Genomic DNA, 144179 nt, shown 5'->3' on the forward strand with positions numbered 1-144179 from the left:
GAGGTTAGTTTCAATCGATTGGGAGCACAGGATATAGCCTTTGCGGAGCGTTTTCTCCTCAGATCTTTGCGATTTCTTCCTGCGATTTCTTTACGATCTCCAGCGACAGTCTCCAACATTCACTGGCAATCTTGAAGGTACTTGGAAGTGTTTCTCCAAGATTCAAGAGGCAACAACAAGCAACAAGTAAGCAAGAAGAAGTAGTGTTTTCATTTGCATCTTGTACTCTCCTCTTGTATTTTTGTGTGTGTTGTTGTGTGAGTTTGTACGAAGCTTCTCCGCCTCCGGCTACAACCGAGAAGGAGTGTTTTATTAGTGGAGATAGCGTCGTGTGTGGATCCTTAGATTAGTCACCTCATCTTGAGGTGGATACCAAGTAAATATGTGTGTTAGCGTTGTAATGTGTTTGTATTTTATTTTCTGCTGCATATCAAAGACGAAGCAAGCACAAGCGTGCGACGAGACGCTATTCACCCCCCCCTCTAGCGGACACGACGGTCCCAACATAAGGTCTTATATAGTTTAGTTAAAAAAACCCTAAACTCTAAATATAAAAGGGAAAAAGATCAAATTATCCTAAAAGCTATAAACAAATAAATATATATAATCTAACATCCCCCTCAAACTCACGATGCTACAGCTAGAAGCATTGAGAATTTGTTAGATAAGAAATGAAAGCGTGAAGTGGAATGTGACTTCGTAAACATATCAACAATCTGTAGCTATTGTTGGAGCAATCTAGTGACCCTAGGTTTTGATGTTTGGGCAAAGGTTTAAGTTAGGATTATTGTTGTATTTGATATGCATTGTGAGTGTGCAGGATATAGGTACAACAAGGAAAGTCCAAGTGTGATATTGGCAAAGGAGGAAAGTCCAAGGATGAGTCTTGGCGGTGTAAGTCCAAGCATGTAGTCTTGGCAAAGTAAGTCCAAGTGTGACTTGGCAATGGATGAAGTCCAGGAGGCGCGACCTCTTGGCAAAGGAAAACCCGACAACAATGACAAGGCCGATGGAAGCTCCAGAAGGCAAGATGTGAAGGATGGGGAGGCATCCGAGGGACGCAAGGCTGATGAAGGAGGCTAGAAGGCTAGGTCTAGGTTGGTCGGGCGAGAACGAGTGCTGAGTGAATGTACTCGGGGTAAAATCCTAGAATTAGGGTTACTGTAGCAGTACTGTAGAGTTACTATAGCAGTCGACTGGTGGTTTCATCAGTTGACTGGTGCAATCGACTGGGGCAGTCGACTGGGAGCGAACAGAGAGTTGGTATCGAGCCGTTGGGCTGCAACCGTCAAATTTCCACAAAGGGCAGTCGACTGCATGTTTTGGCACTCGACTGGTAGGCGGAGTTTTCTAACTTGTGGCCTATATAACCAAGCATTGGAAGCTTGGTTAAGGTTGACTAAATTAGTGGTGGTTAACCCTAATTAGAGTCTCCTAGTGCCCAAGTGATCTAGCGTGCTTGTACAAGGTTGTGGCGAGGTTTCTCCACCCACAAGGAGCTACACGAGCTAGCCGGAGGTTTTCCGGGGAGTCATCCACCGACGGATCGGGATCGTCCACCTTACGGACAGCCGTGGAGTAGGAGCTTCATCTCCGAACCACGTTAAACAACGTGTCATTGGGTTTGCTTCTTGTTTATTGTTTTCTAGGGTTAGCTTTGCTTTTGTTTGTTAGTATTTTTGTTTCCGCTGTGCACTAACAAGCGTAGGAAGCGACGATTTAGGTGAGACGTTATTCACCCCCCCTCTAGCGAACGTCAAGGTCCCAACAGCTATGAAAGAACAAAAGGTAATGTGATGGTGTCAATCTGATGATGGTGACGAGTAATGTGACAATCAATTTCAATATATTTCGTCCGCTCATGAAAAACTGAATTGCGTGTAATTTGAATAGCACTCTGATTATCACAATATAATGGAGTAGGTTGATGAAGAGAGATACTCATATCCGCAAACAACCAACGCAACCAAACTATCTCACAAGTAGTTAAGGTCATGACACGATATTCAGGTTCTATAGAAGATCTAGAAATAACATCTTGCCTCTTACTCTTCCAAGAAATGAGGTAGTCACCAAGAAAAATGCAAAAATCAGTGGTAGATTTACGATCCGTAGGATCACCAACCCAATCCGTATCCGAGTATGCACGCAGTTCAAGATATGAAGTAGAAGAAAATAACATGCTTTGAAATTAAGTGCCCCAAAAATACCTGAGAATACGAAGAACAGCAGTCCAATGAACTGCAGTTGGTGGAGGAACAAATTGACTAACCATATGAACAACATACGCAATATCTCTCCTTCCTCGACGTTGGCCCCGTGCAGAAGCCCTGTCATACTACATCCTAGCCATCGCTGCCCTCTTCGGCCGTGCCATCCCCAGCCCTAGTTGTGGACACCAAGAATTCGCCGGGAGCCGAGCACTTTATGCCACCTTTCCGGCAGAGCTCTATGGTCGATCCACCGTCGTCCGATCGCGCCAGACTCTGATCGACACTACCACCCTCTCGGGCACAGGAAGTGATGTTCCGGATTGTAGATCCCTAGCTGCAGTGATCCCTGTGACTCGGAAGATTGTTGCTAGGGTTTGTAGATACCATCAGCTCTGACAACAATCTTCTCCAGCAGCGAATAAATTGTTGGGGGCATTTGGATTGAGGTAATATAGGTTAATTTCAAGTTTGAAACAATCTGAAATTCTATTGTGGCATTGAGAGGTATATAATTTGGGGTGTTTATTTAGATGACAGCAACTTCCATCTTGCTCTGGCCACGATTCTCAGCAGCAAGCACATCTTCGGCTGTGGATCACTAGCTGACCTTTTGAGTTTGGGTGAGCTTCGAAGATTATTTCATGTCTACATTTGATGTGATATTATTAGTGTTGTTGCTTGGCTGCAATTTCACAGCCATCGTTTATTGGACAAACCGAAGATAGAGAAGGTAGATGTGAAGGACGAAGGGATATTTCAGAAACTAATAGAATTAATATATATATATATTTTTAAAAATGTAGAGTATATAATTTTGAGTATTTAGGAGCATTAGTTATGATAATTAAGCACATAAGAACGTCCTATTAATAATCAAATTGGATAATCTTTATTGTAAATCATATTTTTATTATCAATTTAATAGAATAGGTTTGAAAAATGACAATCTCTCTAATTACTAACTTCTCTAAGAGACTCTTTATTATTTTTCTCCCTTTCAACTTTCCTAAACCAAGTTTAACATATTACAAATAGTATATAATTATACAATTATATTTATAAGATATTTATTATAATTTTTATATAATAATAATAATTTTATAATTAAATTTTAGATAGATAAATTAGTAAATAAATTTATTTATTAATTATTTATGAGCATTAATGAGGTCATAGACAATTATAAATTTATTTATAATTAATTATGATAAGAATGTACTTGTATACATTTATCTTATCTAATTTTTAAGTATATTTATTGAAAAGTTAATTGAGCTTTACTTGTTATTGAGCTCAAAAAGTTACAAAAGGTGGAATCGTCATCTTAGCGGCCCCTGAGTCCGGTCCCACAGATATCCAGAGGGGATAAATCATGGTTAAGCTAGGCAGGAGGGGTGATTGGGGGTCGAGTGGAATTTAAATCACAGCAGACCGAGGTTTTATGCGCGTGTGCAACTGACGACCCTCTACCTCTGAACCTCTATTGCAAGCATTAGGCACCCTTCCAGCTGATCCCGCCCGTGGGAATTTTATTGAGCTCAAACAGTGATATGATACGATCATGCTGTTAAATTAAATCATTGATTTAATAAACAAAACTTATATTGTCATTAATTTTTAACCTATTATAAATAATTTAAAAAACTATAGTATATATATATATATATATTAAATTAACAAAATAATAAATATGTTACATGTTTTAAAAAAACTTTAGATAATAAATGAGTCAGTTAACTAAGTTTCTCTAGTTATGTTTCTGAGTTTAAATTTACTTGTTAGAGCTATTACCTATTAAAAAATTTCAATAAATAAAAATCATTAAGTTTTATTTTTGATATATTTCAAATAGTATGTAATTATATTGATCATGTCCGAAAGCTGAATCAACGGACGCTGGGCACGTGACGCTCTCCAAGCGGCTGACGTAGATCTCCTGACTGTTCACACGGGCCTCCGGTGAACTTGCACAGCAGTCGGGCCGGGAGGAGGTTCCCGTCGACGACTCTCTGACGCTCAAGTAAGACAAGCAGACAACAAAGAAGTTGCTCCGAAAATCGTAGCATGCGTACCTCTGGTGAAGTGCAAAGCTCCTTATATAGAGCTGGGGAGGAGCTCAGGCACACATACCTAGGCAAACACGTGTCTTCAGCCCATACCCCAGTAAGGGCCTGTCAGCAAGCTTACCTGATACCATACTGCTACAGTCCAAGCATGTCTTCGATGGGACAGCGGAACCCCTTGTCGTCAGATTTGGAGTATAGCCGGATTATAAAGCATGCCCGTTGTCAGAATATGTCCTTTGTCCTTTTCTCCTTACTCCCTGTCGGGCGTACGGCTGGCCAGCACTTGCCTTACGTCCAGCCGGCTATATATAGTGATCTACTTGGGAGATACTCGGTAATGTGCTTTGTGGAGACTGTTAGCAGTATGCTACCTTATGTCTTCGGCCGAGAGTGTCATCCGCTCAGCCTTACAATCCTGTTCGACGAGCGTCAGAACCCTAACTCCTCGCTGGGTGCCTTTGACTCCACTGGGACCTCGCTCGGCCGACCGGAGAAGAGCGACCGGTCTCCTCTTCTCCGGTCGGCCGTTCAGCCCTTTGACTTCCACGTGGCGTTGACTTCCCTCAGCGGGGGGTCTCTCTTCTTATCGCCGGATCACTTGCCTCCCCTTCAAGTCTAGTCGAAGGAGGCGATTAGTCCGACTGACTGGACCGTCAGTTGAGCCGAGCGGCGTGCTGCAACAACCATCCGCTCGGAAACCAAGGGTAGCCAAAACGCCAGTCAACGCCACCGTTACTCAGCATCACTTCAAATTTTCTGCCAATCTTCATCATTAAGGTCTAGCACGCGCGCATTAAATGCGTTCCCGTGGTTGAATGCCACGTGGCGATGCTGCCGTCATCGTACGGCGGCGGCATGGTGTCCTGATGGGATCCAGGCGGTTCGAAATGAACGGCGCGATAAGTGCTCCGATTCTCGCGACCTGGATCCAACGGTGGAGGCCGCTCGGGCTCCACCCTATAAAAAGCTTCGTTTTCTCTCTTCGCCGCACTATTGCTCTTGCGTGCCTTCCCACTTCTCACGTTCCGGTTCCCCGACGATCTCCTTCTTCTGGTTTCGGCAATCTCCGGTGCTCTTTTCTTCGATCTTCCTCTTCGTTGCAAGGTTCTCTTTCTTTCCCTCTTTGCTTCCGGTGTTTTCTTTACATTTCCTTCCAAGTTTCCATCTTCGGGATACTGTTCTGTTGCCATTTTGCCTTTATCTTCTGCTTCGTCTTTTTTGGTTTCGTCCGCTCGGATAATGGCTAGTTCTTCTCATCCTGAAGACCAATCCCTCGGCCCTTGGTACACTACCATGCAGTCACGATTCGATCGGCGTGACTTTGATATTCTGACCGATAATTTTGAAATCCCCGGTGATTTTGAACCTCTTTTAGCCGGTCCCTCCGCTCGGCCACACAAGCCGCCGCGCGGAGCTTTCTGTGTCTTCCGCGACCAGTTTACTGCCGGTCTGCGTTTCCCTGTACATCCCTTCATTATAGATGTTTGTAACTTTTTTGGTGTTCCGCTCGGCAGTCTAGTACCCAACACCTTTCGCCTTCTCTGTGGTGTTGTTGTTTTGTTCAAGATCCACAACATCCCCCTCCGACCGGAGGTCTTTTATTATTTCTATTACCCCAAGCAGTCCGAGCCGGGCACCTTCATGTTCCAAGCTCGGCCCGGCTTAGTCTTCTTTAATAAACTGCCTTCTTCCAATAAACATTGGAAGGAGTATTTTTTCTATATTCGTATGCCCGATCAGGCCAATTTCCGGACCAAGTGGCAGGTCGACCTACCCCCCACTCCTGAGCTGAAGAAATTCAAGACCCGACCGGATTACCTACATGCTGCAAATATGCTAGCCGGTCTGTGGCTGGACATCAATAAGCTTCTTCACGAAGGAGTGATGTACATCTTCGGCCTGAGTCCCATATGGACTCCTCTTCCGAACAGCTTCGGTAAGAATTTTACTTGGGCATATGCTTTGATTGCTAACTGATTTCTCTTCTTTTCTTTGTAGCGGATATCGTCATGGAGTCGGTAATGGCCGGCATTTTGAAGAAAAAGGCGGCGGCGCTAGAAGCCACGGCAGCCAAAGAAATGGAGATGCTCGGCATCCAGCCGGTCGGCTCGAATGAAGGGGAAAGCGGGACTCAGGAAGAGTCGGCCGCTCAGGCCTCTCATCAGAACGTGGCAAGCGGAGCCACCCCTAGCGGAGGACCAACTGCCCAAGAGGAAGGTTCCGCTCTGGAGAAAGAGCAACCTCGACAAAAGAGGCGCCGGGTGGAGACTCCCCTGCGATCGGCTACCTCCGTAGTCCAACCATCCGAGCGGGTCACTGCCACTGCTCGCGGCAAGGCTCCAGAAGTTGAAGCCATTTCGTCCGACCGGACGCCCTCTGAATGGGACGAGCCGGCAGCCCTAATTGAGGCTATTCCGGTCAGCACCCTTCCGCCCGCTCGTCAACCAGTCCAACGCTCAACCATTCATTCTCAGTTTCGGCGCCGGCTTCTGATCCTCTTCCGACCGCCGGTCAGACGACCCCCGGTCACGGCCGCCCTGTATGGGTCACTCTGCATCTTCCGACTGAAGAGCTGCTGCCAGAGGCCGACCGACCAACCGCCCCTGAGCATACCATCACCTTGAAGGGGCCCCTAGCTGAGATGTGGGCCGACGCTTGGGCACACGTCGCGCTGATCCCCCTCCGAAATTTGGCCAATAGCCATATGCAGGAGGCCACGGGGGTAAGTTTATTCTCTCCGAAGTTTTGTATGCCTTCCTTCCGATCGGCCACTAACAACTTTTAATTTGTTAGAGATGGGTGGAGGAGATTGCTGTCTCCAACCGCCTGGCCATGGTGGATGAAGAACTAAGGCAACTGAAGGCGGCAAGCGGTCCGTCCGGCTCTCAAGGCCTTTCATATGCCGAGCTGAAGAAAGAGCTTAAAAATGCTCAGGATTTACTGGCGGCCGAGCAAAAGAAAATGGCCGATCAGGCCCACACCTTGGCCGAGTCCGAGCGGCAAGTCAAGTCGCTCGACCAGAAAATAACCCTGGCCACCACTCGAAAAAACACGGCCATCTCCGATCTGGAGAAAAAGAATGTTGAGGCTCGGGGATTGGAGCAGAAAGTAAAGGAGCTCACGGACCAACTAGCCACAGAAAAGGTCGCCCGAACGGACGAGGTGGCGAAGCTCGAGGCGGCTGTACAAGAGCACAAGGCAGCCGCCGATGCTTCCCGAGCGACCTTTAAAGAATACCAGGAGGCCGAACCAAGCCGAGTCGCTGCCCTTCAACAGAAATACATCCGTTCGGCTGAGTTTTCGGAGAAGGTCTGCGAGCGGATGTATACTGCGTTTGACCTTGCTATGACCGCCACGATGACATATCTGAAGTCCAAGGGGCAACTTCCCGAGTCCGCCGTCATCCCGGCCGCAGATCAAGTGGCGCTCCTTGACAATATCCCCAAGGATCTTTATGATTATTTAGAGTAGAAGATTAAATGTAATCTAGCCGCTCGGCTACAAACTATCCCTTTTTTGTACTTCAGCTACTCGGCCTTATTTACTTTAATATAATCTCCTTTTGCTTGCTGTTCCCTCGATATGATATCTTGAATAGAAATTTACCTGTGTGCTGTCCGCTCGTCTTATCAAATACCGTTTTAGGGATTTTTAGCTTGCCCGCTCGGCTAAACATGTTCTGCTGTGAGAATGTTCAATTTGGATACTTATTTGCACAATCTTTTTTATCGCTTTTTACGCTCGGAAGGTTTACAGACGCCGGCTCGTCTTTCAATTTTTAACGTCGGAGCTCGACGGTCTTCCGCTTGGGGGGTTTATAGACGTCGGCTCGTCTCTCGATTTTTAACGTCGGAGCTCGACGGTCTTCCGCTCGGAGGGTTTATAAACGCCGGCTCGTCTCTCGATTTTTAACGTCGGAGCTCGACGGTCTTCCGCTCGGGGGGTTTATAGACGCCGTCTCGTCTCTCAATTTTTAACGTCGGAGCTCGACGGTCCTCCGCTCGGAGGGTTTATAGACGCCGGCTCGTCTTTCAATTTTTAACGTCAGAGCTTGACGACCTTTAAGGCTAATTTGAACATTGTCGTTCGGCGAAGTCATTTGTCATCCTTATCATTTTTGCTGCCTGCATTACAAGTACATAGGCGACCAAAGCATATGCAAAATTACATTAGCGCACCTCTTAACCAGCTCGGTATGGCTGGAGATGATTCGCGCTCCATGGTCGATCTAACTGCCGCCCGTCTTCATCCTCCAAATAATAAGCGCCCGAGCGGAGCTTTTCGATGATTTTGAAGGGGCCCGTCCAAGGAGCTTCCAGCTTGCCGACGTCGTCGACCGGCTTTACTTTCTTCCAGACAAGGTCACCAACCTGGAACGATCGAGGAATTACGCGCCGGTTGTAATTTTGCTTCATCCGTTGTCGGTATGCCATCAGCCGGACGGACGCCTTGGCTCGCTCTTCTTCGACCAGATCCAGCTCCAGGTTCCTCCGCTCGGCGTTATCATCGTTATAATTCTGGACCCGGACGGACTCTACGCCGACTTCGACAGGAATAACTGCTTCGCCGCCATACACCAAGTGAAATGGTGTCACGCCCGTGCCCTCCTTCGGGGTCATTCGGATGGCCCATAGGACGCCTGACACTTCATCCACCCAGCTTCCTCCCAAATGGTCTAGCCGAGCGCGCAAAATGCGAAGAATTTCCCGATTGGCTACTTCGGCTTGACCGTTACTTTGGGGATACGCCACGGACGTGAAGTGTTGCTCGATGCCATAGCTTTTGCACCAATCTTCGAGCAACTTTCCCGCGAATTGCCGCCCATTGTCGGAGACGAGTCGGCGGGGGATGCCGAATCGGCAGATGATGTGTTGCCAAATGAACTTCTTGACCATCTGCTCGGTGATCCTGGACAGTGGCTCAACCTCCACCCATTTGGAAAAATAATCGACCGCCACTAGTAGAAATTTCCTTTGCCCTGTCGCCATAGGAAACAGACCAACAATATCCATTCCCCATTGGTCGAACGGACAGGACACTGTAGCTGCCTTCATTTCCTCCGCCGATCGGTGGGAGAAGTTATGGTACTTCTGGCAAGAAAGCCACGTCGCCACGGTCCGAGCGGCGTCTGCTTGCAGGGTTGGCCAAAAGTATCCGGCCAGCAGGATCTTCTTAGCCAGTGATTGTCCGCTCGGATGCCCCTCGCACAATCCTTGATGCACTTCTTGGAGGATGTACACGGCGTCTTCCGAGCTCACGCATTTCAACAGCGGGCGGGAGAAAGCCTTCTTGTAAAGTTGGTCTCCAATAAGCGTTAACCGACCGGCTCTCCTCCTTAATTGCTGGGCTGCTTTCCGATCGGATGGTGTTGCCCCCGATCGAAGAAACTCCATGATGGCTGTTCTCCAGTCGCTCGGAAACTCGAGGCCCTCCATCCAATCGACGTGGGCCACCATAGATACTTGCTCAATAGGCTGCTGGATGACGACCGGCGTTATTGAACTTGCGAGTTTGGCTAACTCATCTGCAGCCTGATTTTTCGCTCGGGGTATCTTCTGGATAATGACCTCTCTGAAATTGGCCTTGAGCTTTTCGAAGGCTTCCACGTAGAGTTTAAGCCGAGCGTTGTTAATTTCAAAAGTACCTGAGAGCTGTTGCGCGGGCAGCTGTGAATCTGAATGCAGCGTCACCCGACCGGCACCCACATGCCGGGCGGCCTGCAAGCCTGCTATAAGGGCCTCATACTCTGCTTCATTATTTGTAGCTCTATAATCCAGCCGAACGGATAAGTGCATCTTTTCTTCGTGTGGAGAGAGCAACAGCACACCATTCCCGCTACCGAGCCGGGTGGATGATCCGTCCACAAATAATTTCCACATTGCTTCGGGCTCTGGCCTTTGTACTTCAGTGATAAAATCTGCCAAGGCCTGCACTTTATCGCCGAGCGGGGTTGATATTGAATGTCGAATTTGCTCAACTCCGTGGTCCATTTGATGAGCCATCCGGACGTTTCGGGATTCAACAGCACTCTTCCCAATGGGCTATTCGTCCGGACGATGATAGTATGCGCCAAGAAATAGGGCCGGATGCGCCGAGCGGCGAGGACCAGAGCGAAAGCCAGCTTCTCGAGCCCAGTGTAGCGGGATTCAGCATCTTTTTGTTGGTGCAACCTTAGGTCAAGGTTGACCTGGTTGACCAGACTCGAGTTGACTTGACTCGAGTTGTGTTTTGATGTTTGACGAGTTATGTTTGACGTGAACAGAAAAGTTGTATCTTGATGTTTGACAAGGATACAAGCTTGGGAGATTGTGGGTGCAACCCGTGGTCAAGGTTGACCTGGTTGACCTGAGGTGAGTTGACCTGACTCGGAGAAGTCCAAGCAGGGAGCTTGGCACGGGAAAAGTCCAAGCAGGGAGCTTGGCATGGTAAAAAGTCTAAGCAGGGAGCTTGGCACGGGAAAAGTCCAAGTATGGAGACTTGGCACGGAGAAGTCTAAGTATGGAAGCTTGGCACATGGGAAGTCAGAGAGGGCTCGGTAGCTCGTTCTCCGGACTGTGGTCAGAGAGGGCTCGGTAGCTCGTTCTCTGGACCGGACGTGGAAAGTCCTGGTGAGTGAAGCCAGGCAGTGGGAAAGTCCTGGTGAGTGAAGCCAGGCAGTGGGAAAGTCCTGGTGAGTGAAGCCAGGCAGTTGTGAAAACCCTAGTGAGTGAAGCTAGGTGAAAGTCCTGGTGAGTGAAGCCAGGCAGTGGGAAAGTCCTGGTGAGTGAAGCCGGTTGGAAAGTCTGGTGAGTGAAGCCGGATTGGAAATCTAGGGTGAAGCCGGTGAAAATCTTAGTGAGTGAAGCTAGGTGAAAGTCACGGTGAGTGAAGCCAGAGGAAAATCCAGATGGATCAAGGGTGATCGGACATCGGTGTTGAGAAGGTCAAGTAGGTCAAGGGTGACCGGATACTTGACACGAAGAAAAGTCCAAGTGGGTCAAAGGTTGACCGGACACTTGGTGGGGAGTCTTAGCGGTCAAGGGTGACCGGATGCTAAGCATGATGTACCAACAGTCAAGGTTGACGGATGTTGGTTTGGAAGGTTTTGGGACTTGTTTTGGGCAAAACTAAGCTCGGATCGATCGGTGGATCGATTGACTGGGTATCTGGATCGGTCCGGTGACCGATCGGCGTACTAAAATGCTTATTTTTGATGATCGGTCTGCGGACCGATCAGGAAACAACGATCGGAAGGAAGTTCGGGAGAAAAGGAAGGGATATGCTTGCTGATCGGCATCCGATCGAAGCTCGATCGGTCACGGGACCGATGGTCTTCCGACCGATCAGGAGATGTTTTGATCGATCCAGCCCTAGCCGTTGGCTCACAACGGCTAGTCTTCTGTCTTCTGTTCTTCGCAGGTGCAGTGTAGGTTTAGTGCAGGCTATAAAAGGAGTTCAAGGGCTACAGTGGCGCTCTCTCTTCTTCTTCCTCCTCTGAACTGAGCTGCGTCTCTTCTGAAAGCTGTGCTCTTGAGCTTTGCTGAGCTCCGAAGCTTCGGGGGAGCTTCTTTGACTGAGTTGCTTGTTGGCATTCATCCGTGAAGTTGGTGCTTCATCCGGGACTTCAGTCGACGAGAAGGCAAGCGAGTATTTGTACATTCATTGTGTATTTTGTTCTTGCTCTTCTTTGTATTTCCATATTGCTGTTGCAAGCTATTTTGGCGAGGTTTCTCCACCCACAAGGAGTACTTATTATCCGGTTCTCCGGGGACTCATCCACCGACGGATTGATCGGATTCGTCCACCTTACGGACACGCCGAGGAGTAGGAGTTTCATCTCCGAACCTCGTTACATCGACGAGTTTGAGGTTTGCTATTCTCCGCTTTCGTTTCTATTTAGTTATTTCCGCTGTGCTAACCCTAATCGTAGGAAGAAACGAAAGAATTTGGGGCGGCTATTCACACCCCCCCTCTCTAGTCGCGATCATCGATCCTAACAAGTGGTATCAGAGCGAGGTTGCTCTTCGTTGGATTGACACCCGGGGGAGCACGAGCTAGAGAATGGAACGATTTGGAGAGGACATCACGATTCCACCATTCTACGATCGCGACGACTTCGCGTTTTGGAAGGTAAGAATGAAGTACTTTCTTATGACTAACCTAAAAAATTGGAGGTGTGTGCAATTAGGTTTTACTCCTCCATTGGATAAAGAAGGAGAACTTTTGGAGAAGAAGAAGTGGACGAAGGAGCAAATCCACCAATCAACCATCAATGATGAGGTAACGAAAATCATTGAATTTTCTTTACCTAATGATGTTTTGTGTAGGATAGGTGGATATAACGATGCCAAGGAGTTGTGGAACAACTTGGCTAAGCTCCATGAGGAGAGCTCCACTTCAAGTTATGAAGAGGAGTCAAGTGAGCCAAGTAGCTCACATCATGGATGAAAGGAATTAGAAGTTGAGGGCTACTCAACATCTAAGGAAGAGGAGGAGGAGAGTTCTTCTTCAAGATTGGAGCAAGAAGAAGAAGCCTCTACTTCCGGAAGGGATGAAGAAGAAAGCATACAACCATCCTCAACCCTAGGTAACTCAAGCCATTTAGTTTCTAGCAAATTACACATAATGTGCTTTGAGTGTAGGGAATTTGGACATTACAAGAGTAAATGTCCAAAGAGGGTTAGGAAGACTCCACCGGCGCCAAAGATCAAGGAAGCCGGAGTCCCGATACGCAAGAGCAAGGAGCACGTGGTGTGCTTCCAATGCAAGCGAAGGGGACATTATTGGAGCCAATGTCCGAGGGGGAGACAATCTCACAAGGACAAGAGATCGAGCACATCGATAGGGGGAGCTAAGGCAAACCCTAAGGTAATCTCTAAGGCACATTATTGCAATACTAGTAAGATGCATGCTAGTAGTTTGATTGCAATTGACAATAATGATAAGCATGATAATTATAGAAATCGATACACATGCTTAGGTGCCAAACATGTGAGCCTAGATAAGGATAACACTAGGAAAGCCAACCCTAGGATCAACTCATCTAAGGTTAAGGATAACCTAGGTAGAAATCTCAAAACAACTAGACATATGCCTAGGAGTACCTCAAAGAACAATGAAAAATTAAAGCTTGAGGTATTAGAGAAAGAAAATCTAGTCTTGAGGTCAAGACTTGACTCTCTAGAAAATGCTCTTAAGGATTTGACTCTAGGGTCTAGGGGTCAAAAACCCAAGTCCAAGGACAATAAAGGTTTGGGTCACAAACCTAAGTCCCAAGTGGTCAAGCCCAATTATCATAATGTTCCATTCGATTATGGAACAAAACCTAAGGCTAGGAAGAACAACACCAAGGTCACAAGGGGAGTCACCCCTAGAGTGGATCTTGATGAGTCCCAAATGACCAAGGCTTTAAAGCCTAGGAGGGTCATTAGGAGGGTTGCTAGGGAAGTCATCCCTAGTGAATACTTAGTGAACCCAATGAGCTCCAATAGGTATTGGGTTCCTAGGAGCGTGATTCCATCACGCTAGATTAGTTAGGGTGCACCAACCTTACTTGAATAGGTAGTTAACCTAATCATGGCAAAAGGTGGCACCTTAGGAATTTTCAAGGTCCAATCAAGCCTTGAAAATGAAAGTGAAAATTATTCCTAAGGTGATTAGGATGTGTCAACCACATTTGAGGAATTTTCTAGAGTCAATCTAATTGGCACATAGTGATCTAAAAATCTTTGGTATATGATTTTAGGTCTATTACACTTAGGAATATAGAACCTATGGCAAAATGATCAAAATTATCAAAAATGGCAACTAAGGCTAGAATTAGGTATTTTCTATACCTTGACATGTTATTTGCCATATATTGTTTGTCATATGCCATGTCATGACATCATATTTATTTTATGATCACTTAAAATGTCATGATAATGCTTAGGTTAGTTTAAATGTCATGCTTTATTTAAGTTTCACACTTTATGCCATGACATCATGACATTAGCACATGTTTTATCTATGATATCATTTTATGCCATGTCATCATTTCTTGCATTTATAATCAATGAAATTGATTTAAGGTTAAAAACACAATTTGATATGGAGATCAAATTGATGTTTAGAAAATGCATGAAACCTTAGCCTAAGATAACCTAAACCCATATCTCACATCAAAATTGACTTGAATGTGTTTGATACACCTTAGATGTGTGTGAGATATTAGGATGATGAGTTAGGAACAAGGTGCATAGTTCTTGTACCTAGATGAGCCTAATTCAAAATTGGGGGATCATAGGGAAAGCTTATGTACAAGTCATGTACATTTAGCCCAAAGATTGTGGTCCTAAATTAAATGGTTTAAAATCATTTCAAGATTGATTTGAAAAACCTTGATGAAGCTTTTCTAGTGATAACATTCATCATTGAGCAAGTTGATACAAAGTTTTTGAAACTTTGAGCTATTTCGAAACTTTTCAAACTTTGTATCAAGATTTGAAAATGGAAGTTATTTTCATAGAAATCTATTTTTCCATGATAGTATGTGGTATGAGGAATGTATCCTCAAAATTTCACAATTTTTCGAATTTTCTATGATTTTCTAGAGGTTTCTGAATTTCGGGAAGGAAAAATTCAGAAATCAGAAATCAGACATGTGGACCGATCAGAGGGGATTCTGATCGGTCCAGGGGATGTTGGATCGGTCACTGGACCGATCCAGGGAAGTGTGGATTGGTCTGGTGACCGATCCAGTAAAGGCTGGGCGTGCCAAAATGCTGATTTTTGACTGTGTTGTCTGAAATTTCAGCTGAAAGTTAAAACACAGTTTGTGTTTTGGATTTCTAAAGGTTTGAAACTCTCCAAGACATTGTTGGTGCAATGGTCAAGGGAGAGTTGACCTTTAGTGGGAGTTTTACCTATTGGTCAAGCGGGAGTTGACTTTTAGGGGGAGTTTTTTACTCCTAAAGACTTGAGTGATATGGGATTATCACTAAGTTAATTGTTGAATTTAGTTTCAAGGGGGAAATTAAGGGTTTCAATGAAAGGTATGGGACTTTCATTAGGAAGAAACTCTTGACCTTGATTCACTCTTTTTGATGTGTGTCAAAAAGGGGGAGAGTGTAGGTTTGAGGAGAATGGAGAATGTCTAGAGAATGTTCAGGGAAGAACATTGGAAAACCTAAGTTAGGTTATCGGGTTAACCTAACTTGATTATGGGTTTGATTATGAGTTTTGTCAAACATCAAAAAGGGGGAGATTGTTAGTGCAACCTTAGGTCAAGGTTGACCTGGTTGACCAGACTCGAGTTGACTTGACTCGAGTTGTGTTTTGATGTTTGACGAGTTATGTTTGACGTGAACAGAAAAGTTGTATCTTGATGTTTGACAAGGATACAAGCTTGGGAGATTGTGGGTGCAACCCGTGGTCAAGGTTGACCTGGTTGACCCGAGATGAGTTGACCTGACTCGGAGAAGTCCAAGCAGGGAGCTTGGCACGGGAAAAGTCCAAGCAGGGAGCTTGGCATGGGAAAAGTCCAAGCAGGGAGGTTAGCATGGTGAAAAGTTCAAGCAGGGAGCTTGGCACGGGAAAAGTCCAAGTATGGAGACTTGGCACGGAGAAGTCTAAGTATGGAAGCTTGGCACATGGGAAGTCGGAGAGGGCTCGGTAGCTCGTTCTCCGGACTGTGGTCAGAGAGGGCTCGGTAGCTCGTTCTCTGGACCGGACGTGGAAAGTCCTGGTGAGTGAAGCCAGGCAGTGGGAAAGTCCTGGTGAGTGAAGCCAGGCAGTTGTGAAAACCCTAGTGTGTGAAGCTAGGTGAAAGTCCTGGTGAGTGAAGCCAGGCAGTGGGAAAGTCCTGGTGAGTGAAGCCAGGCAGTTGGAAAGTCCTGGCGAGTGAAGCCGGGCAGATTGGAAATCCTGGTGAGTGAAGCCAGGTGAAAATCCTAGTGAGTGAAGCTAGGTGAAAGTCATGGTGAGTGAAGCCGGGCAAGGGAAAATCCAGATGGATCAAGGGTGATTGGACATCTGGTGTTGAGAAGGTCAAGTAGGTCAAGGGAGTGACCGGATACTTGACACGAAGAGAAAAGTCCAAGTGGGTCAAAGGGATTGATCGGACACTTGGTGGGGAGTCTTAGCAGGTCAAGGGAGTGACCGGATGCTAAGCATGATGTACCAACAGGTCAAGGTTGACCGGATGTTGGTTTGGAAGGTTTTGGGACTTGGTTTGGGCAAAAACCAAGCTTTGGATCGATCAGTGGATCGATCTAGTGATACACTGGGTATCTGGATCGGTCTGGTGACCGATCGGTAACCAAACAGTAGCCTATTGAGTGTTATCTGATCGGTCTGCAGACCGATCAGGAAACAACGATCAGAAGGCAAGAAGTTCGGGAGAAAAGGAAGGGATATGCTTGCTGATCGGTCCCTGGACCGATCAGAGGAAGCTCTGATCGGTCACCAGGACCGATCAGGGTCTTCCTGGACCGATCAGGAGATGTTTTGATCGATCCAGCCCTAGCCGTTGGCTCACAACGGCTAGTCTTCTGTCTTCTGTTCTTCGCAGGTGCAGTGTAGGTTTAGTGCAGGCTATAAAAGGAGTTCAAGGGCTACAGTGGCGCTCTCTCTTCTTCTTCCTCCTCTGAACTGAGCTGCGTCTCTTCTGAAAGCTGTGCTCTTGAGCTTTGCTGAGCTCCGAAGCTTCGGGGGAGCTTCTTTGACTGAGTTGCTTGTTGGCATTCGTCCGTGAAGTTGGTGCTTCATCCGGGACTTCAGTCGATGAGAAGGCAAGCGAGTATTTGTATATTCATTGTGTATTTTGTTCTTGCTCTTCTTTGTATTTCCATATTGCTGTTGCAAGCTATTGTGACGAGGTTCTCCACCCACAAGGAGTACTTATTAGCCGGTTCTCCGGGGACTCATCCACCGACGGATTGATCGGATTCGTCCACCTTACGGACACGCCGAGGAGTAGGAGTTTCATCTCCGAACCTCGTTACATCGACGAGTTTGAGGTTTGCTATTCTCCGCTTTCGTTTCTATTTAGTTATTTCCGCTGCGCTAACCCTAATCGTAGGAAGAAACGAAAGAATTTGGGGCGGCTATTCACACCCCCCCTCTCTAGCCGTGATCATCGATCCTAACACTTTTAAAATATGACTTAGAAAATATACAGGCTCTTCTCCGCTCGCCCTTACTAGTGCCGAGCCGACTGCTTGCTCAGTTGAAGATAAATAGATACAAAGTGGCTCACCCACAGTCGGCTTGGCTAGCACAGGTAGAGAGTTCAGGTACGTCTTCAGATCTTCGAACGCCCAATCGCACTCTTCATCCCAGTGAAACTTAGTGGCTTTGCGCAAGATTTTGAAAAAAGGTAAGCTCCGATTGGCAGTCTTGGAGATGAATCTGGACAAAGCAGTTATCCGATCGGTCAAGCGCTGCACTTCCCTCAGATTTCTTGGGGGCGGCATATCTTGTAGGGCTTTCACTTTGCTGGGATTTGCCTCGATTGCCCACTCGGTCACTATGTAGCCCAAGAAACGCCCGCCCTTGGTTCCGAACAGACATTTCTGGGGGTTGAGCTTAACTCCATACCTCCTCAGCGTTCTGAAAGTCTCTTCCATGTCTTCAAAGAAATCGTCCGCTCGGACGGACTTGATGAGAATGTCGTCCACGTATACTTCCAGATTTTGCCTGATCTGCTCTTTGAACACTTTGTTCATCAATCGCTGATAAGTGGCTCCCACGTTCTTTAGTCCGAACGGCATCACATTATAGCAATAGGTGTCGTCGGCTGTAACGAAGCTGACTTTTTCTTGATCTTCTCGGGCGAGCGGCACTTGATGATAGCCTTGATATGCATCGAGCATGCATATCAACTCGCAGCCGGCCGTAGAATCCATCAGTTGATCGATCCGGGGCAGAGGATAACATCTTTTGGGCACGCCTTGTTAAGGTCCCGGAAATCGATGTACACTCTCCATTTATTGCCCGGCTTGGAGACTAGTACCACGTTCGCCAGCCAGCTAGGGAACTGGACCTCGCGTATGTGGCCGGCCTCCAAGAGTTTCTCGACCTCCGATCGGATGATTGCATTCTGTTCGGCGCTGAAGTCCCTCTTTCTCTGCTTCACCGGCCGAGCGTCCAGTCGGACGTGGAGCTCATGCTGCGCTATACTCGGTGAAATTCCATGTAGCTCATGTGTCGACCAGACGAATACATCACGGTTTCTCTGGAGGCATTTGATCACTTCCTCTTTCTGGTTGGCCTCCAGATCGGCCGCAATGAACGTTGTGGCCTCCGATCGGGTCGGGTGAATCTGCACTTCCTCTTTTTCTTCATAAACCAAAGAGGGAGGTTTTTCAGTTATAGCGTTCACCTCGATTCGTGGCGCCTTTCGAGCGACATTGGCTTCAGCTCGGACCATCTCGACGTAGCATCGCCGAGCTGCCAGTTGATCTCCTCGTACTTCTCCCACCTTGTCTTCTATTGGGAACTTGATTTTCTGGTGGAAGGTGGAGACAGCCGCTCGGAACTCACTTAGAGCCGGTCGTCCCAATATGACATTGTACGCCGACGGAGAGTCCACTATGACGAAGTTTGCAGTCCGCGTCCTTCTGAGCGGCTCCTCTCCCAACGATATGGCCAGCCGGATCTATCCGACCGGCTGAACTTCATTGTCCGTAAACCCGTAAAGGGGGGTTGTCATGGGCAGTAGCTCGGCTCGGTCAATTTGTAGTTGATCGAAGGCCTTTTTAAACATGATGTTGACCGAGCTTCCTGTGTCAATAAAAACGCGGTGTACTGTGTAATTGGCTATTACCGCTTTGATGAGAAGAGCGTCGTCGTGGGGAACTTCAACTCCTTCCAAGTCCCTGAGCCCGAAACTGATTTCGGGTCCGCTTGCCCGTTCCTGGCTGCAGCCGACCGCATGGATCTGGAGCTGCCGGACGCTCGCCTTCCTTGCTCGGTTAGAGTCGCCCCCGGTCGGCCCACCAGCAATAATGTTGATCTCGCCTCGGGAAGTATTACTTCTATTTTCTTCTTCCCGAGCGGACGGTCGGGGCCGTTCCCTAGACATCCGGAGATTCTCCCACCTCGGAGAGCGATGTCGCTCGGGAGTCTGTTGTTGTCGCTTGTCGGCTATCGTCCGATCGACTTCACGAGGCCTCTGTCGCCTGTCGGCTGATGGCGATCGACGTCTTCCACTCCTGGGAACGGGGTGGGCGATAAGAGGAAGACTCCGGCAATCCCTGGTGTTATGTGTGTCCGTCCGGTGGAAGGAGCAGAACATTGGGGTCCATTTCTTCGTTGGCTTGGGCCGCGCGACAGCTACCTCTTGCACGTGGGACCTAGAATGGGGGGAGCGGATTGCTTCGGCCCTCGGTCCTCTAGGTGGCTGATGAGCAGCGTGCGGCTTCCGCTCGGTAGGAGGAGCCCACTCGGTTGGAGTTTCTTTTTTTCGGGCCGCTTGGGCTTCCTCCACGTTGATGTATTCGTTGGCCCGGTGTAGCATGTGGTCGTAGTCTCGGGGCGGCTTCTGAATGAGTGATCGGAAGAAATTCCCATCCACGAGGCCTTGTGTGAAGGCATTCATCATGGTCTCCGACGTGGCCGTTGGAATATCCATGGCCACTCTGTTGAACCGCTGGATGTAGGCTCGGAGCGATTCGCGGGCTTCTTGTTTAATGGCAAACAGACTAACACTAGTTTTTTGATAGCGCCGACTGCTTGCGAAGTGGTGGAGGAAGGCCGTTCGGAAATCTTTGAAACTTGTGATGGATTCGTCCGGCAACCTCCCTTTTTTGTTGTCTCGTCTTGGCATTTCATCCGAAGAAGATCTTCGATCACAATTAGTTGCTGCGGCTTCAGGAGGAGTGCGGAATAGGGCCCGATGGAATGCAACTGTGGCCTGCGGTGCTTCCGCTCGGCCGCCTGATGCTGATGTTGCTTGCTGCTCCGCCCGCTCGGCTTGTGACTAAGCATCGAGCTCCTCTGTGGAGAGCATCACCGAGTGCTGTCGTCCAGCTTCGTCCATTGCTTCCGATCGGATGCAGGAGCGTTCCCACAGACGGCGCCAAATTGATCCTGTCCGAAAGCTGAATCAACGGACGCTGGGCACGTGGCGCTCTCCAAGCGGCTGACGTAGATCTCCTGACTGTTCACACGGGCCTCCGATGAACCTGCACAGCAGTCGGGCCGGGAGGGGGTTGCCGGCGACGACCCTCCGACGCTCAAGTCAGGCAAGCAGACAACAAAGAAGTGGCTCCGAAAATCGTAGCATGCGTACCTCTGGTGAAGTGCAAAGCTCCTTATATAGAGCTGGGGAGGAGCTCAGGCACACATACCTAGGCAAACACGTGTCCTCAGCCCATACCCTAGTAAGGGCCTGTCAGCAAGCTTACCTGACACCATACTGCTACAGTCTAAGCATGTCTTCGATGGGACAGCGAAACCCCTTGTCGTCAGATTTGGAGTATAGCCGGATTATTAAGCATGCCCGTTGTCAGAATATGTCCTTTGTCTTTTTCTCCTTACTCCCTGTCGGGAGTCCGACCGGCCAGCACTTGCCTTACGTCCGACCGGCTATATATAGTGATCTACTTGGGAGATACTCGGTAATGTGCTTTGTGGAGACTGTTAGCAGTATGCTACCTTATGTCTTCGGCCGAGCGTGCCATCCGCTCAGCCTTACAATCCTGTTCGACGAGCGTCGGGACCCTAACTCCTCGCTGGGTGCCTTTGACTCCGCTGGGACCTCGCTCGGCCAACCGATCTCCTCTTCTCCGGTCGGCCGTTCGGCCCTTTGACTTCCACGTGGCGTTGACTTCCCTCAGCGGGGGGGTCCCTCTTCTTATCGCCGGATCATATATAATTTATAAGATATTTATTATAACTTTTATATAAAAATATATTTATAACTAAATTTTATATAGATAAATTAATAAATAAATTTTTTTATAAATTATGTATGAGCATTAATGAGGCCATAGACAATTATGCAAGTATTGTAGTTGAACATTTATCTTATCTAATTTTTAAATATATTTATTGAAAAATTAATTGAGCTTCACTTTTTCATACGATTATTCTTCTAAATTAAATTATTAATTTAATAAATAAAACTTATATGGTCACTCGTTTTAATCTGCTATAAATAATTTAAAGAAAGATAGTATTTTTATGTATTTAAATTCAAAATTAAATTAGCAAAATAATAATTATGTTACATGTTTAAAAAAACTTTAGACAATAAGTTTATATAACTAAATAAAGATAAAAATAGCATTCTAATCTTTCGCCTAAGGTGGCTCAAATTGGTTCACATGCATAGTTGACAAAGAAAAAGGGAAAGATGCACTTATCTAACTTTAATCTATTATTTATCAATTAAATAAATAATAAAATAATTTAAGATAATATCAACAATAGTAAATATTTTTTTAATAAATTAGTAAAACATCCAACAAATCAAATCAAACAACTTTCTTCATAGGCATCATTAACTATATGCAGGAGCATAGTTTGTAGAATCGCGATCCTACGCAGGATCGATTTAGGGTCAGGATCGGATCGGTCAGGATCGGATCGTAGAATCGTACGATCCTACCAAAAACCCTTAAAATTTTATCATACATGATTAATAATTAGAAAAAATACCTAAAAAACTCATTTACATATAAATAAATAACTAATTTTGTATATATATGCAATTATTTACACTCAACACATCAAATTACATTACTACATGTACAAATTTAAATTAACTTGTAATTCAACTATCATTCTCGCATAGTAATAATATTTATATTTTCATATCATAAAATGAAAGAATATAAAATATCTATTAACACAATAATAATAACACATACAATGTCAAAAATATTTCCTTGATTTATAAGATAATTCAATTTAAATATCAACAGAGCATCTAATGTATATAACAGAAGCTATTGAATCCTTTGATTCAAATATGAATGTCGGAAATAATCTTCTAAAGACTGGTTGATGCCATACAATACTAGACAATAGACATCCAAAAACTTATTATTTTGAGAAAAATAAATGACAAAATATTCTTGATAAAAAACTAACTCAAAAATAATTAAACATATATTTAAATAATTTAAAACTCTAATAAGATGAAAAAAAGATAATGGTTAAGAATAAACTTTAAAATTTATTAAAGATCTCTGAACGGGCTTTAATTGGATATATTATAGGCCCCGTGGTTTAATCCGAGTCAAAAGTTATTACCTCTCAAAGCTTCCACCGATCCTACTCCGATTCTGCTCCGATCCTGCTCCGATTCTACCGATTCTGCTCCGATCCTACCGATCCTGCTGCGATCCTACTGCAAAAATGATTCTGCACGATCCTGGATCGATTTTGGGTTTCCGGATCGTAGGATCGTACGATCCTACGATCCGGATCGCGATTTTGCAAACTATGGCAGGAGTTTTGTATGCTTGATGTGCATTGATGAATCGATTTGATTAGTAATTGCTTGATAAATATGTGATTCATGTAGTAAAAGACGATTCGCTCGCCCCCAACGCCTCCGCCAATTCGTCCCTAGGTCAACACGGAGGAGGTAAATCACGGGTGACTACTAACCATTAGTGCAAATGGCCAAGACATGGAGAAGGTTATGCTCAGTCACGCCGAGTTTCGACCCCAAGACCTCATGTGACAACACCCCATGTCTTAACCATTTCACCGTCCCGAGGGGGCTGATAAATACGTGATTCAAACACTATAATATGATAGCATTAATGTAGTATATAAAGAAATGACTTACTTTTCTCGTACCAAATTCACTTGGATATAGGTCTTGTCAAATTTCTATAGTTATATAAGGTACTTAGTAGAATTGAATGCCTACACTTGTCAAAACTAGGATGAGCATTTACCAATGTGCTGCGACAACAATAAGAATCACGTTGAAAGGATTGATGAAAGCATTTCATGAGAGCTAGCACCACCAACATGGGAAGTTATTATCAATTGGGATGTTTTGTTCTGCTTCCAGGCTTCCAGCAATCTACTTTCAGTTTTCTTGAAACTCAAGCGTGTGTAAGTTTTGACATTTAGTATTTTAGAGTTAGTGTTTTATTTTGTTGCCAGTAACAAAATGATAGACAGATTACATTGTTAGCACTATTTTTGGATATACTTTGGCAAACAATACTATAATACACATACTAGTTGTCCTTAATACTACTAAAATCATTAAGATCCTATTATTCTTTATTGACACATAAAATAACCAAAAATTTCAAACATTTAGCAAAAGCTCTACTTATTTAAAAGCATATGACCTTGTAGTATATACCAAGTTTAATCGAATATCTTCCTTTGGTTGATTTATCTATTTTCTCCTGTTGTCTTATTGATGTAGAATGAATATATGTACACACATTGTTATTCTATTAGTTTGTTAATCTTTTTATATATATTAGAAAATAGAATTATGAAATCGATGTATATCACATTCTTTTTCTAAAGACTAGAACTTACCTTCTTATGCCACAGCTCAATTAGGATCTTCTATTCTTCTTATGCCACAGCTCGAAGTCAACTGTTTCTTGCAACATGTCCAGCGAATCATTCAATTTGGCGAAGATAACTACTTGCATTGTTGTATTTGTATTTATATTATTCTTCTTCTTCTTCTTCTGTCAGTCGTTGTTTTTCTAGTTCTTCTTCTTTTGTCCGCCATCATTTCTCTTCTTTTGCTTACCACCGTCTTTTTATTTTCCAGGCATCGTGATAACTAAAAGGATAAGAAATTATTAGCCAAGTAATATAATTTGCCTTGATAACATTAATTATATTGAGGATATAAATCTTGATTTGAGTTTTTTGTTTTTTTTTTTGGTCATTTTCAACATTTGCAACTATATTTTGATGGTCAAAGTTCCAAATACAATAAAAGAAATGATTAGCAATTATTTGATATGAATCTTTATTTGAGTTTATTATTATTATTATTATTTCCAACCTTCCAAATACAAATGGTACATTAGATCAAACTTGCAGCTCCACTTTAACGGTCAAACTTAGCTTCCAAATACAATAAAAAAAATTCATAATTTCTCTTTTTTTTTAAAAAAAAAAATGTCCAATGGTGCAAATGGTACATTAGATCATACTTCTATATGACTGTTAATTTTTCTTAATAAACACATTATATTACTAATCATACAAGTCAGTTAATTTTTGTTTAATTATCTAAGTAACAAGTTTATATATGACATCTAATAGGTAGAACAAATAAGGGAGAAGAGAATAAATAACTACTCTGGTTGAGGCAATAATTAATCCAGAAGTTATTGTTGGCACTAATAGAAGCATAGCAAGAGTAATTAAATGAAATATAACGATCACACTTACATTTGCATCTTCGGGCAGCCTTTAATTGTAAGGCTCCTAAGTTCTGTAAATGCTTCTAGGTTGAATGCTAGCAGTGGGCAAGCATATATGTTCAATTCTTCAAGTGAATCCAATGCTACCAAAGTCGTCAAACTGTTGCAACTATTAATTGTCATCTGAGATAGATGCTTCAAGCTTTGCATACCCTGTGGCAGACATCTCAGCTCTTGGCAACCGACTATCTCTATTATTTCAATGCATTGGAGCTTGTCCCAACTGTAAAATTCAACAGACCATATTGTCTCATTGTTCAACCATACTCTTATTGTAACACCAAAAAATAGATAAGGTCGAGAATGCAAATCTATTTCCTTGAGTTTTGGGCACTGAATTAGTGTCAATTGTTCAAGCTCAACAAAAACATTTCTTTCCGGCATAGACCATTTCTCTAGCGCAAGCATTTCTGAAAAAGTGAGCTCTCTCAACACAGAAAATGTGTCGCCGTCACCATAAAATGTATTGTCTATGTGTTTTATTAAATCCATGCCACTTATCTCAATCTTCTCCAGACAATGAAGTTGACCGAGTGATGGTAATGTAGCACACCTCCTGAGATTGATGAGTCTCACTTCAACCAAAGAATCGAAACGAACAAGTTGTTGTTTACTCATCCAAGTAGGAAATTCCACTCCCTTAAAAGAAATGATCTCTAGCATTTTCAAATGCATGTTTGGTCGGAGAGCTTCGAGTACCTGCAGTGGTGTAGCTGATTCAGAACTCTCATCTGCTTCTTCACCACCCCAATGCAATGACAAGTCGCGAAGACTTTGTTGGCCCATCAGCACCTCAGTTTGAGTCTTCTCTGCTCGTTCTAGGTTTCGTAATCTTATTTCCTGAAGATTTGTTAAAGTTTGCAACTGTGCGAGCATAAAACCTCCATCGACACCGACAAATATTCCTGACAACTTACGAAGGTCAATTAATTGTTCAATCCCACGGGGAATTTGAGACAAGGATGCACATCTAGTGAAGTTGAGGATTCTCAGTGATTTAAAACTGACCAAATCATCTGGGAGTTTGCTGAGCCAACAACAACCTTCCACATCAATCACTTCCAAGTTTTTAAGTCTTGTTATAGATTTTGGTAACCGCTGAAGCTTTGTGCAATAAGCTAGTTTCAAAATCTGCAACTTCTTAAGCTGATGGATTCGTTCAGGTATCTTTTGAAGCTTTTGGCAGCGAAGCAAACTTAAAATTCGCAAATTAGGTAGGTCAAAAAGTGATTTCGGAAGTAATTCCATCTTAAGCTTTGAAAGGTGGAGGTATCTCAAGTTAACCAACTTGATAACTTCATTCGGTAGCCTTTGGATCATACCAGTTTCTACAACTAATATACGCAAATGTACTGAGTCTTACCGACATCTTGTTGAGGAATTTTGATATTGCGGTTGTTGCTTTCATGCATCTTTTTTTATATACTTGAAGTGTTATTTCCTCAACATCTTCTTGTGTCGCTTCCTCATGTTCTCGTAGAATCAATGTTATGAGTTTATTGCTCACCTCAACTGGCATGGTCGGTAGTCGAAATGGTATAGCTCTATGATTAATTTTCAAACACAAATAGCGACAACACCTTGGAATAGTAGTTAAATATTCAGGAACCTTCATATGCAAGTGGACCATCCTTGATAACCGTAATGAAGTTCGCTCATTTATAGGTCTTGCATAGAGCCGAATCCAATCTCGTTCGAGGCCTTCAGTTGGTATGAGGTATTCAGCGGTCAACATGTGTAAGATGACATCATAATCATTATAAACATCCAGTAGCCGCTGGTATTGGTGTAATCGTATGATGACAAGTGGAAGATTCCTAACTATATAAACTTCATAGAATAACCTATTTGCAAAATATGCCGGAATATTATGGCTTAACGATCCAAAAACCTTTGCCCCAAAAGCTTGTTCAGGAATGCAATTTCGGAGTAGCCATGCATCCTTCGTTGATTTATCTTGCTTCGATGAGGGGATTGTCGTTGTTGCCTGTCTCTTGAATAATTCCACCCATGCATCCACCGATAAGGGATTCAAGCAGTATGTTATAATATCCTTCATCCCATTTAGAAAACCCGTGTCTTACAACTGATTTTGTTGATGATTTGTAGATGATCAAGACTCCACTCCCCGGCCCGCCCACACGCAACAGGATGTTCTTCAATTCATTCCACTCACCTGATTGCATCAAACTAACCAAATTTTCACAATGAAGCACCAACAAGTATCTACTACCACAGAGTTGTTCATTAATATATTCCCACATGGCTGGTAGCGGCAAGTCTAGGTGTAATTTCTGATCACAATATTCTTCCTTGTTTATGGACCTTACAAATTCGTTTCCAATTATAGTAATCATCTTGAATGTCGAAACGAGGGGTAGATCCACCCAAATGCGATGATGAAATTGTTGGCGTACCCAAGTGTGGTGGTAGATCATATGCGCCAAGGTCGTCTTCCCAACTCCTGGTTTGCCATCTATGACAATTACGAACGGGTTGTTATCATCACCATTATTGTTGGACGATACTAATTGTTGTTCAAAGATTGCAACGAGTTTCTCTAGATCTTCCTCTCTACCCACCACCTCATTTTTTAGGACAATTGAGTAGTCTTCTCGGAGTGGGTTCATAGAATCCATAGGGTCCCTCCGAAGACCCATTGCAGATCCTCTCAGCACAAGAGAATTCAAGTGGCACAGCATCTCTTTCAGCTCTACTAGAATAACATGGCGAAAGTTCACCTGTTGGGTGTTGCCCACAATGGAACGATGCAAACTTGCTTCCCAATCCATGATTCTACTGAGTAACTCTCCCACATCTATAACTGCTGCAGCCACATCTCTCTCCCAATCTTCAAATTCTGCAGGCACATCCAACTCCGGATCAAATATACTATAAAATTTCAAACAATTGTTATACAGCATTCCCATCTCAGGGATAACGATCATTGAATTGATAGTCCAAAGGCTATCACAAACCATGGCCAAGTGGTTTTGGATACACAGCAGGTGGCCTTGTGCTATCATGCCAGGCGAAGGTAGCACCTGCAGCAATAGATGCTTCAACTCCAGTAACACCGACATAATTTCTTCAACCTCTGATTTTCTTTGCTAGTGAATGAGTTAATGCAAATGCGGAGAGAGTGGTGGTGAACCAAATTAGTTTTGATATGTACACCACCCTGAAGCAAACTTTCTTTCTTACCATCATCAGCATTTTTCATTTGCCGTCGCCACAAGCAAAGCAAAGTATTCTTTTCCTCGTGGAGTAGAATATTACCATGGCCCGCAACATAAACTATCCTTAATCTACATCTCACGCAAGCTGCAATCCATATAAAATTTGTAAACTTAATTGTCAATGGAAACCTCAATTTTCTTCAGAATTAAGGCTTGTGACCAACTAAAATCCTTGTCAGATTTAATTTAATTTACGTATTTAATTTCTTTTCTTTTATTTTTCTTTTAAGAAAGTAAAAAAAAAAAAATCTTTAAGGCTTGTAAGATACTTAAATCCTTGACAGCTTTAGTTTATATTCTTTTCTTTTCCTTTACTAAAAAAAAATAATAAAAAAATAAAATAAAATAAAATAAAATAAAAGTAACGGCTGTACCCACACGTCTCTCTCAATCTGCAAATTGGTATCCTCATGTGATAAAAAGGCGAAATTGTTCGCCTCCTGCGTCCCCGTCGTACCCGACCCAAGGTCATCACAAGGGAGGTAAATCATAGCATCCTGAGCGAGTATGTGACAGGTGGGGTGAGTTACAAAGAGACCGCAAATTGGTGTCCTCACGTTCTATTGATAAAGCGTTAAACAGAAATTTAAATTGATAAGTGTATGGCAGGGATCCACGGAGATAATGAAATCATCTGTCGTATTTTAACCCTCGGATCATTATGATTATTATCCCATGTAATTACCAACTGAGTTGGTCCATGGCGCCACAAATTAAAGGATTAGGGACTAAGTTATTGGAAATTGGTTTTTGCTAACTAATTAGTCGAAGAATATGGACATAAACAACTATATAGTTACATTTGGCGAATGAAAATATGATAATTTTTTTATTATTTGAGTGATAAAAGATTCATTCGATAAAGTGTCAGTTCGCTCGTGAGTAATTAAGATTTATGAACACATGTATGTACCCAAATGTTAACTAAAATATGCGTGTCAATTTTCATAGGACTATAATTAATCAATTAAACTTAATAAAAATAATCATTGGAAATTAATTATACTTAACAATTAAACTTAATAATACTTAATCATTGGAAATTGATTAATTAAATAAGGTTATTGAAAATTCAATGATTGGGACACATTCTAAAGCTACGAAACAATCAATTAATAATAATAATAATAATCCTTTGAAAGAAATTAAATCCTTATTCTATAAACGGAAGCGAGCTCAACTTAATCAATACTCAAGTTGGAAGTTTAACTCTTGAATTCTTATGCCTCTCACTAACAAGTTCTACGGATATAAAGGTATATCATGACTTATAATTATAATTTTGAGTGCTTCTTTTTTTTTTTTTAATCAAGTTGTTCAATTCTTACTATCCAACTAATTGAGCTGATCTTACCAAAATTTCCTATCAATATTCAATATAAATTACAGAAGGACTTACAGTAAGTCGTCGATAGTAGAACCCATAATTTTTACTAAGGGTGCAAATGAGGTAAGTCACTCGTAACTCGCTCTCGAATTGCTCGGCCAAAACTTAACTCGTGCTTGAAGTTGACTAGCTTCAAGTTGAGCTCAAGCCGACTTGATTATAAATTAAGCCTAGTTCGAGCCTAATTATTACAAGCTTGGTGCTTATATATCGAGCCAAACGAGCCCTTAATTAAATATTGAGCTCGAGTCGAGCCAATATAATATTGAGTTAAGCTGAACTCGAGCTTAGGCTGACTAAGTTTAAGTACACTGATTTACAGTCCCTATTATTTTACCGTCCAGTAAGATCATCTAATACTACATGAACAGGCCCGGCCCAGAGGCAGGGCCATCCTGGGCGATTGCCCAGGGCCCCAACTTTGGGAGGGCCCACAAATATTAAATATTTATAATATATATATATATATATATATTAATTATTTTAAAAACTAAGTTTTATAACTTTTCACTGTTGCACCTTGTCTTTCGCCGCCGCACAACCTCAACTTGTTGGAGGGGCCCACAACTTTTAACTTTTAAATGATTATATATATATATATATATATATATATATATATATATATATATATATAAATTGTTTTAAGAATTAAGTTTGGTAAACTGTTGTTTGATTTTTGTTTGCTCTCTTTTCTACTAGCGACTCCATGAGATCGCGACGGCATCAGAGCGAGGCTGTGACTTTGCCACTTCTTTACACAGCTACACCACCACCTCCGACACGTTGCTCCTGGAGGTTTTGAGCTTACGGTGTGGAGGTTTGCGAGTTGCGACGGTTGCAGACTGTCATCTACAGATCTACTCATCTTTTTTATCCCGGTATAATTGTTTTAATTGATTTAAATTATAGTTTTATTCAGTTTATTTAAATTATAGTTTTACAATTATTGTAATGAAAACATTTGGTGAAATGATAATATTTGAAAATATATTTAATTTTTTGTTTGATTCGAAAACATTAAAATCATTAGATAATAATGAGTTGAGAAAATATTGTATTAACATCTACTTTTACGCATGAAAATTTATTAGATGTTGAGTTAGATGATTTATTTACGGAATTAAAAATATTACAAGTAACTTTACCAAATGAGATAATGTCAGCAATTGATATTTTTAATTTTATGAAAAATATAGATTGTTATCCAAATGTTGCAATTGCTTAGAAAATATTGTTAACTATGTCTGTTACCGTAAGATCAACTGAAAGGAGTTTCTCGAAATTAAAATTGTTAAGAATATACATGAGATCAATAATATCACAAAGAGATTGCATTGATTAATAATTTTATCTATTGAAAAAGAGATTTTAGAGAATCTTGAAATTAATAATATTATAAATGATTTTGCATCTAGAAAAACTAAAAGAAGTCATTATAAATAATTTTTACTTTATGAAAAAAAATTAAGGGTCTATTTTGATTGTTTCGCCCCGGGCCTCCATTGTTAGGATCGGGGCTGTACATGAATACTTCGTTCGTGGAGTTTAAGAGATAAACTCGTGCTTCTATTTTAAATTTTTAAAAGGCAATGGTTAATATATATATATATATATACTTTTAACCCAAATTTATTTCTCTTCCAAAAGAATAAGTCAACTTGAAATGATATATGTACTTTAAAAATATGGATGAGTATTCAAGTTAAAATTGAACTTTTTTACTAATCAAATTCATCAATATTTATTATTAAAATTGATAAATAGAATTGATAAAAATCTATTAATTTTGTTGGTAATCGAATTAATAATTTTTTAAAAAAATATTAAAACTTTTTAATAAAAAAACTTAATCAGTTTAATAAAAAAATATAATATTCTCAATATTTTTTATTTAATAAAAATTAGTTTAATTAAAATTTAAAATTCATAATCAACCTATTTTATCAAAATAATCAATATTGTTTTTTAAAAAATAAACTTTTGAATAGATTGAATAGAATTTTCGAATTAATTCAGTTAATTATTTTAATTGAATCAAATTTTGTTAACCTTTAGCAAAAGGAAACATCCTGTTTTGTAATCCATGTTCAGTTTTAATGTCCGGTAAATATGTTTAATAGAATTTAATTAAGGGAAATTCTAATCGTAGTTAGGTAAGAGTGAGAAGTCTACCGAGTGATTAGTCCTAATTAACTGTAGTTAGGTAAGAGAAGTCTTAGTTGCGACTGTTAGTGCAATATCCTCTGGGTCAAGGTTAACCAAGCTTGAGTTGACTCAAGTTTGAGTCATGATGTTTGGGTTTCGATATTTGACAATATATGGAGATTGCAGATGTAATTGTCCGTTTAGGGAGATTATTGGAACAATTTTCCTATGGTCAATGTTTAACCAGGTTGACAACAAGAAGAGTCAAGCAGGCCAAGGTAGACTAGATACTTGACTGAGTTAATTAAGTCAAGATTGACCAGATACTTAACAAATCGAATATAGAAAAAAAAAAACCCAGTTAGTCTCGTTAACTAGCCCCTGAAGGTGACCGGCCCACTGAATTTTTCCATCGACCATCAGGGTGAATCGGGAAACATGCGTGGCAGGCAATCCAAGAGCTCAACATCCTTTGGTTGCATTCCCATTTAGAGGAAAAATTCCTACAAATACGCCGTAGCTGGGGATCGAACCGTGAGTACCTGAATGACAATATGGATGTCCTTATGCGGCACCATAGGCACTGGGAAAAAAATGAATAATATGAATTAATAATTTTGTTTTAAAAAAAGTAGAGCATATAATTTTGAATATTTGGGAGCATTAATTAGTAATGATAGACGTCTTATTAATAATCAAATTTGACAATCTGTATTTTAAATCATATTTTCTTTTTCTTTTTATCAATTTAATATATTAGATTTGAAAAATGACAATTTCTCTAATTACTAATTTCTCTAAGACACCGTTTAATTATTTTTCTCCCTTCAAACTTTTCTAAACCAAGTTTAATATATTACAAATGCTATATAATTATATAATTTATAAGATATTATTATAATTTTCATATAAAAATAAATTTATAATTAAATCTTTTGATAGATAAATTAATAAATAAATTTATTTATAAATTTTTTATGAGCATTAATGAGGTCATAGACAATTATGCAAGAATTGTAATGGTACATTTTATCTTATTTAATTTTTTAAGTATATTTATTAAGTTAATTGAGCTTTACTTTTTTATAAATCCTATTAAATTAAATCATGGATTCATAAAACTTATATGGCCACTCATTTTTAATTTATTATAAATAATTTAAACAAATATAGTATTTCTTTATGTATTTAAATTTAAAATAAATTAACAAAATAATAATTATGTTACATGTTTAAAAAAAACTTTAGACAATAAATTCATGTAACTAAATAAAGTTCACAAATATAGAGTTTAAGTCTCAAATAACATTCTAATCTTTCGCTTCAGTTGGCTCAAATAGGTTAACAAGCTAGTTTACAAAGAAAAAGAGAAGAAAGATGCACTTATTGTTATTGTAATAGTTCATCTAATAGGCTCGGTCTTTGTCTATTATTTATCAATTAAATAAATAATAAAACAATTTAAGATAATATCAACTTTAAAACATCCAACAGATCAAGCAACTTTCTAAGTTCATTGATATCGTTAACTATATGCATCCAGAGACATTAGTAAATCCATTTGATTAGTTGCATAAATTCTCAAGAGACGTGAGAAAGTTCACAAGCCATAATTTGTGTCTAATTAATGATGCATGACAAATAAAGGGTTTCAATAAACACACATTAATTTCACAAAATAAAAAATAAACTAAGCATATCAGCATCAATTAGGATCTTCTATTCTTCTAATTGCCGCCGCTCGAAGTCGACTATTGCTTACCACATGTCCAGGGAATCATTCAATTTGGTGCAGAAAACTACTTGCATTGTCATATTTTTCATCATCTTCTTTTTTTTCTTTTGCCCGCCGTCGTTTCTTTAATTATCTTCTTCTTCTTCTTCTTCTTCTTCTTCTGCTTTCCACCATCGTTTCTCATCTTTTTTCTTCCAGACATCATGAAAACTAAAATGCTAAGCAATTATTAGTCATGCAATTATAATGAGCTTGGATAACATTAAATTGATGGAGGATTTGAATCTTGGTTTGAGTTTCCAACCTTTGCACTACACTTTATAGTCAAACATCCAAGTACAATGAATAAAAGTACAAATAAACTTCATAATTTCCTTTTTTTTTATTTTTTATTTCAATATGTCTAATGGCTAAGACAATGGTACATGGATCAATCTTCCATATCACTGTTAAATTTTGTTGACAAACACTTTATATTACTAATCATACAAGTCAGTTAATTTTTATTTAATTATCTAAGTAACAAGTTTAATTATAAATGCAGTGATGGTATGTAATATCTAATAGGTAGAACAAATAAGGAATAAGAGAATAAATAACTACTTTGATTGAAGCAATAATTAATTCAGCAGTTATAGTTGGTGCGAATAGAAGCATAGGAGGAGTAATTAAATGAAATCTACTAGGAGATGAGGATCACACTCACATTTGCATCTTCGGGCAGCCTTTAATTGTAAGCCTTTAGGGTTATAAATAAACCAAGCATTCGTGAACAAACTTGGTGTTCAGCTTGATAAGAGCTTGTTTATATTCGTTTAATATACATAAAATTAATTAAACAAACAAGCTTGAACAGCTCGTTAAACTAAACAAACAAACTTCAACACATATGTGTTCAGCTCGTTAACGTTCGTGAATAAAGTTCATAAACAATATTCACGAATCATATTTATTAATACAACTCTTTTCAATATGCTAAATAAATAATAAAATAAAATAAAATAAATAAATAAATTTAAATTACCAAGCTCAATAACCAATCAAGCAACTAAAAGTTTCAAACAATTAAACTAGTTTGAATTGAGAGCTTGATAATATCTAAACGAACCAAGCTCGAACCAAGCTCAAGCCAAGCTCGAGCAAAGCTCGAACCAAGCTTGAATTGAGAGCTTGATAACATCTAAATGAACTAAGGTCAAGCCAAGCTTCAAACAAGCTCAAACTCATAAAAAATAAACCAAGCCAAGCCTAAATACTCATTTCAAAAGCTTGGTTCATTTTAAACTCGGCTCGGCTCGGCTTGTTTACAGCCCTATAAGCCTCCTAAGTTCTGTAAATACTTCTAGGTTGAATGCTAGCACTGGGCAAGCATATATGTTCAATTCTCTAAGTGAATCCAATGCTACCAAAGTCGTCAAATTGTTGCAACTATTAGTTATCATCTTAGATAGACGCTTCAATCTTCGCATACCTTGTGGCAGACATCTTAGATCTTGGCACCCGACTATCTCTATTCTTTTAATGTATCGAAGGTTGCCCCAATTGCAAAATTCAGCAGACCATATTGTCTCATTGTTCAACCATACTCTCATTGTACGACAATAATAATGCGGATCTATTTCCTTGAGTTTTGGGCACTGAATTAGTGTCAATTGTCTAAGATTTGGAAAAAAATAAGCATAATTTCTTGCTGTCATGAACCATTTCTCTAGTGCAAGCATTTCTGAGAAAGTGAGCTCTCTCAACATCGGAAATGTGCCGCCATCCCCGTAAAATGTATTGTCTATGTGTTTTATTAAATCCATGCCACTTATCTCAAGCTTCTCGAGACAATGAAGTTGACCGAGTGATGGTAATGTAGCACACCTCCTGAGTGTTGGAGTGTATACTGAAAGCCTAAGCTTTGTAAACATTCATTATGAATAAAGAATCACATTTGGTCTAATTATCTACATTTGTTTGTAGTTGTTCATTTAATTTATATTGTAGATAACATAGTATGTGGTGTCACATACAGAAGATGATGTTATCAGTACCTTATAAATTATAAACAGTAGCTCACGACCAGAATGGAAAGGAACAAACCATTAGAAGGTCGTAGTGTAATTAGGTATTAGTTTATCTTGACTATATAATTACACTAGTACACTCAGAGTGTATTGAGTAGGACCATTTGAGGTCGTTCCTTTTATACCGACTTTATAAAGGAACAAAGACCTCAGTTATTATGGAAGTGTGTGCTCTTAATCCTAATATAATAACAAGCACATATGTTTGATATTTATTTCTTTAATTTATCAATGGGTGAGATTTAGTTCGATGAATCAATAAACCCGATAAATTGGGAAATGGTATCACTCATAGTGTGTGTTGTTGATTATAGAAGGAAACTGTGTCCTAGTGATACTAGGTTGATAATGTCCTCAAGAGGAGCTCATAAAGATTGTCATGTTAAACCCTGCAGGTGGACTTAGTCCGACATGATAATAAGGTTGAGTGGTACTACTCTTGGACTTAGATATTAATTAAATGAGTTGTCGGTAACTCACTTAATTAGTGGACATTCGATATATTAAACACAGGAGACTAACACACTCATAATAAGAAGGAGCCCAAAATGTAATTTGGGATTGGTGCGGTAGTTCAATGATAGTTCTCTAGTGGAATGAATTATCATTGATAAAATTAAGTTGTGTGTTCGGGCGAACATGGGATGCTTAATTTTATCGGAGACCAAAACCAATTCCTCCTCTCGGTCCCTATCGTAGCCTCTTATTTATAGAGTACTATACCCACATATACCCACCTTCTATACCCACCTAAAGGGGGCCGGCCAAGCTAGCTTGGGAACCAAGCTAGGGCCGGCCTAAGCTTGGGTTTAAGGTGGCCGGCCCTAGCTTGAACCCAAGCTAGTAGGGCCGGCCATAATTAAATAAAAAAAAGAAATTTAATTTTAGATTTTATTATTATGTGGAAGATATAATTTAAAGAGAATTAAAATTAAAATATCTCTCTTGTAAAAGATTTACAAAAGATTAAAGAAAGAGATTAGATCTCTTTCCTTATTTGTAGATTGGAGAGTTTTTTATTTTCTCTTTAAAATTATTCACATGTTAATAAAATTAAAATTATAGATATTTTCTTTTATTAACCATGAAGAGATTTTTAAAGAGAAATTTTATTTTTTAAAATTTTCGGAAACAAATAAGGAAAGTTTTAATTGTTGATTAAAACTTGTCCAATTTGCTTCCTCTTGATGTGGCCGACCATTAGAGTTTATTTGGGAAATTTTATTTTATTTTTCTCAAATAAATCATGTCAAGGAAATTAAGGAAATTTTATTGTAATTAAATTTCCTAATTTGCCTAGGCCAAGGAATATAAAAGAAGGGGTGAGGGTGCCTTCACAAGACACAACCTCTATTGTTTTCTCTCCCTTTCTCCTTGGTGTTGTGGCCGGCCATTACCCTCTCCCTCTCTTCCTCTTGTGGTGGCCGAATACTTCATCTCTCTTGGAGTTCTTGTGGTGGCCGGATACTACTTGGAGAAGAAGAAGAAGAAGGAGAGAAAGCTAGCATCTCTTGGAGCTTGGTTAGTATTTTGATTTTCTTCTTTGGTAAAGTTCTTCCTTTGTGGCCGAACCTTGCTTGGAGAAGAAGAAGGTGGTTGGTGGTTTCTCATCTTGGTAGATCGTTGCCCACACAACGTCCGAGGTTAGAAGAGGAATACGGTAGAAGATCAAGAGGTTTTTCTACAAGGTATAACTAGTAATTTCTATTTCCGCATCATGCTAGTTATTTATGGAAATAATACCAAATACAAGAGCCTTACGTTCTAGTATTTCGAATATGTTTTTTCGAAGTTGTGTTCTTTTGTTTCTTTCTTTTCCTTGTGATTTGATAACACTCTTTGGTTAACCTAAAGTTATTTTAGGAAATTAAATATTAGCTTTCTATTAAAGGTTTTGTCTAGTCGGTGGTGGTTGCTCCCATATCCAAGAAGGCCATGTGCCTCGCCACGTCAGTACTGGGAACCTTTTATGGAAATTGATATTTAATGGAATTAATAACTTAAGGAGACTTGGGTCGAACGTGTTAAGTTCCGCAGGAGATCCAAGTCAAAACCTAAAAGAACAAATAGATTAAGTTTTGGATCAAACGTGTTAAGTTCCGCAGGAGATCCAAAATTTAATTTAAAAGAACACATGGTAGCTAGGAAAAGGTTCAGATCTTTGTACAAAATTTTTTACAGTGGAACCTATAGGCTTTCCGTAGCAACCAACAATTGGTATCAGAGCTAGGGTTTTGCCTCTGTGTATTTGGTATTTAGTTTAATTATGCACATGTCATACATAATTTAGGCAGGTTAATAGTAGGATGTGCTAACTCTATGGATGCAGGATCCAACTATTATGGCTTTTAGTTAATTATGTGTGTGATTGGACCCTTGGACATGTCAAGGGCAATTTATATGTGTGTGCATGATTGTATTAAAATACAGCAGGAGCTGTATTTAGTTTTATTAGGATTTTATTTTTGATCTAGATACATGTACATTCCTTTTATGGAATATAGGATCAAAAATGTAAAATTCTATTTATGTCGCGGATCGAATCTTGCAAAGCGTGGAACCTTCTAAGGACCAGAGGCGCAGCGGAACTAGGAGCAAGATGGATGCGACAGTTAGACCCGGTGGCGGTGGCCAAATATGGCAGCAGCTTCGGATGACAACACACGGAGGACAATTAAAGATAAAAGCCATAATAGTTGAAAATTAGATTTTCCATTTATTGCTTTTATATTGTGCTGTGTGTGTGCATGTTAGTTTACAAGTTTAGTAGGCTAGCATAGTTAAAATTCCTCATTTATAAATAACTAAGTGGGAGAGGATTTTAAGTAAATCCCATGGTCTCCATTCTTGGTTTGTAAGTGATGCAAACAAGCTTCGCGTTGGCTCGAGTGCCTTCCTCCATAACGGATGAGCTTGTTTTCGGATCACTAGAACAGACTTCCATTTTGGATGACTATAGGAAGTTAATTAAGGGCGTGTGATCTTCCCCAACGGAAGGGCATAATCTTATTAATGGACTTAGTGTCAAGTAATGGTGTACACTTAGACACATCTAATAGTATCCTCCCAATCGAGTCACCGCTATTATTTGTGTGACCAAATAATACCAACTATTAATTTTATTTGTCAAAAGTTAGGTTGACAAGATAATAAAATTAATGGGTTAAAACCCTCCTTTTACAAATGTTGAATTTGTATCGTCCACACTAACGTGGCATACAAAATTCACGGTGTTTTAAGGTGTTGGTTAATTTAAAATAGTATTGTTTGAGGAATCAATATTATTCTAAATTTAGAGTTCGACCAAAAGTTATTTGTGATTCTTATGATGACTTTCAACCCATTGTCCATCATACTTCAACAAAATAGACTTATTGGAACATAGATTGGAAAAGAAACCGGATATTGTTCTTACTGCTGAAAGCTATAAATTTGTCTGATTGAGCATTGCCTGATGCACTCACCGGTGAATCTACCCAAGAGGAGATTGAATATCATAGGAAATGGGTAAAAGCAGATGAGATGGCGCGGTGTTACATTTTGGCTTCAATGTCAAATGTATTGCAACATCGACATAAAGATTTACCAACGATTTATGATATAATCTCAAGGAACTCTTTGGTCATCAGATAGGGCTTCTAGACAAGAAGCTATGAGAAAGATAATGACACCACCATGCAAGAGGGTACTCCTGTAAGGGATCATATCCTAAACATGATGGCTTATCTGAACGAAATACGAGATCCTTGGAGGAGAAATTGATGGGAAACCCAGATCGATATGATCCTCCAAACCCTACCTAGAAGTTTTGAGCGGTTCCGTCTGAACTATAATATGAATAAAAGGATTTATTCATTAGGGAAACTACTGACAGAAGCAGAAGGGTTATTTCGTCACAATGCTCAAATTCACTATGTTGAAAATGGTTCTACTTCTAAACCGAAGGTAAGAAGAAGAAGAAACAAGCTGGTTCAAGAAAGAAAGTGAATAAATCTCAGTACGGATTTAAAGTTGGAATGAAGAAGCCAAGGGCAAGTGCTTCATCTGCAAGCAGGACATTGGAAGGCGGATTTCTCGTAAGAACCAAAACAAAGGTATATCTCATACTCTAGTTGTTGAAACATGTTTAGCGGTGTTATCTACCAACACCTGGTGTGTAGATACGAGAGCCACCGATCATGTCTGTAATTCCTTGCAGGGGTTCCAGGAAATCTGAAGGGAGATTACTGTCTACATGGGCAATGCTACTAAGGTGGCAGCTATTGCAGTGGGAGGCGTCTACTTATCTTTTAGTAGAAATAGAAATTTGGTTTTAAGAAATTGTCTTTATGTACCCAGGTTTTAGAAAGAATTTAATTTCAGTTTCTAAACTGTTTTTAGATGGATATTCGGTTTCTTTCGATAACGATGTAGTTATTAAAAGAAAAAAGTGATTATCTGTTCCGGTGCATTAGTTGGCAATTTGTATATTTTAAATCCAAATTCTTCCACAAAGCAAAACATGGAAATTTATAATTCATCTTCTAATTCTAATAAGAGAAAAGAACCTTGAAATGAACCAAGCATATCTTTGGCATCTAAGGCTTGGTCATATTAACTTAAGTAGGATTCGAAGGCTTAGCTGATGGACTTTAAGTTCATTAGAGTTGGAAAATTTTCCAACTTGTGAATCTTGCTTAGAAGGTAAAATGACCAAGAGGCCGTTCAAGGCCAAGGGTATAGAGCCAAAGAAGTGTTAGAGTTGGTTCACTCGATTTGTGTGGTCCTATGTCCGTCCGTGCAAGAGGAGGTTTTGAATATTTTGTCTCTTTCATAGGCGATTATTCAAGATATGGATACATTTACCTAATGCGCAAGTCCGAGTGCTTTGATAAGTTCAAAGAATACAAGGTGATGTGGAGAAACGACTAGGTAAAAGTATCAAGACACTACTGATCGGATCGTGGTGGCGAATACCTCTTAGGAGAGTTTAGGAATTACTTATCGAAGGCGGATTCAATCCCAATTGTCTGCACTGGAACACCCAACAGAATGGTGTAGCGAGCGAAGGAATAGGACTCTTATGGAGATGGTTAGATCAATGATGAGTTATTCGAATTACCAAATTCGTTTTGGGGATATGCTCGAAACAAGCAGTATCGTTCCGAACTTAGTACCTTCTAAATCAGTTTCTTCTACTCCCATAGAATTGTGGAATGGGCGAAAACCCGTCTAAGACATATTCGGATATGGGGTAGTCCAGCACATGTGCTGAAACCAGATCTTGATAAGTTAGAATCTCGTCAGAAGTTCGCGTGTTTGTAGGATATCCCAAAGGAACGAAAGGTGGTTTATTTTATAGTCCTAAGACCGAAGGTCATTGTTAGCACCAATGCCCGTTTTAGAAGAAGACTATATAATGGATCACAAGCCCGAGTAAAGTTGTTTTAGAAGAACTTAGAGAGGACATGTCTACTTCACCTAACGACAAGATGAAGTACCACAAGAGCGCAACACGTGTCACACATGATACACAACCACAAACAAGTGCCTCGTCGTAGTGGGAGGGTTGTGTCTGACTGAAAGATTCATGTTTTGGGAGAGTCTTGGACTTGATCCGGTAAACATGAACCTGATCCCCGATCATATGATGAAGCACTCCAAGATATAGATGCGACATCTTGGCAAAAGGCAATGAATTCGAAATAGAGTCCATGTACTCTAATAAGGTCCGGGAGCTTGTAGAACCACGATGGTGTAAAAGCCGTTGGATGCAAGTGGATCTACAAAAGGAAAAGAGGGGACGGAAGGTAGAAACCTTCAAAGCTAGGCTTGTTGTGAAAGGGTACACTTAGAAAGAGGAATCGATTATGAGGAAACCTTTTCACCGGTAGCCATGCTTAAGTCTATCCGGATACTCTTATCCATTCTGCTCATATGGATTATGAGATTTGGCAAATGGATGTCAAGACAACTTTCCTTAATGGAAGTCTTGAAGAGAACATCCATATGAAGCAACCAGAAGGATTTATTGAAAAGAGCAAAGAGCATCTGGTATGCAAGCTCAATCGGTCTATTTATGGACTAAAGCAAGCTTCAAGGTCTTGGAACATCCGGTTTAATGAAGTAATCCTGACATATGGATTTATTCAAAGTCCGGATGAGTCTTGTGTATATAAGAAGTGTAACGGAAACGTGGTGGTATTTCTTGTACTATACGTAGATGATATTTTGTTAATTGACAACAATGTCAAGGTATTATCGGAAGTAAGGGTATGGTTGTACAAATAATTCGATATGAAGGACTTAGGAGAATGCACACATATTCTTGGGATCAAAGTAATAAGGGATCGCAAAAAAAGGATGTTGTGCTTGTCCCAAGCTTCATATATTGATACAATCCTTACTCGTTTTAGCATGCAAGACTCTAAGAAAGGTTTTCTACCTTTTAGACATGAAGTAGTTTTATCTAAAGATATGTCGCCGAACATTAAAGGAGATAGAGGATATGAAGGCAGTTCCTTATGTTTTGGCTGTAGGAAGCCTAATGTATGCTATGTTATGCACGAGACCGGATATCTGTTTTACCGTGGGCATGGTTAGCAGATATCAAAGTAACCCTGGACAAGGACATTGGACTGCTGTAAAGCATATATTAAAGTACCTGAGAAGGACTAGAGATTATATGCTAGTTTACCAAGCAGATGATTTGATCCCTGTGGGATACACGGATTCTGACTTTCAATCAGATAGGGACAATAGTAATTCTACATCAGGCTATGTGTTTACTTTAGGAGGTGGAACCATTGCATGGAGGAATGTTAAGCAGAAATATGTTTTTGACTCAACCATGGAAGCTGAGTATGTGGCAGCCTCTGAGACAGCCAAAGAAGCTGTGTGGCTCAGGAACTTCCTAATGGACTTAGATGTGATTCCTGATTTGCCCAAAATCATCACAATTTATTGTGATAATAGCGGTGCAGTTGCAAACTCGAAGGAACCACGAGCTCATAAAGCAAGTAAACATATAGAGCGCAAGTACCACCTGATAAGAGATATCGTGAAGCGAGGAGAAGTTGTCATCGCCAAGATTGCATCAGCGGATAATCTGGCAGATCCTTTTACTAAGGCCCTTCCGGCGAAAGCTTTCGATCGGCATGTGAAGGGAATGGGAATCAGATGTATGGCAGAAGATATGGCAGCTTAGTCATTAGTATAAGTGGGAGATTGTTAGAGTGTATACTGAAAGCCTAAGCTTTTGTAAACATTTATTTTGAATAAAGAATCACATTTGGTCTAATTATCTACATTTGTTTGTAGTTGTTCATTTAATTTATATTGTAGATAACATAGTATGTGATGTCACATACAGAAGATGATGTTATCAGTACCTTATAAATTATAAACAGTAGCTCACGACCAGAATGGAAAGGAACAAACCATTAGAAGGTCGTAGTGTAATTAGGTATTAGTTTATCTTGACTATATAATTACACTAGTACACTCAGAGTGTATTGAGTAGGACCATTTGAGGTCGTTCCTTTTATACCGACTTTATAAAGGAACAAAGACCTCAGTTATTATGGAAGTGTGTGCTCTTAATCCTAATATAATAACAAGCACATATGTTTGTTATTTCTTTAATTTATCAATGGGTGAGATTTAGTTCGATGAATCAATAAACCCGATAAATTGGGAAATGGTATCACTCATAGTGTGTGTTGTTGATTATAGAAGGAAACTGTGTCCTAGTGATACTAGGTTGATAATGTCCTCAAGAGGAGCTCATAAAGATTGTCATGTTAAACCCTGCAGGTGGACTTAGTCCGACATGATAATAAGGTTGAGTGGTACTACTCTTGGACTTAGATATTAATTAAATGAGTTGTCAGTAACTCACTTAATTAGTGGACATTCGATATATTAAACACAGGGAGACTAACACACTCATAATAAGAAGGAGCCCAAAAATGTAATTTGGGATTGGTGCGGTAGTTCAATGATAGTTCTCTAGTGGAATGAATTATCATTGATAAAATTAAGTTGTGTGTTCGGGGCGAACATGGGATGCTTAATTTTATCGGGAGACCAAAACCAATTCCTCCTCTCGGTCCCTATCGTAGCCTCTTATTTATAGAGTACTATACCCACATATACCCACCTTCTATACCCACCTAACGGGGGCCGGCCAAGCTAGCTTGGGAACCAAGCTAGGGCCGGCCTAAGCTTGTTTAAGGTGGCGGCCCTAGCTTGAACCCAAGCTAGTAGGGCCGGCCATAATTAAATAAAAAGAAATTTAATTTTAGATTTTATTATTATGTGGAAGATATAATTTAAAGAGAATTAAAATTAAAATATCTCTCTTATAAAAGATTTACAAAAGATTAAAGAAAGAGATTAGATCTCTTTCCTTATTTGTAGATTGAAGAGTTTTTTATTTTCTCTTTAAAATTATTCACATGTTAATAAAATTAAAATTATAGATATTTTCTTTTATTAACCATGAAGAGATTTTTAAAGAGAAATTTTATTTTTTAAAATTTCCGGAAACAAATAAGGAAAGTTTTAATTGTTGATTAAAACTTGTCCAATTTGCTTCCTCTTGATGTGGCCGGCCATTAGAGTTTATTTGGGAAATTTTATTTTATTTTTCTCAAATAAATCATGTCAAGGAAATTAAGAAAATTTTATTGTAATTAAATTTCCTAATTTGCCTAGGCCAAGGAATATAAAAGAAGGGGTGAGGGTGCCTTCACAAGACACAACCTCTATTGTTTTCTCTCCCTCTTTCCTTGGTGTTGTGGCCGGCCATCATCCTCTCCCTCTCTTCCTCTTGTGGTGGCCGAATACTTCATCTCTCTTGGAGTTCTTGTGGTGGCCGGATACTACTTGGAGAAGAAGAAGAAGAAGGAGAGAAAGCTAGCATCTCTTGGAGCTTGGTTAGTATTTTGATTTTCTTCTTTGGTAAAGTTCTTCCTTTGTGGCCGAACCTTGCTTGGAGAAGAAGAAGGTGGTTGGTGGTTTCTCATCTTGGTAGATCGTTGCCCACACAACGTCCGAGGTTAGAAGAGGAATACGGTAGAAGATCAAGAGGTTTTTCTACAAGGTATAACTAGTAATTTCTATTTCCGCATCATGCTAGTTATTTATGGAAATAATACCAAATACAAGAGGCTTACATTCTAGTATTTCGAATATGTTTTTTCGAAGTTGTGTTCTTTTGTTTCTTTCTTTTCCTTGTGATTTGATTGTTCTCTTTGGTTAACCTAAAGTTATTTTAGGAAATTAAATATTAGCTTTCTATTAAAGGTTTTGTCTAGTCGGTGGTGGTTGCTCCCATATCCAAGAAGGCCATGTGCCTCGCCACGTCAGTACTGGGAACCTTTTATGGAAATTAATATTTAATGGAATTAATAACTTAAGGAGACTTGGGTCGAACGTGTTAAGTTCCGCAGGAGATCCAAGTCAAAACCTAAAAGAACAAATAGATTAAGTTTTGGATCAAACGTGTTAAGTTCCACAGGAGATCCAAAATTTAATTTAAAAGAACACATGGTAGCTAGGAAAAGGTTCAGATCTTTGTACAAAATTTTTGTACAGTGGAACCTATAGGCTTTCCGAGTAGCAACCAACACTGAGATTGATGAGTCTCACTTCAACTAAAGAATCGAAACCAGCAAGTTGTTGTTCACTCATCCAACCAGGAAATTCCACTCCTTTATAAGACATGATCTCTAGACTTTTCAAATGCATGTTGGGTCGGAGAGGTTCGAGTACCAACAGTAATGTAACTGATTCAGAACTCTCATTTGATTCTTCACCACCCCAATGCAATGACAAGTCGCGTAGACTTTGTTGGCCCATCAACACGTTTGTTTGAGTCTCCTCTACTCGTTCTAGGTTTCGTAATCTTATTTCTTGAAGATTTGTTAAAGTTTGCAACTGTGTGAGCACAAAACTGTTGTAATCTGATTACGCTAACACAGTAATCTATTTGTACCAAAAATAATAAGCATGCAATAAACGGGTAATATAAGAGTAAGGTTCAGAAATTGTGTATCTCTGGTTGAAGCGCTAGCATGCCGACTGTCTTTAGAGAATTTATTACCGCCCACAGTGCAGAGGCTCTCCAGCAAAATTCTCCCAAGATCCGATAATCTCTCGCACCATTCGTAGGTGCACTCCAAGACGAACTCCACACTCGGACTCAACCTCAGATCGCGGAACCAAAGCCTCAGAACAAAGGAAAACTCGAAAGGAAGAAGAAGAAGGAGAAAGCAGAGAATGCTTTTTTTTGAGAGAGTGTGTTTAACCAGGAACAGAGGGAGTGTATTTATACACTCTGAAGCAGCGCAAGCACACCAGGAATCAAAGCGCGCGTTGCTTCGCTTCCTCACGCGGACAGAGGTGCGTCGCGTTGCTTCGCTTCCTCACGCTGATAGAACCAAACCCAAGTGCGCTTCCTCACGGGCGGGTCAGAACCAAGAACCAGACTGGCAAAAACAAACCAGGCCGCCTGCAAGTGAGAGACCCACGATTGGGGATTTGCACCCCCCCTGCGCGCGATGATCGCTTGCGTCACACCCGGTTTATGGATTTCCGGCTCGAACCCCCTGAAACCACTTGATTTGGGCTCGGCCCGCGCATGCGTATAGGCCCCCCTTAACTTTGCTAAGCAAGGATGGAAGGGCTCCATATATAAGGCCTTCCAACCTTCTTTGCTTAGCAATGTGGAACTAAATGCATACATATGTATTACCAAAAGAAATAACTTGAATTAAAACTCAACAATCCCCCACTAATTCAAATTATTTTTGGTCGAAAATAAAGATATGTTCTGAGGCTTGATTGCAATGAGCTTTTAGTGAAAAAACTTTCCGGTTTGAATTTTCACCTAAGTACACCAATCTTATTCACATAGGTTTGAAGAGAACTCAGTCTTGATCTTAAACCTTTTATATGTGAAAATCAATTGGTAACAACTCATCACGGGCGATAGTTGAATCCTTCTGGGTTGGTGCATTACGGCCATGCCACCAAATCTTGTTTCATAAGTGCTAAGGAGAGTTGCCTAGACCCCCCACACTGCGGCCTCACAGTTACACTTACATAGGTGAGTTCTCCAAGGATGTACTGCGAGCATCCTGTCATTAAGACCTTGAACTCATTAAGAGCTCTTAAGCTCATCCATACTAGCAGTCAAGCATCTATCTAGGGAAGAGACTATGAGATTACATCTCAATCAATTTGATGCTTACAATTCATCCTTATAACTTGTTTATACCACATTGAACCTACTTCTTGGGATCTCCAATCAGATAGGTTGGGTTGCCGCTATAGATGAATCCAGGATAGGCCTCAGTCTCATTCCCTTACTGGATCTCTTGATTTTCTCAGAATCAAGTCCTTTAGTGAGTGGATCAGCAATATTGTCCTTTGAACTTACAAAGTCTAATGACACCACTCCAAGAGACACTAGCTCACGAATAGACTTTAATCTTATTCGTACATGTCTCTTCTGTTTCTAGTTATACTTGGAGCTTCTAATCTGAGCTATTGTTGTTTGATTATCACAGTGTACTGAAATAGAAGGTATTGGCTTCATCATCAAGGGAATTTCAGAAAGAAGACCCTTAAGCCAATCATCTTCAGTTACTGTGGTATCCAAAGCACACAATTCTGTCTCAGATGTAGAATGAGTTATAATCGTCTATTTAACAGACCTCCAAGCAACTGCACCGCCTCCAAGTGTAAAGACATAACCAGTAATACCTTTACACTCAACAGTGTCAGCTATCCAACTAGCATCACTATATCCCTCCAAGACTGCAGGGAATCTCCCATACTACAAGCCCAAGGATATAGTGCCTTTTAGGTATCTGAGTACTTTGTCTAATGCATCTCAATGCGTTCTGTCCGGACAGATGGTAAACCTGCTCAATTTTGATATAGCAAAAGAAATATCAGGTCTAGAACAATTTGTTAAATACATTAGACTACCTATTATTTGTGAGTATCTTAATTGAGACACTGCCACACCACTCTTATTCTTGTGGAGAGTTTTTGAAGGATCATAGGGTGTGACGACAGAATTAACTTGGCTATAGCCATATTTCTCTAATACTCTCTCAATATAGAGTGACTGAGAAATTGCTATTCCATCAGTTGAACGAGTCAACTTCAACCCTAAAATCATATCAGCACAACTCATATCCTTCATATCAAACTTACCACTTAAGAGGGCCTTAGTCTCATTAATAATAGAAAGGTTAGAACCAAAAAGTAGAATATCATCTACATATAAACATAAGATAATACAATTATCACCTTTCATTTTAGCATACACACATTTATCAGAGTCATTCATTTCAAACCCAAATGATAGCATAGCTCTATCAAATTTTTTGTGCCACTGCTTTGAGACTTGCTTCAAACCATAAAGAGATTTGACTAACCTACAGACTTTATTCTCATTTCCAGAAACTACATGTCCTTCAGGCTGATCCATATATATCTCTTCTTCAAGATCTCCATTAAGGAATGCCATTTTGACATCCATTTGATGGACCTCAAGATGATATATGGATGCCAATGCTATTAACACTCGGATTGTAGTAATTATGGTAACAGGAGAATAAGTGTCAAAATAGTCAATCCCTTCTTTCTGTTTGAATCCCTTAGCAACTAGGTGGACTTTGAATTTATCTACTGACTCATCAGGTTTTAGTTTTCTCTTAAACACCCATTTACATCCTATAGTGTTACACCAAGGAGGTAAATCTACCAACTCCCAAGTGACATTAGAGATAATAGAGTCCATTTCACTTTTAATGGCCTCTTTCCAGTGCTTAGCTTCAGGAGAAGCCATAGCATCTCTATATGTCACAGGGTCACCTTCTATATTATAGGTGATAAAATCCTGGCCTAAATCCGTAGACACACGTTGCCTCTTGCTCCTTCTCAGTTCTGTACACTCACTAGATTCATCTAGTCTAGAGTGACTTGAGGAAGGTGTACCTTCTACGGATAATGGGGCCTCTACAGAAGCAGACTTATCTCTAGTAGGAATACTAGATATAGACTAAGGTGTTCTCGTCTTCATAGGAAATATATCCTCAAAAAATGTAGCATCGTGAAGTTCTACAATAGTATTTGCATCTATTCCAGAAATTTCTGATTTTATAATCAGAAACCTATATGCAATACTATTTTGAGCATAACCCAAGAAGATACCATCTACGGTCTTTGGACCAAGTTTTTTCCTTCTGTGTTGAGGTACTAGTACCTTTGCAAGGCATCCCCACACTTTAAGGTATTTCAAACTTGTCCTCCGGCCTTTCCAAAGCTTATATGGGTTTTTATCCTTTGACTTCATGGGGACTCTATTTAATACATGGTATGCAGTATATAGAGCCTCCCCCCACATGAAGTTGGTTAACCCAGAACTGCCTAACATGGAATTAATCATATCTTCAAGGGTTCGATTTTTCCGTTCTGCTATACCGTTGGATTGCGGACTATATGGAGCAGTTACCTCGTGAATTATACCTGTATCTTGACAAAATTTTTGAAACAGGTTCGAGGTAAACTCTCCACCCCTATTAAACCTTAACCTCTTAATAGATTTATTTGTTTGATTCTCAGCTTCAGATTTAAAAATCATAAATTTATCTAAAGCTTCATCCTTAGTTTTCAGCAAATAAACATAGCAATAACGAGAGTAATCATCAATGAAGGTAATAAAATACCTTTTATGATCTCTCGTTATTACACCGTTAAATTCACAACAATCAGTATGAATCAATTCTAAAATGTCAGAATTTCTATCAATTGATTTGAAGGGTTTACAGGTTTGTTTATATTGCACACAAACTTCACATTTTTTCTTATTATTTATAGCATGCTTAGGAATCATGTCTAGATTCATCATCCTTTTTACGGTATTAAAATTGACATGTCCTAATCTATCATGCCATATATCATAAGACTCAATGTTATATGAACAACCAATATCAGTAGATTTATTTAAGGTAGCATTTTCTACATTGAGTTTAAATAAACCTTCATTAAGGTAACCTTTTTCAATAAAGGTTCCTAAATGTAATATTACAACTTTATTACATTTAAAGTTTAACTCATAACCAGCACAGACTAACTTTGACTCGCTAATCAGATTTCGACGGACAAATGGAACATGATGCACCTCATGCAGTGACAGGACTTTTCCAGAAGTGAACCTCAGGTCAACTTGTCCTATCCCAAACACCCTGGCTGCAGAATGGTTCCCCATGATCACGGAAGTGCCTTCAATTACCTGATAAGTAAGGAAGGCAGAGTGATCAGCACAACAGTGCACATTAGCATCTTTATCAACTAACCATTCATTAGGTTGATAGATCAAGTTTAGTTCGGGTTTGAAGGTAACAAACCTATTGCTGGTGTCGTTACTGGCAGTCATGACATTTTCTTGTGCCTTGGTGTTGGACATATTGCTCTGATTTTTCTTCTTATGGCAGAATTTGGCATAATGTCCAACTTGTCCACATGCCCAGCACGACTTGGTTCCATTTTTCTTTTGAACCTTTGGTTTGGGTTTCATCTTGTTCTTTATTTTCTGATTTTTCAATTTCTTTTTGTCAGATGAGACTACTATGTTTGCCTTTGGAATAAAATCCATAGGCATTCTTTTATCATCATCTTTATGTTGCTTTCGATGTTCTTCTTTGATATTTAAGGCAATCATCAAATCTTCTAGAGAGATTTTACCTCTCCGATGTTTAAGAGTCATGCCAAAATCTTCCCAACTCGGAGGTAATTTTTCGATGATAGACAAGACCTAAAATTTTTCGGGTAATGACATATCTCCTTCAGCAAGACCATGAATTTGAACTTGGAATTCATGTGTCTGCTCAATCACAGATTTGCCTTAAACCATTTTGAAGTTTAGGAATTTTGCCACAGTGTACTTTTCTAAACCAGAATCTTCGGAGTTGTATTTTTTATTCAAAGATTTTCACAGCTCTTTAGCCGAAAAGGTTGAGCAGTACACATCAAATAGTGTGTCTGAGAGGGCAGACAGGATTCTCCCATGGCAGAGATAATCCCTTTGCTTAAACCTCTGTAAGGTAGCAGTATAGGCAGGTTCCTCTTCATCAGGTGAAGGAGGATCTGTTTCTATAACGGAGAATAACCCTAGCGTAGTAAGCCAAAATTTCATCCGTTGTTACCAACGTCTGAAGTTTTGCCCGAAAAATCTCTCGGGTCTGGCGCTAGCCTCATCAGACCCCGTTACCCTATCATTCATCATGTCTATTGATGCTGCAATAAATTCTCTAAAATTGTTGTAATCTGATTACACTAACACAGTAATCTATTTGCACCAAAAATAGCAAGCATGCAATAAACGGGTAATATAAGAGTAAGGTTCAAAAATTGTGTATCTCTGGTTGAAGCGTCGGCGTGCCGACTGTAATGCCCGAAAATTCTCAAACTTGCATTAGAATTATTCTCAAACTTGCTTAAGCGGGAATCGAACCCGGGACCTCTCGGGTCCGCTAAACCTTTAGTTAGCCTTAGTAACCGGTGAACCCAGCAGGGCCGTGCTGAAAGGAAAGGAGAATCAAATATATTTATATTTAAGTTGGGCTTAGTTATCCGCTTAATATAAATAGGAAAAACTTAAGTGTGAGTTTGGTTTAATTTGGTTCGGCAGCCCTCTCCTCACAAAACCACACGCCAATTCTTTTTTTTTTTCCAAACCCTCACCGACGCCAACCCGTCCTTCCTCTCCTTCTCTCGGCGCCAACACCCAAACAACCTAGGGTTCTCTCCCTAGGGCCCCAAGGTCACTTTCCGGCGACGATTTCAGCACGAGGACGTTCCCCTCCGCGAGTAGAGCACGTGGACGCGAGCGGATCGTCGAGAAGTCGTCTCCACCGGAATTCCTAGCGATTAGATTTGTAAGAAATCTAGCACACAAGGTAAGAAACCCCTCACCTGCAGTATAATAGCTACCGTTTGATTTTCTGTGCATTAGTTTAGTTATATGCGTATGTTTTCGACACATAGGGTGTATTTAACCCTCCTCGCAGGTTTAGGGATTTAGTGAGTACCTTTAGATGGGCCGGACACGTCTTTTCTCCTTCAGTTGGAGGTTTAGATGCGGTTGGGTGCCTAAAGGTAGTCTCCCTAATAGAGAGGGGAGTTAAAGCACACTAGGTGGTCGATTAAATAACTAACTTAGAAAAAAATGCAACCTATGCATTTTTATTAGCACAGTTGAATGCATTAGAAGCATCTAAATCAGTAAATCAGTTTATTCTAGCTTATATGGGACTACGGTCCAATGGGTGGGCTCCCACAGTCGCCTCTAGGTTCAGACAACCTAGCTCTAGGTTCAGACAACCTAGCTCTAGGTTCAGATAACCTAGAAACAGCTATTTAGAACAGTTTAGCTATACTCAGTATTTTACTTTTCAGTTGGCACTGTACTGGATTAGATATCCATTGGGCTGGGCTCCCATAGTCGGTCCCTAGGTTTAGATAACCTAGTAGCTCTACTAAATTCGGGATTTGCAACCCCGGGTCTAGTTAGAGATGCGCGCATAACAAGTACAGTTGCCGGGCCCAAACAGCAGCATGATTACTATTTTCACTTATTATGATATTAGCTTTCAAACTCTTAATTCACTCCAGTGATTATAGTTTAAGATCAGTTTTAGCTTAGTTCAGTTTCAGTATCATGCTCCATCTTAGTTTTTCTGTGTGAATATGCATGATAACTTTATGTGCAGTTGTTATACATGTTTATATGTTCAGCTTTAGATATGTCATGATTGTATGCTTATATGCTATGTCATGCTTAGTCTATTCAGTATATTCAGCTTATGTTTTAAACAGCATGATTTAAAATCATATTTGCATCGTTGCATGTTTTTGTGAGGTAGATGGTTTCTTACTAAGCTTTTTAGCTTACAGATACTACTTTTCTTATACTGCAGATAAAGGTAAAGGAAAAGTGGACTAGCAGTGGAGGCTGGAGGTCAATGCAGATCAAGATGTGTGTGGAAGGAACTGGAATAAAAGATCCTCAGGGGTTTTAGCAAGCTTAAATAGTAGAAGTCTTAGTATTTCTTCTTTTATGCAATTTTGAACCATAGAGTGTTTAAATCATGGGAGATTTATTTAGTTTGTTAGTAATTATGTTAGAATGCTGGTTAATAGTTGTTAGAATGTATTTCCATTGATTTTAGAATTGTGGTGTGAGATTTTGGCACGCCAAAGTGCTGAAATCAGAGTTCCCGGGCGAAATCAGAACTCTGATCGGTCTCCAGACCGATCAGAGCCTGGGCAGTGCCACTGGATCGGTCAGCCGCTTCTGTATCCTCCTGGATCGGTCAGCCGACCGATCCAGCACGATACAGTAGCGTTCCAAGAGAGCTTCAGGTGCCTGGATCGGTCAGCCGACCGATCCAGACATACCTGGATCGGTCTGACCGACCGATCCAGCCACACCTGGATCGGTCAGCCGACCGATCCAGTTGGGAACAGAACGACCGCAGCTCCGATCGATCTGTGGATCGATCGGCAGGTCAGTAGGTAGTTGGGAAGTTCAGTTTCTAGTCCCTAGCTCAGTTGGGATGTTCAGTTTCCCTTCCTTAGTATATGTATACCAGCAGAGAAGGTCTTTAGACCTTTCTTATCAGTTGTATCCATCATTAGTAGAGTAAATTTTTTGATTAGCCCAATTTTCCGCACAGTATAGTTTAGCATAATCGTAGCGACCGGCCTTACAGTCAGTACCCAGAAGGTGGGTCGTTACAGAGTTGTATCAGAGCAGTGTTCCATACTTCCTACACACACATCAGCATTGAACCTGCAGCTTCCAAGTAAGAATACCTCTACTTAATTTATGCTCCTTGTTTTGTTATTACAGTTCATGTTTATATGCCTACTGCTTGTTAGTATGTGATAGTTTTTAAACATGATATCAGTAGTTATATAACTGTGATTACATTAGTTATGTTATGTTCTCTATGTCTTTAGAAATGGCACGAGGACGCCCAGCTAGAAGGGCACTAGCTACTGAGCCCCAGCAAGAGGCAGGCAGATCAGTGCCTCCTCCAGACCTTACAACATTAGTGGCTCAGTTACAGCAGCAGCTAGCTGAACAGCAACAGGAAATAGCCACCTGAATCTGACGACTCCAGAAGTCTTAGAGGTTCCACCAGCTCAGCCTACAGCGCCAACGCCAGCACCAGTACCAGCACCAGCAGATCCCGCAGCTGAGCCAATAAAGGAAGCCTATCTGATCCAGTGGCAGCGAGTCAAGCCAGAGAACTTCTCAGGCACTAGCGAACCATGGGATACACAAGCCTGGTTCAAAACACTGGAGAGCACGATGGAGCTTCTGGACTGGCCAGAACACGAGAAGGTGAAGTGTGCCTCCTTCTGCCTGACAGGAGACGCACGCATATGGTGGGAAAGAATCAGAACGAAGCGCCCAGTAAACCAGATGTTATGGGCTGACTTCGAGAAGGAGTTCTTCGAGGAGTTCTTTCACATACGGGTCACAAACCGCCACTACGACGAGTTCACTGAGTTTCATCAGGGCAACCTTTCAGTTGAGGAAGCCGTGAAGAGATTCAACAGGTTGGCTCGTCTATGCCCAGAGCTAGTCAGCACAGAGAAGGAACGAATCCGGTTGATGCTCAAGATGCTGAGGCCAGAGATAGCAGTGAACGTGGCTGGTGGCATACATAGGCCCCAAACCACAGAGGAGTTAGTGAGCAGTGCCTTGACCACAGAGCATTACCAGAACAGCATAAAGCAGCAGAAGCAAGTCTCCTCAGAGTCCAAAGGCCAAGGAAACTCTCACACTCAAAAATAGCAAGGCCACAGCTCTAACTGGAAAGGGAACTCCAACAGCAAGCGCAAATCAGGGAGTGACCCAAAAGGAGGACCATCTAGCAAGCGACCCAGTTATCCAAAGTGTGCTACTTGTGGGAAATTCCACCCAGGGGTTTGTCGCAAGGGCACACGAGGATGCTTTGAATGTGGACAAGAAGGGCACATGGCCAAGCAGTGCCCGAACAAGACCGGTCTTCCTCAGCCATAGCAGATGCAGTATGCAGGCCAGCCAGCTCAGTTATATCAGATGCAGGCCGCTCTAGAAGGTCCACTTATCAGCTAGGGCAGATTAGAAGCCCCTCCAACTACGGCGAATGCGAGGATCTACTCACTCACCAGAGAGGACGTAGCCAATGCCTCGACAGTTGTCACAGGTCAGATTAGCATTTTTCAGTATAGTGCTACTGTTCTATTTGATACTGGGGCAACCCATTCATATATAGCCAGGGTGTTCTCCGAAAAATTAGAAATACCCTCAGAGGTACTCAGTGGTCAGTTTTTGACGGCACTACCTTCAGGAGAGATCATGGCATCCACGCACTGGCTCAGAGCAGTGCCGGTCATTATAGCAGACAGGGAACTCTTTTGTGATCTGATCCTGCTGGAAATGACTGACTACGACGTCATCCTTGGAATGGACTTCCTGATCAGATACGGTGCTTTCATAGAGTGCCGTAAACAGAAACGAAGCAGAAGCACAGTTCGAGTACATCGGAGAACCAAAGAGAAAAGCCAGAAAATTTCTCTCAGCTATGAAGGCACAGAAGTTGATGGATTCGGGTTGTACGGGGTACCTAGCACATGTAGTCAATACCAGGCAGGACAAGGACCGACAGCTAGCAGGGGTCTGAGTTGTATGTGACTACCCAGCAGTCTTCCCTGAGGAGTTACCAGGCCTAGCACCAGTCAGGGAGATTGAATTTGAGATAGAGCTCTTCCCCGGCACCAATCCTATTTCCAAAGCGCCATATCGCATGGCTCCAGCAGAACTGAAGGAACTTCAGGAGCAACTACAGGAGCTGCTTGACAAGGGCTTCATACGCCCTAGTCACTCACCATGGGGAGCGCCTGTACTGTTCGTGAAGAAGAAGGATGGAAGCATGCGGCTATGTATCGACTACATGGCACTGAATCAGGTCACGATCAAGAACAGGCATCCTCTTTCCAGAATAGATGACCTGTTCGACCAGTTAAAGGGAGCAGCAGTGTTCTCTAAGATTGACCTCAGATCAGGATATCACCAAGTCAGAGTCAAGGAGGGTGATATACCTAAGACAGCATTCAGAACCAGATACGGACACTACGAGTTCGTCGTCATGCCCTTTGGCGTGACCAATGCTCCAGCTACATTCATGGATCTCATGAACAGGGTATTCAGGGAGTATTTAGATAAGTTTGTTATTGTGTTTATCGATGACATTCTTATCTACTCAGGAACTCAGGAAGAACATGCAGAGCACCTGAAGACAGTACTACAGACACTTCAGCAGAATCAGCTATATACCAAGTTCACGAAATGTGAATTCTGGCTTGATTAGGTGTCTTTCCTAGGTCACATCATCTCAAGGGATGGTGTCATGGTAGACCCCAGTAAAATAGAAGCAGTAAGTAACTGGAAAAGACCGAGGAACGCTAGTGAAATCAGAAGCTTTCTGGGATTAGCAGGTTATTACAGAAAGTTTGTAGAGGACTTCTCCAGGATAGCCTCTCCACTGATAGCTCTTACCAGAAAGAACAGGAAATTTCAGTGGACAGAGGACTGTGAGAACAGCTTCAGCGAGCTAAAAAGAAGATTGACCAGTGCTCCCATTTTGGCTCTACCAGACAACACCAGCAGCTTTGACATCTATAGTGATGCCTCTAAGTTGGGACTAGGAGTAGTACTGATGCAAAATGGCAAGGTGATCGCCTATGCCTCCAGACAACTCAAGGATTATGAGAAGAATTACCCTACTCATGACCTTGAGCTTGCAGCAGTAGTGTTCGCTCTCAAAATTTGGAGACATTACTTATATGGAGCTCAGTGCAGAGTGTATACAGATCATCAGAGTCTGAAGTACTTCTTCACTCAGAAGGATCTGAACATGCGACAGCGCAGATGGCTTGAGCTGGTTAAAGACTACGACATAGACATCCTCTACCATCCAGGGAAAGCCAATAAGGTTGCCGACGCACTTAGCAGAAAATCCAGTGCTACCTTATCATCTCTTACAGCCATGTCACCGCCCCTTCAGAAGGAGATCGTAGATTTCGGTCTCGAACTCATCGTTGGACGGCTCTCTACTATGACCTTAGAGTCTACCTTGCTTGGTGATATTCAGTCAGCTCAGGAGTAGGACCCTGAAATTCAGAAAATCAAGCAAGGGCTAGTAGAATCAGAAAGTAGAGAATTCAGAGTGTCCGATAGCTGGGTGTTGTACTTTGGTGACAGACTCTGTGTTCCAGATCAGGAGGAGCTACGAAGACAGATTTTAAATGAGGCTCACAAGACCCCCTATGCGATGCATCTAGGTTCCACCAAAATGTACCAAGACCTGAAGAACCGTTTTTGGTGGCCCGGGATGAAGCGGGACATCGCCAGATATGTTAGCATCTGCCTCACCTGCCAGCGTGTCAAGGCAGAACATCAGCGACCAGGAGGAGTTCTGCAGCCTATACAGATTCCAGAATGGAAGTGGGAGGATATCTCTATGGATTTCATAGTGGGACTACCCAGAACCACGAATGGTTTTGACACCATCTGGGTAATAGTCGACAGATTGACTAAGTCAGCCCACTTCTTAGCTATCAGGATATCCTACTCCATGGAGCAGCTAGCTCAGTTGTACCTCAAGGAGATCGTCAGACTACATGGAGTCCCACGAACCATTATTTCAGACAGAGACAGTCGATTCACATCACACTTCTTGGAGTGTGTACAGTCAGCATTGGGCACTAAGTTAAAATTCAGCACAGCTTTCCATCCTCAGACAGATGGTCAGACGGAGCGAGTAAATCAGGTACTCGAAGATATGCTCTGAGCTTGTGCCCTAGACTTCAAGGGAAGTTGGTACAAATATCTGAGTTTAGCAGAATTTGCATACAATAACAGCTATCAGGCCACCATCGGCATGGCACCATACAAGGCTCTCTATGGGCGGAGGTGTAGATCTCCAATCTGCTTGTATGAGAGTGGTGAACAGAAAGAACTAGAACTTCAGACAGATCTAGTAGCAGACACCACAGCAGCTATACAGCAGATCCGCCAGAGGATAGAGACAGCTCAGAGCCGCCAGAAGAGCTATGCTGATACACGGCGCAGACCCTTAGAGTTTTCAGTTGGGGATTCAGTGTTCCTCAGAGTAGCTCCCATGAAGGGAGTAATGCGTTTTGGGAAGAAGGGCAAGCTAAGTCCCAGGTATGTGGGACCATACCTTATCAGCAGAAGAGTGGGCAAGGTAGCATATGAGTTAGAGCTACCCCAGGAAATGTCAGCTGTCCACAACATATTTCATGTCTCTATGCTGAAGAAGCATACCCCAGATGCCACCCAGGTGATTGAGCCCCAGTCGGTACAGATCCGCGAAGACCTCAGCTATGATAGTCGGCCTATTCAGATAATAGACCGAGCAGTTAAGAAATTGCGGAACAAGAAAGTACCATTAGTCAAAGTTATTTGGCACGGTCACACAGCAGAAGAGGCAACTTGGGAGACAGAAGCTAGCATGAGACAGAAGTACCCAGAATTGTTCTAAGTTCGAGGACGAACTTTTTATAAGGTATGGGGATTGTAACGCCCGAAAATTCTCAAACTTGCATTAGAATTATTCTATGATTTTTCTGGAATTTTTAGATATTTTTCCGGAATTTTCTGAGTAGCGGAAATAGCAAAAACAATTAGAAGAATAAAAAAGGCTTAAGCGGGAATCGAACCCGGGACCTCTCGGGTCCGCTAAACCTTTAGTTAGCCTTAGTAACCGGTGAACCCAGCAGGGCCGTGCTGAAAGGAAAGGAGAATCAAATATATTTATATTTAAGTTGGGCTTAGTTATCTGCTTAATATAAATAGGAAAAACTTAAGTGTGAGTTTGGTTTAATTTGGTTCGGCAGCCCTCTCCTCACAAAACCACACGCCAATTCTTTTTTTTTTTTTTTCCAAACCCTCACCGACGCCAACCCCTCCTTCCTCTCCTTCTCTCGGCGCCAACACCCAAACAACCTAGGGTTCTCTCCCTAGGGCCCCAAGGTCACTTTCCGGCGACGATTTCAGCACGAGGACGTTCCCCTCCACGAGTAGAGCACGTGGACGCGAGCGGATCATCGAGAAGTCGTCTCCACCGGAATTCCTAGCGATTAGATTTGTAAGAAATCTAGCACACAAGGTAAGAAACCCCTCACCTGCAGTATAATAGCTACCGTTTGATTTTCTGTGCATTAGTTTAGTTATATGCGTATGTTTTCGACACATAGGGTGTATTTAACCCTCCTCGCAGGTTTAGGGATTTAGTGAGTACCTTTAGATGGGCCGGACACGTCTTTTCTCCTTCAGTTGGAGGTTTAGATGCGGTTGGGTGCCTAAAGGTAGTCTCCCTAATAGAGAGGGGAGTTAAAGCACACTAGGTGGTCGATTAAATAACTAACTTAGAAAAAAATGCAACCTAGGCATTTTTATTAGCACAGTTGAATGCATTAGAAGCATCTAAATCAGTAAATCAGTTTATTCTAGCTTATATGGGACTACGGTCCAATGGGTGGGCTCCCACAGTCGCCTCTAGGTTCAGACAACCTAGCTCTAGGTTCAGATAACCTAGAAACAGCTATTTAGAACAGTTTAGCTATACTCAGTATTTTACTTTTCAGTTGACATTAGATATCCATTGGGCTGGGCTCCCATAGTCGGTCCCTAGGTTTAGATAACCTAGTAGCTCTACTAAATTCGGGATTTGCAACCCCGGGTCTAGTTAGAGATGCGCGCATAACAAGTACAGTTGCCGGGCCCAAACAGCAGCATGATTACTATTTTCACTTATTATGATATTAGCTTTCAAACTCTTAATTCACTCCAGTGATTATAGTTTAAGATCAGTTTTAGCTTAGTTCAGTTTCAGTTTCAGTATCATGCTCCAGCTTAGTTTTTCTGTGTGAATATGCATGATAACTTTATGTGCAGTTGTTATACATGTTTATATGTTCAGCTTTAGATATGTCATGATTGTATGCTTATATGCTATGTCATGCTTAGTCTATTCAGTATATTCAGCTTATGTTTTAAACAGCATGATTTAAAATCATATTTGCATCGTTGCATGTTTTTGTGAGGTAGATGGTTTCTTACTAAGCTTTTTAGCTTACAGATACTACTTTTCTTATACTGCAGATAAAGGTAAAGGAAAAGTGGACTAGCAGTGGAGGCTGGAGGTCAATGCAGATCAAGATGTGTGTGGAAGGAACTGGAATAAAAGATCCTCAGGGGTTTTAGCAAGCTTAAATAGTAGAAGTCTTAGTATTTCTTCTTTTATGCAATTTTGAAACTTAGAGTGTTTAAATCATGGGAGATTTATTTAGTTTGTTAGTAATTATGTTAGAATGCTGGTTAATAGTTGTTAGAATGTATTTCCATTAATTTTAGAATTGTGGTGTGAGATTTTGGCACGCCAAAGTGCTGAAATCAGAGTTCCCGGGCGAAATCAGAACTCTGATCGGTCTCCAGACCGATCAGAGCCTGGGCAGTGCCACTGGATCGGTCAACCGACCGATCCAGACAGATACAGTATGCTACTGTATCCTCCTGGATCGGTCAGCCGACCGATCCAGCACGATACAGTAGCGTTACAGGTGGCCTGGATCGGTCTGACCGACCGATCCAGCCACACCTGGATCGGTCAGCCGACCGATCCAGCCACACCTGGATCGGTCAGCCGACCGATCCAGTTGGGAACAGAACGACCGCAGCTCTGATCGATCTGTGGATCGATCGGCAGGTCAGTAGGTAGTTGAGAAGTTCAGTTTCTAGTCCCTAGCTCAGTTGGGATGTTCAGTTTCCCTTCCTTAGTATATGTATACCAGCAGAGAAGGTCTTTAGACCTTTCTTATCAGTTGTATCCATCATTAGTAGAGTAAAATTTTTGATTAGCCCAGTTTTCCGCACAGTATAGTTTATCATAATCGTAGCGACCAGCCTTACAGCCAGTACCCAGAAGGTGGGTCGTTAATGTCTTTATAGAATTTATTGTCGCTCACGGTGCAGAGGCTCTCCGGCAAAATTCTCCCAAGATCAAACAACCACTCGTGCCGTTCGTATGTGCACTCCAAGATGAACGCCGCACTCGGACTCAACCTCAGATCGCGGAACCAAAGCCTCAGAACAAAGGAAAACTCGGAAGGAAGAAGAAGAAGGAGAAAGCAGAGAATGCTTTTTTTTTTTGAGAGAGTGTGTTTAACCAGGAACAGAGAGAGTGTATTTATACACTCTGAAGCAGCGCAAGCACACCAGGAATCAAAGCGTGCGTTGCTTCGCTTCCTCACGCGGACAGAGGTGCGTCGCGTTGCTTCGCTTCCTCATGCGGACAGAACCAAACCCAAGTGCGCTTCCTCATGGGCGGGTCTGTGCGTTGCTTCGCTTCCTTCACGTGGACAGAACCCAAGTGCGCTTCCTCATGGGCGGGTCAGAACCAAGAACCAGACTGGCAAAAATAAACCAGGTCGCCTGCAAGTGCGAGACCCACGAGCTGGGGATTGCACCCCCCCTGCGTGCAATGATTGCATGCGTTGCGCCTGGTTTATAGATCTCTAGCTCGAACCCCCCCAAACTACTTGATTTGGGCTCGGCCTACGCATGCGTGTAGGCCCCCCTTAACTTTGCTAAGCAAGGATGGAATGACTCCATATATAAGGCCTTCCAACCTTCTTTGCTTAGCAATGTGGGACTAAATGCATATATATGCATTACCGAAAGAAATAACTTGAATTAAAACTCAACAAAAACCTCCATCAACACCGAAAAATTTTCCTAACAACTTATGAAGGTCAATTGATTGTTCGATCCCACGAGGAATTTGAGACAAGGATGCACATCTTGCGATGTTGAGGGTTCTCAGTGATTTAAAACTGACCAAATTCTCTGGTAGCTTCCTCAGAAAACAACAACCTTCCACATCAATCACTTCTAAGTTTTTGAGTCTTGTTATAGATTTTGGTAACCGCTGAAGCTTTGTGCAATAAGTTAGTTTCAAAATCTGCGACTTCTTAAGCTTATGGATTCGTTCCAGTATCGGTCGAAGCTTTTGACAGCGAAGCAAACTTAAAATTCGCAAATTAAGTAGGTCAAAAAGTGATTTCGAAAGTCTTAAGCTTTGAAAGGTGGAGGTATCTCAAGTTAACCAACTTGCTAACCTCATTGGGTAGGCTTTGGATCATACTAGTTTCTACAACTAATATATGCAAATGTACAAGTTTACCGACATCTTGTTAAGGAATTTTGATATTGCAGTGGCCGCTTTCATGCGTCTTTTTTTGTATGATTGAAGTGTAATTTCCTCAACATCTCCTCATGTCGTTTCCCCATCCTCTTGTAGAATCAATGTTATCAGCTTAGTGCTCACCTCAACTGGCATGGTCGGCAGTCGAAATGGTATCGCTCTAGGATTAATTTCCAAACACAAATAGCGATAGCACCTTGAAATAGTAGTTGAATCTTTGGGAATCTTCATATGCAAGTAGACCATCCTTCGAAACACTAATTCTAGTAACTCCCAGTTTATATTGGTAAAAAATCTTTTATAGCATTCAATCCAACCTGTTTCGAGGCCTTCAGTTGGTATAAGGTATTCAACGGTCAACATGTGTGAGATGACATCATAATCATTATGAATATTAGCATCGAGTAGGTGATGATATTGGAGTAATCGTATGATGACAAATGGAAAATTCCTAACCATATAAATATCATGTGCTATAAAGGGTAAGAGATGTTCAAATGTTGCTGGATTATTATGGCTTAACAAACCAAAAAACTTTGCCTCAAAAGTTTGTCCAAGAAAGTTGGGGAAGTGTTTGCTTAGCAAATGGAAAGAGCTCATCTTTCTCTGATTTGTCCGGCTTCAATGGGATTGTCATTTCTAGGTGTCTCTTGAATAATTCCACCCATATATCCACCGATAAGGGATTCAAGAGGTATGTTGTAATTTGATTCACCCCATTTAGAAAACTCATATCACTTACAGCTGATTGTGTTGATGATTTATAAATGATCAAGACTCCACTCCCCAGCCCACCCACACGTAACAAGATGTTCTTCAATTCATTCCATTGTGGTTGTATCAAACTAACCAAATTTTCACAATGAAGAACCAACAAATATCTACTGCCACAGAGTTGTTCATTAACATATTCCCACATGGCTGGGAGGGGCAGGTCTAGGTGTAATTTCCTATCACAATATTCTTCCTTGTTTATGGACCTTACAAATTCGCTTCCAATTATATTAATCATCTTGAATGGGGAAATGAGGGGTAGATCCACCCAAATGCGATGATGAAATTGTTGTTGAACCCAAGTGTGGTGGTAGATCATTTGTGCCAAAGTCGTCTTCCCAACCCCTCGTTTGCCATCTATAACAATTACGAACGGGTTGTTATCATCGCCATTGTTGTTGGATGATACTAGTTGTTGTTCAAAGATTGCAATGAGTTTCTCTAGATCTTCCTCTCTACCCACCACCTCATTTTTAAAGACAATTGAGTAGTCTTCTCTAAGTGGGTTCATAGAAGCCATAAGGTCCCTCCGAAGACCCATAGCAAATCCTCTCAGCATAAGAGAATTCAAGTGGCACAACATCTCTTTCAGCTCCACTAGAATAACATGGCGAAAGTGCACGTGTTGGGTGTTGCTCGCAATGGAATGACGCAAACTTGCTGTTAGATTATATATTTATTTGTTTATAGCTTTTAGGGCAATTGGACTTTTTCCTTTTTTTATAGAGTTTAGGATTTCTAAACTTAACTATATAAGACCTTATACTCTGTATCAATTTCAAGATTCAATAATATGGTTAGTTTTTTTTTCTTCTCTTAATATCTACATGGTATCAGAGCAGTTCTCCTTTTCTGATCTAATTTTTTCTACCGCCCCCTGTTATTGCTTCCTGTAACCGCTGTCGTCTCCTACTGCTTCTATTGATTTCGACGTTGACATCTATTTTCTGTCCTATTGCTGTTGATTTCGGCGCCAACATCTATTTTTTTGTTGATTTTGGCGCATACATCCTGTCTTACAGATTTTGGCGCTGATATTATTTTCTGTTGATTTCGGCACCGGCACTATTTTTTACCGATGTCGGTACCGACGTCCTATGTTGTCAATTTCGGCGCCGACGCTCTTTTCTATCGATTTTGATGCCGAAGCCCTACGTTGCCGATTTCAGCACTGACGTCCTTTTCTAATAATTTTGACACCGACACCCTGTGTTACATTTGACATCCATCTCTGCCTCAGATTCTTTATGTGACCACAAGTCATCCTGAGATTAGTTTTTACGGATCATACAAATATGTATCATTACAGTTTGGTTATTCTGAGAATTATTTATTTTGTCATCATGCTTGGTCGTGCAGATGCGTCATGAAAATCTGATTCATATATGTTTGAGCAGTTTCAACAGTTCCTTGCTTCACAGCCCTCTGCCAAATCAGCTGCCTCTCATATATGTTTATCGTCGTCTGATATTTCAGGTATATCTTCATCCTTGTAGATTTTGGATTCTGGTGCCTCCCATCATATGTCATCTAATTTGTCATCTTTTGTTTCTTTTTCTCCCAGTTCATTTATATCTATTGTGATTGCTGATAGTACTCCTATGTCATTAGTAGGTATTGGTTCAATTGTTACATCTTTTTCATCTCTTACTAATGTTTATTATATTCCTCCTTCTGCCACTACCCAATTATCTGCTAAGGTTGTGGATAATCCTTCTCTCCACCATAGTCAATCCACACGTGTTAGTCTACTAAACTACCAGATTTTGCTTACTCTTGTTATTCTCATTCTTTTGCTTCATTTGCTGCATCTATTCATTGCCTTTCTGAGTCTGAATCCTATAGAGAAGTTGTTTGTAAACCACTTTAGTAGAGTGCTATGGCTGAGGAACTAACTGCTTTGCATCAGAGTCATACATGAGATTTGGTTCCATTGTCACCAGGAAAACATACTATTGGTTCTCGTTGGGTATATAAGATCAAAACTAAATCTGATAGATCTATCGAATGATACAAAGTTTGTCTTGTTGCTAAAGATTATTCTCAGAAGTATGACATGAATTATGAAGAAACATTTGCTCTTGTTGTAAAAATGACAACTGTTCCTACTCTGATTGTCGTTGCTTCTGTTTGTCAATGGAAAATATCTCAGATAGATGTTAAAAATACATTTCTAAATGTTGATCTTCATGAAGAAGTTATATGACACTTACTCCTCGTATTTTACACAAACCTAGTGAAGTTTGTAGGTTTCATAAAGCGCTTTATGGTCTCAAACAAGCACCTTGTGCTTAGTTTAAGAAATTCTCTACAATGATTACTTCATTTGGTTTTCTTCCTAGTAATCATAATTCAACATTGTTTATCAGATGTATGAGTGCAGGTCGTATTCTTTTATCATTATATGTTGATGACATGATTATTACTGGTGATGATTCTGATGGAATTGCTTCCTTGATGTCTGAGTTGGCTCATTGTTTTTCTATGAAAGACTTGGGTATACTACGCTACTTTCTAGGCATTAAGGTTGCTTATTCCTCAAAAGATTATCTTTTATCTCAGTCAAAGTATATATCTGATCTATTTGAGGGTGCTCGTCTTATTGATAATAAAGTTGTTGATACTCCTATTGAGACTAATGCTCGATATTCTCCATCTGATGGCTCACCTTTATCGGATCCTAGTTTATACAGAACTATTGCTGGAAGCTTGGTTTATCCCACCGTGACTCGTCCAGATATTGCGTATGTTATTCATGTGGTTAGTCAATTTGTCGTTGCACCAATTACAGTTCATTAGGTTGTTGTGTTGGTGCAAGTTGCACCAGGATCAAACTTGAGTTTTGATGTTGTCAAAGGTTCAAGTTAAGTCTTGTTGTGATTTAACAAGTTGACTGAGTGTCCAGGATGTTTACTCAACCGGGAAAGACCTAGTTGGAGGCTAGGCAGGAGAAATCTTAGCAGATCGTGGAACCCAGGTGCAAGTCCAAGTGGGTCGAGGGAACCCGATGCTTGGCAGTACGATCGAGAGGTCTGGAGGACCAAAGATCAAGAGAAAAGTCATAGGGAGCCGATCAAGGCTAAGTAAAAAGTCCAAACTAGATCTGGAGGATCAAAGTTTGGCAAGTAGGTTGAGGTAAACAAACTGGAGGAGCGACAGTGAGGTCGGGTTCTCGAAGGGAACAACCTTAGGTCACTGATCCAATTGAAGAAACTGAGATGGTTTCCAAGTTGAGATCAAGACAGTTCTACTGTCTTTCATATTACTCATGCATTTTATATTACTGTGCTAATCTTTGTTTTGTAGGATGCTTTGCTTAAAACTATGTTGCAGGTCTGACTAGATCGGTCGACCGAACCATTGGATCGGTCGACCGAACAAGGCAAATTCAGTTCAGTATTCAGATCAGACCAGAACAAAGTCCAAGCCCGATCAAAGCTTGATCGATCGACCAAACAGTAAAGTTGGTCGACCGAACCTTGATGACTCAGCACAGTCAATTCACCAGCACTAATCAGCAGCAAAGGAAAAGAAGTGGATCAGTCGACCGAACAGAGGGATCGGTCGACCAAACCTCCATTACACCTATAAATTGAGGCTCGAAGCCAGAGACAAAAATACAACTTTTCTAATAAACTCAAGTGCTCTTCTACAAGCTGCTCGCGCTACAAGTCTTCATCAACTTTGCTAGCGACTTCATCCTATAGTGTCGATCGAGCTATGACTTACTACTATTATTGTCGGTATATCTTTTCTTTTGTACTGCACTTAATTTCCTATAAGATAGTAGGAGTGTTACTATCTTACATCTTTGTACCTGTACGATCCACTTCTTTCCGAGGATTTCAGAAAGAAGGGTTATAGTGCTTTGCCCATCGGTGGATCAAGGACCGCGGGCCTTTGAGTAGGAGTTGAGCTAGGCTCCAAACAAAGTAAACGATTGTGTCTCTTTTCTTATTTTACGCTGCACGATTCTGATTTACAAAGTAAAAGAAAAGTTTTAAAAGCGCGATATTCACCCCCCTCTATCGCTCTTAATCGATCTATCAATTGGTATTAGAGCCTCGTTAGCTCTGAAGTTTCTTAACCGATTTTCAAAGCAATTTTAAAACTCTTTCTTTTCTTTAGAATATATTTTTTAATTCTATTCTTCAAACACTACTAATCCCAAGACGAAAGTCTTGAAAATATTTTCTCTTTTAACTTTTTCTTGCAAGGATGTCGAACACGTATTAAGAAGGTTACAGTACGGTCCGACCTCTACTATTCAAAGGAGAGAATTTCAGCTACTGGAAGAATAGAATGGAGTGTTACTTGAAGTCCGACATCGAGCTCTGGTTCACAATATTGAAAGGCTACACTCTCCCAACGAAAGACAGAACAACAATAGAACCAGAAGAATGGACTCCTCAGATGATCAAGAAGGCACAACTAAACTATAAAGCGATCAACACCATTCAGTGTGGGCTCACAATGGAGGAGTTGAATTGAGTCGGCCCCTACGACAATGTCAAAGAACTATGGGACTCGCTAGTCAAACTACATGAAGGGACCGATGAGTCCAAGGTAAACAAACGAGATCTACTTTTAAATAATTTATTTAATATAAAAATGTTTCCCGGAGAGACGACCTCGCAACTGCACGCTCGACTGAAGGACATCCTAAACGACCTCCACCTGATCGGGCATAATCTTGAAAACTGCGACACGATAAGGTACGCTCTGAATGCTTTTCCGAGGAATGCTTTGTGGGCATCAATTGTAGATGCATATAATGTTTCTAAGGACCTTTCAATTCTTAAGTTAGATGAATTATTTTGTGAGTTGGAATTACACGAGCAATCTAACGTGAGCCATGTCGAGAAAGGAGTTTCTTTGTATGCAGGATCGAGCAAGGAGACAAAATCAAGAAACAAGATTGAGTCTGAAAGCAAGTCAGATCTGACTCAACAAACGAAGAAGAATTAGTCAACATGGTTCGGAGACTTATGACGAAAAAAAAGTTCAGATGAAATGTCAAGAAGACACCACTCAACCAGACCTAGAACAAATCAGAAGTGATTTGTTACGGGTGCAACAAAAAAGGATATTTCAAAATCGACTGCCCAAATCGGAAGGAAGAAAGACCCAAATCAACAAGACGAAAGAAGGCTCTTCAAACGACATGGGATGAAACTTTTTCCAACGAATCCGACGCGGAGCAAACGAAGCACTCGGGTCATCTTGCATTCATGGCAAGAAACGAAGATTCCGAATCTGAGTCCGATGAAGAGTACGAATTCGAGAACGACATCGAGTCCGAGGAAGGTCGCGGATCCGAAGATCCAAATATGGTAACGATTTATTCTAAGTCTAATTTGTTTAAAGTAATTAAGTGTTTATTTAAAAAATTAGCAAAATCGGAAAAAGAAAATAACTTTTTACTTAAGGAAATAGACCACCTTAAGCAACAAGTTAACTTGAGTGACTTGACTAACCAAGTTCAAGTCGGAACTTCAACTCAAGTTGAAAAACTTGAGATAGAAAATTCCAATTTGAAAGGTCAAGTCGAGCGACTCAAGAAAACTTTGGAAAGGTTCGAAATGGGATCCAAGTGTCTAAATATGGTACTTGGATCGCAACGAGCCGTGTACAACAAATTAGGACTTGGTTACAAACCCAAACAAACAAACAAATCATATTTGTCTCTAATCAGCCAAAATGTTAAAAGTCAAGTCCAAGCATGGGTGCAAACAAAACATTTAATCAAATCATTTAAACCAAACCTCTACTTGGTCCCTAAGAGTCAAATTCATTACTTAGATAGACCTTATCTAAGCTATGACTTAGGGGGAGCAACTAGAAAAATAATCCAACCAACTTGATCAACTTGATCAAATCAAACCTATACTCTTAGGATTAGGTTTATTTTCTGCTTAGAACGGTTAGATAAAAAGGTTTATCAAACCCTACAACATAGCACCGGAATAGATTGGGATGATAATGCGTCAAAGAAACTTTGTCGAAGGCATGTCTAGGCTGAATATGGAATTCTACCTGGTGCACTAGACTTAGTGGATCTGACCAAAGCTATCCCAGTCAAACATGGGCTAGTTAGACCAAAATTTAGTATTAAGTTTTTTGGGCGGGAACAGTTTGGAAAGTCTTCAGCAAGTGGTCCACTGTTGATACACAAGAAGGTCATATGCCTCGCTACTGAACTGAAAGCTTATCCTTAGGACGCCTGCTTGATTAACCCAAAGCTAAGTTTGAATCTAACATGAGTTCAATAACCTTTTTCAATAAATTAATTTCAAACCTCATTAATGTCAAACCTAATTAAATTCAAACCTAATTAATGCCAAACCTAATTAATGTCAAACCCAATTAAATTCAAACCTAATTAATGTCAAACCTAATTAAATAAAAACCTAATTCAAACTTACTTGATTCAAACCTAAATTAAATACAAACCTATTTAATTTCAAACTTAATTCAAATCTAATTTAATTTCGACCTAATTACTTAATTAAAATTATTTTAAAATTTAATTAAAAATTATTTTAAAACTTTAAAATTATTTTAAAACTTAATTAAAATTATTCTTAACTTAAAATTATTTTAAAACTTAACTAAAAATTATTTTAAAACTTAAAAATTATTTTAAAACTTAACTAAAAATTATTTTAAAACTTTAAAATTATTTTAAAACTTAATAAAATTATTTTAAAACTTAAAAATTATTTTAAAACTTAATTATTTTTTTTTTAAAACTTAATTAAAATTATTTTAAAACTTAACTTAAAATTATTTTAAACTTAATTAAAAATTAAAAAACTTTAAAATTATTATAAAACTTAATTAAAAATTATTCTAAACTTTAAAATTATTTTAAAACTTAACTTAAAATTATTTTAATCTTAATTAAAAATTAAAAAACTTTAAAATTATTTTAAAACTTAACTTAAAATTATTTTAAAACTTAACTAAAAATTATTTTAAAACTTAAAAATTACTTTAAAACTTAATTAAAAATTATTCTAAACTTTAAAATTATTTTAAAACTTAACTTAAAATTATTTTAATCTTAATTAAAAATTAAAAAACTTTAAAATTCTTTTAAAACTTAACTAAAAATTATTTTAAAACTTAAAAATTACTTTAAAAATTAATAAAATTATTTTAAAACTTAAAAATTATTTTAAAACTTAACTAAAAATTATTTTAAAACTTAAAAAATATTTTAAAACTTAATAAAATTATTTTAAAACTTAAAATTATTTTAGATTACTCTAAAAATTATTTTAAAACTTAAAAATTATTTTAAAACTTAATTAAATTATTTTAAAAACTTTAAAATTATTTGAAAACTTAACTTAAAATTATTTTAAAACTTAACTAAAAATTATTTTGAAACCTAAAAATTATTTTAAAACTTAATAAAATTATTTTAAAACTTAAAATTATTTTAAATAATTACTCTAAAAATTATTTTTAAACTTAACTTAAAATTATTTTAAAACTTAATTAAAAAATTATTTTAAACTTACTTAAATTTATTTTAAATTAAAAATTATTTTATACTTAAACTCAATTAAAAACTTATTAAAAATGTAACTAAATAAAAAACTTACTCAATTTCATCCTTTAACCAAACTTTGGTTTAATCCTACGTTGTGTAGGAATCCAGCTCTGGATAAATGGATTTTGGACTGTGGATGCTCCAGACACATGACTGGGGATCAGCACAAATTTACCAACATTGAATTCAAAAACTTAGGATCAGTTGCCTTTGGAAACAATGGAAAGCTAAAGGTAATTGGTACAGGTGAAATTCAATTACAGTCCAACATTTCAATTAAAAAAGTGTTACTTGTTGAACATTTTAATTATAATTTGATTAGTATAAGTCAACTATGTGATTCAGGATTTAAGTTAAATTTTTATCTTCTGAATGCTTGATAAGTTACAATGACTCAACTAATATATTACTAAAAGCTTTAGAGATAAAAATATATACTCTATTCATCTACCTAAAACAATATCCAAATGTTTTCTAGCAAATGATGATGAAACTTGGTTATGGCATAGGAGATTAGCTCACTCTCACTTTAGAAATTTACTAAAATTAAGTAAAAATGGTTTAGTAAAAGGTTTGCTAAAGTTAGGGAACTCACCAATCAAAATAGAACAAATAGAATACTTGACCTAATACATTTAGATTTATTTGATTCTCATAGAATAAAATCTTTGAATGGAAATCTCTATTGCTTAGTAATCATTAATGACTACTCTAAATATACTTGGGTAAAATTCTTATCTAATAAAAATGAAACTTTTGAAACATTTAAGAATTTCTGTAAATAAGTAGAAGATGAAAAAGAAATTAAAATTAAGAAAATAAGAAGCGATAATGGAGGTGAATTAAAAAATCAAAACTTTAATAATTTTTGTTTAGAAAATGGTTATCACCATGAGTTTTCGTGTCCTAAAACTCCACAACAAAATGGCTTAGTAGAATGTAAGAATAGAACCTTACAAGAAGCTGCCCAAACAACGTTAAATGAATATAATATACCAAAATATTTTTGGGCTGAAGCTGTTAATATAGCTTGTTATGTCCAAAATCGAATTATAATTAATAAAGATCAAAATAAAACATCTTATGAAATTTATTTTAAGAAAATTCCTAACATAAAATATTTTAAAGTATTTGGTTGTAATGTTCACATTTTAAATCTTAAAGATCACTTAGGCAAATTTACTTCAAAAACTAACCAAGGAATCTTTCTTGGGTACTTATATACAAGTAGGGCTTATAGAGTTTACAATAAATCTACTTTGAAAATTGAGGAAACCACCAATGTAACCTTTAATGAAAATGATCATATTTCTATTACTCAACATGGTTCAAATCCTAATCATCCAGTTGATCACGAAGAAGAAGAAGACTTAACACAACCTAAAGAATCTGAGAACTCTAATCCAAGAATAATAAAATCTAACCCTAATCATCCAGTTAACCAAATCATAGGAAACCCTGAATTAAGGGTTCAAACAAGATATGCCTTTAGAGATCTAAGTCAAAAAGCATTAATATCTAAAATTGAACCTAAAAACATAAGTGATGCATTAACAGAACCTGACTGGGTAATTGTAATTCAAGAAGAATTAAATCAATTTGAAAGGAGTCAAGTTTGGGATTTAGTACCTCCCAAACTGATAGATAGTGATGAATTTGGAAAACCTGTTGATTTAAAATTGTATCGAAGCATGATAGGCAGTTTACTTTATCTAACGGCAAGTCGACCCGACATTTTATTTGCCATCAGCATGTGCGCCCAATACCAAACATGTGCGTAAGAGTCCCATTTATCATTGGTTAAAAGAATTATTAAATACTTAAAGGGTACTATCAATGTAGGAATATGGTACCCTAGAACTTCACAATTTGACTTAGTCGGATATTCCGATTCTGATTATGCTGGGTGTAAGTTAGATATAAAGAGTACTAGTAGAGGATGTTAATTACTAGGATCATCTTTAGTTAGTTGGTTTAGTCAGAAGCAACAATGTGTTGCATTATCAACCACCGAAGCCGAATACATCGCGATGGGCGAATGCGTAGCCCAATTGCTATGGATGTCACATACCTTAAAAGACTTTAATCTAAACTATAAAAATATAAAAACCTACATTGATAATATTAGCTCTATAAATCTATCTAAAAATCCAATTCATCATTCTAGAACTAAACATATAGAAGTAAAACATCATTTCATTAGGGATCATGTTTCAAAAGGGGACATTGAACTTAACTATATTGAATCTAAATCTAACTTAGCAGATATCTTCACTAAACCATTACCTGAAGCAGAATTTAGTAACTTAAGAAGACAATTAGGCATGTGTTTTATAGAATATGTTCTTTTATTTTTGAAAATTATTACTTAGTTTTCAAAATGATTTTTGTAAAAATTCCTTTTTTAAAATTTTGGTTTTCAAAACTCTTTTAAAATATTTTAATTTTCTGGAGTAGCCTAGGTTCTACCGTAGAACTGCATTGTCCTATAGTTCTAGGAGCTAACATCTCACAAGCATAGTAGGATCCCTTGTTTGATAACTTAGAATGGGTGAGATGCTTAGGACCTAACCCAAGATTTCAGATGCTTATGTCAGTGCATCGCTATAAATCTGGACTTTAACCTACATACATTGATCAGTTTGAGTCAACTAGCTAGTAAAAACCTAGCTAGTATTATAAACTCAAATTGACCAACCTGAGTCAATTGCTACTATCTTATGGTAGTTAGTTTTGTACAAAGGTTGGACATTTCATCATAAGGACATTTTTTCCTTAGTCTTTTTGCCCATGCTTGGACTTTTAGGTTGATATCAATTCTAGGGGGAGCCTTGAACTATATTTTAAAATTCATTTTTTTTTTATTTTTGAAAAACTTTTGCAACTTCGTTAAAATTTTTCACATTTTTTCGAAAATCCTAATTTTTCAAAGAACCTTTTTCAAAATCTTTTACACTTATTAAACTTATTTTGTTGAAAAGTGTTCAAAATTATTTTATAGACTTTAAACTTAATAAATTTCTTTTCATATTTCTTGATTTCTAAAAGCGTTCAAATTATTCTTGAAATCCTTTTCAAAAACTTTTTATATTTATACTTAGTAAAAATCTTTCAGACTTTTAAAAGTGTTCAAAATTTTTTCTTTATTTTGAAAAATTCAGGTAAAACATTTTTTTCTAAAATCTTAGTAAGACTTTTAAAGATCATTCTAACACTTGGTAAACTTTTAAAAAAATTACTATACCTTGAAAATTTTAATTCTTTTTTACAAACAAAAGGTTAACTCTCTTTAAAACCTAGCTAAACTTTTTAAAGTGTTAAACTTTTTCACAGTTTCAAAATTTTAGGTTTTCTTAATTCAATCTTACTTATTCTTGTTTTTTGTGTTTCCCCCTATTTTTGATGTGTGTCAAAGGGGGAGAGATAGTGAATTCAGGGGGAGTTGTTTAACTCAGGGGAGAATTAAAAGTAAAATTGCTTGTTTATTTATTTGTTGTATATTTTTAACTTAACTTTGAACCTTTGTTGCCAAACATCAAAAAGGGGGAGATTGTTGGTGCAAGTTGCACGAGGATCAAACCTGAGTTTTGATATTGTCAAAGGTTCAAGTTAAGTCTTGTTGTGATCTAACAAGTTGACTGAGTGTGCAGGATGTTTACTCAACCGGGAAAGACTTAGTTGGAGGCTAGGCAGGAGAAATATTAGCAGATCGTGGAACCCAGGTGCAAGTCCAAGTGGGTCGACGGAACCCGATGCTTGGCAGTATGATCGAGAGGTCTGGAGGACCAAAGCTCAAGAGAAAAGTCCTGGGGAACCGATCAAGGCTAAGTGAAAAGTCCAAACTAGATCTGGAGGATCAAAGTTTGACAGGTAGGTTGAGGTAAACAAACTGGAGGAGCGATAGTGAGGTCGGGTTCCCGAAGGGAACAACCTTAGGTCACTGATCCAACTGAAGAAATCGGGAAGGTTTCCAAGTTGAGATCAAGACAGTTCTACTGTCTTTCATATTACTCATGCATTTTATATTACTGTACTAAGCTCTGTTTTGCAGGATGCTTTTCTTAAACTGTGTTGCAGGTCTGACTGGATCGGTCGATCGAACCACTGGATCGGTCGACCGAACAAGGCAAATTCAGTTCACTATTCAGATTAGACCATAAATGAGTCCGAGCCCGATCAAAGCTTGATCGGTCGACCGAACAATAAGATCGGTCGACCTAACCTTGATGACTCAGTACAGCCAGTTCATCAGCACCGATCAGCAGCAAAGGAAAAGAAGTGGATCGGTCGATCGAACAAAGGGATCGGTCAACCAAACCTCCATTACACTTATAAATTGAGGCTCGAAGCAAGAGGAAAAAATATAACTTTTCTGATCAACTCAAGTGCTCTTCTACAAGCTACTCACGCTACAAGTCTTCATCAACTTTGCTAGCGACTTCATCCGATAGTGCCTATCGAGCTACGACTTACTACTATTATTGTCGGTATATCTTTTCTTTTGTACTACACTTAATTTCCTGTAAGATAGTAGGAGTGCTACTATCTTACATCTTTGTACTTGTACGATCCACTTCTTTCTAAGGATTTCAGAAAGAAGGGTTATAGTGCTTTGCCCATCGGTGCGGTCAAGGACCACGGACCTTCGAGTAGGAGTCGAACTAGGCTCCGAACAAAGTAAACGATTGTGTCTCTTTTCTTATTTTTCACTGCACGATTCTGATTTACAAAGTAAAATAAAAGTTTTAAAAGCGCGATATTCACCCCCCCCCCTCTATCGCTCTTAATCGATCTATCAATTTGGATTGTTGGGATTGCAAGGTTGCAAATATAGTCCCATATTGAAAACACATGGGAAAGATCATGGGTTTAAAAGAATGCATGATATCTCCATTGGCATGAGGCCTTTTGGGTAGAGCCCAAGAGCAAAAACCATGAGGGCGTAGGCCCAAAGTGGAAAATATCATGCCAATGTAGAGATATCTAAATTCTTTTTGATCCAACAATTGGTATCAGAGCCTAGACTGCCAGAAGGACTAACCGCCGACTGTGCACAAGAGCCATGGTCCAATCGAATCATGTGGGTGGAATATTGACCTCATACGAAAAAGTGGGGGCTCCCATATCTAGATCATGAGAAACATATACTAGGCAGGAAGTCCTAGTTGCGACTAGACAAGGAAGTCCTAGTAGGTCGGGTGGACCGAGGGGCAGGAAGTCCTAGTGGGTTGAGGATCGGACGTTAGGGAGCCTGTGGTCCTTTGTTTGAGGGGGGGGGGGATTGTTGGGGTTACAAGGTTGCAAATATAGTCCCACATTAAAAACACATGGGAAAGATCATGGGTTTAAAAGGATGCATGATATCTCCATTGGCATGAGGCCTTTTGGGTAGAGGCCAAGAGCAAAATCATGAGGGCTTAGGCCCAAAGTGGACAATATCATGTCAATGTGGAGATATCTAAATTATTTTCGATCCAACATGTTGTTTTTCGAATTCTCAAGTATCTTCGGGGCACTCAATTTCAAAGCCTTTTATTTCCTTCTACTTCATCTCTTGAACTACGTGCATACTCTGATGCGGATTGGGTTGGTAATCCTACGGATCGCAAATCTACCACTGGCTTCTACATTTTTCTTGGTGATTCCTTCATTTCTTGGAAGAGTAAAAAGCAAGATGTTATTTCTAGATCTTCCACAGAAGCTGAGTATCGTGTCATAGCCTTAACTACTTGTGAGATAGTTTGGTTGCGTTGGTTGCTTGCGAATATGAGTGTCTTTCTTCATCAACCTACTCCATTATATTGTGATAATCAGAGTGCCATTTAAATTACATACAATTTAATTTTTCATGAGCAGACGAAATATATTGAAATTGATTGTCACATTACTCGTCACCATCTTTAGATTGTCACCATCACATTGCCTTTTGTTCCTTCAAAGCTACAGATTGCTGATATATTTACCAAGGAACATTCTACTTCACGTTTTCATTTCTTATCTAACAAACTCTCAATGTTTCTAGCTGTAGCATCGTGAGTTTGAGGGGGGATGTTAGATTATATATTTATTTGTTTATAGCTTTTAAGGCAATTTGAACTTTTTCCTTTTTTTATAGAGTTTAGGATTTCTTAACTGATGCGGTGATAAGGAGGGGCCCACCCTGCGGAGGACCGTTGCCACAGTGGAAGTCAAAGTCAAGGCGGTCAACAGTCGATCGGGCAAGTAGGCCGCTCGACCGGGAGGAGGGGTGCCCGATCTGACATCACCTTTGACTTGGTAGTGCACCGAGCACCCGACACTCAATAAAGGAACAAGTGCCAAGGATATGTAGAAGCCGGGCCAAGCGGCTACCCCGCTTGACCTTACAACAGTACTCAAAACAGGACAGCAGAGCAGAGTTACGGCCGAGCAGACTACACACAGTCGAGCGGACTACACATGGCCGAGCGGCCGAGTGACGATACATACAACAATGTTCTGCCTGAACAGACAGTGGAGTTCAAGTCGAGTGGCCAAGTAACAGACAACAGTACGCTATCTTTTGACATCATTTTGGGAGCTAGTGTCGTTGACAAGCGGCATGGTCAGACAGAAGATCGTATGGCGGAAGCTTCCACTGTTACTTGATAGATATGCTCGGCCCGTTAAGGTACTGTATTAGGGATACTTTATTGACACGTCTTTTTATGGAAAGCTTGGGGATGCATGCTCACCTTGGGAAGCGTGTACGTGCGCTACAAGAGCTCTATATAAAGGGGGGGTCCAAGCTTCGTCGGAGGTATGTGCAATAGTTGTTGCTACTATTCATTGTTCTAGTTGCTCTACTTGCATCTTCATCGCCGGTGACTGACTTGAGTGTCAAAGGGCCAACGCTGAGGACCCCTTCGCTAGCTCGGCACTGACGTAGTCTATGTTGCAGGTCCGAGCAGAGTCCATAAGAAGTCAGCAGGAGCGCCACATCCCCAGCATCTGTCTCTTCGACTTTCGGACATGATCATATTTGGCGCTGTCTGTGGGAATGCTTGTGATGCGGACAAATTTTGTCCAGTCAGTCGGACTTGTAGCCTCTTTCGACTAGACTTAAGGGGGAGACATATGATGCAGTGCTAAGGAGGGGCCTACCCTGCGGAGGACCGTTGCCACGGTGGAGGTTAAAATCAAGGCGGTAAACAGTTAATGGGGTGAGTAGGTTGCCCGACCGTTAGGAGGGGTGCCCGATCCGACATCACCTTTAACTCGGTAGTGCGATGAGCACCCGACGCTTAATAAAGGAACAAGTGCTAAGGGTATGCAGAAGCCAGGACGAGCAGCTACCCCGCTCGACCTTAAAACAGTACTCGAAATAGGACAGCGGAGCAGAGTTAAGGTCGAGAAGACTACACACAGCCGAGCGAACTACACATGGCCGAGCGGTCGAGTGACAATACATACAGTAATGTTTTACCTGAACGAATAGTGGAGTTTCGGCCGAGCAGCTATTTTGATAGACCAAGTAACAGACAATAGCACGCTATCTTTCAACATCCTTTTGGGAGCTAGTACCGCTGAAAGGCGGCATGGTTAGACAGAAGATCGTACGACGAAAGCTTCCACTGTCACTTCATAGATATGCTCGGCCCGTTAAGGTACTGTGTCAGGGACACTTTACTAACACATCTTTTTAGGGAAAGCTTGGGGACGTGTGCTCACCTTGGGAAGCATGCACGCGTGCTACAGGAGTTTTATATAAAGGGGGGGGTCCAAGCTTCATCGGAGGTAGCGCAATAGTTATTGCTACTGTCATGGTTCTAGTTGATCCGCTTGCATCTTCATTGCCGGCGACTGACTTGAGCGTTGGAGGGTCAACGCCGGGGACCCCTTCCCTGGCTCGACACTGATGTAGTCTGCATTGCAGGTTCGAGCCAAGTACACAAGTGGTCAACAGGAGCGTCACATCCCTAGCATCCGTGTCTTCAACTTTCGGACAGGATCAACGTTGTAGGCCGATGGTGCATCCACCACGATGAAGTTCGTGGTCCTTGTTCTCCCGAGCGGCTCCTCATCGAGCGAGATGGCCAGTCGAGCCTGCCCGAGCGGTAGTACCTCATTTTCCGTGAACCCGTAGAGAGGGGTCGTTATGGGCAACAACTCATTTCGATCAATCTGCAGCTGATCGAACGCCTTCTTAAAGATAATGTTCACCGAACTCCCTGTATCAACGAAAATCCAATGAATAGTATAGTTGGAGATCACCGCTTGGATGATCAAAGCATTGTCATGAGGGATCTCTGCTCCCTCTAAGTCTCTGGGTCCGAAGCTGATCTCGGGCCCTTCAGCCTTCTCCCACCTGAATCCCACCGCGTGGATCTCCAACCGTCGGGCGTACGATTTCCTAGCTCATGTTGGAGTCGCCGCCAGTCGGCCCACCGACGATCATGCTTATTTCTCCTCGGGCCGCGTTGCTTTTGTTTTCTTCCTCCTAAGCGGAGGGTCTATTTCGATCATCCGGGATTCGGGAGGGATCAGCATTATCCCTCAGCTGGTGTTGATGGTGCTGCTCGAGCGATCTTCTTGTGTACTCTCACCGCCCAGTGGACTGATGTCTGTGTCATCGATTGGGAGAAGGAGTTCGGCGGGGGTATCTTCTTGGAGTCGGTCGACTGACAATTGGCGTCAGACTGCGGCAATCACGAGTGTTGTGTGTCACCGACTGGTAGAAGGAGCTGAACATCGACGTCCACACCTTACCTTTTGGTGCCTTTGGTCGATCGGATGCTACATGTTGCACGACATGCGTTCTAGTCTCCTGGTGTGGCCGCACTCCTTCGGCCTTGGGCCCCCTAGGTGGCTGGTGGTTGCTTGATGGTTGACACTCGATCGTTGCCGAGGGTTCGGTCGGTGCCTCCTTTCTTCTCTCCACTTGTGCTTCTTCCACATTTATATACTCGTTGGCCATCTTGAGCATGTGGTCGAAGTCCCTAGGCGGCTTCCGGATGAGTGATCGGAATAAATCTCCCTCAACGAGCCCCTGTCTCAGATGAAACCGATTGGATGTCCATGGCTACCTGATTGAAACGCTGAGTATAAGCTCAGAGCATTTCTTTGAGTCCCTACTTCAGGGAGAAGAGGTCGATGCTCGTCTTCTGATAGCGTTGGCTGCTGGCAAAATGATGCAAGAAGGCCACTCGAAAGTCCTTGAGCTGCGTATGGATCTGTCCGATAATCTTTGGAACTAGCGCTGTGCCGAGCCGGAGAGAGTAGTGAGAAAGACATGACACTTTACTCCATCTGTGTACTGGTGCAGCGTGGCTTTATTATCGAACCTATCCAGATGGTCATCTGGATCAGTCGATCCATTGTATGACCCGATCACCAGTGGGGTGTAGTGTCTAGGCAGAGGGTCCGGTAAGATCTCCTCAGAGAATTTTCAATTGATCCGATCGGGCGATGTGTTGCCTTGGGCCGTCTTACCTCTTCATGCATCCCGAACGGGCGTGTCATCCGAAGATGATCCCCGTTCTTGATTTGCTTGGGCTATTTCCGAGGGAGTTTGGAACAAAGCGCGATGAAAGGGGATGGGCACGGGCAGCGCTTCCCTATGTGTGTCGATCGGCCCTCTATTTTGACCCCATATGGAAGCTTGTTCCGGTCGGTCACCTGCTGCTGATGTCACCGGCTGCTGTGCTTGCTGGTCGGCTAGCGCCTGCTGTTGCTGCTGCTCGAGCATCTTCGTTGCTTGGGATTGTACCATCATGTTGAACTCTTCCTTGGTGAGCATCACTGTAGTGAGTCATCCAGCGTCCTCCATCTTCTCAGCTTGAATGAAAGCTACGTTCCTATAGATAGCACCAAATATGATCCTGTCCGAAAGTCAAAGAGACGAATGCTGGGGATTTGGTGTTCCTGCTGACCACTAGCGGACTCCGCTCAGACCTGCAACACAGACTACGTCAGTGCCGAGCTAGGGAAGGGGTCCCCGGTGTTGGCCCTCCGACGCTCAAGTCAGTCACCGACGATGAAGATGCAAGCGGAGCAACTAGAACAATGAATAGTAGCAGCAACTATTGCGCATACCTCCGACGAAGCTTGGACCCCCCTTTATATAGAGCTCCTGTAGCGCTCGTGCATGCTTCCCAAGGCGAACACGCGTCCCCAAGCTTTCCCTGAAAAGATGTGTCAGTAAAGTGTCCCTGACATAGTACCTTAACGGGCCGAGCATATCTCTAAAGTGACAGTGGAAGCTTCCGACGTACGATCTTCTATCTGACCATGCCACCTGTCAGCGACATTAGCTCCCAAAAGGATATCAAAAGATAGCGTGCTGTTATTGTTAGGATGTATACTAAAAGCCTAGCTTTTTGTGTGAATATTTATATTTTGAAATGATAATCACTTTGGTCAAATATCTACATTTATATGTTAAATGAAATTATCCATTTAATTTATATTATAGTTAACATGGTGTGCGGTGTCACACAGAAGATCATGTTATCAGTTCCTTATAAATTATAAATAGGAGCTTACAACCAAGATGGATTGGGACAAACCATTGAAACGGTTGTGGTGTGATTTGGTATTTGTCTATCTTGACTATAAAATCACAGTAGTACACTATGTGTGTATTGAGCGGAATCATTTGAGGTAGTTTCTTTTATACTGACTACATAAAAGGATAGAGCCTCTGTTATTATGGATGTGCGCACTCTTAATCTCGATATAATAACAAACACATATATTTAGTATTTATTTATTTAACTTATCAATGGGTGAGATTTATTCGTTAAATCAATAGGCCTGATAAGTTGGGAATTATTACCATTTATATGGTGTGTTGTTGATTATAGAAAGAAACTGTGTCCTATTTATATAGGTTGATGATGTCTCCTTGGGGAGCTCATAAGGATTGTCATGTAAACTCTACAGGTGGACTTAGTCTGACATGACAATAAAGTTAAGTGGTACTACTCTTGGAGTTAGATGTTAATTAAGTGAGTTATCAGTAACTCATTTAATTAATGGACATACGATATCTTAAACACAGGGAGATTAACGCATTCATGATAAGAAGGAGCTCATATTGTAATATGGGATTGATACGGTAGTTCAATAATAACTCTTTAGTGGTATGAGTTATTATTGATGAACTTGAGTTGGGTGTTCGGGTCGAACACAGGAAGCTCAAGTCCATTAGGAGGTCAAAACCAATTTCTCCTCTCGATCCCTGTTGTAGCCTCTATATATAAAGCCTCGCATCCACCCAAGCTCTGCTTCTTACCCAAGCTAGGGGTCGAACACATGCTTACTTGGTACCCAAGCAAGGTGTCGGACAAGCCTTGCTTGGTGCCCAAGGTTGGGCCGGCCAAATCCTTGCTTGGTGTCCAAGCAAGGGGTCGGCCACAATAGGAATAAAAGGAAGATTTTATTTTTTGTTAAAATATTTCCTTTTATAGTCATCCACGAAGGGATTTAAAAGGAAAAAATTTAATTTTAAAATCTTTCCTTTTATAGCTATCCACAAAAGGATTTAAAAGAGAAATTTTAATATTAAAATCTTTCCTTTTATAGCCATCCACAAAAGGATTTAAAAAAGAGATTTTAATTTTAAAATTTTTTCCTTTTATAGTCATCCACAAGAGGATTTAAAAGAGAGATTTTAATTTTAAAATTTTCCTTTCTTGTTGTCGAAGAAAGGGCCGGTCACATTAGGAATTAAAAAGGGAGATTTTAATTTTTGTTAAAAATCTTTCCTTTTTTGCATTCACCAAGGATTATAAAAGAGAGGTAGATGATGCCTTATGGGGAACACAACCTAAGCTCCTCTTCTATTCCCTAGTGGTCGGCCCCCTCTTCTTCTCTATTCTCCTTGTGGCCGGCACCTCTTATTTTTTGCTCCCTTAGGGTCGGCGGCATCAAGGATTGGAAAATCCTTGTGGCCGGTTGCTTGGAGGGGAAGAAGAAGAGAAGGAGGTTTCCTATTCTAGCATCCCTTAGTGGCTGAAACTCTTGGAAGGAAGAAGAAGGTTTGGGTGGTGTTGTCTTGGAAGATCGTCGCCGACACGACGTCCAAGAGGAGGAGGGGAATACAATAGAAGATCAAGAGGTATTAAAGCTACAAAGAAAGGTATAATTAGTTATTTGTTTTCGCTGCATAATTAGTTTATGTTCTTTATATGGATCCTGAAATACTTGTAGGATCGAAAAGAATTTAGATATCTCCACAATGGTAGGTCCATGGGAGGATAGCACTGAAAGGGACAGGTAGATGGTTGTAACTCTAGAAAGTCCCGGATGACAGTAGGGGACAGTATGATATCAGTACCAACTACGTACCCTAGTAGTATAGGTGAGGTCATCTACGTTTACTAGGTTATTATAAAATTCAGCACACAAACTTATGTTTACTGGACTAGTATAGTCAACAAAGTTCTGTAAGTTATAGTGGTTTATAACCTCTATAGCTGGAGCACAAGAACGTACAAAGAAGGCTCTATCTCGGAATTTAGTCCTAATGGCCATGTAAATGGTCGACTCAGACTTAATTCTAAGTTCATCGGTCGGAAACCTAGGGTCAACACTAGGAGTGGAGGGCCCAATACCAGATTTAGAACGTTTCCTAAATTAAGAATCAAAATTATCCTAATTAAAGATAACAAACATATTTCTAAAAATTTAAAGAGAAGACAAGAAGTTTACCGAGGAGGCATCGCTAAAATAATTTTAGAATTGACGACCTCGGTTGAGAACGAGGGAAAATTTAATTTTTAAACACTTTCGTAGGAAAGCCTGAAAGAAGGCTTAATGAAAGTGAATTGAGGTGGCGCGAGTGGAGGGGGGCGCCCCTGCCCCCTATATAAAGGGGGCTCCGGGCGCCCGGACCTATCCCGGGCGCCCGGGGTCAACTTGGACGGGGCGCCCGGATCCCTTCCGGGCGCCCCGGGTCCATATACCAAGGGCGCCCGCCCCTGGTTTTTGACCACGATTTTTTTTTTAAAATTAAGGTTATTTAAGTTTAATTTTTAAAATGAGTTTTAAAAAAAATGAAGTTTAATTTAAAATAAATTTTTGGTTAAAAAAATGAAGTTTAATTTTAAAATAAATTTTTAAGTTAAAAAAAAATTAAGTTTAAAAAATAATTTTTTAAAAAAAATCTAAGTTTTAATTTTTAAAATAAATTTTTAAGTTAAAAGAAATTTAAGTTTTAATTTTTAAGATAAATTTTTAAGTTAAAAAAAAATCTAAGTTTTAATTTTTAAGATAAATTTTAAAGTAAAAAAATTTAAGTTTAAATTTTTAAGATAATTTTTTAAGTAAAAAAAATTTAATTTTTTAAAAAAAAATCTAAGTTTTAATTTTTAAAATAAAATTTTAAAATAAATTTTTAAGTAAAAAAAATTTAAGTTTTAAAAAAATCTAAGTTTTAATTTTTAAAATAAATATTTAAGTTAAAAGAAATTTAAGTTTTAATTTTCAAGATAAATTTTTAAGTAAAAAAAAATCTAAGTTTTAATTTTTAAAATAAATTTTTAAGTTAAAAGAAATTTAAGTTTTAATTTTTAAAATAAAATTTTAAATTAAAAGACATTTAAGTTTTAATTTTTAAAATAAATTTTCAAGTTAATTTTAATTTAATTTAATTTAATTTATTTTTATTTCAATTTAATTTAATTTAATTTAATTTAATTTATTTTATTTTAATTTTAATTTAATTTAATTTTAATTTAATTTAATTTTAATTTAATTTAATTTAATTTTAGTTTAATTTTAATTTAATTTAATTTAATTTTAATTTTAATTTTAATTTTAATTTAATTTAATTTTAATTTCTTAGTCATCTCATCCGATCTATGTTTTCAATCAGGGAATCATATATTTTGTGAGATGAATTAGTTTCAATTTTAGGATTTGTTTTTAACTTGTGTCAGATTCAGGTTTAGCTTTGGGTTCAACAAATAGACGTTCTCTGGATAAACTTCTGGGCTATGGTGAGTCACTTGGGCATTATTAGAGTAACCATGCCTTCGAGATTTTTCAAATAGTCCTATCCACTGGACTTAGTACAAAACCTTGGTCTAACTAGTTAGGATCCATAAAGGGTAGCTTCGGTCAGTTCACTTAGCCAAATGCACTAGGTCGAATCCATATCTTCCTAGACATGCATAGACTAAGCTTCCCTAACGTACTATCATCCAAAATTTCACCAGTACCATTTTTCAAGTTAAACTTGAACCCTCTTTAACTAGTCCAAATTACCCTCTCGGGTAGGTTGGTTAAGGTTACCCTGCCGGGTAGGTTAGTTTTGGAGGTGCCAGCTATTCTGGAGCCTCCCCCTGAATTAATGGCCATTAATTTAATTTTTAGTTCTCTATTTATGTCTATTTCTTTTATAATTATATTTTACTTGGTGATAGTTTAAATTTTGCTGAGTTCTAATATGTTTAAATTTTAAATTTTTTGGTTTAGGTTTGTGTTCTGGTTTTTTATTTGGTTTATTTGACTTTATGTAATATATTTTATCTTTAGGGATATAATATTGGTTAGGTCCTATTTGCGTGGTTAAATACGCTTTCGGAACCCAGACTTTATTTGTTGGTTTGTATTGAGTTATTAATGATTTAAAGGTTTTATTTGAGTTCGACTTATATCCGAGTCCGGTTTTATTATAACATGCTTTTTGATTATTTAGAATTAAGTCTAAATTTTTTGATCTGGTAGTAAATTTTTCTAACATATTTTTTAAGTTACTGATTTCTAATTTTAATGATGAATTTTCCTCCTCAAGTGTTAGATCTTGAGTTGGTTTGTTATTTACAACTTGTTCCTTGAGGGTTTGATTTTCCTCGAGGAGCAATTTGTTTTCATTTTCTAATTTAACTAACTTATTATTTAAGCAAGAAATAATTTTAAAAAGCTTTCGGTTTAAGGTCAGGAATACCTCTTCGGAACCTTCGGAAACGAGTACGGACTCGTGGCTTGATTCGGGTTCGGACCCATCTTCCGATTCGTCTTCCAACTCTGCTTCACAGGCCATCAGCGCGAGGTGGCTCTGGTGCTTCTGATCTTCTGCTTCTAATTCATCCGAGGAGGAGTCGCCCCACGTTGCTTTGAGGGCCTTCTTTTTGGTCGTCTTCGGTTTGTCATTCTTCAGTCTCGGGCACTCGTTCTTGTAGTGGACCTTCTTGTTGCATTCGAAGCACGTCACACTCCTCGATTCTGTTAGAGAATTGATCTTTTGAAGGTCCTTCTTGCTGAAGCTTCTTTTCCTCCTGGTGAACATCTTTCTTACCAGGTTCACCAGGTGTTTTTCATCTTCAGAGTTCTGGTCAGAGTCCTCTTCAGGTTCAAACTTGTTCTTCTTTTCTTTTGAGGAACCTGCAAATAAAGTTACACCTTTCTCGACCCCAGCGTTAGTTTGCTCATGTAATTCTAATTCACAGAAAAGCTCATCTAGTTTTAATTTTGAAAGATTTTTAGAGATCTTGTAGGCATCTACGATAGATGCCCACAAGCTGTTGCGTGGAAAAGCGTTTAAGGCATACCTTATTAAGTCCCGGTTCTCCATCTGGTGTCCTATTGCATGGAGTCCGTTGAGAATATATTTGATTCTTGCGTGGAGTTGGCTGGCCGTTTCACCTTCCTGTATTTTTATGTTAAATATTCTATTTAGAAGCAAGTCTCGTTTCGTTACCTTAGCGTCGCTCGTTCCTTCGTGCAGCTCAATCAGTTTGTCCCACAGCTCCTTAGCGTTTTTATGTGGTCCGACCCGGTTCAGTTCTTCTCTTGTTAATCCACACTGTAATGTGTTGATTGTGTTATTCTCTGTTGATGCCTTCTTCTTTAAGTCTGTTGTCCATTCTTCAGGATCCAGTAGATTCCCGGAACTGTCTACTGGTATTTTGTAGGCTCTTGTGACGCTCATCCACTGGTCAAAATCTGTCTTAAGATAGACTTCCATTCGCTTCTTCCAGTACGGGAAATCATCCCCATTGAAAAGGGGAGGTCACACTGTGCTGAAGCCCTCAATCTGCGACATTTTTAATCTGCACAAAGAAAAACAAATAGAGAGGTTCCAAGACTTGGTCTTGGATTAGTAGTGCGGGAAGAATTAAATAAAAATAACCAAATTGATGTTGCACTAATTTAGATGTAATTATGACGGAAGGAGATTTCCAAAAAGGTAATTGTACCAGTTTGGAATTTTATGAAAAACTGAAATCCAAAAATAAAAAAAATTAAAAACAAATCACCCCCTTGCCTGATTGGTGGTTGCACCAAATCAGAGCGGTACCTGCTCTGATACCAATTGTAGGATCGAAAAGAATTTAGATATCTCCACAATAGCATGATATTGTCCACTTTGGACCTAATCCCTCATGATTTTGCTCTTGGGCTCTACCCAAAAGGCCTCATGCCAATGGAGATATCTTTTTCTCTTATAAACCCATGATCTTTCCCACGTGTTTTCAATGTGGGACTATGTTTGCAACCTTGCAACCCCAACAATCCCCCCTCAAACAAAGGACCACAGGCTTCCCATGTCCGATCCTCGACCCACCAGGTCTTCCTGCCCCTCGGTCCACCCGACCTACTAGGACTTCCTTGCCTAGCCGCAACTAGGACTTCCTTGCAACCCCAACAATACCAACACAAGAGGTCAATGATCTTGTGCTTCGATTGTGGTCTCCATAGTTAAACCTAAGGTTACTATAAGGAGTTTAAATATTCAATTTCTTTGAAAGACTTTGTCTAGGAAGTGGTGGATGATCTCATACCCAAGAAGGCCGAGGCCTTACCATGTTTAACCTGGAAGTCAATCCTTGAAATAGCTATTTAATCAACTTCTATAAATTGGTTTAACTTTTGAAGAACACATGAGTTAAACTTGGATAAAAAAATATTAATTTTCGTTTCCAATCCAAGTTTAACTTCTAAAGAACACATGGGTTGCTAGGAAAAGTTTTGTGCTTGTATAAATTTTTGTAAAAGGGAAACAGAATAGATTTCCAATAAGCCCCAACAGTTGTCTGTTGCTTGGCCGAGCAGGATAGCCGCTCGCCGGAACTCCATTGTCCGTTCAGGAAGAACATTGTTGTATGTATCGTCACTCGGCCGCTCGACCATGTGTAGTCCACTCGGCTATGTGTAGTCTGCTCGGTCGTAACTCTGCTCCACTGTCCTGTTTCGAGTATTGTTGTAAGGTCGAGCGGGGTAGCCGCTCGGCCCGGCTTCTACATATCCTTGGCACTTGTTCCTTTATTGAGTGTTGGGTGCTCGGTGCATTGTCGAATCAAAGGTGATGTCAGATCGTACACCCCTCCTCCTGGTCGGGCGACCTACTCGCCTGATCAGCCGTTGACCGCCTTGACTTTGACCTCCACCGTGGCAACGATCCTCTGCAAGGTGGGCTCTCCTTATCACCGCATCAAACGTCATCCTAGGCTGACCGATCCTCAACGAGTTTTGGGCGGCAATATCTATGTACTGCCAGAAGATTAAATTCCCGGTCGATGACCAGGTAGGAGAAGTCAAAGGCGACTAGTTGGCCGTTCGGCACTTCTATGTCGAGATGGTCAAGACCGAAGCAAAAGCCACTCAGAAGAATCCACGTATGGAGGTAAACACTATCACTGAGAAGCCTCCCACTCTGGTATATGAAGAAAAGGAGGAGGTTCAGATTCACCCTAGCCGAACGGAAGCAACTACCTTCATAGCTGCCGACCTGGAGGCAGAGAAGAAGGTAGAGTTGGTCGTCTGCCTCCAACAGAATCATGATGTGTTTGCATGGTCAACACACGAGCTGCCTGACATCTCCCCAAGTGTGGCTCAGTATGAACTACATGTCCGACTAGATGCTCGGCCGGTGAAACAAAGAAAGAGGGATTTCAACGCTGAGCAAAATTTGATCATCCTGGCGGAGATAGAAAAGTTGCTGGAGGTCTGCCATATAAGGGAAATCCAATTCCTGAGCTGGCTCGCTAACGTCGTCCTAGTCTCCAAGTCGGGCAACAAATGGTGGGTCTGCATTGACTTCTACGATCGGAACAAGGCATGCCCAAAAGATTTCTATCCATTGCCTCGGATCGACCAAATGATGGACTCTACTACAAGATGCGAGCTGATCTGCATGCTCGACGCCTGCCAAGGGTACCACCAAGTGTCGCTCACCAGCGAAGATCAAGAGAAGGTCAGCTTCATTACGGCTGACGGGACGTTTGCTACAACGTCATGTCGTTCGGGCTCAAGAACGCCGGTGCCACTTACCAAAGGCTGATGAACAAGGTGTTCCGACGACAGATCGGCCGTAATATGGAGGTATACGTCGACAACATTTTGATAAAATCCCTCCGAGCTACTAACTTGTGCGCATATATCGAGGAGACCTGTCAGACACTGAGGACCTATGTAATAAAGTTGAATTCATGCAAGTGTCTGTTCGACGTGAATAGTGAACGCTTCCTAAGATACATAGTCACCGAGCGGGGCATCGAGGCGAATCCGAGCAAAGTAAAGGCACTACAAGATATGCCCCCGCCACGCAACCTGAAGGAAGCCCAATGGTTGATCGATCGGATCACGAAATTATCCAGATTCATCTCCAAGTCATCCGATTGGAGCCTGCCGTTCTTCAAGATACTACGCCGAGCCACCAAATTCCAATTGGATGCGGAGTGCATTCGGGCATTTGAAGAACTCAAAGAGTACCTCAATTCCCTACCTATTTTAGCTAAGCTATATGTTGGTGAGTCGCTCCGGATATACTTGTCGTCTATCGAACATGCGGTTGGCTCGTCTTTAGTTAGGCAGAACGACGAAGAACAACCTGTGTACTTTTTGAGTCATATATTAAAATATGCTAAATCCCACTACACTGGTCTCAAAAAGTTGGCTTATGCATTAGTACTCACCGCACGGAGGCTCCGCCCGTACTTCCTCGCGCACTCAATAATTGTAATGACTAACAGCACCTTGGGAAGGGTGTTCCTCAATCCCAAGGCATCCAGATGGCTGATTAAGTGGACAACTGGAGGATTTCATCACTGAGGTGCAAAGCCTAGAGCCAGAATCCATTTGGAGAATATACATGGATGATTTGTCCACTCGGCAAGGGAGCAGAATCATCGTATTGCTCATCTCACCACGGGAAGACCGGATGCAGCTGTCCGTTCGGTTGGACTACAGAGCCACCAACAATGAAGCTAAGTATGAGGCACTAATAGCCGGCTTATAGGCCACTCGGCATGTGGGAGCTGTTAAAGCCCTCATTCACTCAGACTCCCAGTTGGTCGCTCAATAACTATCCGGGATGTTTAAAATCAGCAATGCCCAACTCAAGCTTCGAGAAGCTGAAGACCAACTTCCAGGAGGTCATTATATAAAAGGTCCCCTGATCGGAGAACCAAGCTGCGGATGAGCTAACCAAACTAGCTAGTTCGTTGTTGCCGATCGTCATAGTGCAGCCAATTGAACAAGAGTCGCTGGTGGTGCACATAGACCGAATGGAAGGGGTCACCTTCCCGAACAACTGGAGGACGACTCTAATGGAGTACCTATGGTCGGAAACCACACCTGCCGATCAGGAGGAATCTCACTTGTTGAGGAAGAGAGTCGGACGGTTCACCCTGATCGGGGATCAGCTATATATGAAAGCCTTCTCCAGGCCTCTACTCAAGTGTGTTGGATCAGAAGATGTCGAATACATATTGCGAGAGGTGCACCAATGATCCTACGGAGGTCATCCGGGTGGCCACTCATTAGCACAAAAGATACTCCTGGTCGAATATTTTTGGCCGACCCTCCAAGAAGATGCCGCTCGGACGGTCACCACTTGTCTGTCCTGCCAAAAGTATCACAACCTGTCGCACAGACTGACCGAGAAAATGAATGTGTCTATTGTATCTTGTTCGTTCGACTAATGGGGTATGGAAATCGTTGGGTCATTCCCCATGGTGACGGGTCAACGAAAATTCCTGCTCATTGTAGTGGACTACTTTTCAAAGTGGGTGGAGGCCGAGCCGCATGCAAGGATAACCGAGCAAATGGTTGTTAAGTGTTAGGATGTATACTAAAAGCCTAGCTTTTGGTATAAAACATTTATCTAGAAATAAGAATCACATTGGTCAAATGTCTACATTTGTGATAAATGTAGTTGTTCAATTAATTTATATTGTAGATAACATGGTGTGTGGTGTCACACACAGAAGATCATGTTATCAGTACCTTATAAATTATAAACAGTAGCTCACGACCATGATGGAAAGGAACAAACCATTGGAAGGTCGTAGTGTAATTAGGTGTTAGTTTATCTTAACTATATAATTACACTAGTACACTAAGAGTGTATTGAGTAGGACCATTAGAGATCGTTTCTTTTATACTGACTTTATAAAGAAACAAAGACCTCAGTTATTATGGAAGTGTGTGCTCTTAATCCTAATATAATAATAAGCACATATATTTGATATTTATTTCTTTAATTTATCAATGGGTGAGATTTAGTTCGATGAATCAATAAGCCCGATAAGTTGGGAAATGATATCACTTATAGTGTGTGTTGTTGATTATAGAAGGAAACTGTGTCCTAGTAATCTAGGTTGAGAATGTCCCCAAGAGGAGCTCATAAGAATTGTCATGTTAAACCCTGCAGGTGGACTTAGTTCAACATGACGATAATGTTGAGTGGTACTACTCTTGGAGATAGATATTAATTAAGTGAGTTGTCAGTAACTTACTTAATTCGTGGACATTTGTTATCTTAAATACAGGGAGACTGACATACTCATAATAAGAAGGAGCCCAAAATGTAATTTGGGATTGGTGCGGTAGTTCAATAATAGTTCTTTAGTGGAATGAATTATTATTGATGAAATTAAGTTGTGTGTTCGGGGCGAACACGAGATGCTTAATTTCATCGGGAGACCAAAATCAATTCCTCCTCTCGGTCCCTATCGTAGCCTCTAGTATATAGAGATTTATACCCACCGCATTACCCATCCAATGGGGCCGGCCAAGCTAGCTTGGAACCCAAGCTAGGGCCGGCCAAGACCAAGTGGATGAGCCATGTAGGTGGTCGGCCAAAGCTTGGGTCCCAAGCTTAGGTGGCCGACCACTAGAATATTAAAAGGATTTTATTAAAATTATTTCTTATGTGGATATCATGATTTTAAAAGAGAGTTTAAAAATTAAAAATTTCTTTTTATAGCTTTCTACAAAAGATTAAGAGAAGAGATTAATCTCTTTCCTTATTTGTAGTTTAAAAGGATGGTTTTAATTTTTTGGTAAAAACTTTCCTTATTTGTAAATCATCTACATGTTTAAAAGAGAGTTTAAAATTTGAAATCTTTCCTTATTTGTTGATTAAAGGAGGATTTTAAATTTTAAGAAAACTTTCCATTTTAATCATGTTCATGATTTAAAAGAGAGTTTAAAATTAAATATTCTCTTTTATAAGTTTCTACAAAAGATTAAGAAAAGATTTGATATCTTTCCTTATTTGTATATTAAAAGAGATTTTAATTTATAGAGATAACTTTCTTTTTATCCACATGTTTAAAAGAAAGATTTTAATTTATTAAATTTCCTTTTTATAAACCAATCATGAAGGGATAAAAATTATTGGAAAATTTTTATAAATTTCCGGAAGTAAATAAGGAAGTTTTAATTTGTGTTTAAAATTGTATTTGCTTGGAGATTTGTATAATGGCCGGCCATTGTAAATTGAGAAGAGAAAAATTATTTTTAATTAAATAAATTTTCCTTTTCATGGCAAAAGAATTAAGGAAGTTTTTATTTAAATTTCCTTATTTGCCAAGACCAAGGATTATAAAAGAGGGGGTAGAGGTGCCTTCATGGGTGAACGACTCTATTATTTTTCTCCCTCTTTTCTTCCTTGGGTGTGGCCGACCCTTTCTTTCCTCTCCTCTCCTTTGTGTGGCCGAAATCTTCTCATGGTGGAGATAGCTTTGGTGGCCGGATCTAAGAAGGAGAAGAAGGAGAGAAAAGAAGCATCTTTTCTAGCATCCCTTGGAGCATGGTGGTGGTGGCCGAACCTCTTCATCCTAGGAGAAGTTTTGATGGTTGAAACTTGCAAGGAAGAAGAAGGTGCTTGGTGGTTCTCATCTCGGAAGATCGTTGCCCACACAACGTCCGAGGTTAGAAGAGGAATACGGTAGAAGATCAAGAGGTCTTTCTAAAAGGTATAACTAGTAATTTTTCTTTCCGCATCATACTAGTTATTTTTGGAAATAATACCAAATACAAGAGGCATACGATTCTAGTATTTCGAATATGTTTTTCGATGTTGTGTTCTTTTGTTTTTTTTCCCTGTGATTTGATTGTTCTTTTCGGTTAACCTAAAGTTATTTTAGGAAATTAAATATTAGCTTTCCATAAAAGGTTTTGTCTAGTCGGTGGTGGTTGCTCCCATATCCAAGAAGGTCATGTGCCTCCCACGTCAGTACTGAGAACCAATTATGGAAATTAATATTTAATGGAATTAATAACTTAAGGTGATTTGGGTCGAACGTGTTAAGTTCCGCAGGAGACCCAAGTCAAAACCTAAAAGAACGAATAGATTAAGTTTTGGATCAAACGTGTTAAGTTCCGCAAGCGATCCAAAATTTAATTTAAAAGAACACATGGTAGCTAGGAAAAGGTTCAGACCTTTGTACAAAATTTTTTTACAGTGGAACCTCTAGGTTTTCCGAGTAGCAACCAACATTAAGTTCATTTGAAAATATATCATATGTCGGTTCGGCATCCTGTGTCAACTCGTATCAGATAATGGGAGACAATACGCCAGTCGGAGGCTCAGAGAATGGTGTGAAGGCTATGACATCCAGCAAGTCTTCACCTCTATGGCCTACCCTCAAAGCAATGGGCAAGAGAAAGTTACCAATCGGGAGATTCTCCGAGTTTTACGTGCTCGACTTGACCACGTTGGAGGCAGTTGGGTCGACGAGCTCCCGAGTGTGTTGTGGGCTGTCCGCAAGACCCCGAAGGAGGGGATCGGCCTGACTCCTTTCCACTTGGTATACAAAGGCGAAGCAGTCATCCTAGTAGAAGTCGGAGTGGAGTCCGATAGGGTGCAGCACCACGATGGAGACAAAACCGAGCGAAGGCTCATGGAGCTTGCTTTGGTGAATGAGGTGTAGGATAAAGCAGTTGTTCGACTAATGGTGTATCGACAACGGATGAAGCAGAACTACAACCGGAGGGTGATCCCAAGATCCTTCCAGGTCGGCAATCTTGTCTGGAAGAAAGTGAAGTCGGTCTACGACATTACCAAGCTCGAAGCTCCATGGACAGGGCCCTTCAAGATCGTGAAAAAACTCCGCTCGGGTGCATACTATCTAGAGGATGAGGAAGGAAGGCCGCTCAAGAGGCCGTGGAGCACGAATCATCTCCAACCCTACCGGGCTGGATGAGAGGTGCGCGAGTGAATAGTAATGTATTTGTATTATGCCCTCTTTGAATGCAGGACAAGAAAAAAATAAAGGTTTCTAGACTATAAGTCGAACATCACATCAAATCGTCGAGCGGCGACATTAAACGTGAGTCTACATTAAATTGTCGAGCAGCGACGTTAAACGCAAGTCTACATCAAATCGTCGAGCGGTGACGTTAAAAGCGAGTCTACCCCAAATCGTCAAGCGGTGACATTAAACGCGGGTCTACATCAAATCATCAAGCGGCGACGTTAAACGTGGGTGTACATCAAATCATCGAGCGGCGACGTTAAATGCGGGTCTACCCTAAATCGTCGAGCGGCGATGTTAAACACGGGTCTACCCCAAATCGTCGAGTGGTGACGTTAAACGTGGGTCTACATCAAATCATGGAGCGGCAATGTTAAATGAGGGTCTACATCAAAACTTCGAGCGGCGACGTTAAACGCGGGTCTACATCAAATCGTCGAGCGGTGATGTTAAACGTGGGTCTACCCCAAATCATCGAGCGGCAATGTTAAACGACGGTCTACATCAAATTGTCGAGAGGCGACGTTAAACGCAGGTCTACCCCAAATCGTCAAGCGGCAACGTTAAATGCAGGTCTCCATCGACGGTCAAGCGGCGACCTTAAACCCTTGTCTCCACCGATAGTCGAGCGGCGACCTTAAACCCATGTCTTCATCAACGATCGAGCGGTGACCTTAAACCCAGGTCTTCACCAAATCTTCGAGCGGCGATGTTAAACTCTTGTCTTCATCAACCGTCGAGCGGCAACGTTAAACTCGGGTCTTCAGCAACCGTCAAGTGGCAACGTTAAACTCGGGTCTTCATCAACCGTCGAGCGGCAATGTTAAACCATGGAGCTGAAACTTTGATCTTTGTCCTCATCAACGGTCGAGCGGTGACCTTAAACCCGAGTCTTCATCAACGGTTGAGCGACGACTTTAAAACTCGAGTCTTCGCAAACCGTCGAGCGGCGACGTTAAACCCGAGCCTACGCAAACTGTCGAACGATTGACTACGAATATGGGCTACTTAAAAGCTCCCAAGTCTTCAGATACACGACCTGTTTGGGAGTATGTACCAAAATACTTCGAACTTCGTGCAACTTTGAAAACAAAATGGATCGAACGGATAGACATGCAAGTCATTGTCGATCGGGAGAATCACGGGGCATTAATGTAGTGAAGCTGAAATACTATAAAGATAAAGCTTCGCCGGACAGGCGAACATACATTGAAGATAAAGCTTTGCCAGACGGGCGAGCATGCATTGAAACTTCAAAATTTTATAGAACTCTAAACCTCACTCAAGGTAATCTAAAGCATCATCAGGCAGCAACTCGGCTATCTTGTCCCGACTGATGACACTACCCGTCAGAGCAGTGGGAATGTGACCACCTTCCTTGAGTTGGTTGAGTGTCCCGTCAATCGCGAGGTCAAAAAGTCGAAGAGTCTGATCGACGACTTTATCATTAAAAGCATCCAAGCAGATTTAGACTTGCTTCCTGACCTCAAACCTACTCAACTCGGCTTCTTGGTAAGTCTTTAGGGCTGCTCGGGAGGCATCCAGCTCATCCTTCACAATTTTTAATTCATCTTCTTTGGCAAAGAGCTGGTCCTAGAGCATAGTTTCTTTAGCCGACCGACTCTTCCGCTTGGCAACCAAGAAGTCTTCGGCCTCCTTCAATTTTTTGGTGAGGGCCCGGGACTCCTGGTTCTTTAGGTCTAAGTCTTCAATGGCCCTGTTCTTCCTCGTATTGGCCGACTCAATTTCTTGTCGAAGGTGATGACTTGCTTGTTGAGCCGAGCCAGCATAACGTCTTGCTCTGCAATTTTTCCCCGCTCGGCCTCAAGCAGTTTGGTGCTCCTCTCTAGATCGACCTTCAGCTTATTCACCTCAGCGGTTGTCGACCCGTGAGAGAAGGATTGGCCGCTTGACACCTTCAACCTTTTGACCTCCTCCTCCAAAAATGCAAGCCTTTGGCACATGGTCATGCTCTCCACCCAGTACTGCGGACAGGAAAAAGTAAGCGCCGATCAGAGGTAAATTAAGAAAATACAGGGAAGTACGACACTTACCCGAGTTGACATTTGGGTGTGGTTGTTCGCGAGCTCGCCCGGAGGCATCATCGCCGCACGGGCTCGGACGTCCTCCCAGATCTTGGCGGTCGGCCCCTGGATGATGATCTGATGCTCGGGGGCACGAGACTTGGCGCTCGGCTCGCCATATTCTTTAGTGGGCAAATGGAGGATCGCTGTGATGTGGCACTGGCTGCTCAGGCCGATTGAGCCGAGGTTGCTCGGGCGGTCGAGCAGGAGGTGGATGCCGGACGGATGTTGGATGGATGGACCTTTGAGGGCTTTGAAGATGGTGGCATGAAGGTTGCGGGCGGTGTGGCGACAGTCCCCTGCTGCAGCTCAGCTAGCGAAGGCGTCCGATCGGACGAGGTAGCCGCCGTAGTTTCTATGATGGGAGTGGGGGTCGAGGTCTCGACCCGCTCAGCGGTCCTCACCGCCGAGCAAGCGAAGCGCGAGGACTCTGCTCGGTGCCTCTTTCACCTTGAGAGTGGCTCTCCTGAGGAGGCCGAACCTTAGGCCTGTGCGATAGGGAGCCGCTCGGATGGAGGGAGCGATCCACCAGCCGCTCCTCCACTGGGCGTTTGGCTAGCTACCCCGCTGCTCACCAAAACGGGAGCTGCCTCGCTCTTGTCTTGCGAATCTTCATGAGAGCCGACCGACTGTAGGCTGCGACTCATTAGCTCCTCAACAGTCGCAGCATTGATAACGATGTCCTTGAGCTTCTCCTTGCTGGACAGACGTGCGCGCAACATGACTTTGGCTGTAAAAGAGGAATAAAAATCAGATAGAATTAAAGAAAAAGGTGAAGTAGTTTCATACCTAGGATGGTCAGAAGTCGGGTACAGATCGGACTCAGGCCGAAGATATAGAGGACACCCTCAAGCAGCAACTTGTGGATATTGTACTTCTAATCGGCCAACAATGATACGACATTGAGGTAGTACGATTGGCTCTTGTATCATTTCAGGGGAGGCTAAGGTGCCATTTTGAGCTACCAGTGGGTCGGGAAGTCTGACCGCTCGGGAAGACGCATGAAGAAAAAAATTCTTTCCAATGCTTGTTGGAGGTCGGCATCTTGTCAAAGAAAACTAAACCAACCCGCGACTAGAAAAGGAATGTCACCATCTCGGACTGCTTGGGATAATAAAAATAGTGGAAAACCCGGGAAATGAGAGGGATACCGTGCAGACGGAATGAAACAGCGACGTCGAACAACAGTCGAAAGGAGTTCGACACGAGTTGAGGAAGGGAGATGCAGAAGTATTTACAAACTGTAGGAATGAAGGGATGAATAGGGAACTGCAGACCGACGATGAAGTGATCCCTGAACAGATAAATGCAACCGGTCGACAGGAAATTTGGCCAATCGAAAGGAGAAGGAAGAACAATTTCATGATCAGAAGGAATTTTGAAAACATCTCACAAGCTCTCAGCATCGCCTCCATCAAACCTAGACTCCATGGATGTATACCAAAGCCCAGGGATGGAGGCCAACTGCTGTGAAGAACTTGTCATGGCAAAAACAGACGAAAAGGGGATGTTGAGGAGAAGAAAGGCGACCGAAAGAGGAAAAAAGCTACTGGAATGTCACCGGAACACAAGAAGAAAGGCCAAAGAAAGCTTACTAGAAAGGGGTTGCCGGAGAAAGAGCACGGAGGATCGCCGGAGAATGTGGATCGCATAGGAGCAAAGAACAAAGGTCGCTAGAAACGCTTAAAGAAGACGAAGTGTATAGGAGGCGGTGATGCAATGAGCTTATAAGCCTCAGGCTCGGCCGACCGGAGCTGTCTGATCTAGGTTGTGGAAATCTAGGACAAGATTAGGCCGTTGAATTTGAACTGCCAAACATCATATCACCAACAAATATCCGCCTGTCACATCAGGCATGCGGCGGCAGAGGGCAAGACACGTGGCGCTTCACCATGGGTTGACATTTAATGAGGGCATGGGAGCGTGCTCAGCCTTAATGCGCAGGATTTTTATGATTTCCCATAAATTCGGTTGACATAAGCACCGATCGCGCTCATCCAGAGAGGCCGGAGGAAATATTTCCAAGTACAAATGCTTGTTGCGCCGATCGACTTAAGGGAGCAGACCTACGGCCGATCGACAATCTTCAACAGATCGACCGGCCAAGAACGGTCACACAGCAGACCAATGGGCCATGTCAGTCAGATTGGAGATTAGGGAGTATCGAGGCCGATTGGGCGGCAGTTCTTCACAGATAGTTTTGTCCAGTCATTTGGGCTTACAGCATCCTTCGACTAGACTTAAGGGGTAGGCATGTGATGTGGTGATAAGGAGGGACCCACCCTGCGGAGGACTGTTACCACGATGGAGGTCAAAGTCAAGGCAGTCAATAGCTGATCGTGCGAGTAGGTCGCCCGATCGGGAGGAGGGGTGCCTAATCCAACATCACCTTTGACTCGATAGTGCACCGAGCACCCGACGCTCAATAAAGGAACAAGTACCAAGGATATGCAGAAACCGGGCTGAGCGGCTACCCCGCTCGACCTTACAACAGTACTCAGAATAGGACAGCGGAGAAGAGTTATGGTCGAGCAGACTACACACAGCCGATCAGACTACACATGGCCGAGTGGTCGAGTGACAATACATACAGCAATGTTCTGCCTGAACGGACAGTGGAGTTCCGGCCAAGCGGCTATCCCACTTGGCCAAGCAATAGACAACAGCACACTATCTTTCGACATCCTTTTGGGAGCTAGTGCCGCTGGCAGGCGGCATGGTTAGACAGAAGATCGTACGGCAGAAGCTTCCGCTGTCATTTCATAGATATGCTCGTCCCGTTAAGGTACTGTGTCAGGGACACTTTACTGATATGCCTTTTCTTGGGAAGCATGCACACACACTATAGGAGCTCTATTTAAAGGGGGGTTCAAGCTTTGTCGTAGGTATGCGCAATAGTTGTTGCTACTGTTCATTGTTCTAGTTGCTCCGCTTGCATCTTCATCGTTGGTGATTGACTTGAGCGTCGGAGGGCCAACGCCGGGGACCCCTTCCCTGGCTCGGCACTGACGTAGTCTGTGTTGCAGGTCCAAGCGGAGTCCACAAGCAGTTAGTTGGAGTGCCACATCCCCAACATCCGTATCTCCGACTTTCAGATAGGAACTTAACTATATAAGACCTTATACTCTGTATCAATTTCAAGATCCAATAATATGATTAGTTTTTTTCTTTTTTTAATTTCTACACTTGCTTCCCAATCCATGATTCAACTGAGCAACTTTCCCATATCTATAACTGCTACAGCCACATCTGTCTCCCAATATGCAAATTCTGCAGGCACATCCAATGCCAGATCAAATATACCATACCATTCCAAACAATTGTTATACATCATTCCCATCTTAGGGATAACGATCATTGAATTGATAGTCCAAAGGATATCACAAACCATGGCCAAGTGGTTTTGGATACATAGCATGTGGCCTTGTGCTATCATGCCAGGCAAAGGTAGCACTTGCTGTTGATAGTTCTAAGCATGAAAAATATAGAAATACAAAATCTGTAAAAACTCACAGTGATCTCCCGCAGATCTGCAATCTGCGCCGTCAAGACTTGCTGATGGAAGAATGATCACAAAATCGGAAAGCTCTTCATGGTTCACAAACCAAATCCCTCTTGCGAGATTGGATAAACCAATCTTGAATGTTCTTCTTTACCCACTTACAATCTTATGCACATGGACGAACCATGCACAGTGACCTTTTCGATATGGGACGAACCCTTTCTCGAACCTCGCACACAGCAAGCCCCCTCTTTCTTTCTTTCTTGTGCTCCTCTTCCCTTTAGATTGCTTGGACGACCTTATTTAAGTGTAGAAGGTCTTTTCCCCTTCCTTCAGTTATGGAGGAAGGTGATTGGATTGGAAGAGGAAGGGGAAGGGGCACCTTCTCACCTTCCTAACTCCAACATCTCCCACTCAACCAAGTCAATCCATAAAGATTATCTGATCACATAGACCATCTCAGTCACACAGACCATGTCAGTCACACAGACTACAAGATGATCATGTCACAGGGACAAAGCCAAAGATTAATTGGTCACAAAGACTAAATAAGTGACATAGACTATACGAAGGCCAGAGCAAAACACTAATTAGTCACAAAGACTAAATAAGAACAAGTTAGTCACAAAGATCAAATAAAAACATCCATTCCATACATTAGGGAAAATGGTTCGTGCGATAGTAAGCACACTGAGCAATTATTGCTAAGAAGATTGCTACACCTTATATAGTTGTTCTTTGAGCGATTAATGCTAACAAAGTTGTTACACTTTACTTAGCCACTCTTCCAAATGAATTAGAGGCACTCTCATTATGGTACATAGCCTCTCTCCTAGCGGAACATATCTGTTACCCATGAAATATCCAATCTCTCAGTGGCACACAACTATTATCTAGGAGATATCCATGTCTTGATATTTACCTAAATTAAATAATCTTCATTTACATCAATATGAACATCTCTAATCCCTCATGATGACTATTATGTCAAGAGCGTGTTCTATATTCAATATTCATAATCATTTCTATACATAACAGAAATAGGTCGACCAGTGAATAACATCAAAATATGTAATATATTTAATCTTCCTTTTTAGCTAGAATTTATTCATTAAAATCAATCGTTTTCCTAGTTATACTCCATAGACCGAATCATCCATAGTCAATAGGAAACATGCTAAAGTAGCAGACACTGATTATAATTTCAAGTAGATAGCTAAATATCACTGAGGGTAAAATTGAGATTAACTTATAATCTCAAGAGTCTCACATAGTAGAGAAGCATGGATCCATTCTCCTACTACCCTTCTTGTCGTCATAACACATATGGTATAAATCACATGTTACGATGTTATTATCTTTACTAAAAAGAGTGCATGTTTTTCTCAAATTTTAACATCGTACAAATTTTGATCTAGACATACCTAATGTCTAGTCATGAATTCAACATATGAATTCTAATCTGGCCTTTAAACAGATTCAGTAAATGGTGGGTACATTTACTCCGATCATTACATAAATGATCTCATTTTGATACAATCATCAAGGCGACCTTAACTCATAGTTGTGTCTCTATTCACAGCTACATAAGTTGTCCCATAAGTAAAGATCTTACCTCTATTTATACTTAACAAATAGAGATGATTGTCCATGTGAGTGGACCAATCTCAATCTGCCAACATGCTCATCGAGACTTTAATCCAAAATGTAAAAATTTATATACTGAATAGATCATGACATTTTACAACATGTTACATTTTATGAAGTCACAAAGACTTCTCATTCTTTGAAATGACTCTTTAGTCAATAACTTAGTAAAAGGATCTGCAAGCATAGTACATGTAGGGATATACTTAAGAATTACCATTTTCTTGTCCATAATATCCCTTACAAAATTATACTTAATTCTATATACTTGCCTTTGCTGTGACATTTGGGATCCTCAGCTTAACCATTGTAGTACACTGTAATAGGACTCCCACTGTCCTCAGCAATCTTCAATGCTTTAGGAACCTTTTCAACTAGATAGATTGTTGCACAACTGATGCACAAGCCACACAGCTTCCATTGTCGACAAGGCTACACAAGCCTAGCCATATAACTTCTATTGTCGACAAGACTACACAAGTCTAGCCATATAGCTTCTATTGTCAACATGGCTACATAAACCTGCTTCTTGCTATTCCATGAGATGGCGCCACCATTTAGCAAGAAGGTATACCCAGATGTGGATTTTCTGTCATCAAGGTCTCCTGTCCAATCTGCATCTATGTATCCACTCAGGCTCATCTTAGATCCTTGAAAATAGATACATAATCTGTTGTCCTTCTGAGGTATTTTAATATCCTCTTTACCAATTTCCAGTGTCTCAATCTTGGGTTTAACTAAAAATTACTAGCTAAGCCAATATCATAACTTATATCAGGATAAGTACACAACATAGTCCGCATTAAACTACCAATAGCACTGACATATGTTTTTTTTTTTTTCATTTTGACTATTTCTTCAGGAGTATTGGGATACAATGTTGCAATTAAGTGTTGTAGCATCTTAGTAATATAAGCCTCTTGAGATAAACTCAAAAGCCTTTTTGATCGATCTTACATGATCTTCACTCCTAAGATGTACTAACTTCTCTTCAAAAATAATACCATCCATTTGAATATATCCTTTTGCAACTAGTCGGACTTTAATTTGTATTGATTAATCGTTCCATTCGCTTTCCTCTTGATTTTGAGAATCAACTTATTCCCAATAGCCCTTCAGCCCAGAGGAAGATCGATTAAATCCCAAACTTAATTCTTTCTCATTGAATCCATTTCCTCATCCATTGCAACTTACCCCTTTTCTTTTTTCTCTTAACGAAGCATCTTAATGCTTCCTTTACCGTTTGAGGTTTATTGTATCAGCTGAGAGTGTTATTAGTGCTTTATTCTCAATATCAAACCATTTCTTCATAAGTTGGGTTGTTGAGAAGTCAACTTATGACTTGGCAAATCACTCCCACTAGGTTGACAAGACTTAGGCATCTCTTTTGACACCTTTCTTGTTGATAATATCTCATCCTCTCAAAGAGGAATACTTTTATCAACATCACCTCTGGTTGGGAACTCTATTTCGAGAAAAATTACATCTCTCGAATCTATTTCGGAGATGGTTTCATCTAGTTACTCACCTATGAAAACATAACCTTTGGAGATCTTATGATATCTAATAAAGATACATTTGTTATCCCTAAGTCCCAATTTCTATACTAGTGAGAACTATCATGAACATAAGCAGCTGACACCCAGGGTCTCAGATTACTTAAATCCGATTTTCTGCTTGTCCAACGTTCATTTGAGGTAGATGAAACTAACTTTGAAGATACTTTGTTAAGTATATAGGCCGCAACTAATAATGCATCTCAGCAAATTACTTTGCGTCATCATAAATCTAACCATATCTAGAAGAGTTCTATTTCTTTTTTTAGCAATCTCATTTTGCTGTGGAGTTCATGAGATTGTTAGTTGTCTAATAATCCCGCTATCATTACATATTGTCTTGAACATATTAGACAAATATTTCCCTCCGTGGTCAGTGCGTAAAGTCTTAACTTTACATTCCGTTTGATTCTTAACTTCATTCATTTAACGAATGAAGTAATCTAATGCTTCATACTTATGAGAAATCAAATATATATGACCAAAATGAGAGAAATCATCAATAAATGTAATGAAATAGGAAGTTCCATGTCTAGGCTTCACATTTATTAGACCACAGATATCCGAATGAATTAATTGCAATGATGATTCAGTGCTTATAGCCTTACCAAATGGTTACCAAGTTGTTTTTCCATCAAGACAATGCTCACATATAGACAAGTGAATCTTAGCCCGAGTGCCCAATAGACTCTCTCTAGCTAACCAATTCATACGTTCTTGTCCTATGTGTCCTAATCTAGCATGTCAAACCTCATTAGTTATATCTACATCACTAGTTAGAGCAATGTTTGAAAAACAACCATCAATAGCACAATTGATATCTAGTTCTACATCAAGAACCATAAAACCATTTGATAAAAAATCATATCCGATTGACACTGAGTCAATCTTAAGTTCAACACTCCGGCTATAAAAATTAATACAATACCCTAAATTAAGAAGACCTATAACGGAAACAAGATTCCGTCAAATTTTAGGAGCATACAGGATATCATGTAGAAACAAAACACTACCACCACAGAGGTTGAGTTTGCAAGTGTCGACTCATTTAACTTTAACTCTTGCATTGTTTCCTATATAGATCCATTTGTTGCCAGCTGGTACCCGTCGGTACTCTACAAATGTAACTCACTCCCGAGCTACATGGTTTGTTGCTCCCGAATCTATAATCCACAAAGGGTAAGAATCAGCTAACAACACTGCACTTGCAACATAGTACTCGTGGAAAGAAGATAAAAATGGATATACCTTTTTAGGCTTGTTACAATCTCAAGAAAAATGGTCCTTCTTGCCACAGTTATAGCAAGTCAACTTGCACTTAGGTCTTTGTCCATATTTCTTTCCTTTCTTCTTGATTTGGTTTTTTTACAGCAACAACACTAGCCTCATTTCCTTTTCCCTTTCCTTTCTTAAACCATTTCTTCTTATTCTTGGTACCAGAACCTTCAGCTACAAAAGCCTGACCAGAAATCCTTGCGAATTCAATCCTCTCTGCCTCAAGTTCTACATGGCATGAGACAACAGTGAAAGTCTTGATACTCTTACTATGGATCAGATTCTGTTTCATTGTATCCCAAGAATCAGGAAGGGAACGGATAACTGCTTGAACCTATTGTTCATCGGTCAATGCATGACCAACAATCTTAAGCTCTCGAATCATTATACCCATCTCCCTGAGATGTTGGGACATGGTAACATTCGAGCATTTTTTTTACAGCTATCAAACTTGATAGTTAGCTGATGGGAGCTTACTCAGACTTACTCCACTGTACTTCTCTCTAAGGGCTGCCCAGACAGCATGAGCCGATGGTAATGGCTCATACTCAAATACCAGGTCATCCACCGTTGAACTAATTAATATTCCCTTAGCAATAGAGTCCTTCCTTTTCCATGCCTTATAGGCATCAATGTTACATTTGTGTTGTGCTGTTGAACCATTAGCTGGTTCATCCATGAATTGATTTATAGCCTCTAGAACTTCTTTTTCTTCAAGAACATATTGTATCTTGAGTTGTCAGATTTTGTAGTTATTCTCATATAATTTCTCTCTATTATTAAGTTTAGCTTATGATGTTCTTATTTGTCATGATCTAACATAAATAAACATATTTTTTAGTATTCAGTGCAATTCATATGCATGCAATTTATAATTGACTCAATATTAATTTGAGTTGGTTTACAAAATCAAGTGATAACTACGTTTCCACTCATCATTTGTATGGTCCAATCAAATGAACATTGATCAATACTATTACATGCATCCCAACAAATGAACTAATCATCATTCTATCATGATTTCTTTAATTAAATAAACTAATTATTTAATAAAATGAACTAATCATTTTTCATGTATCATGTAGAGTAATCAACATATGAATGAACATATCATTCATATAAACATGTCGCATATTGTTAACATATAACAAACAGACATGAACTAAATGGACTAATACTATTCATACATAATAACAGTAACAATAACATAACTCTTACAAACTAGATAGGCTGACACCACTCCCACTAGGACAGACACTAGTGCAGTGGCCAACATAATCCCCTTCAGCCTGGACTCATTTGAGACAATCTCAAATAGACCAACTTCAAGATTTTCAATTTGATCTATCATCGAAACTTCTTCAGAAACCTCTTTAGATTCTTCAGGATCCTTCTCAAATTCTTCAAGATCTTTCTCTAGGAACTCATGGTGAAGTAGCTCCACACACAACTATGCATATAAGGTTCTCCCTTCGGAGAGCCTCCATATTTGGTGTGCTACCACCTTAGGATTCTCCAGCAGTGAACAAATCAACATCCAGATCCTATAATTATCCAGGATTAGAAACTCTTCTTATTCGAGTTTCAAGGACTGGTAATCATCCATGTCATCTTTAAATTGAAATTAAATAAATTAGTACAAAACTAACTAATCAGTACAAAACCGGCTTAATTTAATTTATATAGGTATAGAACCAACATTATTAATCAAAAAAATAAATCTTCTTGATTTTCAAGAGTCTAAATCGACTGATCCGTTTGATCGGTTGATTGGGAATTTAGATCCTGAGCTTTCTCAAATGCCCTCATTAGAACTAATCTAACTGGACTGGGATTTCTTACCTATGTTCTGTTAATCTAAGCCCATTTAAGTTAATTTCAGACTTATTGATCAAACTCAGGTCCATTTGATCAAATCAATATCTATTTGATTAAGTCTGACCCATTAGAATAAATCTAATTAGTTTAGTTAAACCAACTAATGATTTGAACTAAATCAAGGTCAAATTGGGCCAAAATTCTCTGATTAAACCAACATGGTCGGTCTGATTCAGTGAACCAGATCTAGTTTAAGTCCGACCAAAAAGTTTCAACCCAATTAATTGAGGCAATTAATAATCCCAATTATAATTAATTCTACATGCATCAATTAATTGAAACGTAAGTTTGATAACACAAACTTAATCTAACATGCAATAATCAAACAATTTCTCAAACAGTAAGTTTGACGAACAAAATTACTATTCGACCTTTTTCTTCACTACGCCACATGCCTCCTCCACACAACCACGACAGACGTGGTTGTCAGCCACAAAGGCCAATCACCAGCATACAATGTGTTGGTGCGGGAAGCATCCGACGATCGACTGTTGTTTTGATAATGGCAAAGGAATTCAAAGTTAAGTTGTCTTGTGATCTAATGCACTTAATTAAGTGTTTCAGGAAAGTTCTAGCTGCGGTTAGGCAAGTGAAAAACCCTAGGGGGTGGTAACCCTAGGTCATAGGGGGTGGTAACCCTATGCGAAAAGTCTTGACGGGCCGGGAGCTTCGGGCAAAAGTCCTATTGGGGGTAACCCTAGGTGGAAAGTCCTGGTGTTGCGAACCAGGTGAAAGACTGGACCAGCCGGGAAGCAGAAGTCCAGCAGAAAGTCCAGAAGCTTCAAACGCTGAGCAAAAGTCCAGTCGATCTGGAGGATCGTACTGGCAACAGGTAAATATCCTGAGTGGAGTAGGTGAGGACGCGTTCCCCGTTGAGGGAACAGTAGGCGTCGGGTCGACCTAGGATTTCCGATTGGAAATCCAAAGTCAGACCCGGACAATCCGACGACTGTCAAGTATATCGATCATATTATTTCTGTGCTAACTTTGTTTTGCAGGGTTTGTGTTTGAGACTAATACAATTTACAGGAACAAAGGAGCAACTCAAACCTCGGATGAACAGTGTCCGAGGCGCCTCCATGGGGCTTGGAGGCACCTCGGGTGCTAGCCGAAGCCAACTATCCAGAAACGTTGGAGGCGCCTTAGATGGACTTGAAGGCGCCTTGGAGTTGGGGTTCAAGGCGCCTTGGACTGGCCTTTAAGGCGCCTTGAGGAGGATAAGCGCAGAAGGAGTCTGCGTTGATCTACGCGGCTGAATCGGCTCGTTGGAGGCGCCTCGGACAGCCTTGGAGGCGCCTCCAGCACTGTTTATAAGGGGACTTCGAACAGCAGCTCAGTACAACTTCTTCCAAGCGATCTTTCTGCTACAAGCTGCTTACGAGACGATCCCGAAGTGCTGCAATGAGATCCCGACGACCCAAAGCTTCAACTTTCAGTATTTTGTTGTCGGTATAAAGTTTGTTTACTGCTTTTACATTGTACTTAGTTTGTAATAACCACTTTCGAGCTTATAGTTGTTGCCCACCGGAAGCGATCAACGATCACGGGCCTTGGAGTAGGAGTCGCCACAGGCTCCGAACCAAGTAACCAACTTGTGTTAGCGTGTGCTCTTTTATTTTTCCACTGCGTTTATCTACTCGATTGTTTTACGATTCCGAAACGAACGAAATAGCCACGAGCGCTATTTACCCCCCCTCTAGCGCTTTCGATCCAACACAACGGTGGTCGCTGATCCTTTCTAGCGCTGGATACTGGTCGTCCTTGGCTTGACAACGTCGTCGTTGGCTCGACGACGTCGTCGTTGGCTGTTCAACGCATCTCGGCCACTTGTGCATTGCTGGCTAGACGGGAATCCTTCGCCAGATCCAAAATGTCGTCGCCGGCATACCTTCCAGCCGGCGTCTTCTGTCCAACGCCGAAGAATGCCCACTTCTTCCACTGAAGCCATGCCCATGAGCACATCAACGCCATTTATGTCGCCCCATGTAGAGGCGTGGTTGCCGACTACGACAATCAGCTGCCGATTTTCTAGCGTCGTTTCTAGCGCTAGCAGGCCAAGAACACCTATGACTATCCTCCCGACTTGGTCGTCGGTGTTTACGACCATTTCTACGTGACAAACACTTGGTCGGTAGCAATCGCCAGTTCTTTCTGACATGGTTGGCAGCACGTAACACAGCCGCTGGCGCACAATCCGATTGCTAGTTCTTGCAGCGATCATTCGCAAGCCATTTGCTGGCTCGGAAGGAAATTTCCAACACAAAGTTGTGATTTCCAGGCAAAGTAATACAGATTATTTTCATGCTTTTACAATTTGTGCTCTGATACCATTGTTGATAGTTCTAAGCATGAAAAATACAGAAATACAAAATATGTAAAAACTTACAGTGATCTCCGGCAGATCTGCAATCGGCGCCGGCAAGACTTGCTGATGGAAGAATGATCACAAAATCGGAAAGCTCTTCATGGTTCACAAACCAAATCCTTCTTGCGAGATTGGACAAACCAATCTTGAATGTTCTTTTTTGCCCACTTACAATCTTGTGCACACGAATGAACCTTGTACGGAGACCTTTTCGATATGGGATGAACCCTTTTTCGAACTTCGCATACAGTAAGTCCCCTCTTCCTTTCTCTCTTGTGCTCCTCTTCCCTTTAAATTGCTTCGTCGACCTTATATAGGTGTAGAAGTTCTCTTCCCCTTCCTTCATTTATGAAGGAAGGTGATTATATTGGAAGAGGAAGGGGAAGGGGCACCTTCTCACCTTCCTAACTCCAACACCTACAGCAATAGATGCTTCACTCCTGGAACACCGACATAATTTCTTCAACCTCTGATTTTCTTTGCTAGTGAATGAGTTTATGCAAATGCGGAGAGAGTGGTTGTGAACCAAATTAGTTTTGATATGTACACCACCCCTGAAGCAAACTTTCTTTCTTACCATCTTCAGCATCTTTCATTCGCCATTGCCACAAGCAAAGCAAAGTATTCTTTTACTCATCGATGGAGTAGAATAAACATCATGCTTTACCCCGCAACATAAAATATCCTTAATCTACCTCTCACACAAGCTGCAATCCAACTAAAATTTGTAAACTTAATTGTCAATGGAAAATCCAATTTTCTTTAGAATTAAAGGCTTGTGACGAACTAAAATCCTTGTCAGATTTAATTTAATTTACGTATTTAATTTCTTTTCTTTTCTTTTCTTTTTCTTTTTCTTTTTCTTTAAAAAAAAGTAAAAAAACAATATTGGTTATGGCTCGTAAGATACTTAAATCCTTGACAGCTTTAGTTTATATTCTTTTATTTATTTTTCTATTTCTTTTACTAAAGACAAAAAAAAAAAAAAAAAAAAAAGTAAAAGTAACTGATGTAGCCACATCTCTGTCTCAATCTGTGAATTGGTATTTGAACGCGGTATAGTCACGACCCTTTCATGACTATCTTATACTATTGATTAGTAAGACTTTAATAGGAACTTAAATTGACAAGTATATGTATAGTGACCCACAAAGATAATGAAATTCTCTGTCAAATTTCGATTCTCTAATCATTACAATCATTATATCATGCACTTATCAATTGAGTCATGAGATGTTGCCACCAACTTATCAATTGAGTCAGTCCTAAAGGTCATAATTTGATATTTGATAATGGATATACATATATAGCTAGTTTAATTAGAATTAATTGATGATTAAACTGCTCGCTCACCATTAATTATGAGAATTATATTAATTAATTAAGAAGAATAGAGATTGATTGATTGTGTGGAGAATTAAGTAGAGAGGTTTAGCATCCTTTATAGAGATGGATTAGTGTGGAGAAGTTGATGAAGTTTAGCGTCCTATGTATAGACTTGATTAGTTTAATTACGAGGAAATTGAGTTTCATTTAGAAAATTAAAGGATTAGGGATTAAATTGTTGGAAATTGGTTTTTGCTAACTAATTAGTCCAAGAATATGGACATGAACAACTATATAGTTATATTTGGCGGATGAAAAATTAATATTTTTTATTATTTCGATATGATTTAATAAAAGTGTTAGTTCGCACGTGAGTAATTAAGGTTTATGAACACATGCATGTACCCAAATGTTAACTAAAATACGCATGCATGCCAATTCTCATACGACTATAATTAATCAATTATACTTAATAATACTTAATCATTGGAAATTAATTATACTTAATCATTTATACTTATAATACGTAATCATTGGAAATTAATTATACTTAATCAATTATACTTAATCATTGAAAATTAATTAATTAATAAATAAAATAAGGTTATTGAAAATTTCAATGATTGAGAACACATTCTAATTAAAGCTATGAAACAATCAATTAACAATTGAATAATAATCTAAAGTTTTTGAAAGAAATTCTTATTCTATAAAAGGAACTACTCTTTGAGCTCAACTTATTCAATACACGAGTTGGAAGTGTAACTCTAATGCTTATGCCTCTCACTAAAAAGTTCTAAGGATATGAAGGTTTATCATGACTTATAATTATAATTTAGAGTGCGATCTTTTTTTTTTTTTTTACAACCGAGATGTCCAATTCTTACTACCCAATTAATTCTAGAGGTGACCGATTCGATTCTACGGAAATTTCTTATCGGTCTCTAGGGTAAGTCTGTTGGACCCCTGTGTCTAAATGTGATCAACCAAGTTAGGTTAGATCCTGTTTGGTTTTGATCCCTGTGTCTAAATGTACAGGAGCTTAGGAGCATAGGAAGTCGAGCGGAAGACGCAGCTAGCGAAAAGGATGGCACGGGAAGGGAGCCGACGGGCTCGGTGCATCCGAGAGACGAAAGGGCTGCGGAAGAATACACCGGTGGACGAGAAGAACGTAGGCGATGTTTGAGGGATGAGAAACTGGAGCGAAGCTTGCTCGAGGAGAAGACCTATTCGGGTGAGCCCTATTCCGGTGACTGAAATCACCCAGGAGATCGCAGCAGCAAAGGAGCGAAATGGAGCTGCAAGAGCTACTGGAGGCGCCCTCAAAGGCTGTTGAAGGCACCTCTGCACCTTTTGTGGAAGGCTAGAAGGCGCCTTCATGAACAGTGCGAAGGCACCCTCCAAGGCTATGGAAGGCGCCTTCGGCCAGTCAAACTAGCCATTTTGTAGTGGATAAAACATTATCCACTGCGCCACACTAGAGCCGCCTTCCAAGCCTTTGGAGGCGCCCTCAAGCTGTGGATGAGATTTCTCATGGGCTATAAAAAAACCCCTGAACCTAGGAAATGAAACAACAACTCTTGTATTAACTTCCTAGCAACTGTTTGAGCTTTCATTGTGTGTAAAAGACTTCTCCGACTTCAGAAAAGGAGATTCTTAGTGCGCTTTGCAACCGCCTTGGAGTAAACCATTAGGTTGTAACCAAGTCAATTTTGAGTCTCTTCCTTATTTTTATTACTTTTATTTTAATTATTAATGTTGCATTTTAAGTAAGGGTTGAAAGCACGAGGAGGGTATTGTTTTTCTATTTCAGGCAATTCACTCCTCCCATCTTGCGAGCCCCGCTGCGCCAACAAGTGGTATCAGAGCTCAACCATCTCAGAAGGACTAAATGCTAACTGAAGCATCAAGATCAAGATGATGGCCGAATCGATGATCTATCCACCAAAATTCGAAGGAGAATTTGCGTCGTGGAAGAAACGAATGGAGGTATTTTTCAAAACCAACTTTGAAATTCTTTTAATAATTAAATACGGTTTTGTAGCTTCAAAAACCCCCCAAGGAGAAGAAACAAGAGAATATCAGTGGACCAAAAAGGAACAAGCAGATTTCGTAGCGAACGGACTAGCCGAGTTCCACCTGCTTAGCGTGCTTCCACCCCAGGAAGTAAATCAGATTGGAGATTACGACTTAGCGAAGGAGCTTTGGGAGAAGTTCTTGGAGTTGCACGAAGGAACTTCCGAAATAATGCTCACGAGACGGGACGTGCTCCGAAATCAACTGACGAACCTCCGGATGGAAGAAGGAGATTCAGTAGCACAACTACACGGAAGAATCAAGTGTTGGGGTTGCAAGGTTGCAAACATAGTCCCACATTAAAAACACATGGGAAAGATCATGAGTTTATAAGAAAAAGATATCTCCATTGCCATGAGGCCTTTTGCGTAGAGCCCAAGAGCAAAACCATGAGGGCTTAGACCCAAAGTGGACAATATCATGTCATTGTGGAGATATCTAAATTCTTTTCGATCCAACAATTGGTATCAGAGCCTGGATTGCCAGAAGGACTAACCGTCGACTGTGCACAAGAGCCATGGTCCAATCAAACCATGTGGGTGGAATATTGACCTCGAACGAAGAAGTGGGGGGTCCCGTATCTGAATCAAGAGAACCATACACTAGGTAGGAAGTCCTAGTAGGTCGGATGGACCGAGGGACAGGAAGTCCTAGTTGCGACTAAGCAAGGAAGTCAGTCATGGTCCAATCGAACCATGTGGGTGGAATATTGACCTCGAACAAAGAAGTGGGGGGTCTCGTATCCGGATCAAGAGAACCAGACACTAGGCAGGAAGTCATAGTAGGTCGGGTGGACCGAGGGGCAGGAAGTCCTAGTTGTGACTATGCAAGGAAGTCCTTGTAGGTCGGGTGGACTGAGGGGCAGGAAGTCCTAATTGCGACTAGGCAAGGAAGTCCTAGTAGGTCGAGTGGACTGAGGGGCAGGAAGTCCTAACGGGTTGAGGATCGGACCTTAGGGAGTCTGTGATCCTTTGTTTGAGGGGGGATTGTTGGGGTTTCAAGGTTGCAAATATAGTCCCACATTGAAAGCACATGAGAAAGATCATGGGTTTATAAGAAAAAGATATCTCCATTGGCATGAGACCTTTTGGATAGAGCCCAAGAGCAAAATCATGAGGGCTTAGACCCAAAATGGACAATATCATGTCATTGTAAAGATATCTAAATTCTTTTTGATCCAACATCAAGGAGCTAATCACCGGACTAACAAACCTTGAAGAAACGGTAACGAATCGGGACACCTAAAGGTATGCTTTAAATGCGTTCCCAAGAACACCTGAATGGATATCTATAGTAGACTCATACTACATATCCAAGGATCTCAAGGTAAGTACCTTAGAAAGTCTTTTCTCTACTTTCGAATTACATGAATCTCGATGGGCATGACAAAGAAAAGGACCCAGTTAGAATGTTGCCCTGAAGGCAAGAACGAATGATTTAGACTCCGATGAATCAGTTGATGAAAACAAAGCAACCCTTCTGGTAAAAAAATTCAATAAATTTATTCGGTCTAATGAGTTTAAATCGCAAACAAAGAGGGATTACTGAAATAAAAGGAAGGTCCGATGCTACAACTGCAATGAAGAAGGGCACATCATGAATGACAGTCTAAAATTGAAGAAAAGGGACAAGGAGAAAGAAAAGTCTCAAAGACCAGCATCCTCTAAATGCAAGAGTCTGAAGGCTACATGGGATGAATCATCGTCCTCCGAATATGAAGTCGAAGCCTACACCGGACTTGCTCTAACAACAATCCACCAAGAAGAAGATAAGACCAGATCAGAAATGACATAGATGAAGGGGGAGGATCATCAGAAGAAGAAAGCTGCGATGAAGGGGGAGCATCAGAAATTGAGGTAAGTAAGGTATGTGCTCTATCTTCCAAGTAGTCCTTTCAGTTTATTACGATCCTTATTAAAGATTTAGTTAAATTAGAAAAGGAAAATGCTGAGTTAAAATTAAACTTAACAAAAACATGTCCTTTAGAATTATTTAACAAATTAAAGGAAGAAAATGATAAATTAAAGCTGCAAATTAACGGCTTAAAAAAGGATGCATGTTTAAAAGCTAATAACTTTCAAAAATCAAAACTTAGAATTTATAGAAAGTTAAACTGGTATATTAGACATCACCAAGGCCAAATTAGAAAAATTTTGAAAAATTATATTCTCCCTAAATTTTTGATTAACTCAGTAGGAAAGAACCTATATTAGATTCTAAAGTCTTATTTTGATTAAATTTTTTTTGGATTTAAGGATTTCAGACAAAAATTAAATATTTAATTCTTTAAGAGGCTTTGTCTAGAAGTGATTGATGATCCAATAACCAAGAAGACCTAGTGCTTCGCCATAGCTTCGAAGTCGATTAATGAATTGAGTATTTAATTGACAAACTGATAAGCATGTAAAGTAAGATATTGCTTTTTTAAATTCTTGTCAATTATTTGAAATTTTCATAAATTTTTAGTCTCAATGCTTTTATTTAAACTTTAAAATTTCTAACTTAGATCTTTTTCTCAAAAAATTGTTTTAATTAGCTTGAAAATTTGTACCCTGTTTTTTTTATGTGATCCAAGGAGGAAGAATATGTACAAGTTTAAGGGGAGTTAAGATTTTTTTATAAACTCATTTTTTGATCAATTTGAATTACATTTGATGTTTCAATTTCTTTTATCTGCAACTTTATACTTAAATGTTTTATGTTGAAATTACTATGACTTGTTCGTTTTTTACCCTAACTTGAACTTGGGTTGATGCACATCAAAAAGGGGGAGATTGTTGGACTCCGTGGTTATTTTGATGTGATCAACCAAGTTAGGTTAGGTCCTGTTTGGTTTTGATCCATGTGTCTAACTGTGCGGGAGCTTAGGAGCACAGGAAGTCAATCGGAAGACTCGGTTAGCGAGAAGGATGGCACGGGAAGGGAGCCTACGGGTTCGGTACATCTGAGGGACCAAAAGGCTGTGGAAGAGTACACCGGTGGACAAGAAGAACGTATGCGACATTTGAGAGACGAGAAGCCAGAGTGGAAGCCTGCTTGAGGAGAAGGCTAGAAATTGGGTTCGGGTGAGCCTATTCCGGTGGTCGTAATCACCGAGGAGATCGTAGCAACAAAGGAGAGAAATGAAGTTGCAAGAACTACTAGAGGTGCCCTCAAAGGCTGTTGAAGGCACCTCCGTGCCTTCTGTGGAATGCGCCTTCCATAGTTGGAAGGTGCCTTCGATATATGAACAGTTCGAAGGCGCCCTCCAAGGCTATGGAAGGCACCTTTGGCCAGTTAAACTTGTCATTTCGCAGTGGATAAAACTTTATCACTGCGCCACGCTGGAGGGCCTTCCAAGCCTTTGGAGGCGCCCTCAAGCTATGGATGAGATTTTCCAGGGGCTATAAAAAGATCCTAGACGTAGTAAATGAAACAACAACTCTTGTATTAACTTCCTAGCAATTGTTTGAGCTTTCATTGTGTGTAAAAGGCTTCTCCGCCTTTAGAGAAGTAGATTCTTAGTGCGCTTTGCAACCGCCTTAGAGTAACAACCACCTACGTTGTAACCAAGTCAATTCTGAGTCTCTTCCTTATTTTTGTCACTTTTATTTTAATTATTACTGTTGCATTTTAAGTAAGAGTTAAAAGCACGAGGAGGGTATTATTTTTCTATTTCAAGCAATTCACTCCTCCCCTCTTATCGGCCCTGTTACACCAATAAAATCATGGAAGCACTTGTAGTAAATTGTCGACAGTAGACACCGTGATCTTCGCTATCCCTATAATACCATCCAATGCCAAATTTATATTTAATTCTTAATGGTAAACTTGTAAACTTTTTTTCACCCATGGGTAGAGTGCTTATATTTTAAGTTTTAAAAGGAAATGGTTAATCAATTGTATATATATAAGCATTTAAGTAGGACAATATAAAAATTTACTTTCATCTTCAACTTATTTCCCTTATCCAACAGAATAAGTCGACTCAAAATGGTATATATGGTTAGAGCATCTACATCAACTTTTTTTTTTTTATCTAAAATACATAATTTAAAATAAAAAAATTACTTATTAAATTTAAATAATCATTTTCCACTATACCATATATCAACTTCCCTATTCTTTCTCTCTGTAATTTGTAAGGAATGAAATTTATTTTTCATATTTAGAGAAGTACTATTTATAAATATAAAATTTAGAAAATGGATAGAGTAGCTGATGCAAAGGTTTTAGTTACACTATCTAAAATTTAATATAAAATCTTTACATATGATAATTGATGTTGATGCTCTTAGGGCATGAGCATTCAGTTAAAATTCAACTTTTTTATTAATTAAATTAATCGATATTTATTATTAAAATTGATAAATAGATTCGATAAAAATTTACTGGTAACCTAATTAACCTATTTTTAACTTTTTAAAAATATTAAAACTTTTTAATAAAAACTTAATCAGTTTAATAAAAAAATAAAATTCTAAATATTTGTTTATTTAATAAAAAAATTAAATGAATTGAATTTTAAAATTCATAACCAACTTATTTAATCAAAATAATTAATAATTTTTTAAAAAATAAACTTTTGAATAAATTGAATTGAATTTTCAAATTAATTCGGTTAATTATTTTAATTGAATCAAAATAATTGAGGTGTCAATTGTGTGAGTGACGGAGAGGAAACGAAGGATCCTCGCCTGGGTTTGACAAATGACTGTACAGGGAGATAAACTAGTCTAGTTTTTCTCATCTTCATCCGTTTAGGCCTGGGATTTTACTCGTATGAATAAATAAATTATAGCACCCTCAACTCCACATTAAACGAGTTTGTTTACTCTTAAAAAAAATAATTATTAGATTTATTTTATACTTTAAAATTTAAATAATTTATCTAGATTATTAAAATTAATAAATCTCAACTAAAAGAGTACTTTTCATATGTCATTAACACCAATTCGATCGTCCTTTATTCAAAAAAACATGTAATTTGTTCCCGTGTGTGCCATCATTCTCATGGTTAAAGATGAACAAGTAATTTGAAACTTTTAGAAGTGAACATTTGATTAAAACTGAATCAAAATATTAAAGTTAAATAAATAATAAAAATATTCAATCAACATAAAAAAAAAGTCTATTAATTCAGTTGATAATCAAATTGACTATTTTTTAAAAAATATTAAAACTTTTAAATAAAAACTTAATCAATTTAATAAAAAATGATTTTATTATTACTATTTAATCAAAAGAGTTTAATTGGTTTAATCGAATTTCAAAATTCATAATGGAATTGAACCAATTTACTTTAAATATTTTGATTTGATCGGTTATTTCGATTGAATCAAAATTTTACTCACTCCTAATTCGTCAATAGTCAATAATAGTAAACCGATGCCAATATTACTGTAAAGGTGCCACTTAAAACCATTTACGATAAAAAAGAATACATATACCTATTGATGGATTACATCTACCAACCAAAATGATGCATCTAACCCTCAGAGACGTGCCAAATTTTTTTAAGATATATATTATTTATTAAAATTTAAAGGTTCTTGGAAATAAAATCCGAGGACATTGTGAAATATGAAAAACATTAGGTTGACACTCAGGCTTTAGAATTTGTTTCGATTATCTAGTTTATTCTACTGAGATTTTCTTTTGGATCGTTTCTATATGGGTTTCCTTTACTAACATGCCATAGACTCGTGAAACTTCTTCAAATATCAAAATTCAAAAGGTTGAATTAGAAAAAGTTAATCAATCATGGAGATTCATTGAGACCAATGGGTGGAGGTTGCCATGGCCGAGCGAGGAGAGATGCATTCGTAATGGTTAGGAGAGCAACGAATGCAGTCTGTTTGCAAGTTTTTATTTTAATCGGCTAAAAAAAATTAATTTATATTTAAAATCATCAAATTCGAACCGAACTCAAACATGTTTGACAAAAATAAAAATAACATAAAAAATATATCTTGAGTTATCTATAGGCGTGAATTATATTACAGATGGATAAGAGTTCCATGTGTGACTCCTCTAGTGGTATTCACGCGTACTAGATCACGAACTTGACACGATCTGTCAGGTGCTAGCCTCTTGGATCGACAAAGTCTTAGAAGCACTATCGATCTCTTCCTATGGAAGAAAGCGAATAAGAAGTTGACGAGGGAGAAATCGAGAGAGGGAATTCATCAGTTGAATCTTTCCGAAGATGCACTACAAGAAATTTTACATTTGGTGGCGTTGAAACACGTCACCAAATGTAAACAAAATGTGTCGCTGAATATTTAGCGACACCAAAACGCGTCGCCATGACGCATCGCAAATTGCTCGTATGCAAATGTCGATTTTCTATTTGGCGATGCGTTAAGGAACGCATCGCTAAAGGTGTAGGCATTTGATGATGTTTCCCATACGTGTCGCCAAAGGGTATTAACCATTTGGTGATGTTTTCCTTGAGTCGCGAAATATTTTTCTCGATTCAATTTTTTAAAACTATAATAATCATTTGGCGACGCAAAAATATGCCGCCAAAGATATTAGACATTTTGTTTATTTATTTATTTTAATTTTTGTGATACTATGAAAGCGTCGCCAAAATCTGTGTCATAAATGTTTTTTTAATAAATATGAATATCAAGTAAAATAATTATAGACAATCAAATTTAATATAATAGATGTGCAACTTACTATTCACAAGTCAAATATTTTTCAAAATGTTAAACCGGTAGTAAAATAATATCCAAAACATAATTAGTCAAACACTAATTAAAAGATGTTTCAAAATGAAAAACTATATAAGCGTTGCTGAATGCCAATGATATGATGGAGGAGATCATGTGGAAGAGCTTGTCGGCGGAGGTTGGAAAGAGAAACTGGGAATGACATGTTGAAGTTATTGCAATAATGCATCAAATCTTTGTTGCTGCTCATCTATCATCTTTTACTGCTCACCTATTGTCAGTTTTTGTTCATCGATCATTTGTTGTATAGCCATAATTTTTTCACCATCATCATTACGCTTTGAGCTGATGTTTGTGGCCCTAGGACCACCCACTATAGATAGTTTAGGTAATGGACCTAAGCCCTTGATGTAATGAGAGCGTGAGCCTAAGACTTGCGTCATGTTATCAGCATCTTTAGGATCTTACATTATCGACAATAGAGATAAAAACTTCACCTTCTAGCTGGGTCGATCGACTTTCAACCATTTCAGCTTAAAGAAAAAAATAAAAATTTAGTATGAAAATTAACTAGATATAATGTGAATGTCACCTGAGGCAAATAAAACTAATGAATACCTAAAAATTATACAAAAACATTTAAACAAAGGTTAAGATATTTGATACAACAAATAATCAGAATGACACCTCAGAATCTGAGTCACTCAAGAAATGTTAATGAATAGCATAACCTACTAAAGTTAACACCCAGTCATAAAAAAAGAAAAATCAAATAAAGAGCAAAACATATAAATACTGACTTTCTAGGTGAGTCAGATATAGTTATATTCAGATAAGGTAGATAAACTCCCTTAGGCTCTACGAGAACAAAATATTGAAGCCATTGAGTTGTATCCTTGGTGTCCATGGAAAGCCATAAGAATGTTACAACTTACAGGACATGGTAAAGAATGATGTCAAATATAAAGTGTAAGATGTGTGTAGAAGATGATTTTGACAAATATAAGATCAATAACTCTGATCCTGTCCGAACGAGAGAAGCGAGAAAGCTGGAGATGGGGTGACTACTGACAGAATGGAAACCTCGACCCTGCAAAATAAAATCAAACTAGGGAAGGGGTCCCTGGCGTTAGCCCTCCGACACTCAAGTTATAATCAAGAAGAGAGGATGAGTAATCAAAAGATGTATTAATCTTGTCCCTTCTTCATACTTGGCGTACCCTTTTTATACCTTTCTTTGTGATCGTTCATCTGCCCTTAGTTAATGATATTGATTGCTAGAGGAAGTCTTCTTTGTCTTGACTTCCATGCATTAATGATGGTTGAAATCAAGGGACAGATCCAAAAATTACAAACGGACTAGGCTGATTTTAAGTTGGTTGAGTCTCCCAAAATATCATAGAAGTGATCTGAGTTCATTTCACACTAATATGTTACCATCCCATTGTAGATGAGAATTAAATTAGCAAATAAGAAGTGAGTGCTATGTTTAAAATTTAAATTCATTGCATAGGTGTAAAGATAAAAATTAAGTTGATTTGATGGATTTGATTTAATTAAATTAAAATCAAACCAAATATTAAATTCATTCAATCAATTTAAAATGAATTAGGCAGGACATTTTTTTATCTCATTTTTTCTCTCGACGTACCCAGCACTCTCATCACCTCATGATGCCTACTTTTCTTCTCTTTTTCTCCCTTTCTTTTCTTCCCCCTCTTTTCTTTTATCTATTTTTCCCAACTGCAACCTCTTCTCTCTTCTTCTTCCAGCTACCAAACTGCATCCTTTCTCTCTCCAACTCTCCTCTTCTCAATAGTAGCATCCTTTGCAACTCTCTCCTCCTTCCTCTCAAATAGTAGTCATTGTTGCTCTTTCTCAGCAATAAAAGCAGCACCTTGCTGCCCTCTTTCAACAGTAGCAGCAGCCATCTAGTTGGTTTAAGCAACATATTTCACTTGTCATTTTGTTTAGCAAGAGCAAGAATAATAGTGTTCTTCTCTTCTTCCATTTATTTATTTTCCCTATCCATAATACTCAACACTAATTCTTCTCTTCTTTGTTTTCTTGGTGAGCAAAGCAACAAGATCCACCATTGTTGAACATTGTCAAAGCCGATCGAGGCTCCTCTCATTTTCCGCTTCACTATTGGTTATTTTTTGCATCACTATTGCATCACGAGCTAAAGGAGAAGAAATACTAATCCCCTTTTCTTTTTTAATAAACAGTTGTATTTTTTGCATTAGGGAATTGATTGATTATTTTTTACCCTTGACGTTGTAAGCTGGGCTGGGCTATAGCCTAGGATAGCCCTTGGGTGCCTCCATCTCTAGCTGAAATGTTCTTCTTTATCTTGGCTTCTTCATATTAAATGATAGACAAATTATTCTCTTTTATTTTTTTCATCCTCTTCTGTGTAATATCATTCCTTGCGCCAGGCGGGTGGTCTGAGCAGCTCATTTCCTGCCGACCGAAACAACTGGCTACGGATTTGTCCATTCGTCCAACCGGCAGGGTGATCCGCTCGGTCATGCCTTGGCCTACCGGGGTAACCAGACAACCACCTTTAGTTGAGGCTCTTTCCGTAAGCCCTGGCTTGACCACCTTGACTTTTGACCGACACTGTATCGACTAACCCATGACAGGTGGACTCTTCCTTATCGTCGCATCAAACTCAATTGCAGGAAAACATCAATACATATTTGACACAGGCCAAAAAGGTGTAAACAACATTCAATAACACAATCAAATATAATCCATGCCAGCATAATTGTTGAGAGATATATTCAATCTACCAAACTAGAATCTAGTAAAACTAATTTAATCCATCAAAAACCAAAATCAATTCCAAGACACGAATACACTAAGTGGGGAAAAAAATAATTAGTATCCATCGCTCTTCTACAACAAAAATAATAAAATACACTTACATATTTTTGTGTAGCCCAATCATTCTTCCATTGTCCTCTTTTCTGAAACAATTGCTCAAAAGTGCCAATCACGCTTGGAAGCTCTCCCGTCACAGGATCAGCCTTAAAAACAAAAGCATTATTATCATATAAATTTTAAAATAAATATTATTTTTAAATAAAACTTACAACAGTGTGATAGTGTTGGACCAAAGACTTTGATCCATGAGCGCCCTCAAGTGGCCTACAAAACCGATTATTTGTATTCTTCTCAGATTGTTCCGTAATGAATAATATTAGTTTCAGTAATACTAAAATATTTATCAACTAATCTCATTATTACTAACTATTTGTTCCTTTTCTCCAAAATAATCGCAAAGTAAACTCCAATCATCTTGGCTTACTCCTTTGTATGATTTCCTCTTTGGCACATCCTTATTTTGCAACCCATCGAGCTGCTTCCAGCGCCTCCTCATCTTACACCTTCGTTCTCGAATTGCTCTCATGGCGAGTCTCTCCACCTTTGCCTTCACCAAGCTCGTCTTTGGATATATAAATTTGTTCTTAAAAAAAACTCATTAATACTTAGGTTATTATTATTATTATATAATTAAAATAGCACAATGTAATTTTCCAAACTTACATCAAGACGATCAAAAATGAGTTATTTTTCAACCAAGGTCAAATCCTCCCAAGCTGTAATACGAGGAGATATTGTATCTCGAAAAATTTGAGCTATTAAGTTATTAAACCATTTTCCAATTTCTCCAACACTACCCCTGTATATTTTTCAAACTCAACCTCCAATTTATCATTTTTCGCTTTCTCAATGCCTTCTCAAGAACTTTACTACAAGATTGCCCTCTCCATGTTGTTTGTCTACCTCCATCCTCTCTTGATCCCCCATCTCCAGTACTAGAACCACTAGCATTCAAACTAGACATCTTGTAAAAAAAAAAAGAAAAAATAATAACATGAATAAATGAATGATATCATAAATCATGGAATAAATGGACAAAAATATAAAGAATAGATTAACCAACAGTAATATGAATAAATATATTTCTTACTTCTTCTGATGTTGCGTCATTAGTCTCATTTTCAATACTATCATCATCATCAATTTCAATACCACCATTATCTTCTTCATTATATTCTATTGTAACATCCTCGAAATCGTCATCGTCAACTACAAAATCACCTATATTGTGCAACAAATGATCGATATTTTTAACCTCTACCGGCTCGATATCATCACGATGGAAGCTGGCATTCTCAAACTCTGGTAATTCTACCACCAATTGCAATGATTGTGAATTAATTTCTTGCACTATGTGAGCATCGATACTAGTTGTGTCAACATCATTTTCAGCTTCAATAATTGGATAGTCCCACAAATTGTGTGGGGTATAAGCTTGAACCAATTTCCACATTGGGCCATTCTTGATATCATTCAAGTAATACACTAATTTCGCTTGCGATGCAAGTATAAATGGATCATTCTTGTACCATTCTGCCCCAGTATAGATGCTTTTCCTAGGATCAGTGTCAAACCATTTGCACTTGAATATTAACACTATGCAATCTTTTAAATAACACAACTCTATAACTTCTTGAAGAACACCATAAAAGTTTTGCCCTCCTACGCCAGGTACAAGAATACCGTTGTTTTGTGTGGTTCGTCTCACATCTCGTTGTTCCACAAGAAACTTAGCGTCATTGATAATAGCACCAGAGTATGAATACACACTGAAATTGGATCTATTAGCTAATGCATACAATTCATCTGTGGCTTCACATGGCCCCGTTGCTCGCATTTCATTAACCTAAAAAAGTTTAGAGATGTACAATACAAAGATTTAATTTGATTTGTAATTATTCAATTCAAATGCAACCTATTTTTATTTAGGATTGAACAATTTATCATATTTACTTGAACATATTTTTTACTTACCTTATACCTAAACCACATTGGTAATTCAATTTCTTGTTGTTGTTCCACATTCCGCACTCCCCTAGCTAGTAGATCATTTCGATGCTCCCTACATTTTAAAATATTATTATTAGCTACATGATATTTAAAATAATATTATTAGAAAATAATATGAATTTAGGTAAATGAAATAATTGAACGAGTTATATATGACTTACTCAATGTACTTTTCAACTTCTTGACAATTATAGCACATACCATTCTGCCTTACTCGGTAAAGAAGGTTCAAGAACTTTGACCTATTTCTTGCCCAAGGGTCGACCAAACTACTTGAATATAGAAATAACTCGGGAAGGGCATGTGTTCACCCTATCATCATTTCTTTCTGGGTGATTATATCGGGTTTCGATATCTCAAAAATACATCAAGCAAAAGGTTAAAGTCTCATTAACAATGTAAGCTTCAACAATTGATCTCTCTGGGAGAGCTCAATTATTAACATATTGTTTGTAAATACCCATAGCTCGCTCAATGCAATACATCTATCCAAAATGTATAGGACCACCCATTATTGCCTCTTGTGGTAAATGAACAATCAAGTGAACCATAATATCAAAGAACGCTGGAGGGAACAATCTTTCCAACTTGCACAAAATAAGCACAATATTTATCTTCAACAATTTAAGATCACTGACAGTCAAAGTCTTGGCACATATTTGTTGGAAGAAATTACACAACTCAATGATAGTTTCACCCACTTCTTTCTTCAAGTGTGGCTTGATTCCTGCCGGCAATAAACGTTGGAGCAAAACATGACAGTCATGAGACTTAAGTCCCCAAATTTTACAAGTGGTCTCATTGACAATTTTTGATAAGTTGGCGGCAAAACCATCCAGAAACTTCACCGATTTGATAAATTGACAAAATAAACATCTCTCTTCAGCACTTAACATATATGTTGCTGGTGGCTTCTTCCATTTATTTCTATCTTTGTAGAGATGCAACTCTTTCCTATTCCCCATGTCTTGAAGATCTAGTCTCGCTTTTTCTGTGTCTTTTGATTTTCCTTCTACGTTCAATAAGATGCCAAGAACACTATCACATACATTCTTCTCAATGTGCATTACATCCAAGTTATGTTGAAGTGGTAAGTTTTTCCAGTATTCAAGTTGGAAAAATATGCTTTTTTGACCAGTTAAGCTGGATAACTGAACGTTTGCACTTTATACCTCCATATTGCTTATGCTTTCCTAGAAGACCAAGATGCACATGTTCTAATTGAGCTAATATATCTCCAGCAGTTAATTCTCTAGGAGGAGATCTTGGTTCCACCTTACCATCAAATTGTTTGCTTCACCTCATTGGATCATTTAAAGGAAGAAAACATCTATGCCCAACGTATGCTATCTTACTCCTTATGCCTTTTGAGGGAGTGTCTTCGTTATAAGTTGGGCATGCTTTATATCCTTTTGTACTCCATCCAAACATTAAAGCATATGTAGGATAATCATTGATGGTCCACAAAACCACTACACGCATTAAGAAAGTATCATTAGTCACTGCATCTCGAGTATTCACGCCTTCCCATAATTTTTTTAACTCTTCAATTAGTGGCTGAAGGAAAACATTCATGTCTTTTCCAGGTGATGTTGGTCTAGGTATTAATAAAGACAATATCATGTTTTCAAACTTCATACACTTCCAAGGTGGCATGTTATATGGAACAATCATAACAGGCCACATGTTGTAAGTCATGCTGATGCTACCAAATGGATTAAAACCATCTGTTGCCAAACCAAGATGCACATTTCTAGGATCAATGGCAAATGTTGGAAATTTCTCATCAAACATCTTCCAAGCAAAACCATCTGCAGGGTACCTTAAAATACCATCATCTTTTAGTCGTTCAGCATTATGACATCTCATATTTGTTGTAGTGTGCCTAGAACTATACAAACGCTTTAACCTAGGAGTTAGGGTAAAGTATCACATCACTTTTTTTTGTATTTCTTCCCTTTTGTATTTTTGTTAACCCATCTACTCACGCCACATACAGGACAATTCAGAAGCCAACATTCTCTTTCCAAAAAAGAACACAATCATGTTAACAGACATGGATTGACTCGTACCCCAATCCTAGTTCACTTAACTTTGTCTTTGCCTCATAGTGTGAACCAGGTAATATTGCTTGAGGAAATGCCTTCTTCAATAACTTAAGTAACAAATCAAAAGATTTGTTACTCCATTTGTTTAGTACTTTCACATTCATTAATTTTACCATGAAATTAAGCGCTGAGAAATTTACACATCCCGGATACAATTCCTTCTCAATCTCCTTCAACATATCATCAAAGTTCTCAGTTTAGAAACCTTGATGTCGAACAGGCTCACTGGATTCTCCTATATCTACTAGTCCAGTCAAATCAGCCAAAACATCTACCATTTCATCTTGGGCATCACTATTAGATAAAAACTTCATGCTCTGTTGGTGGATGTTCATATTGCTCACCATGGTAATCTCACACTTTGTATGACTATTGTATCCCATATTTTATTAGGTGTATCTCTACTAAGCGCAGTGGCTAATACATATGATTCAAACAAGTATTACATGGACATCTTATTTTTCCCTCTTTCATTGGCATACTCTATAGCTTGTGTTACAAACATCCGAATACCATTTTTATATTTGAGAGAGATTCGATTCTTCACACTCATTCAACTTTTGTCAATCATCATTTTGTAAAACTAGAGCAAGCAAACATATACATTAAATTTCATTACATGCCATGAAATCAACCAATGCCATATATTACTATCTAGCTGAACATTACTAACTCAAGAACAAATTGCCAACTTCTAAAAACTGATCCATTAACATTTATAAAAAACCACTAACAAAAATTACAAACCATATAAGACAAAGAAAAAAAACATTTTAAAAATTGAATTTGAATAAATGATGAATTCAATAATTTAGCAAGAATCGAAAGATTGAATTTTACGGTAAAAGAGAATATTTTGTTTAAAGAATTGCAAGTAAAAAAATAAAAAAGAATACCAAAACACTAACAAAAAATGATTTCAAGCAGGCTTGTAAATGTTGGTGCAAGTTACACCAGAATCAAACTTGAGTTTTGATGTTGTCAAAGGTTCAAGTTAAATCTTATTGTGATCTAACAAGTTGACTGAGTGTGCAGACTGTTTTCTCAACCAGGAAAGACCTAGCTGGAGGCTAGGCAGGAGAAATCTTAGCAGATCGTGGAACCCAGGTGCAAGTTCAAGTGGGTCAAGGGGGCCCGACGCTTGGCGGTGTGATCGAGAGGTCTGGAGGACCGAAGATCAAGAGAAAAGTCCTGGCGAGCTGATCAAGGATGAGTGAAAAGTCCAAACTAGATATGGAGGATCAAAGTTTGGTAGGTAGGTTGAGGTAAACAAACTGGAGGAGCGACAGTGAGGTCGGGTTCCTGAAGGGAACAACCTTACGTCGCTGATCCAACTGAAGAAACCGAGAAGGTTTCAAAGTTGAGATCAAGACAGTTCTACTGTCTTTCATATTACTCTTGCATTATAATATTATTGTTCTAACATCTGTTCTGCAGGAGATTTTTGCTTAACACTATTTTACAGATCCGACTGGATTGGTCGACCAAACCATTGTATCGGTCGACCGAACAAGGCAAAATTAGTGCAGTATTTAGATCAGACCATAACAGAGTCCGAGTCCGATCAAATATTGATCGGTCGATCGAACAATAAGATCGGTCGATCGAACCCTGATGACTCATCATCGACAGCAACAAGCAGAGCAGAAGGAAAGCACACTAATCGGTCGATTGAACCCATGGATCGATCAACCGAACCAATCAGCATTAATGGTGCATTAATTGTTGATCTCGGTAAATCACGACGAACAGAGAAGGAACCTGTTCGGTCGACCGAAAACCTGGATCGGTCGACCGAACCATTAAAGACCAGTTAATGCAGAATATCGAGCCAGCATCAGACTCCAGCCAGGAAGGAAGGGAGCGTGTTCAATCGACCGAACAGGAGGATCGATCGACCGAACATCCATTATACCTATAAAAGGAGGCTCGAAGTTTGAGGCAGAGAACACTTCTGATCATCTAAAAAGCTCCTCTTTACGTACGGATTGTGCTACACATCTTCATCAGCTCAGCAAGCCACTCCGTCCGGAAGTACCGACCAAACTACATTCTACGCATACTACTGTCGGTATAATTTTTGTATTGCACTTAATTTTAAATAAGATAGTAGGGTTTTTACTATCTTATACTTTCTGTATCGATATGATCAGCTTCTTTCCGAAGGATTTTGGAAAGAAGAGTTATAGTGATTGCCCATCGGTGTGGTCAAGGACTGCGGGCCTTCGAGTAAGAGTCGAGCTAGGCTCCGAACGAAATAAATGAACCTGTCTCCCTTTTTACTTTCCGCTGCACCATTCTGATTTAAAAGAAAAAGATAAGTTTTAAAGAAAGCGATATTTACCCCCCCCCCCCCCTATCGCTCTCATTCGATCTATCAATTGGTATCAGAGCCTCGTTAGCTCTGAAAGTTCTTAACCGATTTTCAAAGCACTTTTTAAAACTGTTTTCTTTTCTTGTAGAATAATTCTTTTCTCATTTCTATTTTTCAAGCACTACTAATCCCAAGACAAAAGTCTTGGAAATATTTTCTCTTTTAATTTTTTTCTTGCAAGGATGTCGAATTCGTATTAAGAAGGTTACAGTACGGTCCAACCTCCACTATTCAAAGGAGAGAATTTCAGTTATTGGAAGAATAGAATGGAGTGTTACTTGAAGTCCGACATCGAGCTCTGGTTCACAATCTTGAAAGGCTACACTCTCCCGATGAAAAACGGAACAACATTAGATCCAGAAGAATGGACTCCCCAAATGATCAAGAAGGCACAACTGAACTACAAGGCGATCAACACCATTCAGTGTGGGCTCACAATGGAAGAGTTGAACCGAGTAGGCTGGTGTCGGCCTTTTTGCATGTAACAAGGTGCTCCAAATTAATTAAAATTGAAACTCATTAAAATTAAAACAAATGTTGTAGTAACGAGTCCCAAGTCGTATTTTTTCCAAGGGTAACTAATAAATGTGTGCATATCTTAGAATTAATTCAAATTGAGTTATTACATCAACAAGGTGAACCTAGCACTTCCCTTTAACTTACAATTCAAATTAATCTCATCTAATAAAATCAAGAACAGAGTCAAGAAAAGTCAACCTCATTTAAAACATGATTCTATTCCATCTATTCAAGTACACACAATTAAATCGGATTCTCATGTTACATTGTATCAAATGCTTCAATTAATACATCTTCCATTACATTCACAGTAGTAAAACATGCAAGCATTAGACATTCATAGTAGTCATTAAACTCAAGAATTGAATACAATTGCAAACCGAAATCAACATTGCATTTACTGTCACAATCCAATTCTATACTCAACTTGATCTCCAAATCTTCTATACTTGGTCACAATTAACTCAGAAATTCATTCGTAATATCAATAAACAGAGGTATACAATCAGCATCTCAAATTAAGTATCCACAATTAAACATCATTACAATCACAACAAACCTAATGAATAAAACTAAAGATTCTTCTAATTCCCTTAATTAAAACTCAACACCCTTGTTAGAATCAGAACACCTAATTCAAATCAAAACCTAGGTTGCAAACTAAGTTAAAGCTAAACATGGTTTGGATTGCAAATGTTCAAATGAAAACAAATTTGCAAATAGAAAATCAGAAACAGGATGTTTATAAAAACTAAACTTAAACAAAATAGAATGGCAAAGTAATGGATCAGATCTGAGAATCTGAGCAAGTTCATGGACAATTCATAGACAAAAATAAAGAAAGCAAAACCCTAATTTACAACATTCCACAACCAAAATCCCAGAACTCAAATCCCTCTACTCTGTTGTAAAAACAGAAATACCATCGGAACCTCCCATCAAGCATTCAACAATAAATCTCTAACCTCCAACTATTACCAGAGAATGATCACAGCTCCAAAAAACCTCCCTTGCAGCTCACGCCCGACTGATAACCTCATTGGCCAAAAACAGAGCAAGATCCTGTGAATTGCCAAACTAGTTCGATTAATCAGATCAATCTAGCTTCGCTGCGAAATGACGAACGGAAAAGGATCAGAAACTCCTAGAAAACTCCTTGGAATCTCTGTTGAATGCTGAGAACGCAAATCAGGAACCTCCCTCGATCAGATTTGCAATGGCGGAACAGAATCAAATTCGCAGTCGAGAAACCTCCCTCCGCAGCTCTCTGCCCTCGGAAGATGAACGTCATCAGCTGGAGATTGTCGTCGGAGAAGAAGCTAAGCTCTCGAATATGGAAGTGGAGCGCGGAGCCTCGGCGACGCAGTGAAGAAGAAGAACAGTAAGGAAAATCGCGATCACTCGAGCCCGTCTGTGCACTGTAGCTTCTCAACATTTAAACCTCTCCTCATCTGATCGAACGGTCCAAATTATTTATGGCTTGATCAACGGTTGTTATGTCTTCAGATCTGGATCAAAACCTCTGGATCTTCATCAACGGACGAGATCTGCTCCTCATTAGGTCGGATGGACCAGATTCTCAATGGATGGCTCAGATCTCCCCAATCTTCAATGAACGGTCCAAATCGATCCAAAGCTTGATCGCCTTGATTAGCCCTTGATTTGAGTCCAAATGTGGCCTGGTTTGATCGGGTCCATGACCCTTTTGATGCCTACAAAATCATAATCAAATATTAGCATCAAATACCATGAAAATAAGCTAATTTGCAATTAGATCCAAGATAGAATGAAGTTATGAAATGTAGAGTAAATATGACTTTAGACTATGAAAATATCATTAAAAATATGCATTATGAATCAAGATAATATAGCGAAAATTATGGTTATCAAATCCCCCACACTTAGTCTTGGACGTCCCGTTCAAGTCAAGAAAAAACTAAAAATCATCTCCATAGTAATTCCCTAGCAATATCTAGAGAATGGTAAAAAGAATTTAACTAAGGTCATCTTAAAGATCACAAACAATCATGAATACAATTCAAACAATAATCAGTAGGTATGGTGGTTTCAATCCAATTGAAAAATTAAGCAAAATACAATCTCACAAGGGATTTATCTATTCTATCCCTCACACTCAAAAATTCATATTAGTGGAGCTCATTCAATGTCACTCACAACATTTCGCTACCATAAACTTGCTTATTTTCTAATTCTCCACCACTATAAAACATAGCATACATGAATCAAAAGGATTTTATCAACAAGAATTGAAAATGGAAGCAAGAAAAGCAATTGAAATGAATGAAATTGGCAAAAGAAAAGTATTCAATGAAAAATATGAGAAGATGAGAGTATTGGAGAAATATACTTGATGAGTTGACCATTTTGATGTGAAAAGAGATGAATACCATTTGTCATTACCAATTCAAAACATCAAGCTAACCTCTCCTTCAATTTGATGACCAACAAAGAATCTTGATACTCAATCTCCAACTTTGATATTCTTTTGTCTTGCCATTTCCTCTTCTCTGTTTTTCTTTTTTCACTATTTTTCCAGCTCTTACACTTCAATTCCAGCATTTGGAAGCTCAAAAATAATCTCAAATAATGAAGAATAATTCCCTCCCCCACACTTAAACTTTTGGCCGTCTCGGGCAATGCATTCAAAAACTTGATACTCTTTAACACTGTTATCCTTTTAATTCTGTAGGTTTTATTTCCATTTCTGTCTCTGTTTCTTTGTTTTCTGTTGCTTCCTTCAGTTACAGGTTTCTCACAAATGCAGCAGACAAATTCAAGAGTTTAGTGGTTAAGCAGCAATGATACTGGACAGATTCAACATCAGATTCAACAAGACTAAATTCTGGATTTTGGAATTCAGATACAATCAGTTAACATGATCTCAACTAAACCCAATGCATCAAGTCTTTACAAGTTTCAGAAATCTGCATTAACTTCCTTGCAATATCACAAGAATTTAGCTCGAATTTACACTTCTAAAAATGTAATTCTAGTAACCGAACCCTAGAATGCAGTCAAATGCAATGTTTCAGGTCCCATTCGTGTTTCTGAATTGCATTCAATTTTCAGCCTAAACAACCAAAAGGTAATAGAAGACCAAATGCTTCATTTGAGTTTAACTGGTCCAGATGCTTATAGCATGAATTGACAAACAACTGGTACTTTAATTTCATATTACAATTCTGCATATCCTGTAAAATTCTGGCCAAGTAAATGGACAGCAACAAAATTCCAGAATAATCTCTTCAAACCCATTCCACATTCTTAGATTTTTCACTGCAATTTCTAGTAGGTCAGGATCTAATTTCAAAATTCCAAACTCAATATTTCACAGCTATCAGCTGAAACTTCCAAAGAATCATTTTGCACATCTATCAGCTTTTCTGAAACTCAAATCTGTGCAGTATTGTTACTGTTAAGACTTAGAGCCAAAAGTCTTCTCAGCAGTTAAGAATTCTTCACAACAGCGACAAAGACAATTCAGATACTACACTTTCAGAAATCAGAAATCAGTTATATTTGTGGTACTTTTCCTTTGTTAGAATTAAATTCAAAGCTTAAACCATTACAATACCTCCTTCCATGTTCATAACCAGCATTAAAAATTAAATAAACTGACCAAGATGAACAACATAACACAACTTTTATGCCACACCTCCAAACAAACGAATCTATCAGAATAGTTAAAAACTCCATTGATAACAGCACTAAATTCCAGTGTTTATGCAAAATCAACTTTGAATTTAAATCCATACTATTCATATTTCCAGAATGTCACAACAGTTCTTCAACAGCAGCAATTTTTTAAATTCTGGATTTCGGAACCTTAGTTTCAGAATTCAACATTCAAGGAAAATTTTACCTGAATCATGAAAAGTTTAGCCTGGAATGATATCCCATTTACCATTTAATTGATAGGAATGGAATTCAATTCGTATTCTTAAAAAAAACATCAAGAACAGATGGCACAAAACAGGGTTTCATTAATCAGTTTTCCTTCAGCAAATCCAATTCTGTTTCAATAATTTGATTTGTCTCTCCAATGTTCTCAACCAGAATGATGAAGAAATGAAAATTTAACAATTCTGTGCCAATCTAGTTAAACATTTTCATACTTAAAATCATACCAGCCTACATCAGTATTTCTGTAATCTTGATACTTATTCCAATTGCAAACTTCTAAATGCATGCATAAGCTTCAATTCCAATTAGCAGCAACAGATTTCAGTTCTTAGAAATTAAGTTCAGGATCCTCTTATGAAATTACAGCACCTGGGTACTGATTTAAGTGAGTAAACACTCTTCAAACTTGTTCCCGATCAGAAATTGGTTGAAAGGTTGGTGTTTGGAAATGCAGATCAGTTTGGCAAACAATAAACCAAATAGATGTTGTTGCAGATTACTGATAAAGAACAGGTCCAATAATTCTGATAAAGATCAGTTTCTGCAACTTCAGCTTCATTAATCAAGACTTCAATCTGGAAAATCACTGAACCAAACCAAATTCAGCCCTGCAAGAGCATGGTAAGAGACAGCAGCAGGTTTTGGCACTAATAAGGTCCTTTCTCTTTAGTTATTTACAGCAATTGCAATCACTCGCAATTGCAGTTTGTGCCAATTGATTCTCTGAAAATTCAGCTGTAAGCTGCAAATTGGCACAGCTATCAGCCTTTCACAGATTTGAATCTTTCAGTTCTGATTCAGAAATTAGTTTTCTGATTAATAAGTTTTAGATCCCTCTGGTTATTCTGATACAAAGGTTTATAGTTCCAACTCCTACCACTCATAATCAGCGCACAAACTGGTACTAAACAAGATACAATTTCAGCATTTCAAAACCCAAATTTCTGTAATTTAGTTTCATAAATTTTTCATCCTGCAGATTCAGCTTGCGAGACAACCATTTCTGAATATAGGCTTCTGTGGTTTGACTCGAGCTTAAGCTTCAGAAATCAGTATCCGAATTTGTTTATCCCAGCACTATGTTCACTGATCCAGCTCTACAGATTTGTTAAGATGCTATCTTCAACAGCTACAAGGTCTCGGAAAGGGAATTAATCTATGCAATTCATGAATTCATAATTCAAATTCAGAAGCTAGACCAAAATTTAGAATTAAAGCTAGATTTCAGAGCCTTTGTTTCAGGCCAAAATTCTGAAATGCAGCTGCCAATTTCAGAAATCAGCACTCTTTCTCAGTAACTCAGATTCAGCAAACCTACCTTCATCACCACTGTTTCCTTGTAAGGATTGAAGCACACCATAGCATCAATTTTGGAACATGAAGATCTTCAATTCTGCATTTCCAAATTCTATTATTTTTTTTAAATTTCCAGTTCTTATGTTATTCCAGATTTTTTTAACTCAGTGAAAGCTTGGAAGGAATGACACACCATTTGTCATTGAGCATACAATACATTTGCTTGAATTTCTCAATGATTTGAAAGTTTAAAGAGAAAGTTGGCACAAAAGTGGCACAAACCAGTGTACACAATTTCCAGCTTCAATACATGTTATTCCTCTAGCTTTTAAACTGCTTTTCCACTGCACATATTTGATATCTTGAATTGCAACATTGTTTATCCTCCCATAGAGCATTTCTTTGAATTGACTCCTTTCTTCTCTTGCTCTTATAACTAGCACTCAATACCAACCATCTAGTAAAATTCTCTTTCAGGTTCATAGCTCCACACCAACTGATGATGATGTGGCATTGCATTACTGCCCTTTTTTTCTGCAAATTCTGCATAGTTCAAACACTTTCCGCACTTTGTTAATCATTCAATTTAACTCATCACTTCCACATAAAAATAACACCATTCGATTTGGCTAGTCATATAGCTCCTGAAATCACAGCTTCTGAAACAGAATCAAAATTTATTCTGAAATTGCAGTAACACTGAGTTCTGTTTCCAGCTTCACCTCACTGTTTTGAGTATCAATTGTTGCTCTTTTCTTCAACTTTCTAGAGTAAATGATACTCCATTCAAGTACTTCGTTAATGAAATAATAACCACCAATTGAATTCTGAATTTTGATCCATTTAAATCACATTCCAGTGGCTATACAACTCACTATACTTGCATTGTTTTGTGTCCAGATAAATCCCTGAATTCATCTTTTCTCATCTTGCAAATGCCATACAATATAAGCATACCATTTGTTTTCATCAACTCTTAAATTCAACTAAACTTCCACTCGTTTGGATATTGCATTCTAATTTTTGATACAAACCTGATACAAACTTTTCAGCCCTGCACTTCAATTTCTGCTTCTTCATCCAGCATTAGCCTTCTTTTAATGTCAATGGTCCTCACTGCTTCATCTTTTCAGTAATTGGATTTTAAATTTGTAGAGGTGAATGATGCAAGAATACCATTCGTTCCTTCACATTTTCCAAACACCTTCTCAACACCTCCCCCACACTTCAATCTTTATTCATCTAGTCAATCCAACTCATCAAGAATTCAACCAAAACTTCTAATGGAATGAAGGCAAGGCAAAGTGATCAAGGGTTAAAATGCTAGATAAGAATATTGGAAGAAAATTGTGGAGAAAGGAATTGGAAAGTATGAAGGGGAACAAAATTGATAAAATCCTCAATTTCCATGCACACAAATGTTATTGTGACTTTGAAAAGAAACTAAGCAAGTTCTAGAGTTCAATTGCTATGAGTGCATGTCACACAAAAATAAAATAGTGTTTAGGCTTAAAGTGGTCCTCTCTAGGTATTTTTTTATATGCAATAAAGCTCAATTGATCAAATTAGAATCCACCACCATTTTAACCAATATCATGCAAGAAAAGCGTCCAATCATGTTAAATGACCTAAAATTGATGATCAAATTTAAGAAGCTTTTACCATCTTAAAAATATTACTAGAAACTTCCATGGAGGATTTATTAAAAATAAAATGCTATGTACTAAACAAAATTGCAAAATATGAAAGCAAAGTGTGGAAGTAAAATGCAAATGTAAGTATGAAACTAAAGAAAGTCTCATCAAAAAGAATTTATTAACAAAGCATGAATTAAAATGAAAGATTAAGAAAAATTAGAACCAACTCCCCTTTAATTCCGGCGGTCGAAGAAGATTTAGCAACAAAATCCACACCAGGAATGGAGTACTTTTGGTTGCAATCAATTTTTTTTTTATTCTTCATTTTTCCATCAAAAGCTTTTTCTGGAGTTCTGAGGCGGTTCAGTTCAAGCATCCACTCCGGAAGCTTGTATTCTCCTACAACATCAATAAAAGAAAACCCCTCCCACCCGCATGTGGGGTAAGAAAAGAATAGGAGAACATTAGTGTGTGTATAAAATATATCAATGAATGAATCACATCTAATAAAATCAATGAACGGTGCCTCTATTAAATTTTCTGATGAATCACAAAAAATACTCACCTTGTCGTTTTGAACGGTACCCAGAGTAGTGATTGTTACCTCCTCTTCATCAAGATATGGCTCAAGCTCTGGTTCTGGTGAATGCTAATCCTCATGTAGTGATTCTTGGGTGCTTGGCTTCATAGCACAAGTCCCTACACTTACATCTTCATCTTCATCAAATCTAGGTGATTCTTGAGGTAATGCTTCCAGTAAGCATTCCCCTACACTTAAATCATCTTCAAAAACATACTTAGAACCTGAATCACTAGCAACATCTTCAGCAACAAAATCAATAGGATTAGAAATTTGCATAATTACATAATCATCACAAAAATACTAGAAAAATCATGTGAAGTAATGGGAGTAGGGTCAGGCCTGACAGAATCGCTACTTTCCATCTCTCCACTGGAATTTTGTGCTTGCAGCTGACTGATGGATGATGCAATTTGATCCAACTGTAACTGTAGGTTCTGTATCCTTGAAAATTGTAGCTCTTGATGCTCACTCATTTGTTGCATAATCTCTCTGAGTTTCCATGTTGATTCATCCATCTGAAGTTCGTTTTGTTGAAAAGGTTGTGGCATAAAATTTGTTGAAACTTCTTGAAACCCATATGAACTCTGGTAGGTTGGAAATGGCTCAACAAATTGTCCTTGTGCATTTTCATACCTGAAACATGAATTATCCACCCAATTAGCATTAAAATCATTTGAAAATGACTCATACCTATTTTGTTGATCCATGTTTGGGTAAAACTGATACTCAGACTGAAAACACTGATTTTCCATTCCACCTCCAAAATTCTGAAAATATGGATCCATGCTAAAGATATCTCCTGTTCTTCACTACAACACTAAAAATCAAGATTAGAAGATTCAAGAGCATAAAGATTCAATCACATGAAAATATGAACAGTAAAATCACTAAACAATTCAAGAATAAACCAACATGAAAATACAAAAAGAATAGGCAATCAAATCTATCAAGAAAGATGCTAACAAAATAAAATCAATCAATGATCAATCTAAAATAAACACACATTGCTAGTTACTTCCTTGGCAACGGCGCCAAAATTTGGTGTCATCCATATTGCATGTCACGTGGTGCATCAAATTAATTAAAATTGGAACATTTCAAAACTAAATATAAAAGATGTAGTAACGAGTCCCAAGTCGTATTTTTCCAAAGTTAACTAGTGAATGTGTTTGACTAAATGTGATCTTCATTTTATTCATTTCTTTTTATTGGTTGAAAGTTTTTATTATTGCATACTCAGAATTGAAATTGCTCACTCTCACAATCAAATGCAATAGAATTAAAAGAAATGCATGCTCTCAGAATTGGTTCTGAACAAATTATTTGCTGCCCGAAATAAAACTAACCTAGTTCAAATGAACTAATAGCAACTAAACTTAAACTTGAATTCCAATAAAACCTAAGTAACTGATACAAATCTCTTGAAACCTAACTGAACTAATTTGTAATTTTCTGCAGAAATCAGAATTCGAAACTACAATGAATCATAGAGGAATCAATTTAAGGAAACTAAACTTAACAACAATATGGATGAAAAGTTTAAACCTAAATATGAATTAGAACCCTAACTCTTGTCTCTGATTTCATTTCAACCTCAACCAAATTCTTTAACAGAAATTCAAATCAGAAACTCAATTATTAAATCTAACAGAATGCTTTTCAATGGGGGTCTTGAATTGAAACAAATGAATACAATAGATCTATGAATTGAAACTAAGAAGAAATGAAGAACATCACAACTCAGATCAGTTTTCATTAACTGTCTCCCTGCAAACTTGCAAAAAAACTCTCGAAAACTCCCGTGAGTAATCACTATATTAGTTTGGATTCCCGGTTGAGCACTAAGAAGTGCGTAGCTGGTAGAAACCTCCCTACAAGCTTAACATCTCATCAAAAGTTCATTGCACGAAGAACAGGGAAGGATGAGAGAATCACGATCGTCAATCGATCGATCGAATCGATGGTGAATTCGCGAGTGAATTGAAGAATGGATGCGAAGCAAAACCTCCGGAAAAACTCCTCCGAATCTTCTGTTGCTTGATAGAATCCCTCAGATTGGAAAAACTCCCCAAAATCTGAGCTCGCCTGGTGAATGTGAAAAGCAAAGATCACAACAAAAAAACCTCCTTCTCTCGCGATCTGATGGTCGGACAATGGTCGCCGGTCATCCAAATGCTTCCATTGATAACAGATCTTGAATTCTGATCGAGATGTTGATGGGAGCGTCGGCGTCGCAAAGGTGGATGTCAGTGAACAGTGGAGGATCGCGAGGAACCGAGCTCAACGAGTACTGTAGCTTCTCAACATTTAAACCTCTCCTCATCTGATCGGACGGTCCAAATTATTTCTGGCTTGATCAACGGTTGTGATGTCTTCAGATCTGGATCAAAACCTCTGGATCTTCATCAATGGACGAGATCGGCGCCTCAGTAGGACGGATGGACCAGATTCTTAACGGATGGCTCAGATCTCTCCAATCTTCAACGAACGGTCCAAATCGATCCAAAGCTTGATCACCTTGATTAGCCCTTGATTTGAGTCCAAATGTGGCCTGATTTGATCGGGTCCATGACCCTTTTGATGCCTACAAAATCATAATCAAATATTAGCATCAAATATCATGAAAATAAGCTAATTTGCAATTAGGTCCAAGATAGAATGAAATTTTGAAATGTAGAGTAAATATGACTTTAGGCTATGAAAATATCATTAAAAACATGCATTATGAATCAAGATAATATAGCCAAAATCATGGTTATCATCGGCCCCTACGACAACGCCAAAGAACTGTGGGGCTCGCTAGTCAAACTACACGAAGGGACCGATGAGTCCAAGGTAAACAAATGAGATTTGCTTTTAAATAATTTATTTAATATAAAAATGTTTCCCAGAGAGACAGCCTCGCAACTACACGCTCGACTAAAGGACATCCTAAATGGCCTCCACCTGATTGGGCATAATCTTGAAAATCGCGACACGATAAGGTACGCTCTGAATGCTTTTCCGAGAAATGCTTTGTGGGCATCAATTGTAGATGCGTACAAAGTTTCCAAGGACCTTTCAATTCTTAAGTTAGATGAACTATTTTGTGAGTTGGAATTACATGAACAATCTAACATAAGCCATGTCGAGAAAGGAGTTGCTTTGTATGCAGGTCCAAGCAAGGAGACAAAATCAAAAACCAAGATTGAGCCTGAAAGCGAGTCAGACTCTGACTCAACAAATGTCGAAGAGTTAGTCAACATGGTCCAGAGACTTTTGACGAAGAAGAAGTTATGAAGAAATGCCAAAAAGACACCACCCAACAGACCCAAAGCAAATCAGAAGTGATTTGTTACGGATGCAACAAAAAGGGACATTTCAAAATCGATTGCCCGAATCGGAAGGAAGAAAGGTCTAAATCAACAAGACGAAAGAAGGCTCTTCAAGCGACATGGGACGAGACTTCTTTCGACGAATCTGACATGGAGCGAACGAAACATTAAAGCCATCTTGCATTTATAGCAAGAAACGAAGATTCCGACTCCGAGGCCGATGACGAGTATGAGTCCGAGATCGACATCGAGTCCGACAAAAGCCGCAGATCGAAAGATCCAAATATGGTAACGATTTATTCTAAGTCTAATCTGCTTAAAGTAGTTAAGTGTTTGTTTAAAAAGTTATCTAAATCGGAAAAACAAAATAACTTGTTACTTAAGGAAATAGAACACCTTAAGCAACAAGTTAACTTGAGTGACTCGACTAACCAAGTTCAAGTCGGAACTTCGACTCAAGTTGGAAAACTTGAGGAAGAAAATTCTGACTTGAAAGGACAAGTCGAGTGACTCAAGAAAATGTTGGAAAGGTTCGGACTGGGATCCAAGTGTCTATATATGGTACTTGGGTCACAACGAGCCGTGTACAACAAATCAGGACTTGGCTACAACCCTATACAAACAAACAAATCATATTTGTCTTTAATTAGTCAAAAAGTTAGAAGTCAAGTCCAAGCATGGGTCCAAACAAAACACCTAATCAAACCAATTATACCAAACCTCTACTTAGTTCCTAAGAGTCAAATTCATTACTTAGATAGACCTTATCTAAGTTATGACTCAGGAGGAGCAAGTAGAAAAATAATACAACCAACTTGATTAACCAAATTCATACACTTAGGATTAGGTTTATTTTCTGCTTAGAATGGTTAGATGAAAAAGGTTTACCAAACCCTACAACATAGCATCGGAATGGATTGGGATGATAGTATGTCAAGTAAGCTTTGTCGAAGGCATGTTTAGGCTGAATATGGAATTCTACCTGGTGCACTAGACTAAGTGGATCTGACCGAAACTACCCCAGTCAAACATGGTCTAGTTAGACTAAAATTTAGCATTAAGTTCTTTGAGCGGGAACAGTTTGGAAAGTCTTCAGCAAGTGGTCCACTACTGATACACAAGAAGGTCATATGTCTCGCCACTGAACTGAAAACTTATCCTTAGGATGCCTACATGATTAACCCAAAGCTAAGTTTGAATCTAACATGCGTTCAATAACCTTTTTCAAGTTCAATCTTAAATAAATAATCAATTAATTAATATTTTAAAAATAATTAATTAAGAATTATTTTTAAAACCTAATTAAAAACTATTTTAAAACTTACTTAAAAATTATTTTAAAACTTATTTTAAAACTTAATTAAAAATTATTTTTAACTTAATTAAAACTTATTTTAAAACTTAATTAAAAATTATTTTTAACTTAATTAAAACATAATTAAAAATTAATTTTAACTTAATTAAAACTTATTTTAAAACATAATTAAAAATTATTTTTAACTTAATTAAAACTTAATTAAAATTATTTTTAACTTAATTAAAACTTATTTTAAACCTTAATTAAAAATTATTTTTAACTTAATTAAAACTTATTTTAAAACTTAATTAAAAATTATTTTTAACTTAACTAAAATTTATTTTAAAAATTAATTAAAAATTATTTTTAACTTAACTAAAACTTATTTTAAAACTTAATTAAAAATTATTTTTAACTTAACTAAAACTTATTTTAAAACTTAATTAAAAATATTTTTAACTTAATTAAAACTTATTTTAAAAATTAATTAAAAATTATTTTTAACTTAATTAAAACTTATTTTAAAAATTATTTTTAACTTAATTAAAAATTATTTTAACTTAATTAAAACTTATTTTAAAACTTAATTAAAATTTATTTTAACACTTTTAAAACTTAATTAAAATTTTTTTAAAACTTAATTAAAAATTACTTCAAAACCTATTTTAAAAACTATTTTAAAACTTAATTAAAAAACTTTTTAAAACTTATCTGAAATTAATTTTAAAAACTTAATTAAAATTATTAACCTTATTAACTTAATCAAAGACTCATTAAACATTAAAATACAACTCAACTAACTGAAACCCAAAAAACTTAGCCACTCAATTTCATCCTTTAACCAAACTTTGGTTTAAATCCTACGTTTTGTAGGAATCCAAAGCTCTGGATAAATGGATCTTAGACAGCGGCTGCTCCAGATACATGACTGGGGATCAGCACAAATTTACCAATATTGAATTCAAAAACTTAGGGTCAGTTGCCTTTGGAAACAATAGTGTAACGACCCAAAATTCCTCATTATGGGTCCTAATAGTACGTAAAAATATTTAGAAATGCTTTAGAAAAATTCTAGAAATTTTAGAGTATTTTTATGCAATTTTTGGAGGTCGTTTGGTATTTTTACTAAACGAAAGAAGTTTCGACAAAAATAATGTCCATTCTGAAATTCGAACCCAAGACTCCGACCGAGCCAACTTTTAAGCGAATCCAACTGACCAAGTGTACCAGCGGGCATAGCTAATTAAAGAAGGAGCAAAAATCTATTTAAGCAGTAGTTGAGGAATAGGAAATAAATTGAAATAAAAAGGGGCGGCTGATGAATCGAACCCGCGACCTCTGACCCAGTCAAGATTTAGCAAAGCGCAGTTGACCAAGTGTCCCAGCGAGCATTGCCGATTAAATAGGGGAATGAAATTTATTTAAGTAATAGTTAATAGGAAACAGAAAATAAATGGTAATAAAAGGGGCGACTGAGGAATCGAACCCGCGACCTCTGACTCGGTCAGAGGTTTCGACGAATCCGGCGGACCAAGAATCCAAGCGAACGGATCTGTTTAGAAAAGATAGAAAGATTTATTTAAGGATTTAACAAAAATATTAAGTTATAAAAAGAGATAAGTTGATGCTCTATTTTCCTGTGACCTAAACCATTCTCTCCTTCTCTTCTGCGTGCGACGACGGAGCTCGGGCAGAAAACAAAAGGGAGTTAGGGCATCATCTCCGGCGACCGGCCAAGGTCCTAGAAGCCCTTCTTGTTCGGTTGTGAGTCCAAGAAGCAAGGTAAGTGCGCTCACCTGCAGTAAGAGTAGTTCCGAGATTTCCTTTACTTGCTGCCATGAATTGAGGTTTCGGATTCCTGCTTTCTTCTTGATTTTGTAGCATGTTGTAAGGGCAGTGCACTTGATGTTTGCTACCGAGAATCTCAAAGAAAGAAATGAATTGTTGAGTTAGGCATATGGTTTGGATTTCTATAGATTTCGGATTATGCTGTAAAGATTTGTTGATTGAGGTTTTGCTGCTGTGAGTTTTATAAAGAAGATGAGAAGGGGTTTTAATGGATTTGGCATGTAGGTTAGACTTCCCAGTTCTTATAATTAGCATCTCATAATTGGATTTTTGTTAATTATGGTTACCTCAATGGACACAGTCGGCTCATATGGAGCCTTGCAAGTTCGGTTTGTGCTAAGGAAAGGGCATGAATAATTTTAGTTCCGAGGTGTTCAATGGATTGCTGTGGCACAGTGTATGAGGAATGATCGTTCAGTATTACAGATTTTGATTTGTTTAGCATTGCAGATTTTGAATTGTTTAGCATTGCAGTTTTGATGGTTTAGCATTGGAAGATCCAATTTGATCTCTAGTAGCTTAATTAGATTTGTAGATCTTTGATTGTTTAGCATGAAGTTTGGTTGGAGCAATGAAAAGGGCACAAGTAGTTTCCTTGGGGTTTGCTGTGCAATCCGGTCATTCTTGGCTATATATTTGGCAATGAATATGAGATAGTATAGATTGGTTGTTGAGCATGTAAGTTTCGGTTAAGATCCTCTTAAGATTTTTGGTGGAACTTGTAGTGCAGATTTTTGGTGGAATTTATAGTGCAGATTTTTATTTAAGCTTATAGTGCAGATTTTAACTAAGTCTATAGTGCAGATTTTAATTAAGCTTATAATGCAGATTTTTATTTAAGCTTATAGTGCAGAATTTTGATTAAGTTTGTAGGCAGATTTGATTAAGCTTATAGTGCAGAATTTTGATTAAGCTTATAGTGCAGAATTTTGATTAAGTTTGTAGGCAGATTTGATTAAGCTTATAGTGCAGAATTTTGATTAAGCTTATAGTGCAGAATTTTGATTAAGTTCGAAGGCAGATTTGATTAAGCTTATAGTGCAGAATTTTGATTAAGCTTATAGTGCAGAATTTTGATTAAGTTTGTAGGCAGATTTGATTAAGCTTGTATGCAGATTTAGTTTTAGTACAGTTTCAATAAGCATTTCAGTACAGTTCTATTAGTATTTCCATGCAATTATGTTAAGCATTTCAGTGCAGAGTTAATAAGCATTTTAGTGCAGTTTTGTATGAGACACATTTTTTTAATAGAGGTATTAACAAGTATAAGCAAGATAAAGAGAAGAAAGAAAAAGGCCAAGGCCTTAAGTAGATCCCAAAGTCAAGACTTTAGGGATTTTGGCACACAAGGTGCTTATTAAAATGTCAAGACATTTAAAGAAGAAGTAATTAAGATATTTTACTTTGAAGAGGCTAGTACCCGACTTCCGAGGTTGTCGTTAAACAAATCCAGGTGTCCAATTCCGAGGTCTTAGTCCTGGTAGACCAAGGTCTGCTCTTTTAGGATTGGTGGCTCGCTACCCCAACCTATTAGGGAACGCGCATAAGATGGTACTATGCCTGGGTGCAAGAGAAGTTGATTATTATTTTGAAGTATTAAAATATAAGTTTTTAAACAAGTGAAATAAGATTCAGAAAGTGTTTTAAAATTCAGCAAGTTTATGCTAGCATGATTGTATAGATTTGTTTTTGTAACGACCCGCCTTCTACTAACTAAGCTGTATGGCCGGAGTTACATTATGCTAACTATTCTTGTGCGGAATAATGCTGGACTTAATTAAAAGTCTCCACTATTTACTATGAATTCTAGAAATTATTCTTAGAGTTCACTTCTGAAGTTGTACACATGCTAAAGAAGGGAGACTAACTTTCTATTTGATCAAAAACTGAACTTAGACATTTTTAGTTGAAATCAGACATTTCAATCGATCGGCTGATCGATTGAAGGGGTCTGATCGATCCACTGATCGATTCAACAGGCTACTGTGCACGGGGTCAATTCTGGATCGATCGGCTGATCGATCTGGCTTGGCCAATCGATCCGATGATCGATTCAGAGGCTCTCTGTTCACAGGAAGTAAGTTCCCGATCGATCGGCTGATCGATCCATGGTCAATCGATCAGCTGATCGATTCAACAACTCTCTGTACGCGGAAGTCGCGTCTCAATCGATCGGCTGATCGATCGAGGATTCTTCAATCGATCAGCTGATCGATTCAATAGCATTCTGTGTACAGAGAGTTTCTCCCAATCGATCGGCTGATCGATTGAGGATTCCTCAATCGATCGGCTGATCGATTGGGGTTCTGATTTCAGCAGAAACCCACCCAAACTCATTCAGAACCTTCAGAAATCACTAAACTATGAAACAATACTACTAGACATGACTTTATACATATTTTACTATCTATCAGCAAGACCACTAACAGTCTACGCATGGCATAATTCATAGAATCACAATTCATGATACTTAACATCCTAAGAGTGAAGAAAGTATCTAAAAATAGAAATACAAAGTCTTTAAATGGGCTACTCCCCAAGGGTCTTTATTCTAGGTTTCTTCGCACACACATCTTCATCGCATTGCCTCCAGCCTCCGCTATTCCATCTTTCCTTTACCTTTATCTGCAGTATAAGG

General features: G+C 39.3%; 2 protein-coding genes across 3 annotated transcripts; both read right to left on the reverse strand.

The window, feature by feature from the left end:
* Window positions 1–23790: 23790 nt before the first annotated feature.
* LOC122017819 (disease resistance protein RGA2-like) lies at window positions 23791–25538 on the reverse strand. The gene is made up of 2 exons (XM_042575523.1): window positions 24638–25538; window positions 23791–24017 (listed from the first exon to the last, which is right to left on the reverse strand). The coding sequence occupies exons 1-2, from the start codon at window positions 25453–25455 to the stop codon at window positions 23981–23983; spliced, it is 855 nt and encodes a 284-aa protein (XP_042431457.1). The 5' UTR covers window positions 25456–25538; the 3' UTR covers window positions 23791–23980.
* Window positions 25539–33018: 7480 nt separating this feature from the next.
* Window positions 33019–108225, reverse strand: LOC122017181. 2 transcript variants are annotated; one of them, XR_006121287.1, is made up of 2 exons: window positions 107703–108225; window positions 33019–33393 (listed from the first exon to the last, which is right to left on the reverse strand). XR_006121287.1 is itself a non-coding variant. In XM_042574720.1 (2 exons), exons 1-2 carry the CDS (start codon window positions 108025–108027, stop codon window positions 33264–33266), a joined length of 447 nt encoding a protein of 148 aa, XP_042430654.1. In that variant the 5' UTR covers window positions 108028–108225; the 3' UTR covers window positions 33019–33263. The 2 variants fall into 2 exon arrangements, 1 of the variants encoding a protein (XP_042430654.1); XM_042574720.1 differs by having other exon boundaries at window positions 33019–33385.
* Between the last annotated feature and the right edge of the window lie 35954 nt (window positions 108226–144179).

The sequence above is a fragment of the Zingiber officinale genome, chromosome 8B, assembly GCF_018446385.1.
Source record: "Zingiber officinale cultivar Zhangliang chromosome 8B, Zo_v1.1, whole genome shotgun sequence".
Taxonomy (NCBI): domain Eukaryota; kingdom Viridiplantae; phylum Streptophyta; class Magnoliopsida; order Zingiberales; family Zingiberaceae; genus Zingiber; species Zingiber officinale.

What these genes read in the sequence shown, in the direction of transcription:
- LOC122017819 (XM_042575523.1), bottom strand. Translation starts at nt 25,455, where the DNA reads ATGGGCCAACAAAGTCTTCGCGACTTGTCATTGCATTGGGGTGGTGAA. An exon ending in GGCTGCCCGAAGATGCAAAT is followed by an intron (nt 24,018 to 24,637) that starts GTAAGTGTGATC and finishes TTATCCTTTTAG; the next exon opens with TTATCACGATGCCTGGAAAA.
- LOC122017181 (XM_042574720.1), bottom strand. Translation starts at nt 108,027, where the DNA reads ATGAAGGAAGGGGAAGAGAACTTCTACACCTATATAAGGTCGACGAAG. An exon ending in CAGATCTGCCGGAGATCACT is followed by an intron (nt 33,386 to 107,702) that starts GTAAGTTTTTAC and finishes TTAGCATTTTAG; the next exon opens with TTTTCATGATGTCTGGAAGA.